The 124939-nt window shown below is 39.7% G+C and overlaps 1 protein-coding gene across 4 annotated transcripts; it reads right to left on the reverse strand.

Annotated features, from left to right (window-relative positions):
- Positions 1–15622: 15622 nt before the first annotated feature.
- Positions 15623–121318, reverse strand: VCAN (versican). 4 transcript variants are annotated; one of them, XM_057426397.1, is made up of 15 exons: positions 120909–121318; positions 110952–111027; positions 104594–104965; positions 93037–93211; positions 92800–92927; positions 81955–82248; positions 65762–68944; positions 41997–47501; positions 39732–39845; positions 38853–38966; positions 33050–33208; positions 32189–32271; positions 18626–18770; positions 17329–17511; positions 15623–16860 (listed from the first exon to the last, which is right to left on the reverse strand). In XM_057426397.1, exons 2-15 carry the CDS (start codon positions 111019–111021, stop codon positions 16730–16732), a joined length of 10656 nt encoding a protein of 3551 aa, XP_057282380.1. In that variant the 5' UTR covers positions 111022–111027; positions 120909–121318; the 3' UTR covers positions 15623–16729. The 4 variants fall into 4 exon arrangements, with proteins under 4 accessions (XP_057282380.1, XP_057282379.1, XP_057282381.1 ...); XM_057426396.1 differs by lacking the exon at positions 120909–121318 and adding an exon at positions 120660–120703; XM_057426398.1 differs by lacking the exon at positions 120909–121318 and adding an exon at positions 120660–120701 and having other exon boundaries at positions 68534–68944.
- Between the last annotated feature and the right edge of the window lie 3621 nt (positions 121319–124939).

Genomic DNA, 124939 nt, shown 5'->3' on the forward strand with positions numbered 1-124939 from the left:
CACTCAGGTTAAAACAACCTTTGAACATTGGTTGCATACAGTTTGATTCATTGCTTTATGACATTAAATATGTCAGCAGATTAACTAAAAGTAAGATAATTTGCATGTTACTCAAAGCACCCCAAATCTTGACTGATCATGGAAGAAGGCAGTCACTGAAGTATAGCTTTAAACTGTTACAGGTTTCAAAATAGGTACTTAGTTATAAATCAAATGGGAATGTGCTTCTGTTTCCATCGATCCATCCTGGACTCTAACTGCCCTTTCATGCAGACAGCTTTATTTCACACCATGCAGTGTCTAATTTTATGTTAGGTATGTATCATATGTACAACATTGACTCTCTGATGTCTTTGTTAAGAATACATGCCCGGTGAAGGCAGAAGAGAAACTGATTATCTCAGCAAGTCTCTGGAGGATACCAGCTGTAGGATATGTCTCGTAATAAACATTTTCATTTAATGATACACACACAAGTGTATTATCAAAGTCTTCCAAGACCAAAACTGAGAAAAAAAAAACCTGACATCGTGCAAGCTGATTGCCATGTGTGTGCCACAGTGAGGTTTGAGAGATGAGTGTGAAGCCAGCTCTGGTGGGAACTGACTTTCTGCTGCCTAGCTCCACTAGGTACAATGTACTCCTCCTCAATACTTCATTCCCAGAAAAACTTGCTGCTTTTTCATTATAGTAGCAAGGAAAGAAAATCCATTCTCTTCAGTAGTAATAGTGCAGATGATGAAAAATGTGTTTGCTTTATTCATCTTTCTCCAGTATTGGTTGTTAGCCACTCCTATCACACAGTGATACAGAGCTTGTCAATGTCCCCCTGTGGCCATTTTCACAGCCTTGAGCAATTGTCACTATGTTTGTGTACATACTTTTTTGCTAAAACATTGAGTTAACACTAGACCTGTGTGCAGCAGCAGGCACAGGAGCAAGTATTCACTTTCCTACTTCTACCCTGTGCAGCTTCATTTGCAAATCTGTGTAGGAAAATCACAGTCTGCCTGTGCACCTCCCCTGAAATTCAGAGCATTATATTCACAATAAGCATGCCTGTACCACTGCATCTCAGATGGTGTACATGTGCTAGCATATAATGTTGGCGCAGACCCCTAACAAAGTCCAATCTAGAATACCTGTTTGTTGGGGCTTTTCCCCCTTGCTGGAGTGACTCCACTGTTTCTACAAATACTTTACACTTGTTATTTTTCATGTGCTGATTCACAGACCTAGGATATGGAGGGTGGCAAGGAAAGATGTACATGGGCGCTGCAGGGGCTTGAAAAAAAGTAGATGAGGATGCATATCTTGCTGGAGGAGACCATAAAGATTTTAGAAGCCTGCAAATGGAGTGGACTTGCTGAGCCTACACAACAGGGTATTTTTCCTTACACTTTCAAGTTAGCACACTTTTACCAGCAAATCTATGTTGCTTGGACTAAATTCTTCCATATCACAGATAAATCCCTTTCACAAAAAATTAAACAGACAATCGAAATGGTATCTACTTCTCTCTGCTGATGATTTGAACAAGAAAGTGTACGACTGGAATATTTTTGAGTCTGAGTTTCAGGCATCAATTAAACACTTCAAATGATTGCTCAGCAGTAAAAGCAGCCAAACTTCAGGAAACTCACATAACACTACTGGGGAACTGTAGTCATTTTACCAGAAATAAGAGACACACAGATTCCCTCCTGCCCCAAAGAGCCCACAAAGGTTAAGTAATAAAAGGGTTTGTAGAATCCTGTACAATTTGGGGAAAATTTAAGGCTCATACATTAACTGACACAGCTGTGAACTTCGCAGCCAGAAAAAAAAAAGTTAACAGGAGTGCTGTACAGATCCAAACCTGGCACTGTTCTGTTCAGTATCTAATGTGGCCTGAGAATTGAGGATATTGATGAAAACAGAAGATGAACAGTTAAAATTGAGTCAGACAGCTCTCTGTGTACGGGAAATGTCTGAGATTTAGCTGAAGCACCTCTTCAGAGCTTTGGGTTCATTTGAATTTTCCCCATTGCCCGCAATTGCAGCAAGAATTTGCATTTCTATAGCAACTCCGACCAACAATCCCAAATGTCTGAAAACCCAATTTTAAGTAATCTTCACCTGCAAATGGCAGCTTACCTAACTGAAATGATCCTAAGCATGCCTTACTTAAAGCAGAGGCACGCTGAATCTAGGATGAAATCTGGAAATGGAGAACTCAGATCTCAGCTCAGACCTGTGACAGAAGTAGATTATATTCTCCTTTGGAAAATGTAAGAATGCGATGGTTTTATTTGCTGTAGTGGCAGTTTTTATAGCTGTTGGTCTAGCATGAGTTAACCCGTAGCTGCAGCTGACAGACATTAAAATAAAATAGAACAGAAAATACTGCTCCCTCACAGGCTGTTCCCACAGCCTCGCCACATCTGGCAAGGAGAGCCCGTTCAAAGCAGGAGCGGAGCACCACATGCAATAACCCTCCTCCGCGTGACATCTAGCGTTGGCTTCCCGAAGGACAAGCCCGTGCAAGCCCCACCCTTGCAGCAGTGCAGTCTTGCAGACAGGATGCCCTTTGCAGATGAAATGAACAGGTGCTGGAGTCCCCAGCATAACCTCGTCCCCAACAGCCTCACTTTCCCAGCTCTGGCTTCTACTCTGCTCCCTCAGCACCCTCGTTTCAGCAAGACTTTGCTTGCCTGCTTTCTGTTTCATTTGAGCAGGCTACACTTTGGTGTCAGAATCGTAGAATTAGATTGGTTTGTGTTGGAAAGGACCTTAAGCTCAGCCAGTTCCAACCCCTGCCACAGGCAGGGACACCTTCCACTAGACCAGGCTGCTCCAAGCCCTGTCCAACCTGGCCTTGAGCACTGCCAGGGATGGGGCAGCCACAGCTTCTCTGGGCACCCTGTGCCAGGGCCTCAATGCCTTCAATGAGTCCCCTCTAATGGTGCTAAGGAGGGAATGATCATGGCACAGACAGCACTGTGCAGCCGCCGACCAGCCATAGCCTGTGGGATCCACAACTGTATACCTGTGTTATCAAAATGGGGGGAAAAAACTTCTAACACCAAAACTGACCACTTTGGCCTAAGTCAAATTCAATCCCCTGCCTTGAACCTCTCCTTGGTGAAGGACAGAGGGGATGGCGGGGTGTCCCAGCTTGGGAGGTGATATCATTGCTCTTTCCCATCACTGCTATTTCTGGGTCACCTTGGTGCTGGAGGGAGCTGTCCTGCCACACACACTGTAGAGGAAAGAAGAGGAAAGAGCCTGAAGCTTACAAAGGTCATCTCCGTCATCACAACCACTTACTAATGCCTGAGGTGTGGAAAAAAGCTCATCATTATGATGCAATTATTTGATAACAGGTATGAAATTGCTTTACCCTTTCCAGCAAGATTAATACTAGTACTGGATCCAAAATAAATTAACCGAGTTTATTTCACCTGAAGAGTGAATAAAATAGAGTTTCATGGGCATTCTCCAGATAGTACACAAGATCAGTTCATAACGAAAAACCATTTAAGGAATAAACTTCACTGAGTGAGTTTTAGTGCTCTAATTTCCATGCAAATTGCAAGGAATGCTAGTGTTGTATTTTAGATCCTTAATTGGATACAAATATAAAAGCCACTGCTACACAGTTACTGACATTTATAATTTCAATCCCTGGCAGTGGACACGCCAAATAAATGAAGCAGAGATGAGAGATTTTCAGAGGCTCCTAAACAAATTGTAAGGAAAAATAATGCAGAAAGCAAACAATACTTACGTCCTGCAATTCCCTGCACTCAGCTTTTCACTTGCCTTGGTATCCCGTCTTCATCAATTATTGTTAGGAGAAAAAGCAAAATCTGCAATTCTTGTTGACTGGCTGATAGGAAAATGGAATATGCTTTAAAACATGTGGTTTGTAATTTCCATTTGAAGCAGAGTTTCTGGCTTAAGATTAAGTTTTCTATTTTAGTCAAGGTTAGCTAGGGTTATAATAAAAATTACAGGAAAATACAGGATTTTTCATTCCTCCAACTGATATGTTTTAGAAAAGAAGACATTTTTATAGAGAAGGGGAAAATGAAACCCTTCCAATCCTCTGTTACAAGAGGAAAAGTGAGAAAGAGTTCCAGGGAGTGCAATGTTTTCTTTTCACCCCCCAGTGCAGACAATATTTAGGTCAAACTGAGGAGGTCTGGCTTGAACCTGGCTTGAATCTGGCTTGAACCTTATGCTTGGTGCCATCTTAAGGCATATCAAGGATAAGAGGGTTATGAGGGGCAGTCAACATGGCTTCACCAGGGGGAAATCATGTTTGACCAATCTCTTAGCCTTTTATGAGGAAATAACACGGTGGATGGATGATGGCAGAGCGGTGGATGTGGTCTACCTTGACTTCAGCAAAGCATTTGACACAGTCTCCCACAGCATCCTCACGGCTAAATTGAGGAAGTGTGGTCTGGATGATCAGGTAGTGAGATGGACTGTGAACTGGCTGAAGGAGAGAAGCCAGAGAGTTGTAGTCTATGGGGCTGAGTCTAGTTGGAGGCCTGTAACTAGTGGAGTGCCTCAAGGGTCAGTACTGGGACCAGTATTATTTAATATATTCATCAACGATTTAGATGAGGGAATTGAGTGTACTATCAGCAAGTTTGCTGATGACACTAAGCTGGGAGGAGTGGCTGATACGCCAGAAGGCTGTGCTGCCATCCAGCGAGACCTGGACAGGCTGGAGAGTTGGGCAGGGAATAACTTGATGAAATATAACAAGGGAAAGTGTAGAGTCCTGCATCTGGGCAGGAACAACCCCAGGTTCCAGTATAGGTTGGGAAACGACCTGTTAGAGAGCAGTGTAGGGGAGAGGGATCTGGGGGTCCTAGTGGACGACAGGATGACCGTGAGCCAACACTGTGCCCTTGTGGCTAAGAAGGACAATGGCACCCTGGGGTGTATTAGAAGGGGGGTGGTTAGTCGGTCGAGAGAGGTTCTCCTTCCCCTCTACTCTGCCCTGGTGAAACCGCATCTGGAATATTGTGTCCAGTTCTGGGCCCCTCAGTTCAAGAAGGACAGGGAGCTGCTGGAGAGAGTCCAGCGCAGGGCAGCTAAGATGATTAAGGGAGTGGAGCATCTCCCTTATGAGGAAAGACTGAGGGAGCTGGGTCTCTATAGCTTGGAGGAGACTGAGGGGTGACCTTATTAGTGTATATAAATATATAAAGGGGGAGTGTCACGAGGATGGAGCCAGGCTCTACTCAGTGGCAAACAATGATAGGACAAGGGGTAATGGGTACAAACTGGAACACAAGAGGTTCCACTTAAACTTGAGAAGAAACTTCTTCTCAGTGAGGGTGACGGAACACTGGAACAGGCTGCCCAGGGAGGTTGTGGAGTCTCCTTCCCTGGGGACATTCAAAACCCGCCTGGACACATTCCTGTGTAACATTATCTAGGTGTTCCTGCTCCGGCAGGGGGATTGGACTAGGTGATCTTTCGAGGTCCCTTCCAATCTCTAGCATACTGTGATACTGTGTGATACTGTGATACTGTGAATCTGCATATTGCTAATTTTTGCCTTCCATTGATACTCAAAATGCTATTGTGTACTCCACCATGGCTACAGAATGCTGCAGAAAGCTGTTGTAAAATTCAAGGATGTTCCTGATTCATGTAAGAATATCGCGGCAGAGAGCTTGTGGCACACTGTCCTTGTAAGAAAGCACCTATTCGTAGGCCGCATGAGGTTAGTGTTTCTTTTGTCCTGGGAGCGCCAGCAGATGGAGTACTTGAGTCTGATTTGGCCTAGCCCTGCCGGAACACAAATCAGACTGTGGTAGACGCCTCATACTGCAAACGACAGTAGCTAATCACAAAGCTAATAAAAGCAACACTGTCCGTCTCAGCTACTAACAGAAAATAAAGCTGCTAATAAAGTAGCAGGGAATCAAATGTACAAGAAACTAATTTAGAAAGTCTTGGCTTGTAAGTACTGATATTTAACTCAAAAGGCTCCATTGCAGGCAATTTTTGAGGTCAACAGACTAGAGTCTTGAGGACTGAAGGACAGAAGCTTTAATACCAACAACTTATCAGCTCGTTCAGGCAAAAACAATTAAGAACAAAGCAGGAAACAAGAAACCCTAGAGGACAGCTTCTAGCACTTCTCCTGGCTGTGGTGGAGGGAAAAGGTTACATCCCACCCAGGAGTAGCTGTGGCCCAATTCCCACCCACACTGGGGTTGTATACTGTTGTTGCCTCTCACGGTAAGTCCCCAAAACTGATCTGCATGCTACCAACACCACTTTAGAGATGTCATAAATAATATGTTCTCACCCTACCAGCGGTCAGCAGACACTGTGCAGAGGTTTTGCTGCATGGCCTGATCATGTTGTCTGAAAGGTGAGTTTATAAACTACAAGCACTGGGAGACCAAAATTTAGTTGTGGTTAGTGTCATTGGCTTTCATCTATCCTAGACATTGCTCTTTGTGTATTCTAGCAAAAGGGCAGCTATTTTTAGTTTAGTTGGGATTTACCTTTGTTGATTACACCTGGTTAAAAAAAGATAACATAATAATCACAGAACCACAGTCTGGTTTGGGCTGGAAGGGACCTTAAAGCTTATTCAGTTTGAACCCCTGACATGGGCAGGGATACCTTCCACTAGACCAGGTTGCTCCAAGCCCCCTCCAGCCTTAGATTATATTTTGTTATAACCTTAGATTATCTATTACTAGATTAGATTAGATTACATTAGACCTAATCTAAACCTCTCCTTTTCCAGTTTAAAGCTATTCTCTCTTGACCTATCCCTGCATAGCCTTGGTAATAACCATGAAGTCAGTGGACACTAATCCTCAGGGGGAATCTGTTAAATTACAAAGGCTATATGTATTACCTAGAGAAGGTACATATCTCACTCAGGTATCTTTGGTAAGCAAATGAACAGTATCTTGCCACAAGCTTCTCAAAACTTCATCTATTTTTATTCGTTTACCTAAGCTTTATTGCTTTTTGACCAGTGAAATAAATCAGAGGAATGTGCCATTCCTCAGCACACATCTGGCCAATTTATTGGACGTTATGGATATTAGGGAAGAATAATGAAGTTCTCTTCTTCCTAGATTCTCTACACATGTGCCCCCTCCAACAAAGCACACCAATTCTTTATCCTTTAAACTTGAGCATGCTCTGCTTTGCAGTGCCTCTAAATGCTCTTCTATGCTTACCAGGTTTTTCATCCCATACTCCAGAGGCTTGTCTCTCTTGTATAGCCACATGCATTTCTAACATAAACCAAGCAGGATTTTCAGAAATGCACAGCTCACCTAGCTAAAACACCTAGAAACTTCAAGGGCAACAGATTAGTGCTCCTATAAATAATGCCCCCTCAGTTGACACATTGCAGAAATTCATTTCTTCTTTTCCTCTAACTAACTCAGTTGCAGAAATCCTTAACCACAGCTTCTTTTTTATGCCTGAAGGGGAAAGGCTTACTGTGAGCTCTCTGTGTACTGAAGTTTGACCAAATGGCTCTTGAGTGGACCCCGTCCTACTTCAGTGAAATGCACAGATGAAAAAGAAAAATAATATGATGTGTAAGGATTGTTGTCCTACAAGGACAAACTGATAGCTGAGAGCTTTCTTTACTGCATAGAGCCTGTTGCTGTGAAGTCTTCTCAGTGGAGGCACACTCCTACTTCAAGGTTAAATCTGAAAACTGATCCTAATATGGTAACAAATACCAGATTTCTTTTGAAGTAGCCAACACAGAAAGGGGGAGGAACAAGCACCGTATTCACTAAAAACACACATTTTTACACTCTCACTGGAGTTTTCTGCTTTTTATAAAAGGATGTATAAGGATACATGACACCACCACAAAGACTCAAGTGATGAAGGGAAATAATATATTTTTTTTCCATTTCAGTTTCAAGCAACTTTAAGAAGGGCCATAATGAAAACTATATTAACAGGCACTAGAATTTCCTAAGTCTGTTCACCATAACGTTATTAATAAAATGTACATAGTGGCTATCTGTGCAAATTCTTATGCCTCAGAGGAGACTTCTGAATATGTCAGTGCCTGTCTATAACCTGACAAACTTTTTTTTGTTTCCCATGCAGGCTTGAGATTCAACTGTAACACCTCAAGCCTGTAATAATCAGGGGGTTAAGGTCTTTTTTTCCAAGTCCAAACAGCTGTGCAGACTTCATTAAAAAAATGAAGATGTTCAGACCATTGAAACAGCAAAACCTAAAAATAAAATAAAATAAAATAAAATAAAATAAAATAAAATAAAATAAAATAAAATAAAATAAAATACACTGGAACAGGCTGCCCAGGGAGGTTGTGGAGTCTCCTTCCCTGGAGACATTCAAAACCCGCCTGGACGCATTCCTGTGTAACATTATCTAGGTGTTCCTGCTCCGGCAGGGGGATTGGACTAGATGATCTTTCGAGGTCCCTTCCAATCTCTAACATACTGTGATACTGTGATACTGTGATAAAATAAAATAAAATAAAATAAAATAGAAGTGAAAATAAAGAATCAATAGCATTCCAGCATTTCCAAAGTTCGAACTCGATTTGAGTTCAATTAAACTGAATTGAAAGAGAGGAGTTTAGGTTAGACATTAGCAGAAGTTCTTTGCTATGTGGTTTTGGTCGACACATTTTCCTCATTATGGATTTTTTTGTCTGAATAGCTAATATTGCAGATAGTCATGTTTCTCAGCCCTCCCCTTTAATCCAGCCCTTTTGAACTTGCTCCTGAACACACAATGGAGCAAAACATGAAAATTTCATCATTTGTTTATTTCATAGAGTCATAGTTTAATGGTCTTTTAGTTGTCTTTGGCTTTACCTTTGTAAACTTTGCCTCTGGGCATTATGTTAACCATATTGCAAAATAAGATACTTCTATTAATAAATATTGGAGCAAAACTTCAAATCCCAGGGACACTGAGCCATTTAGTATTGAAAATTAGCTTTTACAAACCCATATCTACTTGAAGAACGAGTAGGAGGAGGTGCTAATATCTTGTAAGATCAAGCTTTTCATCCTTAAGCATTTCTTCATGATCCTTGGACAAAGTTTGTTTCCATACTGCATCTTGAGCAGAATGTGAATGTGCACAAGAACCTGAACACTCACAAGTCCATGGGACCTGATGAAATCCATTAACAGGACCTGAAGGAGCAGGCAAATGAAGTTGCTAAGCCACTGTCCATATTTGAGAAATCATGGCACTCAGGTGAAGTTCCTGATGACTGGGAAAAGGGAAATATAACCCCCATTCTCAAGAACGGGAAAAGGGATGACCCAGGAAACTGCAGACCAGTCTCACCTCTGTGCCTGGGAAAATCTTGGAGCAGGTTCTCTTGGAAGGCATGCTAAGGCAGATGAATGACAATGAGGTGGCTGGTGACAGCCAACATGGCTTCACTAAGGGGAAATCCTGCCTCACCAATTTAACCAACTGTATCCTGGGCTGCATCAAAAGGAGCGTGACCAGCAGGTCAAAGAGGTGATCCTGCCCCTCTACTCTGCTCTTGTGAGACCTCACTTGGAGTATTGTGTGCAGTTCTGGTGTCCTCAACAGAAAAACGACATGGAACCTTTGGAACAAGTCCAGAGGAGGGCCATGAGGATGGGACTGGAGCACCTCCCGTATGAAGACAGGCTGAGAAAGTTGGGGCTGTTCAGCCCGGAGAAGAGAAGGCTGCATGGAGACCTCATAGCAGCCTTCCAGTATCTGAAGTGGGCTTATGAGGATGCTGGGGAGGGACTCTTCATTAGGGACTATCGTGACAAGACAAGGGGTAACAGGTTAAAACTTAAACAGGGGAAGTTCAGGTTGGATATGAAGAAGAAGTTCTTTACTGTGAGGGTGGTGTGGCACTGGAATGGGTTGTCCAGAGAGGTTGTGGGTGCCCCACCCCCGGCAGTGTTCAAGGCCAGGTTGGACGGGGCTTGGAGCAATTTGGTCTAACAGAAGGTGTCCCTGCACATGGCAGGGGGTTGGAACTGGATGAGCTTTAATGTTCCTTCCAACCCAAACCAGTCTGTGATTCTATGAACATTTTTTTCCTCTGATGTTAGCCTTGATGCAGTTAATAATGCCTTGGACCCACTGTAATGAGTCAATCAAAATACAACCATCTGACTTTTTACCCCTGAAAAATGAAGATTTGCTATATGCAACTACAAAACTATGTTCTTAAAGGTAAACTCACTTCTCTTTATAATTGTATACTGTATACTCTAAAGCTCAAAATCCTTCTGTAGACTAAACTCCAAGCTTTTCCTTAATTTTCACATTTGGAATCTTTTCTACAGGAAGAATCTCCCAGTCAAGGGTGACATTAAATGCTGGATGTGTTGAGATCTTCTCTTATCATCAGAAGTCATTTCACATCAGCAGTGTGTTAATGTCACTTCAGGCAACATGAGAAATCTTTGTGTCCACATTGCCTGTCATTTTGAATTCAAAAGGTTTGCTTCACAAGTGCAAACATTTTTCCTGACAATTTTTGAGCACTAGAGACTAAAAGTGCAGCCCACTTGCTCAAACACAGGCTAAAAGCTCTGTCGTAAATGAAGTCCTGAAGGATTGAAGTAACTGTTTTAAAGTGTCTGAAACCACAGAGTCCAAACAAAAACTAAACAAAGAGCACACTCATTTGGGCTAGTTTATAAAAACTACAATAGTATATGCTGTATTTTATATGTAGCTATTACGCTGATGTGCACTTTCTAGGGCTATCACTGCCTGGCTGGTATAAATTCGCTGGTATAAATTCAAGTTCCGCAATATTAACCATAGATTGATTTTCCATTTTCTAATCAATACCCATATATTTTTCCTCCCATCATTCATCCTGCATTTTCACCTCTGACATCACAATTTCCTTCCATAACACTGTTATTTTCTGTTGATTTTCACCCTTCTTACTCTGCCTTTGAAAATGTCAGTCTGGAAAATGGCCACAGGGAGGGAGCCAGGCTGCAGGAGACAGGGAAGAAAGGTTCCAGACTTCTTCCAGTCATGTTTGAAGTGTCTGCTGCTGGTCCCTATCAGTGATGGCACAGCTCAAGCAGACAGACCTTTACCGAAACGTGCTGCAGATCCTGTTAACAGAGATACCTAACGGAGATGGTGTCTGCAAGGCTCCGTGGGGTGTAATTGATCTTGTTCCATGATCAATGAGTCTGTGCAGGGATTACAATTCTCTTTAAGCCTAAAAGCATAAGAAAAACAGCATGACCTGTTCAGCCTATTGAGAGGAAAACTTCTTTATTTTCCTCAAAAACAAAGGGGCATAGCTGATATTTCAGCACTGTACATCAGACATTTTCAATCTGCAAATACCAGGCTGGCCACAGCATGGTTTGAAATACACCAAAGGTTTTGTTAACACAGCACATGTTTCTATTTAAATGCCCTTTTACGACACACAGGGCATTAGCTCCAGCGTGGCACTTGCACCTCTGAGGCACCTTACCCTGCTGGTAATGCAGCTACAGCACCATCTCTGCAGCCATGTGGAGCTGGGGGCTGCCTCTTCACCCACCAAGAGCTCAACATGGAAAGTGTACTTGGACCACCACCGGTCCCATTATCCTCCCACATACTTGGTCAGGATTTGAGCATGTGTGTAAGCTGCCATGGTTTAAGATGAGCAAGCTGAAGTGGAAGAACTGGTGTGGATTTCATGATCAAAAGGATCTTCCATTCAGCAAGCAAATAGTACTGCCAGCAACATCTGCTGCTTTCACCCCCACTTTTCTAATCTTACTAAAGGTTTGTTTTAACCATGCAGTCAGCATCCTGGGATTGTACTGCTCTTGGAATCAAAAATTCCCTCTCCTGCTTAGGAAAAAGCCACTTTGAAGCCACTACGAAGAAACAGGGAACTTACAAACATGGATCCATTGCCTGGGTCTGCTTCAGATCTTTGTATCTGACCTCTGCCTAGCTCCTCTGTTTGTTTTTTCCCTACCACATAGGAATATTAAGCGTAATTATTACCCCAAACAATTTAGTGTAAGAAACACAGGATTAAAATTCCTGCTACAGAAGAAAACCACACCAGTTATTCCCTTTCCTAAACTGGTTATCTCCTGTCTTAAATTAATAAGTGACTTCTCATCACTACAACTTCTAGAGTTTAAAACCAGAGCCCATGTAATTGCTCTTTAGGACTGCTGCATCTGTGCAGGACCACCACCAGTGTTTGCCTTCCTTGTGGCTCCTCCACCCTTCTGACCGTCCCAGAAGCAAGCTGCTGCACCGTTTCCAGCCTGAATTCATTTCTCCTGGCTATTGGCAGCTGGAAATCTGGAGGCATTTTTGTAGTGTCATGAATTCATTCCCTTTCTTGCAATAAATTCCTTGCTAATACACCTCAAGGTCCCATTTCTCTTTATTAATCTGTGTTTACACAATAACTTAGCCTTTATGGCAGAAACAGCTGATGGCTTCCCCACTTGAATATATTTACTTGCTGTGAAAACCAAAATCTACCATCAATTTGTGCTTTACAGGCTCTTAAGTTTCCTTCCAGGTCTCCTGCTGGAGTGTTCAAATGATGCACCTTTTCCTGGATGATATTTCTGTCCTTACAATGACTACACTTCTTGGCTTACTGGTACTAACAGCTTTTGTCAGTGTTTCAACCCTTCCATCATTTGTCAGGGAAAACCAGTGTGCTTGCAGAGTCCTACCCATGTTACTGCTTACAGCCAGTGATAAAAGTTGTGTGTTTTCTCTGTGAAAGAACACATTTGCCTTTGCGCATTAACTGTTGCACTGAACCCAGAGGGTTTTTTCAGTCATTTTGGTATGCCACATCTTAAAGCATTTTGTGGTCAACAAGGAATTTTCGACCTGGAGAGACAAAGTCTACAGATAGCTTGAGTCATCTTCGACCTGGGACAGGACAGCATGGTACAAGCTTTTTAGTTAAGCAAAGAACATTACCACCCTTTTCCCCTTACCATCTGGACTAAGAAATGGCTCTAGTTCACACCAGGACTGATTCATGCTCCTATGCCCACAAATGCAACTCAGGTTCACCCTAGGAAGCATATTTGTGGTTGGTACTCCTTCAGCAGCCCTACTTATGCTGAAAAGGAACTGTCTGGGGATTTTTGAGAAACAACAGCAGCACGACTTATTAGCAGACAAAACCACTGCTCTTCCAAATGCAGAAAGTCAACATTTACGATGTGGTAAAAAGAAACCCTTCTCTTGCTGTTTGAAAAGCGATACTGGATTAGGTGGCCTGGCTTATTTCTACTCTGCGTTGTGCTAATCTCTGCAGGAGGTAAACCCTGTGCACTGAGGCTCACACTGGGAAGTCAGATACTGTCAATATCTGAAGGGACAGGAAGGTGTTTGGAATAACAATAGCTATCCTGCAGAGATCTTCATGAGCACACAAAATGCAGTTGCTCTTACATGGCATTTTGAGCCCTGTGCACAAACCTGCAACCTGAGCCTTCATGGGACCAGATACTCCACGTGCTGCTGGCAACCCAAGATGTGCACACCCAAACTCCTTTGAGATACTTTAATCGCCAAAGCCCCATCCCCTCTGAGCCTTTGCTGTTTCTGTATCCTTTTAAATGGCAGAGGGTGTGTTAGTAAAGACAAAATGTTTAATCCTTACACAAGGGAAAACTACTACAGGAATGCCACTCTGATACTTGTTTTGCATGTAGTTATAAAACACAATTTAAACCTGACTCCTCTACATATGCAAAGTAACTGAGAAATAGGTAAGAAAGAATTCTGTTTTAACTTGTTTGGCAAGAAAGCAGAGCTAAGAAACACTCACTTAGAAAAAATGTATTTAAGACTCTACTTTTGTCTTCTATCCCTCTACTGCGGTCCCAACACGCTTCTTCATACCGGAGTTTGGAGATGCTCTACATCAAGCAGTCAAGGTGCACATTGTGGTGCATTATGTAGGGGGTTGGTATTGGAACATTTGGGGTTTAGATTAGTATCAGAAAAAGTTTCCAATGATAAATAGAGTTCCATTCTCTGTCTAAATAAACAAGCATGGGTAACAGCTTTTCTTTTTGTTTGTGGTTGGTTTTTTTTGTTTTTTTTTTTAATAAGGAATGTTGTCAGTCCTATTTTATTATGAGTAATAGAAGGAGGTGAAAAAAAATCAATATAAGCACTGTTTCTAACCTATTTAAAACTACAATCACAATGTTATCGGAATGTCTTACAACACTGTTTAAAATCCAACAAGTAGACAAGGAAACAACAAATCTATGCAGGGTTTTTTATACATATGGTGAGAAAGTTTGCAAAATGTTAAAATATATTTTCTGTTCTGTATGTTTCTGGTACAGGGAATGATGTGTAGAATACTGTATATTTATGAAAGAGCCTTGACTTATACAAGCAATAATCAACTTCAAAACATACAATGTATATCTTAAAATATCGTATATCTTAAAATATCCCCTAGAGCTGCTCATATAAAGTCAAACGCAGCATCTACTAAAGTTCAGCCAGCTGACTCTCTTTTGACTCCAGTGGGCACTTGATTAGGCCCATGATAATTGTGAAGTACCTGACAGTCTAACTGTATTCATATGAAAAAAATCACATTGCATAGATTTAAACAGGAAGACATGCAATAACAAGACAAGTCACAGTATAGCAAAACCTTGTTTCTTTGGTGAAACAGAAGCAGATATAAAAGTTACAAAGATTTTAGATTTTCATTCACAAAAAACCCAGACATTCACATTATACACTATACAAGATAATAATATAAATAGAGAAAAGTATTATGTGCATTGTTTGGGGGTGAGGGGTGGGGAATGAACCGGCCAACACAGCAAGAACTGCCACACTGAGTGCATAAGGGTTGAGTACACTCAATGGGGTGATCACTGCAATTCCTTCAGAGATGTCATCTGGAACTGTAATTACTGTTCCCAATGAGCTGTGGCAAGGTCACTCCATGGGCAGCTGTGCCTGGTACAAACACTTACATGTTGGCCGGGTTTCAAATCTTTTCCTTTCCCTTCCAATTTTTATGCATCGTAACCCCACACTAACACAAAGGTGTAAACCTCCCACATGTGTTCTGTATTTGCAATGTTATTTTAAAAGGTATATCATAGGGAACTTACTGTTCTTTTATTTTCACTTTTTTTTTCTTTTTCTTTCTTTTTTTTTTTTTTTTTCCTGTGCCCAAAGGTGTACAAGGCACTTTGCAGAAATAACAGTCTTTTCTGTGGAGAGGTCGTTTCAAACATTACGTTCTACACTTACTGTACACATCCAAGTCAGTCATCGAGCTGACTGGGGTAAGAAGCCATAATAGAGAAGTCCTACGTACACACTGCACCAGCTAAAACCTATAATCTGTTTGTGCACACACATCTTTCTAGAAAGCCAAGATTCTGATTCTTCTGTGGGTCACACAAGTTTTCACCCATCCAACTGCAAACAAATGATCCTGTTTAGCAGGAATTTTGCTCTCCAAGGAAACAGCAGTTGAACTGAAAGATAGTTCCAAAACTGGAGCTCATGGGCCAATACTGCACTAGTGAGCTCTTTGAATCTTCTTTGCATGGGTAAAAAAACATCCAATAAATTAAATCAGTATGGCTTACTTCATTTATTTATGTACGCTTCACAGCTGCAGCATTCATACACAAACATTCATTACTTTATAAAAAGATTAAAAATGGTTATATATACAAAATTATTTACTTTTTTGATTTTTGTTTGTTTTTACAAAAAAAAAAAAAATCCCCCAAACACCAGGTCTATCTCCATTATAGAATGCAGAGACCTGTGATATAGACCTTGTGGTTAATGTCGTGAAAGTAATTTCTAATTTTCTTTTTTCCCCATTTTTTTCTTTCTTTTTAAAAAAGTGGCCGTGTTTGGTAAAGTTAATGTATTAGCACTTGGATTTTTTACAGGCCCGCTTTGTCATACACAACTCCTCCATGCAGTCCTTTTTCATGAATGTTGAAGCTGGAACGGAGAGCAGGAAAAAAATGTTCCACATTGCAATCCCTATTTCATGCTTCATACCACTTCTATGTGCTCTACCTAAACTTTGCATCACATGGACACAAACTGTACCTTGGATGGGAATCGGCACAGTTCCCATTTAAAAAAAAAAAAAAAAGATAAATTCATGTCACTTGTGTGTTTATCTTCACCTGATAACAACAAATTTCAGTCAGTGAAGTTATTTCAACCATTTCCAGCCTAGGTAAACAACATAAAAACAATGTCATAAATGACTGAAGACCTCTGAGGCCCTTCTAATCATAAATATGCCTGAAATTAGTGTGACTTTTCATTTTATATACAAGATTTTAAAACCAACACACAATCAAACACATTAAAATCATCTTATTTACATTTTCATTGGTGCTAAAATCGAGCTGTTTAAATATTGCAGAAGGCTGGTATATATCATAAAATGGTCCACACTGATGGTATATAGAAAACTATTATCTTTATAGGCTGGAAATGGTTTCCTTTTATCCCCATAAGCACTTCTCCTTTTTTTTTTATTTTTTAATTTTCTGATAAACACCATGTTTTTGCAAAATGCATTGTGAATACCGCAGTCCATAGTTTCAAAACAATTTGATAATACTCCTAATAAGTGATAGAAAAAGGCACAGAAAGTTATGACTTTGGCTGAAATGGTGGAGGATCCCCATTCACCATTTCGCTCTCAGCGCCTTGAGTCCTGCCACGTCCGGAACCAGCGATGATAGTGCTTTGATGAATTTGACAATGTTCCTTTTCCTGATGAAGAATGTTTATAGTAGTATTTCTTAGAATAAGTCCTTTGGTACGTGGATGCTGCCATAAGAAGGAGGGAAAAAGGGAAATTAATTTAAAATTATTTAATGACTAAGAGCTGGCTACACTTCACATTATGGTTCCATTTATTATGGATTAATTAGAGGGTTAACAAATGATTAACTGATACTCCCATCACATTACAGATAGGAGAAACATCTCTCACACTTAGTTAGACCATGGTTGCAAAAAGAATTGCTAGTGTTATTAGGAACCTTTGGTTTCAGGTGTTTTGTAAAAGTGTTGTTTACTTTAAAAAAATTTCAGTGGTTTCCGTAAAAACAGAAAAGGAACATTTTCCATTACTTTTCGAGGCTCTATGTTTCTTTCTATAGCTAGAGTGAGCAGTGCTGCTGTCATAGTGTCGTACCAGATTTGCACTTCTCTTAAAATATTATGTTTGTTACTTATTAATCCTAAATTAGCCTGTTGCCTGATCCAGCACTGGTTTGCTTTCAAAGAACTCACGATTCATGCAAGTAATTTTAGGCATATCCCATCTTCCATTTCCTTGACACCGAATGGTTGGAATATGACGCTGGATGAAACCATCTTTGCAGTGATATCTAATAAGGGAGTTGATCTCATAACGGGGTTTCATCTTCCCAAAGGTCCTTGCATTTTCCACAACAGGAGGCTGACCACAAGCAACTGAAAGGAAGAGAAGGCATAACACAAAACACCAGTTTGTAAAGGCACTTCTGAATATGGTACTGACCTTTAAACCCTGGCTAAGGGAGGGTGTCAAGAAGCCTCAGATTCCTAAGAGACACAGCCAAATAAGGATGGCAAGATCAGTTTTTTCTGTACTTCTCCAGTCTTGTAGACCAAATACAGTAATGATGAAAATTGGAAAACAGCAGATAGTATGGTTACCATTGCCTTTTAGGTTTAAATTTTTGATGTAAATTTGAGCCAAAAATGTTGGCATAGTCACACAAAGAAGTAATTTTCACTGAAAAGCTGCAAAACCTGAAAACTAGTGAAGTTAGTACAGGCATTTAAAAGAAAAGTCTTTTTCAATAGCTCTCATGTCTTCCTCAACAATAGACTATTTAAAAAGCACTTAGAACTGACGGATCCATGAAGGCTTAGAGAACATGTTAACAAAATGTTGTAAATGGTAATTGGGAACAATGAAGCATGCACAAGATTTTGGCTGCTTCCTTACTTTCCCATTGTGAAGAGACAGAGGCAATTCCTAAACTGTTCTGTGTAGCTCCTGATGTCAGCCAGGTTTCCTGCATCAGCTCTGACAGTGTATAAACCAATGGAGCTTTCCAGATTCCAGCTGTGCCATTAACGAGGTGGTTTGGGAAAGGAGGAAGACAAAGATCAGCATTACTGAAGCTGAAAAGCTAACCACATACAAGTGGTCAGCAGCTGCTCTGCCTGCCTGCCTACCAATACTCTGCTTCCCAAATGCTTTACAATGATGCCATTCGAGGAAAGAAGAGTTGGTAATATATTCATGGTATAGAAGTAAAACAGGCCTGCCAGGTACATGAAAGCTTCTTTAGCTGAGATCTGTACCTAAGAAGAAATTTGCCTGGTTTTAACCAAGAGTTTCAACTGTGTACACTTTTGTGCCTGACTCAAGAACAGATTAGATAGAGATGTAATGTGTGAACAGAAGATAACTTCCTGAGGCTAACCCAGTTGAGGGCTCACTATACTGACCACCAGAAATAAGCAAGAATTTTCATTTTAACTTTGTAAAACTGGGATTTAAAGAATGACACCCTTGTTACTGGAAACTTTGTACCTGTTCCTTTCTTGCAGGTATATGTAAGGTGATAATTGCATGGTACATCATTCCACTGCCCATTCTCATGCCATATTATAACAACACAGTCTTCTCCAGCAGAAAAGAAACTGTCTGGCTGGTTTGGTCTCCAGTTCTCATATTGCTGCAGAAAAAAAGGACCAAAGCTGTTATTCTAGGTGTTGGAGCATGTTTACATTCTTTTTTACAGAAGAACACACATTACCTTTGGTGAAGAGCAATCTCAATTGTTTGATTCAGGCTGTTAAGCATGAACTAAGCAAAGCTAGATTTATAACATCCTCCCACTCTTATTAACAGACTATCTCAATGGGAAAAAATATTCTGATCTAACTTCTCACTTACTGTAAACTGATGTCAGGTGGACAAAACAAAGTGACACAATTCATGGCAAGCAAAATCTGTTCCTAAGTGTGTTGAAACACATTCTTTCCTACATGAAGCGGAATGCCAGGAAATGCAGTAAACAGCACATAACCCTCGTTAGCCCACATCTACCAAATGGTAAATTACAGGCTCTCAGACTCAGATTATTTATTCTCTGACCTCATTTAATGAAGTCATTCAATAGGATGACATGCAGAATTAGGTGTAAAGTAAGTAAAGGTGTCAGAATGTGCCCCCAGATCATTGCAGATTGGTATTTCCATTAAAAAGACCTAGGTGGCAGATTGAGCATATCCAGCAGCCTTTCAGCTTTAGAAATGATGACTCAAATTCTGCCCTCTGTAAAAAAACTAGTTCCAGACATCTATGGATGCATATAAATAAAACCAGAAACTGGTGAGTTAATTTTAGAAGTGGAAATCTGATTTTTCTGGTATATGACCAGAAAAAAAGAATAATAATAAAAAGAACTTTCAAATGCCTGAAAATTATCTTTAGCATATATATATATATACATATATAGTTTCTTAGAACTGCAGCTGGGCCACAGATCTGGCATATCGATTTGGGCAGTTTGTTCATCAAGATCCAAGCTGGCTACATGCAGATCTGTACTTATTTAGCTCCACAACACTGCAGCTTTCAGCCCTGTATCTGCCTAAAGATATGTCCCTACCAAAAGCTGCGGATGCCAGCTGCTGACAAGCTGTGTACAGCTCCATGCACTGGTTAAACAGACATGTATTCCACTGTAGAGTACACTTTTTAAAGCATGGCTAAGCTTGTCATTGCAGTGTCACTTTTGAATGAAAATTAAGGAAGATTCAGTATTTTTTTAATCAATAAACAGGAAAAATAGAAACAGAGAGTCACACTGGCTGAAAATCTATGCAGTGGTCCTTGGTAGTGGACATATAGGCTACTGTCCTTGCAGACGTGCAATAATCTTTGTCCCACTTTTTGTTTCATCTTGATCCCAAAAGAAGCACAGAAATTTGAGATTTGCCTAACATTATGCAAAGAAAAGCAAGAGAGGATTTGGGAAACAATCCTTAGCAATTTTCTTTGGGATTTCCGTTGTGTCAATCCAAGAAGAATTTAACGAAGGATAAAAATAGAATCTGAAAGAACTAAAATTCACATAAATGCCAGATATTAACCAGGCAGCTAGCCCCTTGTATGGTCAAAATGACACAGTTTCTGTAGTGCTTATATTTTTCTCAGTGCTTGCATCTTTCTATCTAGAGCTGACACATATAAATATCATAAAAGTTTAATTTTCTATTTTCTTAACTTTATGAAATAACCCCTATTCACTGCTTGGGCAAACACATTTTAGAAAGAAAGTTAACATACCCCCCACAAGCAGTATTTACTTTACAATGAATCAAAGTATGAAAAAACTGACTTAAATACTTAACCTTTTCCTACCAGGTGTCAACTTACCTATCACAGGTTTTTTATTATCCAAGCAATTTATCAATCATGGTCTAAATAAATTTGTTCTGCACTATTTAGTACCTTTAATAAAACATCCCCCTTTTTATGCGGAACCAGCTTAATTCAATCTCTGCATTCCTATATTACATGCTAACATATAATATAACATACTATAGTATAACATATATACTAACATACATACTAACATAAGCTACAATACATACTAACTCATTTACTCAAGTCCAGAATTCAGCATATCACATTAGCTTATAAATGAGAGTCTGAGTTTCTCAAGCACAGTAGCCAAATACCAAACATGTGAGTCAAATGGGATCAGTGGTGTGGGAGGCTTCCTGCAACACGTAATGCAAAAATAGAAAAGCAAGCTCTGTGCATATCTCCTGGGACAGGGAGAAGGAAAAGCGGGAGGAAGGAATATGCCCATGCATGGAGTGTACTAATGTAACTTAGCGTGCTCCAAGACCCCTTTTCCAAAAGGGTATTTTGGAATAGCATCTGAGCCAAGGGTCTAGCACCTTTTTACAGCAGGTCTGGTTAAGGATGCAAAAAAAAGTTGCCCCATAGGGAAGTGGGGGAAGTCTGAAGTGTTGCAGATCTGGTGTGAGCAGAAAGAAGTGATCACCTCTGAGTGCCCAACACAGCTGAGAAGATTTGCTAACCTCAGTCACGAGTGTAATGCATGGCTGGTTACATGGCTCAGATGATGGGCAGTAGCTTCTTAAAATAAGGCAATCCAATCTCCTTCAAGAATATGCCCAGATGTAAAGACACATAGAAAAATTAAAGAAAGCTAGTGGTAGAAAAGTTTAATCAATACCATTCTGACAGCAAATGAAAGATTTTAATAAGCATTGCAGCTGTTTCTGGTGGAAATGATACTAGAGAGCAGTTTGCTTCCACACGGATCACAGTGTGGGAATGAAGGATATTTAATGGCTGTTGGGGGCGTGTGAGCTGAAGGTGCTCAGCAGCTTGCCAGCTCCTGCCCTAAGCAAAATATTAGACTCCATATGCTCTTACTTGCCTTGCCATAATGACTCCAAAATTGGTGTTTGCTTTGCTGGCAGGGCTGCTGTGTAATGGCAGAGGATTATATCTAGGCCCTGTGGTTTATTCAAGAATGTCTGATATCCTCAGCGTGACTTGCTGTTACCTCACATCTGATGCCGTCATTGCACAGATTTATTTTGGCTGAATAACTCTGATATTGCTTGGGTTTAGTGCCAGAATTGCTTAGCAGAGGAAGTTCCAGACTGCTGAATTGCTTTCTTAGGTCTCCGCCCAGCTCCTCTGTAGTTTTTCAATTCCTTATTTAGCCACTGATAATGAGATAATGATACAAAAAAATTCTCACAGTTTGAGTGGCATAAGTTGCTGGACAAATAAACTAATATTTTGCTTTCCACTTATGGATTACATTTTTGCATAACCATGAGCATGATTCTGGTTTTCACTTACCCTAGTGTAAATCAGGGGTGGCTGCACTATCTCCAGTAAGTCTATATGAGCAAAAACTTAATGGGAAAGAACCAAGTACCTTAAGTCACATAGTGATTTGTAGTGTTTGTTTCCAAAGGTATCCTTTACAGTCTCTCATAGCAAGTGTGCTAAGTGTAAAGACTCCCCTACCCTTGCAATAAGTGCAGTAAGCATCTAAGACACTCAGATCATAATTATTCCGTAGGGAAACACTGCTTAAAATATCCTGAATAAGGTGCCCTTTCCAAAGTGTCTATGTCATTTAAGATCTTCATATTTCATTTTGTTACTGGCTTTTAGAAATGTATATTCTACAAAAATAAGGGAAAAAATAACTTAATTCCTTGGCAACATGTACTGTTTAAGTTTGTTTGGTTTTTAAGATCGCATCCAAAAAAGATCAGCCATATTCACAGACAAGCCAAAAGCTTCTGATGTTGTTCCAGCCACCCTGCTGCTAAGTTATGTTTTCATGTGAACTGTTATTGTCCCAGCAGACCAATGAAGCTGCATTAAGGAGCACTGTGTTTGAATTGATAAAGCTCAAGATACCGTTTTGCCAAAAACCCAGCTCCAGTTAATACCTTTACCAGTACTCTCAGATGTATCATTCATAAGATGCAATTTATATTTCTCAAAACCTAGACAGATTCAAATGCTAAGTTAATACATGAAAGAAAAGCTCCTAAGACCATTTTAGTCCTCAGTGGAAATACTTACACTAGGTGATCATACAGACAGACCTAAAAAGTATTGCTACCTTTGATTTTAAAGTAACTTTACCATGACACATGTGAAGTTTTCCCCTGGATTAAAATGCAAAGCATTTCTAGACTGTTTTAGGACATATAATCCTAATAAGTACATGAGTCAAAATGTGCTTCAAAGGAGATATGTCCCACTACACTTTTCTCCTCTAGCTATGAAGTGTGCTTTTCTGAGGTGGCTGGGAGGAGGGAAGTTCAAAGTAGTTCAGGGCAGTGAAGGCTGGAAGTGGCACTCCAAAGGCTTAGGTAGACGCCACTACACCAAATATTCTGCTCAACTTTCAACATCCATGATTGCAAGACACCAGTTTGGTGGGTTTTGTTAAAAAAAAACAGGTTTCTTTGTAATCAGGTAACTGCAGCACCTAGCCTTGGGAGCAGGATTTTGGTCTTTGTACATTCATTTGGTTCTTTCAGAGACACACCACTAGTCTGTCTTCCCACCATTTCAGGCTGAAAACTGGAGCTCCTGTTATGCTCTTTATGCCTTTAATTATACTGTAATAATTAGTTAGTTTTTCTTGTGCATTTTTTTTGTCTGTTTGTTTAAACCAAAGCCCACCATGACACATTGGGTTTACTTGCTCTAGCTTTCTCTGCTAAACAGCACTGAAAATTTTCCTGTAGAAAGAGAGTGGATGGTCCATGGGTTGGAGCTGCAGCTGAGATAGGGTTCAGTTCTTCAGGCTTCCTACATGGCACTAGACAATGCACTTGGCTGGCTGATTCACAGCCTGTAAAACACCGACAATTTATTCTCTTGTCTCACTGGAGGAGTTTGGATATGATGGTTACAAAAGCCCATGAGGGCATTTTATAAAGTTTCACATTCTGGGGGAGGATTTCCTTACATGGCATTGAATTAACTCACAGCCATAATCTGGCAGTTGGGTGACAGGCTGACACTGAACATAAATTAAATCTAAGAAAGTCAGGGTTATAGCAAGAGCTCTAAAATAGCTAACCTTTTTGGCTAGTCCCTAGCTTTTCTCATTCAGATAGTTGCCAGTCAAAATGAATAAGCATGGCCTTCCCATCATGAACAAGATCATACCTTGTGGGAGATTTGTTATTTTAATTTTCAGATAAGCAGCCTTATTTGAGGGACTCCTTTCCTTCTTAATGAGTAACCTGCTCAGCTCTTTCAGAAGTTTGCACCACCAAGCTCTGTCTCGGCTTTCAAAATCATTTGGAAATTTCAGCCATTCCTTTATCTCCAAAAGGCACACCAAGTGGCTGAGGTAATTGCTTGGATTTGGCTTTCCAAAATAGTCAACAAGCACTGTGTTTAATGAAGCACAACAAAATAAACTACTGATGCAAACAAACCTTTACTGCTTGACTGCCTTATTGTCTGAAGGCCGATAACGTTTTGTACCTAACTAAAGGCAGGAAATAATTTACTAGAAATACATCTATTTAATTTGCAGGGTTAAGGGTTTCCTTCTGGGGAAAAGGAAGCATGTTTTTAGCATGTTTAAATAAGCTTAAAGTACAAATCTGTCTCGTCATTTTTTGACACTTGCTATTTCCACTGTGATTTTTATTTTCTTTCATTCTGGCTGCTTTCCTGTCTGATTGCTTCTTAATGCAAGACTAATGAGGCAAGTAAAAAGAAAACGACCAAAACCAAGGAAAGATGTAGGGACTGACAGACTGGATTCTCTCTGTGCCATTTCATGTTAAAGTGAAGGAACACTTTTTGCCTGATAATTATCACTAAACAAGCTGAAACTATGACTGCAAAGCTTACTGCCTATTGTCCTTCCCCTCACATCCTCCATATGAATAGCAGTGCATTTTTTCACAACAGGAGACAAATTCTTAGGAATCTTTATACGGAAAGCCCCTAAAGAAGTCCCTCATGTGGAGGTTCTGTTATAATTAGATAGCTCAGCTAAAAATTACATCTCATTTTCCTGGCAATTACCTAGCTTTATAGGTTGGTTGAGCTACAAGATCAGCACAAAGTTACCGTGAGTATATGGATCAGTTCAGAAAACCCTGATTTGTGGCTTATCCTGTTACACAGCACCAATTCTGTTACATGAGACACTCGTGAGAAGTTCGAAAGGGATTGCATTTCCTTTCAGTACAAAAAAACTCAGAGACATTACTGTGAAGATTTGGCAATGTCTGAAATACTTCCATTATGTTCACCTAGTATGTAAACATGTTTATACTTTGGGAAAGACAAGAAACTACCATATAGCATAAGCTCTGCTTCACTTAATTTCACCCCAGCCCTTCAAAGGGTTTTTCTGTTTAATTTTATGAATGGCAGCAGTCTGACAGAACTCACCAAAAGTATTCATGAGGTTGAAAACTTCATTCAGTGAGTGCTTAAGCACATATCTTGCTTTGAAGACATATGTGGTGCCCTAAACTCTATAGGGTAGATCACATGCACCATACAGACACATGACAAAATAACTTGGCATGTCAGGAGGGACCAAGCTAAATGTGTTGGTAAATCTTTGCTGTGAGAGATTCTAGTCTGTTTGAAGACAACTGCTATCTTCAAACTTATGTAAAAGTGCACACATATGTAGAAGTACACGCAAAACCCACATCTCATGAGCCTGATAATTTTTGGATCATGGCTTCCCTTGAGCCCTTAATCTGAGCTTTATTTGCATGGGATTTGGGAAACTGGCAGGATTTAGATGAGGCAGGCACCCAGCACACTGTGATCAAGACAAAATCCCAGAAGGACCTTTGCTAACAACCTTTGTGAAAGATTTCACTTGAAAGAGTTTTTTTGGTAACAGAGCAGTGGGATTTATCAAAAAACTCTTTGATTTCCTATGCAATAGTTAGAAAAAGAAAAGACTCTGAATAACATAAACTAATTTATATCTATTAATATCCACAAGCACTGATTGATTGCAGATTGAATAAGCAGTAACATCTAAGGAAAAATAAACTTGGGAAGGAAATTTAAGGAGCACAAACAACACAAGTGAAACAGGCCAGCTGATGGAGCTGAAACATAAAAGCAGTATCAATCCCACATTTGGGTGGAGTTGATGGTGTTATGGAGTAGATGACTAACTTTTTGTCATTAATTTAAAACAATACCGTAGTATGACTTCTGTAAAACCACTAAGCATGGCAAGGAACACCCACTAGATGGCAATGTCTACTCACTTCCGAGTCCAGCGACTAACTACGAGCAGTTTTAATAATTATTCAGAAAATTTGCCTTTTATTAACTCTTTAAAAGCAAATTGAAGCCAGTGGACACAACTCCATTGACTTGTATCCGCTCTGTAGCAACTCTCCTTAGCGTAAAAACTTCCATCATCACACACAGTACAGTTCAATTCTGCAGTTATGCAGTGCTTTCTTGGCTGTCAGAAAGCACCGTCGCACAGAGACTGAAAAATGAGTGACAAAAACCTGGTGAAATGCTCTTGCTATTGGCCAGGTGTTTTACTGTGGAAGAAAAGAATTGTAGAGTGTTACATTTTGGTTGGTATAATACATGTTCTTTGGAAATCGCACTAATATAATTACATATTATCAACATGATGGAAATTGTGTTGGGGACTTACTCTTTTTGTGCACAACTACCAGGAGAGCCACTGAAAAAGGGAAAATCCTGCACTTTGTCATTTATGTCAACAATTACTACAAGTTTGAAGCTGTCCAAGAGATTTAGCCCAGAGCCAACCATAACGAGGCTCTGAAGTAACTGTTGACCCTCCTGGTAAAAATGAGACAAAACCCTACTTTGTCCAAGAGGCTCTCCTTACTGCCTGAGACATACTGAACTAAAAACATACCTGCCATTAATAACGTTATATAGTTCTCCATTTAAATGCAGGTCAAATGAGCATCTTACAAAGAGGCTGTAATGACTGACTGCAGCACAAAACCAAAAAGTTTGGTAAATTTAAAATCTCCTTCCCCAAGGATCCTGTGGGACATGGGTACAATGAGCTTTTTGTTTGCAGCTGACTACAGTACTTTTTAGTTTGCTTTATTTAACCTCCCGAGGCAGGCCCCTTCCCTACAATACTACATGCCTTTTTGAAGATTTTCGTGTTCAATAAAGTTACTCTTTATGAGAGGGGTGAAGTTTCATATTTGCTTGAGTTAAAGCATTCTGATTCACTGACCAATAAATGCCTGAAAAGAGAGGGCTTTATTTTTTGCCAGAATTAAACATTAAACTTCTGTTTTGTTTTCCTCTTGGTTTTGTTATTTGTTTTTTTGTTTTGGTTTTTTTTGTTGTTTTTTTTTAATGTAGCTACCTAACAGTGACAACCTGAGGTCTAGCATTGCAAAACACAAAACATAAATGCTCCTATGCCGAACAGAATTAAAACTAACATAGAGTCTCTGACAGTTTTAAAAGTGGCAATATGCCCCATTACTTTCCTAGCTGGTAGCATTCTCCAAGTGACAGACAATCTGGCCACAGACACTAGCCAGCTCCTTATTACAGCACTAATCTTATGTAATGGGAGTGAGCTCACCACCCTACAAAGCACTAATTATCAACAGCATTTTCCAAAGGATAAGAATAACTCCCCTTGTGAGACAGAGGCCCAAGGCACAACCCCAAGTAGCTGTATGTGCTTAATCCATAACATGAATAGTTCCAAAGGTCTCCTTTACCGGCTGTGCCTCCTCACAAGGGTCCTTAACACCAGCAATCCAAATACAATGGAGAAGCTGCCAAAAGCAGCACCATATTTTTTCTATTTGGATGGGTGTACTTTACAGCTGGAAAAGCTAATATTCACAGAACTAAGGGAATTATTTAAATTTAATTTCCTAAGATATTTTCAAATGTCACATTCTGCTCACTCTTCCTTTGATCAAGCCAATTATTAAATGTCTCTACTGATAGTGTAAGTTTTGTTATTTTGTAGTCTGAGTTACATCAAATTGAATGTATACTAAGATCCAAGTAGGCACAGACAAATTCCTCTTTTAGCATAGTTGTGTGAAGATTTAGGCTTTGCTTTCTTTTCCCGTGTCATTGTGATATTTCCCAAAGGTACTTGCTTTTATTGCTTAAAACTTTGTATGATAATTATGGGATGAAAATTCTCTGTGATTCATCTTTAAAAGAGTTGTTCACTATCAAAGAGAAAAGTCTAAGAAAAGTGTAAGTACAATTTGGTTCTGTAATTTTTATTAATGTAAACAAAGTCTTACATATATCCATTTTCATTCTTGTGTAGATTGTAAATCAGAGGAAAACTTATGCTTTCTCACACAAAATGCCAATGGAATGGCCCAGAAACTACAGAAAAAAAAAATGAGATCCAATAAAACATACCCTTTCAAATGCTATATTATTTTCTTCTGCCTCTTGCATCTGTCATTGTAATCATACTTGAAAGGTCTTGAGCAGAAATTAGCTTGATTTTCATCAAGTAATGAATAATGATTTTCAGGAAGTAATGAAAAATGTTGGGATGCTGTGAGTTCTCTGAACACACTTTAGTACCTGCTCTCACTATCTTCACCTTTAAGATAAATTATCTGAAGTTAATGATTAGGCAGATATGCCAAACTTTGCAGCTTACATATTCCCTTCCTACTGGTCCATGCAATCTTGGATGTTGCTGGCATTCCCAGTCCATGCTTGTGGCAGTGGCCCCTAATCTCTAGTTCTCACTGAACTTGCACCACAAGTGAGGATCTAGGGTTCCCGAAAAAGCATTCACTTTTTATGTTGTACTAACACAGCTGCAATCAGCTCTTTTCCTTTAATATAAAAAGGTAACTGTTGCTGCTGCCAAAGTGTTTTTTGTGTGGTCCATCAATACGAATCCACCTCTTCCAACCACAGGAAACATTAAAAAATAATTTATTTCAAAACCAGAAAAAATCAAAGGAAAAACAGAAAAAAAAAGAAAGAGGGGAGGGGGAAGAAAAAGAAGAGAGAGAGGGCAGGAACACATTGTAGATGAGAAAAGACTGTTTCATGCCATAGGGATACAGTACAGCAAATCAGAACAAATTAGTTTCATATGGGTGGCCAGCAATGGATTCCACAGTTTAGTCTCATCTGAACACTGCACAGAAAACTTAATGGTTCTTGCTCATTTGATTCGTGAAACTATCATCCCCTGATTCATGAGGTAAGGGAAATTTCCATAACCTCATCTGAGAATTAAAGTTTTCTCACATTACTAGACCAATGACAAAGGTGAGTTTATCACTTTTATTTCACATATACTGGCAAGAATTGTGCTCCCTGGATTTTGGAAACCAAAAGAAGTGAGACAGCACAATATTTATGTGCCAGTGCTGCATGTGACTAAAGCAGCTAAGTGGGTATGTGTATCCAATAGCTCACTGTAGTTAGAGACAACGTGCAATGCACTTGTAAGTACATTTATTGGTCTCCACTAAGGAAGTCATGTACGTGCTTTGTCCAACTATAGTATTTGATATTGGCTGGCTCTTAGCTTCAGTTTAAAAAATCTCAAGAAACACAATTTGGCATGAGCTGAAAAAGTCAAAAATTGAGTAATTCCCTTCCACTGAATTCATTGGTTGAACTACCTTTTAGGTGGAAAGAAAAGAAAAAAAGTTATTTGATTCCTTTTCCAAAAATTGCTAATAAAATGAATGCCAACACCTGGCAAAAGAGTTCCTTTCAATGGAATATTTTAGTTGTGGGTTTCCTTACATCCATGGGAAATGAGTACCAAAGTAATGCAATCCTTGTTCCAAAATCTCCAATGGTAGAGTCTGTGGTTCAATGATTCCTAATTCTTGGGTTGGTTTGTTTTTTTTTCTAATGGTTCAGAAAAAAAAACTGGGCCAGCTGCACACTAGGCCAACAGTTTCATCCACAACATGGTTTGCTGTTGCTGCTGTTGTTTTTTGTTTTTTTAACAAAAAAAAAACAAAGCATCAGAATTTTTTTTTCTTTTAATCCAAAACCTAATGAAATCATGTAAGCATGACTTTCAGATGATAGCAGGCTGTATTGGCAGAAAACTCGAACAAGTATCAAGGTAAAGATGAACGTACATCACTTGTAAATGACACAGTCTACCTAAGAATATAATGACTTTTCTGATAGTATCTCTAAGAAAACTCTTATACTGAAGGAATCCTCAGCAGATGAGAAAATTTCCTGCATGCCAGAAGTGTTGAATAGAATTGTGGGTAGATAATATAATGTTAGAGACAACATGGAGCTGGGCAACAAAGTTAAAAACAGCTGAATTACAGATGCGCCCTGATATCTAGAACACAAGAATTATTTAGATTTAGATTTTTGCTGTATGCATGAGCTGCCTCTAATCTCAGACATTCAATTTAGAACCTGAGTGTAGAGTGAATTTTGATTTTTATGATCACAAGTTATATTAATGCATTTAATGCTGTCATGACTGCTCTTCACTTGCAAATACATAAACAATGCAACATTTAAACACACACAGCATTCAAATTCATTGGAATTTTAAGACATATTCAGGAAAACACATTTGAGGCAGATATATTTAATATATGATATTCATATTAATTACTAAAGAAGCCATAAATCACTGTAACCGGAAGAGTGGTTACAAAGTATGAAAAATGAGTTAAAAACTAGGGAAAAAGAGCAAATGAGGAAGCTACTCAGAACCATAATATCCAGAAACCATATGGAATAAGTTATGAGGCAAAGCCATTGAAACAACGAACATAAGTGATTTCAAGAGACACCTAAATTGTTTCCGAAGGAAGAGGCAGGGGGAAGTTGTTAAAAATAAAAGTGGAAAAAAGATCAATCAAATGAGAAATCTGTTTGACAGATGGTCTTACTTTGCTCTTAAATATCTTCATTTCATAATATTGAAAATTAAAGTAAAAATTTAATACTACATTTGCACAGTAGCCTGAATAAAATAAAAAAATAAATAAATCTCAGCCCTAATTTTAATTTCCTTCAACTAATTATTCAGTGACATACTAAATTTGTCTTTGGAATATATGAGCATATATCTTGTTTTACATTTCCCAGAGTAAGATGAGCTGCTGCTTCAGGCATTATGTTTACACCCAAATTCATTTCACCTTATTTCAGATTCCTTAGTGAATCATAGACTCTTTGACCAACTACTGCAGATGGCCTCAACCACCCTTGAGCTCCAACGAAACCTAAACCACACTCAAGTGGATGCCTATTACTGCCAGTGTGGTGTAAGAAGACTCATGAGTAGACAGAAAATCACTCATCCAGAAGGAGTATAGTTCAAGGTCATCGTCCATCTTGTGCTCGCCAAGATACATGAGGACAGGTAAGATAAAATGATTAAATTAAACTCTTCTCCTGCAAAACTTTGTGGCTCCAAGAACAAATGAGTGCATTGGTACCAGCACAGATGCACTGAACCATCAGTCATGGCAACAAAATATTTCATTATCTTTCTTTTTTCCCCTGTGTTGTCACCTGACATAATGGTAGTTTCCCCAAGAAATGGCTTTTTTACAAGTCACTTTAGAGGACTTTAAAACTCTGTTTGTTTGCATGAAATGGTAATAAACAAAGCCTGTTTTGCCCTAGGTGTCTTTCTCCATAAGTTGTAGTCACATGGCATGCAGAAATGATCATTGCGTGCATGTGTGAGAATGTGCATATGTGTTTCCAGATGCTTTCTTTAAGAAGAATTCACAACTGGAAAAAAAATAATAAGCATGACCAGTTTGTTCATTTGGTTGGTCGGGTTTTTATGTAGTGTTTTTCAAAGTGTATTAAATAGCAACAAATCACCTGTCACTTCTACAAAACAGCCTGTTTTGAGTTGGAAAAAGCTTAATCGTTTCCTCTATCCATCAACTCTTTTATCTAGGTCAGTTAAGGGTCGGTAGAGAGTGTTCTCCCTCTCCATCTGGTGATTTTCCTTCTTGTTTTAAGGCAATAAGAGGTATCAACAGCACCTTAAATTTTTATGAACAGATTATTAGTTACAGGCCTCCTGAACCACCTAAGGATGGCTGTTTCTCTGTTCTAGATGTGGAGCTGCCATACAGACTAGAACAATCTCCAGAAGTACTTGAGAAGTTCCTTTGGGCACTTTCACAGACCCAGCAAACACAAGAGCTTGAATGTCATATCCTCATCTGAAAAAAACATGCTGTTCCATATACAGAACAGAGAGAATTGCCACGAGTCCTTGTACACAACCAGAATAGTACAAGCCAGCCTAGCAGAGACCCTTAAACTGTGGTCTCAGACTTGACTTTTTTTTCTGTTTGGAAGCTTTGAGAGCTCCCACATATGAAATAGTAAGAACTAAGAATAAGATTTCAGTACTATGCCACCAAATAGTAGTTATCCCAGAACAAAAGTTTGCTGGCTGTTTGCTTGTGTGTATATTTAGTGACTGCATTTTTTAATACAGCTTCCTTCATTGCTAGTGAGAATTTGATAAGCCACCACAAAAAGAAATGAACAAGTGATTTAGTTTCAAAGGCATCTTACCAGTGGGCTACCATCAGTCCAGCGGAAATCACGCTCAAACATCTTGTCATTGAGGCCAATCCACTGGTAGTCATGCCCAATGCCTAAGGAACCAGAAGGATATTTTATTAACCTTCCCATAAATGGAAGAAATTTCACCAAAGAAAATGAAAAGAATTTGCACAGAATGAATCAGAGACCATGTTCTTAAGGTTCTCCCACTCATTATGCAAACAACTATTTACAGACTGGTTTTCAACTTTTCAATTTTATTTTGGGGTGTCTAGAAAAATGCAGATTCTTGCCTTACAGTTTATAACAAACCAGTCTCTTCCCTCCTGATGGCACCGCCCTAACAAAACAGATTAGTTTCCTACCTGAGTGCATTTGAGGGGAAGGAAAAAAAAAAAAGAAAAAAAAAAGGAAAAAAAAATAGAAGCACGTATTTTAATCTACATTTTTCAAGTTTTGTTTAAGCTATGACCAGTATTGTCTAAATTGTGCAACAAAACATATAGGAACTACTTCTTTATGCCTATTTCATACAATATGTGGTAGTGTGGTCATTGGTATCAGGTGCATAAACTATCCAAAACCTTCAAAATAAAAAAGGTTTCATCAGTTTTCAATGCCAAAACACTAGTTCTTGTTCTCGTCCTCAAAACCAAAGTGTTTTCAATATAACATATAATAACTTAATAGTGATAGGGAGCTTGCTTTGGTTGCAAAAGTGAATGTGAAGAACACAAAGTGTGCCTTTTAAACATTCTAAAAGTATATTTTAAGATGGAGATGTAAAAGGCTGAGTGATCAGGAGGATATTTCACTAGCTCTGAGCCCTCAAAGCCTGCTCTTGTTTGGAGGAATCCTAACAGTACATACGGTTCACAAAGGTCTGCTCCTCATGAGACAAGATGCTTGTCAAGTGTGCTCCCTGGAGACGGCATTCCCTTTCAGCTGTGTCCCACGTACGCCGATGGGCAAAGTATTTGTAGCACTGTCCTTGGAACTTGTGCCAGCCATAATCACAGGTCTCTGTGTCTGTGACAAGCAAAGAAATCACTGTCAAGGGGTGCAAAACACAGGCATGTTCCATGCAAGTAGATGGATTTTCCACAGGGCAAACATTCAAGAAGATAGACACCCATTAAGTAGTACAAATGCAAACCTTCAACACTCATCTTTGAGACCTCACTACATTTTCAGGTAGTTCTATTTAATCACTTTCAGTACAAGCTGCAAGAACATTACTTGTGTACGAAGTATAATTGCAACTGGTAACTTGTGAAACTCTTTCATTGATAAAATTGTGCTGTATGTGGACAAATTCAGGATATCTTCAGTCCATAACTCTGGATAAATGAAATAACCAAGAAGTTTCATCAATCCCCAAACAAATCCATGCCTGAAAGCAACCTTTCCAGAAGTGTAGATACATTCTGGGTATGAAATTGGATTTGTTATTTTCAGTGAGTCAATATAGTCAATAGCCCATACCATGCTTTGGCTAAATGGGATCTTTCTGCATATAGTACAGAAAAAGCTAAATACTACAGAACATGCCAAGGATATATGACTGCAAATTCTTTACCAATACTATTTTTTAGGTTTGACCAGCTACCAACTGAAAGACAACTGTGTAATAATTTTTCTGACAAAACAAGGCAGGTTCTTATTTTGTAGCAGGAAGAGGACATTCACATCCTGAAGCACAAAGTGTAAATTTTTTTTTAAGACTTAAATCTTCCCAGATAAAAACTAAACTGTACATGTACATGAATGGGTTTAAAAATGCAAACTTATCACTTCAGAGGCTTACCAGAATTTCTCTGACAATTTCTGGTAATGCACTAACACTGAAATCATTGTCTTTATCAAAGTCTGGCATCAAAAAACATTTTCTGAAAGTCATCAGTACAGACGTAAATGTACCAAATACAAACGCATAATGGAGCTTACAATGATTATCTCTCTTCAACAAATTAATCTGTAGAAAACTGCTTGTGCTTTGAGTAATCCCAGTTTTGATAAAGGAATGTAATCTATACTACCAACTTCTCAGTTTTTTATCTTTTCCCTCTTTGTATGCCGCATAAGGTACAGGATGCTTTAATCTCTGGCATCTAGGCCATTTTAAAGTTTAGTCTGCCTCTGGCCTTCTAGAACATTTGTTTAACCACATGGTGTTAACTAACAGTGCTATGTCCTTCATGAAGGCTCTTAAGGTTTTATTATTCATCTTGTTCAGAGACTGCCTTGTCCCACAGGAAAGAAGTCAGATAATAACAAATGGCACTGCATGCTGAGAAAATCATGTCCAGAGAGCATTTCCAGGCTATTCTAATAAAGCTTTCCCTGACCTCTGCTAGGGAAGAAGTGCACAAGCCAGGAGATCTGCTGAAAGGCAAACAGGGGAGGCAAAGAGGCTGGAAAACACGAAACCTAGAAGACTCAGTTCAAAGAATGAGATATTATGGCCTTAGCATGAATCATAAATAATAAAGTTTCTTTTCTTAAGGTAGAAGATGCCAGACAGTGACATAGATACTCTTAGCTGCAAGTCATGCACTGCAGTGCACATACAACCCCTCTCTCTTATCATATATGGCACGTTATTTTCCAAAAGGGAAGAGCTGAATGACACCTGCACCTGTTTGTAGCCTAAATCTACAAAGACAGAAAAACCAGGTCTGAAGGCTACAAAATACACAGGAATTTTAGAAAGGGAAGAGAAGTTTTGGGGTTATTTTGGCTTGAGGGGGGGATTGTTGATTTGTTTGGGGATTTTTTCAAAGGATAGATGATAAGAGAGGAAGAAGGAATGAGGAAAGGGAGAGGAGGCTAGAGCATGAAAAAGGCAAAACAGGCAAATAAAAATGTGGGGACTGTTTCATCTCTGCAATACTTCATCCTGTGTGTATATCTTATTACATTAAAAATTCTCAAAGGGTGACACAAAGGTAAGGCCTTCACACGGGTATAAGTTTTTAATGCCTTTACTGAACCAATAAAAGTCTAATTGCAGGTGGCTATAAATTTTGTGACTCAATCACCTGTGAACAGAGTAGGTGCAAGCACTTACTAAATACAATACTCCATGTTCATTGTATATTTATCCAGGGAGGTAATCACACATTTCCGTAACCTTTTTCCAGAACGTGATGGAAAGACTGAAACCCTGCTTGCCATATTTATGGTGTTTTAAAAGTTGCCTGGCTAGTCTTAAAATTTATGACAATTTCCAGGCTTTCTTACTGATGTGTGCAAGGAGTTACTTACACAGCTTCTGTTCTCTGTAACTGGAATTGTATATGTATAACAACATCTCTAAACACTGCATTAAGAAAAAAACCTCTCTGTAAGTTTAACACGTAGATATACTTTTTCAATAGCTGCAATAAGCTGCTGACAATAGGTCCATTGTCTTTAAAGAAATTTCATAAGCGTCTTAAAGAAAATAAAGACTGAACACACAGGTACTAGAACATAACGAGAGTCTTAGTGGTGAATTTTCTTTCTGACTGTCTGCCTTCAGCTAATGAACAAATGGCTAAGGCCCATTAGCCCACACATTTTGAGGAGAAATCCATTTCCCTACTAAATATTCAAAATAAACCCTTTTCAGCTGAAAGACATCAATTAGAGACTATCTGTTTTCAGGAAGTATCTTTGCTGAGACCTTCTCAAATACTTCCATCCCAAGCTTACCATGCTCTGGGAACAAAGTGAATCAAATGAGACTGGAATAATCACAGACATTTGAACAATGAACTTGGTTTGTAAGGAAACATTCTTCCTGATGTTTTTAAAAAACATCTTTTTTTTTGTTTGTTTTCAGAGACTCAAGTGAACAGCTGTTTGTATTATCCCAAAGAAGCATGTCCCATAACAAACACACATGTGCCATTTTGGCACACAAGCCCATGCATGCAGCTGCATTTGGTAAACAGGCTAGCCTAGGTGTGCCTGCAAAGATCCTGCAGCCAAGAAAGCCAAACCTGAAGTTTAAGACAAAAACACTGTTCCTTGAAAGCAGGTAGACACCAGTTAGAATAGCAAAAGGAGAAAAAGGAAGGAAGGAAGTAAGAGGAAAATCTAAACAGGTGCTCATCCAGTTATCATAAAGAACATTTATCTGGACACTGAGAGCTCTCATTAGGGGTTTTCACAGAGGGATGACAATGGAAAGACTGATGACTCTCCCAGAGTAAGATTCACATCAAGATCTACTGCAGCCTGCAGTCGTACTTTGAAAAACTGTTCTTGCGATATTTTTGCATTTTAAGAAGTGTCGTTAAATGTTATCAAGTGACATGCAAAATATGCATCTGTACTTTGAAAAGATAATTGTGGTGGGCAAAAAAGGGTACTATCTACCCAGAGGTACTCTACTTTTAATCTAGTCTGAACCAGAAGTGATGCTGGCTTACTGAGTTACCAATCTAGTTTAAAAAAGAAACACTCTCAGCTGCTCTTATTTCTAGTATCAGACCACTTTAGCTCTTTTCAGGAAGAAGTTCCTGGGCTCAGATTGTCTGCTGCACTGTTTCCACTTGGCAAGAGAAACGTCTGTAAAGGAGCCAGTTACAGCTCACTGAGTCACAGGACTGCATTCCCTTACCCTATTTTGGATCTCCCTGAAGGCTCCTCTAACTTATACTCCTGCAGGAGCTTCCTGATGTGAAGCTGCACTGTCCTGTTGTCACAACCCCTCCTAACACTGACATAGGCATAACACATCAGCTGAAGATCCCTTAGACTAGAAAAGTCTCATGGGGGCATTTGGGTAAAATTCTGAGCTCTGTGTTTCTTCTACACCAGTGCTGTGGGACCTGGACATGGTGGAATTGTCCCCTACTTTGAGTTTCGTTTCCAGAGCCAATGCATGCTTGCTGCTCACATTTTCTCCCATGCCATTTTGAATACTCAGCACTGCGCCTAAGACAGCTCTTCCTCTTCACTTTTTTCAAAGCTTTCTAAAACAAATAGTATATATATTGGAGGAATAAAATTACAGAAGTAATGAAATATAATCTCAGTGTGATCAACTCCACCTTTCCTGTGGCACTGAGGTACGCATTCTGTCATCCTGGCTGGTCTTTAAATCTAGTGAGGTCAGGACCGGTGCCTTGAAATAAAACTTGTTTGCCAGACAGCCATGTCTGAATTGCCAACACTGTTTTATTTTGTCTGGTGGAGTGGAAATTTGGCACTAAGCGCTTTTGCTAAGTCCCAAACCACTGTAGGACTTTAAGTGGAGGAAATTTAAATTCCAAAGCAGAACTCTGGTTGTGATTGACAAATGAGGAAATGTTCCTATTAACCACCTAAAATGCGCTCTCAGGTTGGTCATAAAAAGCAGCTGAAAGCTACCATGGTACTCAGACCTACTCTTTGTTATGGATTTGCTGGAATGAGGGGGAGGAGGAAGGGAGTGAGAACATTTATTACTTTTCTTATGAAAACACAGTCAGTTTATAATTTGGGAGAACAGATTGGGAAAGCCTTTTCAAATTACAAGATTAGCCAGTCTACTGTAAAAGTTAAACAGTGAAAAATGCTGGAGTTGATCAGCTTCAGGAGTTCTCAGCTCTAACGAACGAATCTCTACGGGTTGAGCTGGAAGTTTGCAAACTGCTTTTCACCAAAGATGAGAAAAAGACATGAAAAAAAACCCAATGTTAATTAAACAAATTCAAAGGTCTAGTTCATTCACCTGTGACCAAAACCATTCAGCTGAAGGAAAAAAGTATTTTCACAAGCTTTGGAAAGTATCCTTTAAAACACCATTTATTTTTCCCATAGAAATTCCTTCATTAATTTTACTGAGATTTTGCTACCCTACTTTTCCTCCTACATGAACATATTGAGTAATCATCTTGCACTGTAAATATTTCTTGCAAGTACATTGGGATTTCTTACAGGTAATGTTCTAACAATTACAGAAACTTGGATATTTAATCTGATTTCTGCTGTCTAGTTAGAAAGCCTTTTACAACTTCCTCATAATTGTGATTCTGTACCTACTTTACCTAAAATAATCACAGAACAAATAAATTTGAAAATTCTGGGATGAAGTTATCAAGGTCCCCCAGGTATATAATCTAGCATATTCAGTGGACTATTCCTACTTTTCAGTAAAGCTTATTGGAAGTGATGGGTTCTGATATGTCTTTCACACTGTATACTATTTTTTAAGAGAGAAGCTTCATCAAAGAGTAATTCTACTCCCACGCATTATCCCACAAGCATCACTACAGTAATGAGAGAATGTTGTTACGTGACTTGACTGTAATGTGCAAGCCAATAGAGGCAGGCTGTGCTTGCCTTGGAGCCACCTGAAAACTGTGTGTCTGTTATTTTGGCACAGAAACTCCCTACTGTAACCATTTATATTTGGTACAACAGTAATGTTACTTCCAGTCAGGTTAGCACTTGGATAGAGTTTGCTGTCATCCATCTGCAAAAGATGGTACAGTTGCAACCTTAAGCAAAAACTGAGCCACAAATCATGGGAGTCTAACATACTCAAAAACTGTAATCTCTCCTCACCACTGATGACTCCCCACATTTTTACTGTTTCTTCGTCCTCTCATTTTTAGAAGGGTTTGCCTAGTTTCTCCAGAAGAGTGTTGAAATGGAAAGGGATGACCTCAATCACCATAGATTAAAGAATACACCTTACCTTGTTCACAAAGAGCACCTATATAGCTTGGCAGACACAAGCAAGTAAAGGTATTGAGGCCGTCTATACACGTGGCTCCATTCCGGCATGGGTTAGACTGGCATTCATCCATATCTACAACATAAAGGTAAAAGTATTTTCATAATCCACCCCCTTCCTAGAAGGGAAATGTTCTTCAGACCTAGTCATGCAGTCACCACTAGGACTGGACCTAGTCATACTAGGACCAGTTCACTCACTCCATTCCTGGCGGTGTTCAAGGCCAGGTTGGACAGAGCCTTGGGTGACATGATTTAGTGTGAGGTGTCCCTGTCCATGGCAGTGGGGTTGGAACTAGCTGATCTTAAGGACCTTTCCACCTCTACCTATTCTATGATTCTATAATAATCCAGAATTATTGCAAAAGATCCAAGGGAATGGTTTATTTGCATGATAACTAATTTTACTATGCCTAATGCAGGCCTCTTCAGCCACAAGCCAAGCAGCAATTTCCTTAGGAAATGTGACATTACTGATCCACAATTTTATATCCTGTACTCTGACTCCTGAGTTCTTAAAAACTATCCCAAGAACTATCCCAAATATTAATGTTTATCTGGTTTTATGTGATGTATTTGCGAATTCAGTGTAATGAATTCTAGGTCATGTAGTTCATTTACAACTCTTACATTTGTGTGTGTACATGTTTGTCCAGTCTAAGGGAAGAGAGAAAAGGGGTATAAGTGAACCTCCTTCACTTTATTGTTCTCTTCTTAACAAGGCCTCACTATAGAATTTTTCAAATGTCTATGTATTCTTTAACTTCAAAACACAACACTTCTGCAGATCTCATGTATGAAGGTTTTATACTCAGTAAGTGCCTAGATTGCATCAGCTTACCTAATTCACACTGCTCGCCGTTGAAACCTGGCAAACATGTACAGATGTAAAATGAGCCACGCGGATAGCATGTACCACCATTAAGGCAGGGATTGCTTTTGCATGGATCTTGGCCTGTTGAATGAGTAGAAAAAGGAAATTGACTCTGTAGCTTCAAGGAACTGGTGTCTTTTATTTTTTAGAAGAAAAAATAGTTCTTCATTACTGCATGGATGTATCAGGCTTTAGTGTAGTTAGAGAAACTCTATTAACATAATACGCTAAGGAGAATAAGATCATTTTATATAGTAGTAAAGCTTATTTTCAGGCATTGCTATTTTCAACTTTAACAATTTTAACAACATGGCATTTACTATGAACCAGTATAAATAACTTTTAGAATTACAGTTTTTCATAGCAATTTGTACTATATTTGAAAGCTATGGTATTCTATTGAGGATTTAGTTTGCATGACATGGTAATTAATTATAGCTGAAAATAGTTAAAAATATGCAAAATGAATGGAAAATGCTTGCTTTTTTTTTTTTTTTGAGCAGGGTTAGTTTATATGGAATGATTGGGTACACAGAACATACTAGCTGGTTGCTGTTGTTTCACTTACTTATATTTAATCAATCAATGCCCCAAAGGTCTTATTTCTTTGAAAGAATACTTTCACACATGCGTACTTCCCACCTTTCTTTAAAACACATCTCAAGAACACAAAGGTACTGAATACATCCATAACTAAACACTAAGAAAAATGCTTACCTGCTGTGAAATCCTCAGTTGTTATGGGAGTTACCATTTAAACGGCTTTTCCTTGCAGAGCTTTATGCCTTCTAGTGATGCTTATATCATCTGAGTTTAGAAACCTAGGTATTTGCATTTTATTTAATGCATAGGAGCAATTAACAAGTATACATAACCATTTTTTGAGTATCTCAGAGTCAGAGGATAATCAGGAAGATAGCCCTTCTGGGATACAAGAAGTAAGCCTTGGCTTTGGAAACTTAAAAAAAATGGGTGAGTTCTGTAACCTAAATTAATTTAGAAACATAAGAAAAGTTTAGATTTTTGGTTACATTTTTCCAAAACAATCTGACTCTGGTTTATGAAATAAAAGGTAAGTAACGTCTATTTTACCCTTGACAAATTAGACATTCAAAGACGTCTCCTTAAAGTACTAAGTTCTCTATCTAGTCACGGGAGAGCAGAAGCTTCGGTTAGAAGCCTCCACATGAAAACCCTGTCTACATAAGTTGGGATTGTAATTTAGTGGCCATGATTTTGCTTTGGAGGTTTTGAAATTATTCGGATCATATCCATAAAATAGGGTGTTTTCTATGGGACTGCTTCCTGAAAGTCCCAAACATAAGGCTATGTTAAGCACCCAAGGATGTTTCTTGTGCGTTTACCATTTGCTTGTCCTCCTATGGACTGGATATTTTCCCAGTTAACATTTTCAGATTAATAGCTTCCTGGATTATTTGACGAAAAATAATAGAAAACCACATGAAATTAAGCTGGTTCAATTCTTTCATCAACTATATCTAGGTAAAATGTGAATTGAAGCAATTGAAGTGACCCTACCTGCCTCATCTGTGTATTTGGCGAAATGCTGCCTAATAACCATTACGTTAAACAAAATACTGTGGCAAATAACATTTAACTAAAAGATCTTCAATTTATAAGTCAGACACTGTATCAACCATTGAAAGTTACAGACAGGCTTAAAACATGAAGTCTCGGTTTTCTCTTGTCTGAAAAGTCATCTTGCAGGCTAAGAAAAATTACTTTTTATAGAAAATTCTGATCTTAGAATACACACTATAGATCCATTCTCCTAGTCAACTTCAAGATGTTATAAACCAATCCTAACTATAAACCGATTGTGTAAGTACTGTTGTCATGCCCATACAAAAAAGCTATCAGACAAAATTATCTGAAATTGGAAAATCAAACAGTTACAGCTGAATTCTCTACCACAATCAATGTTACCTTCCTGTCTTTTAGAACTGGCTTGTCACCTCAAGTCTGATCCAAAGCTCCACAATGCTGAGGAAAAAAGAAACCTCAGGAAAGTCAGTGAGCTTGAGATTTGGTCCTCCTATCTTCCTTCACTTTGTAAGGGTTATGATCATGTGGATTTCAAAGCTTGAGCCTCACGAGTTCTGCTGTTATTTCACACAGTGCTCTGATTGTCATACCTCTTATCAGAGTTAAGACACACATTTACATGTATCACAACAAACATATACAACAGTGATTGTATTTGGAAGTTACCTGGAATTTGCACTGCTGTGCCTTCAACTGAACCCACACTGGTGCCAACCAGGAAATCTGATCCATTAGTGACTTCCCGAAGGAAAAATGATGAAGTTACAAGTTCAATAGTGTTTGGCTCCTCAAAGCTTATCGTAGACTGCTCATTCTGAAACAGACTGTTTGCAGGGGTAAAGTTGTTTGTTGCAATGTTAGAAGAAACAGTTGTGATCTCCTGTTGCTCAGACAAAGCTGATTGTATTTCTGTGCTTGCATCCAAAGGCTGTGAAGATGAAGCTAGCATTGTAACTGCTTCCTGGTCAGGCTTAAATGCATCACTTTCAATGCTATTGGATGAATCTGAAACAGGTGTGGAAAAAAGCCATGGGATCTCTCTCTCAGTACTTCTGTCATCTTCTTGATGAGAATTGTCCACTCTCCCCAAGGAATCTTCAACTTTTACTGTGCTAACATTTGGAACACCTGTGCTCACACTTTCTCTGAAATTCAGAAAAGCAGTAGGCAAGACATGTACTGATGGAGAATCTCCAGAAAGAGTAGCTTCTTCTTCAACAGCCAAATCAGTTATAGAGGTTTCTGTGTCTTCTGTCCTGTCTGTTACAAAACTGTTAAAGTGAGGAGTACTTTCAGTAGTTGTGCTTTCTGAAACAGGCTTGGGGGAAAACTCCAGCAGAGGATACTCTGTCCTGTCAAGAAGGTCAGTGGTGGGAGGTTTATATGTTGCTGCAATATCAGAACTGACCTCTTTGAAAGTTCTGGCTGATGAATGATCAGGCTGATCTGAATCCTTTGAAGATGATGTACTTGGAATGATTACATCAGAGTACTCAGATACTCCATTAACCAACTGAACAGTCACTGAAGATTTAGGAGTTTGACGCACTGAATAAAAGCCTGAATCTGTTTCTTCATACTGTACTGATGCCGATTTTGTGCTTGTGTATACTGTGGGATGTTTTCTGTCATTCTTGCTAGATGATGCAGTTGTCAGCTGGGATGTATGCTGTGTGGTGACAATACTTACATCAAGCATGTCAGTTGTCAAAATCCTGTCTGCCTCAGTAGTAAAAACTGGTGTAAGAGAAGGAATCACAGGCAGCTTATCATCCAGTTCTTCTTGTCCCATTCCAGAAAAGCCAGAGACTGTTTCACTTTGATCTGTTATTACTTCGTTTTTTGCTGAAGTATTCAGCTTGTAGTTGTCATCTGTTGTGCTTGTTACAACATGTTTAGACTCATGAAGCACATGATGGTTTGCCAGTGATGGCACTGTAGGAAGGAAAATGCCCAGTTCAGAGAGTTCAGTAGCAATGAGAGTTTCTGTCGCAAACTTCCTTGCATTCCCTGAACCTAGATCCTTGTCATCTGATTTTGGTCTGTGTCCAGATGTTATTGATTCACTGCTTGGCTGACTGGAAGTAGTTGAAGGAAGACTATCATCAGATCCAAGTGTCTTCTCTTTGGTTATGAAAATTTTAGGTGTTGATTCATATTTCTCCTCTTCAGCTGTCATGCTATCATCACCACCATATGTTGACTGTATAACAAGATTTGGCATTGTCTGCACACTTATTATATCTTCAGGCATTGATTTAGAGTGATCCATGTCTATAATAGTTGTTTCTTCTGATGGGATTTGAAGTCTTTCTTCAATTAGTGTAATATCACCATAAACAGAGATGTTCAATATAACACTTCTCTTATCATCAATCACTGGGATAATTTTCTCATATATCCCAGTATCCCTTGTTAGCTCTTCTGATGCAGCTGTCTTTGATTGAACAGCAGATGGATTTGCCACAATCTCTTTATCTTCTGTAAAAAGGGATGCCAGTCCTGTGATGACAGTCTGTGGTCCATCTATTGGTGCCTCTGTCGTAACTTCAGAATAAGCTTCCTCAGTAGCACTAGACGAAGCATTTAGTTCTACCTTTGACACAGGGGGTATTGACAAATGAGTAAACATATCTGAAAATGAATCCAAATCACCAACCCAGCCAGACCCTTCTCCAGAGCTTTCAGATAATACTCTGCCTGGCATTTTTGTTGTTGAGGTTACAAGCGATCCTTCTGTTTCAAGATTGGGAGTTCCACTCAGTATTACAGAAATGGGAGTTACACTATGTTTAAACAGTAAATTTAAAGTTTTCTCTAGAGAACCAGCTTTAGAAGTAGATGTTCTCCCACTTATTTCATTTTCTCCTTTCTTATAGTTAGCTTCCTTATCGTGGGGTTTTGAAGTTGCAACAAAATAATGTGTCACCTCTTTAATCTCTTCAGAGGTGAAGCTATTGGAACTCTCTTCTGCTAAAGCTGGGGAACTGGTGATCACTGAGCTGGGAAACTGGTTTTCTGGTTTTAACAACAGCCCAGCTACAGGACTTGTAACTTCTTCATTAACATCAACATTTGATTCAGTGCTTCCTCTGTCAAAGTCTTGTGTCCTGTCAGTTGATAGTTTGGGTCCCAAATTTGCAGCATGAGAAGTATGAGGACTTAAAGTACTTGTAATTTCTTTGACAGCTAATGGCATTACAGCAGAAATAACAGCAAGGTCATCTCCTGACCCTTGTCCTGAAAATAATGCATCACCGATAAGCTCGTTATTTGACAGCTTTTCTTCTTTGGGTGTCAGGAATGAACTGGGAATATCTTTCATAGGGAAAATATTTTGTACCAACTCCTCCTTTTGCTCTGTATCTGTACCTGGAGAGCTTATGTATTTCCTTTCAATCTTTGAAGGTTCAGTTACTCTGTCATCATTAAATGACAAAAGGTTTTTTTTAACAGATTCAGTTTCTAATTCCTTTTCTTCTGAATACAGACTGTATACAGTAGGAACATTTAATAATCCTGTATGTTCATGGGTAGCCTGTGTATTTTTACATAAAGGGTCTATTGTTGCTTCTTCAGAAGGTTCTACAGCTTTTGCTGAAATTTCCAGTGGCAAACCTTCTCTGGAATACATATCTTCCACCAAAGGAGTCTTCGTAGAAAAATATCTCACTATCAGTTCATCAATTTTTTTCTCTTCCATTCTCATGTCAGTTACAGTTTCCATTGTGGTTGATTCATGTTCAATACTTGTGACTAGCTTGCCAAGTTCAGTAGTGAAAGCATGATTCATGGGTAGTGTGCTGACAACTTTTTTGTCATACTTTTCTTGTGTTTCTGGTTCCCCAGTGGGTGAAACTGCTGGTTTTGTAAATGATTCACTGAATGTGTCTGCTTCCCCAGATCCCTGATCAATAAATGGGAAATGACTTCCAAGTATTTCTTTAATGGGTCCATTAGACATTAGTTCTGTGGTGCTGCTGTCACCTTTGAATTCTTCTCCAGAGCCGTGCTCAATCAGGAGAATCTTTCCTAATGAGACAGCTGAAGAACTAACTTCTGCATTTCTGCTTTCTGTAGATACTGCTACTCCTTCTGCACTGCCAGTACCATGTGTCACCATGATGTCATAAGGGCTGTTACTAACCACTGATTCTGGAGATGGTGTGACCTTAGTTGTTTCTAAATCTTCAGTTTTAACTCCTGATGCAACATGAGATATTACCTCTTTTCTAGACTCAGGACTAGATTTTACTTCAGAAGGAGCTGTGTAAGCTGGTTCTGTTTCCTGCTGCTGTTCTCCCAGGTTTCCTGTACTAAACACATCCTGGGGCATCTGACTTGTTACTTCAGGCTTCTTTGTCAAGCCATCTGACCTAGTACTTGAAATTGATATTGCTGATTCATCTGGTCTTGCATGTTCTTCATATTCTGTTGTTGTGTTCTTCAGTGAAGTGTCATATATACTGTAAACTTTTCCTTCATGCTTTTCTGTTTGTGTTTCGGTGATAGCTCTTATTGGAACTGAAGTCAAAGTAGCAGACTCAATGATAACATCTATGTTTCCAGAACCTGACTCAGTAAATGGTGAGTCAGTACTTTCTACTTTTCTCGTGGGACCCCCTGAAAATATGTCTGCTGGTTCTTCTGCTGATCCTTCATTTATAAAAAGATGTTTCTCTCTCAACAGAGGAATAGTGGTGAGCTTTTTCATTTCAGAACTCATGGTACCTGTTACCAGTACTGTTTTTCTGAGGGGGGTGGGGCCTTGTCTTACAGTTCTGACTTCACTAGTAGTGCTCCCAAGTTCATTGAACTCTGAATTTCCCTCTGCAGCAGTAGCTGAGTTTTCCTGACTTGAATAAACAGTGGTTTGCACTTCTTTTTCATTTTTTATATTCTTTTCAGTTACAAAAGAGCTGGCAACTTCTTCTGTAATAAACTCATACACAGAATTGGTGGCAACAGTTAATTCAGGACTTTGATCAAAAGCAGAATAGAGAGTGCTGATTCCTCTGGGTAAAGCAGAAGTGATTCCTGAAGTGGTTATAGAAATTTCTGTTGGCAGTACTGTTTCAGAACCCAAAGAAATATCTTGCATTGAAAATGCTTCTGTTACTGCCATTTCCGTTGTCATGGCTGAAGTTATAGTGATGTCCTTTTCTACATCTCCAGATCCTTCTGGAACTATAAAAGAAGCAGCACCCATCTCAGGCTTTCCTGTATGACTGCTTGTTTCCATAAGACTTTCAACAGGGGAGTTTGGAGTAAATTTAATAGTTGATTTATAATGATTTCCTGGAGTAGGGGATGGCTCTTCTGAAAGAAGGTCATTCATACCCGTGCCTACTGTAGCAGTATTAAAAACTGTATCCAGAGAAGCAGTTACAACAGAACCTTCCACAGCAAATACAGCAGGAACAGAAGTTGTGCCAGAATTTTTTCCGCTATCTTTCTTTCTTGACATTGTCACAATTTCTGAGAAGACAGATCTGGATAAATCAGGTTCAATGGAGCCATCTCCAGAAGATTCATTAGTAATCAGAAGCAAGTTTTTTGTATCTTTAGTAGATGTCTCCTCAGTTCCACGCCATGTTACAGTCTCTTTATTTTTTTGCAGAGACTGCACATATGAAGTAGTAATGGCTACTGATTTATCAGTCGTAGCAACTTCTAACTCACCACTATAAACAGGTTCTAACATTGCAACATCTGCTGTTGGTTGTGTAACTTCAAATGCCCCTATCATTTCTCCAGCTTTGCTTGGTTGCATAGTACCAGATGCTTCATTTTCAGGTATTATAAATTTGTTTGTTTCATTGATTTGAGAAAAGGTTACATTTTTGGAATGTGCAACACTTTCAATTTGGTCACTTCTCGCTTCCTCAGCTTTTGTGCTCTTAGGTGGACTAGTAACTTGTTGCTTTCCATTGATGAACTGCAAAGCTGGAGGAGTTGTAACATCAGTAGTATTTTCACAGTCTTCCTCTTCTTCAAACTCTACAAAGTTTGGAAAGAAAGGATCCAATATTATATATTCAGATGAATCCTGCACAGAGTCTGAAGTACAGGGCTCAGTCTGAGCTGATTCTGCATCAATGTGGGATTCATCTACTGCATGAGGAAGCATGTGGTGACTGAACAGATCCAAAAATTCATTCACCGGATGATCTGCAAAAAAAAAAGAGCTTTTCATAATCCCTAAGTGACAACAACAGTTGCGCATTATAATAGATATATGAAGTACAAACAATCCGAGAAAAAAAAAACAACAAAAAAAACAACCAAACAACAAAAATTTCAAAGTGAAATACAGTAAATTCAGCAGGTTCGTCTACTCACACCAAGTTAAATGCCACCACAGTGTTTAACTTTCTAATTAAAATCTTTGTGTATACTGAACACATTGCTCATATAATGCTGTCCATTGCCACCAATGTTTAATCCTAAACCCACATATAAGCTAATTTATCCTACACTATTCAGCAGAGGTAAGAAATAGACAAGATGAAAACCATATGAAGACCAAAAGACTCTGGCCCCAGCCTGCAGCAACTGCTTCCATGGATATGAGACACGCACTAACCTTTACCAGAAATCAGACTGAGACAAAGCTAAGCAATGCAAATAAGAAAATAAATATAGACCTATAGAATATGCCTCTGCAACTCTAATTTTTCTCAATATAAAGTAATATTTACAGAGGCTGCCCAATGCCACAGAAAAAAAATATATCTTCTGCAGCCATTTACTTGTCTGCCCAGATCTCCTTTTAAAATTTCATTCAAGCATAAAAACAAGAATTTAGTTATTTGTCCAAGATCTGCAATATGATGTGAGGAGGGATGTCTAATAACTTCACATTCAGAATCCACAAATTCTAGCATATAACATACTGAAGAATCATATTTTCATAGAAGTAGAAGCTCTAATCAACACAGAATTGTACACCTTCTTTGCAAAACAGTGTATGCAAGAATAAATGAGAATTCATTAACTGAAAGAAGGATGGCAAGTCAGAGCTGCTAGGGAGCTTTGAGAGCTTGTAATTCTCAGTAAATCCACTTTAAAATAACTGCACCGACATTCAGAACCAGAGTACTATATATTGAAATGTGCATGGGCAAGAAAGATAGCTTACTGTGTGCATAACTTAAGAAGGAAATATATACCTAACCTGCTATATAGCGTAATGTAGAATACAAATTAACTATGATTTCATACACAGCTGTTAGGATTGTGTGAACAACACATGTAGCATGCTTTTTACACAGAAGTAGACATTAAAAAAAATATATTAAACCTGGATGGATCTGGATAAGCTGCAATTTGTAGGAGGATACCATGACTAACAAGTTCTGACCAGTGTATTATTTTTGAAACAATGCACACCTGGGAGTCCCTCAAATTACTAACTCATGCTAAGTCATTTATGGTAGGTAATAAATTTAGTGAACAACATCTGTTCAAAATTCACCTAGAAGACATATAAAAATTCTTACATATGCAAAGATCTCTATCAGACTTTACTTTTACTTTGTTACCTTTTTCAAGATCACACATGCCACAAAGATCCACATTAAAGAAAATTAGCTAAAGGTATGATATTCCAATAATTAACTTTCAGAAGGCTCTTTCATTAAATACTAAGCATTTTTGTTTGGGCTCTTTTTCAAACAAACAGACAAAAAAAAAAAAAAGGAAAAGAAAAACAAACCATCAGCTTTTTAAAAAGTAGTGATTAATAAAATGGATTTTTTTTTTCTTTAATTAGAATTTTTTCTCCTTTCTAGAGCTTTGATTATTCAGTGTTAGTAATCAAGTTTACAGTGCTCAGGAATAACAGCTGTGGAAAATCTCTTAAACCCCAGAGATGGCCAAGAATCTATGCAACAATATAGCTCATATTATCTTGTCCTATAAGTAAGACACAAGGATAAAAAACTAAATACTACTATAAAATATGAATACAGGAGGGAAAAGTCTTATCTGTTGAACTGGTCTGTTCGACCTTAGGGCAGACACAAGAAAATTTGCAGCAGTTTTAAACTGGCTGGATGCAGCTGCCACATGTTGCCCCTAATTATGTTCATGTCCACTCCAACTGTGGGTAAAAACATGCAGACTTGAGATTTTTAATAAGAGATGAAATGAGGACTTTAAAAGGAAGGAGTTTGGCTTCTAAATGTGTTTATCAATAGTTCACAGATTATCATGGCAAATGAGCCAAAAGGAGCACTTGTTTAAAGAGGTGTTTTATTATTGTGACTCCAAGAAAAAGAAAGTAAAAACGAAGTAGCTAAAAAGTAGTAAAAGCAAGGGCTGCCAGTTCAGACTGCCAATCCAAACAAGCCCCAAAAGGAATTTATCTGTAAAGCCTCTTATTGAGGAAAGTGATGAGGTACACACTAGAAAATTAAATAGAAAGGTGGATGAGTGTATATGCAGCCTAGAGTGTTCCTTGATCCATTTAATATGTCTAAATGTCTTAAATTAACTGTATGGAATAGGCATCTATCTCAATAACAGTCAACTATGTGCAAGAAATGGAAATCGTTCTGGCTACAGGGTGCTTTTTAGCCACAGGAAGAGTTGACTGCTACTACGTATAATCACAGAGAGACTGACTGATTCGGCACTAGTTTTCATTACAAACTTTCTAATGACAATTGGTTCTAAACCCATGTTAATTTGTCACTGGGTCAAATATAGAAGTTGTGTCTGTGTTATTGACGATCAAGCTAACTTCTCAACACCCAAAGGACGTGTAATGCATAGCAACGTTCTTTCTTGAGAAAGATAATTTTTGAGAGGGTAAGCAGTAAAGACCATTTTCTCTCTCAAAAATAAACAAACTTCAGAGAAGCAGCTGTAGAAGAATTAACAGAGAATTAAATAGAACACAGATTATGATGTTTTCCAAACTTTCAGAAAAAAATAAACTCTTCCATTTAAATACTTATGGATTTAGGACAGTTTTGTGAAGTCTCATTGAAAATGGGACTGATAGCACCTAATTTGGCACCCTACATGTAACATTCCTGCAATTTGCCCATTCATTGCTTCAGAGCAACATGGTGAGCTCTTTCTGACAAGTAACAGAGTTCAGCCTTTTTTAGGACTAGAAGTACAATAAACCCATGAAATTCACAGAAAGATTCATAAAATGTTCTGTGGACTTCAGGCTCCATATTTTGATTAGAATAGCTCTAAAAAGGGGGGGGGGGGGGGAAAGGCCAAAAACATTTTTGACTGTTCATTTCAAAAAACATCCATTTCATTGCATAATGTGACACTATCACAAGCTTCATAACATTCACTACCAAGAACTGGTAAACACAACACAAGTTAGAATGAAAAAAAACAGAATAGCTTGCATTAGTCAAATTCCTTCCTGCACTCAATAACTGAAATATTTGGGTTTGGGCTTCAACTGAGTTATATCAGGGCTAATTTAGACAATGGTATGACTAGAGTACTGTATATATTATATATGACATTAAAATATTGTATACATGTGGTTTTCTATCAAATTTCTGCAAATTCAGTGACTGACAAAGGTAATGCAGTAACTTGCAATGAAAACAAAAAAGCTTGGTTCAGACAGAAAAGTAATAAATAATTCAAGGTAAAATAAAAGAGAAAATCCATGGGGTTTTACTCCATGCATACATGTTAACTACTCTTTTTTTCCATGTTGTGTCACCTTATTTCTTTTCTTTTCTTTCCTGTATATATCTTGTAAAGCTAGGTACAAAATATCTAATACTTAACACTTGGCACAATCAAGTCAGATGTCTCAAGCTTCATAAGCAGCTATTGATCAGACCTCTACTCATTCAAAAAACTTTATTCTAAGAAAGTCGTTGCAGGAACAGATTGTAAAAATATGCTGTGAAAAACACATAGACAGCAATGAAGACTGAAGGAAGACACGATTCATCATATTACTTATTTTTGTACACTACGAACATGGTGAGGCCCTGGCACAGGTTGCCCAGAGAAACTGTGGCTGCCCCATCCCTGGCAGCGTTTCAGGACAATTTGGATGGGGCTTGGAGCAACGTGGTCTTGTGGAAGGTGTCCCTGCCCATGACAGGGAGTTGGAACTGGATGAGCTTTAGGGTTCCTTCAAACACAAACCAGTCTGTGATTCTATGATTTGCTACAGATTGAAGCTGCTTTGAAAAGCACATCCAAGCAAACAATCCACGGAGTAATGGACACTGTGTTTGATTAAGACTTTTTGAGTAACACAAACCAATGTCTTTAATGTGTCATCTCAAAATCTGCGCACATCTGTGGAGCACTTTTGATGGCTTTGGTGACTTCTAAAGAGCAAGGCTACAGCCAGCAGACTTAAATTTAGCTGACTTAAATTAAGCCAACAGGTGTCTCTATTTCATCTGGAAAATATTTAAGAGTCCTCTAAATAGAAGAAGTTTAAAATGTTTTATTTAAACCCTTTGAAAGTCCAGTGACGTCTCGTATCTGGCTTGGAAGAGGAACTATCACAAGGAAAGTCTTTAACAGCCTTATGTCACATATTGACTCCCCTAAATCTCAGTTCTGCCAGGGACCAGATTTGCAGTCTTTGTGGATTCAAGCAGTTTTATGACTACAGCTTGCTGAAACTCTTCCAGCAAAACAAAACCCAACCAATTCCCCAGAAACCTGCCAGTCTTACTGAATAGATTTTGTTTTAAAAGCATACTGAAGAAGTAGTGATCTGGCAAGATTGTCTCCATACCAAATTGAACAAAAAGATATTTTTTTTTGTTTCTGTTGTTTCAAAACCTTTGTATTTGAGGCTTTTTCTTCCTTAAAATATTACATTTAAATTGGAACAGAAAGCTTCACTTTTACAGAAATAAAGCATTCTGATAACATCTTTTGGGCCATTTTGTTTCATAGAAAAGGGATTTTTTAGTTGCTCTTTTCATCTCATTTCAAAAGAAATAAGATTTTGGAATACAGACATTTCCTGCTGAAGGAAAATTCCAAGTGTCAGCCTTCAGTTCATGCAATTCTTCTAACTTGTGCGATCTTGTAATATCATTAGCCTACTAAGCACAGTCAAAGTGCAATAGTGCTTCAGGCATACCCCGTATCCCCAGTCAGGAAAAGGTGGGAATACTGCCAAAGAGCTGATCTAAGGTATTAAAGAAACATAGCTAGTATTATACACACTTAAGTAAAAGGCAACAAAGAAAGGTCCAGAAATAATTAAATTCTTGATTATTTTAATCGTTCTACCTCATGTTAACATGACTAGTATGTATGATGAGGTGTAGTAAAATACAGTTCTTGATTACTTTTGAGTCTAGATAAACAAAACATTTTATTTAGTTAACTTAAAAGCTCCCCAGCTGGATATATATTTCTAAAACTTCTGTTAACTTTGGCTCCCTTTAGAAAGGCTTAACAATGCAGGACACATTTCAATAGCCTTTTATTTTCTTTTTAACCTTCTAAATTTTACCAAACGTTATGTATTTTTCTCCCTCTGACAGTCAAAAGAGAAGTCTGAATTTCTGAAATCTCAGCAGTAAAAATAATGATTAAAAAACTGTATCTAAATTGACCCTGCATAAAAATCTCAACTACCCAAGTAGATTTCTGGAAGGAAGTACTTGAACAATTTTTGTGCAGCTGGCTGGGTAGGAGTTGAAAGCAATTCAAGGTGGGTAGTCAGCCTTGCCTACTCCAATTCTCTTTTCCAGCCTGCTTTAGCACATTTGGGTGTCTCTGTTTCCATGCGAGATACAGCCCCATTGAAACCCTGAATATCAATTGCTGGCATGTTCCTAAACTGCAGCCTTTTCACAGCTATACCATTCCTTCAAGTTCCATCTTGACAAAGTTGTTGGCTGTAACCACAAACACCTGTGGGAAGTGGATGTTGCTGATGTGGACATCTGCTTTGCACAGGGCTCTGGCCTCTGTGGCTGGCCTTAAACATCCCTGCTGAATTCTAAAGTGATAGACATGATGATATGAAAACCATGACAGGAGTTGAGGAAACGTGTTGTTATAAAAGCTTATCATGAAGACTGCTGGGAACCCCTGGTGTTTCCTTCAGCCTCAGTACTTCCTGTGTTCCCCTCCCTGACACAGCAGTGAACTTGTTAAGAAAAAATAGATTGAGTAAAACATCAAGTTGTTAAAAATGGCAGCCTTGCAATGTCATGTCTGAGCCTCAGCAAATGCAGGATACCATTCCCTAGATAATGACTGGGTATTTGCCATACAATATTCTAAGGACAGCAATTCCCACTTCCTTCCTATTCCAACATGTCATTAACAGAATGGCACTCCAAGCAGCAGTAGCTCCTCCTAAGTGGTTCGTGACATGACCATCCTTCTAATGATAACTTTTTGCTTACTGCCTACAAGAAGACAATTCTAAAGCTCTGCAGGGCTAAACAACCACAAACAAACAACTGGCAAGTAATAAATAATTTTCTTCAGCTGAATTCCTAAGCAATGCAAAAAGACAGATTCAACAGATTCTACAGTCATGCAGTATATGCATGAGCAGGTCTGTTTGGATATGATTCTCTTATATATATATATATATATATATATAAAAGTCCAACTCCAAGAACAACACACCCAGTTAGCTGGTGAACAGAAGACCTGGCTGGGAAGGAAAGCAACTTCTCACCAAAATTATTTCAGTGTGGTATTCCATGACTAAGGTAGAAAGAGTGAGATATCAGCAGGTCGAAAGAGTGAGATATCAGCAGGTCTTGCCCTTTCTTATCCCATTTCAACACCATCCCTTGGATACACTTACACCGTTGTTACATTGAGGAAAACTGAAATACTTCTGCCATTGCATAGGTAGCACAAGAAGGAACCAGTTCTGGCCCTACAACAAAAATCTGGTGTGAAAGGAGGAAAGAGAGAAAGAGATGAAGAAAAAGGAAAGAGAAGAAGGAAGCGAAGGAGGAAGGGAGGGCAAATTTAGGTATAAATTTAGGTATAGGGGTTAACAAACATGATTACTTTGGGTTTTAAACATCCAAAGCAGCCTAGAAATAGACCAGATTCTCAGATAAACAAATGTAAGGCTGTAAAAACCCCACTGCTACAAGAGGAATGATAGAAGCGTGACTCCCTCCTTCAGACACAATATTAGGGAAAGCAGAGCAGAGCCATATGCTTGAAAGCCTTTCAAAAATTAAGTAGTAAACAGTATTTTAACACATAATATCTACCTGGATCAACTTCTGGGGTGCTTTTGATCCTCATACTTTCCTGAACTCTGCAGAGACTTGTGAACAGCAGATGAAACAGAAAGAAAAGCAGAGCAGGAAAAGAAGCCTAATACAGCAAATACTCTAGAATAAGCTTACAATTAGAGAAGACTTATCTGAGAACAAGCTGTAGTTTACCTGCAAATATTTAGCCATTTCATTGCTCAGAGCTGGGAAAAAGTCTGTATAATGCACACAGAGCATGGGCTTCTTTTTTTACAAGATAATCACATACATAAAAATGAGGAATAGTTCCATTTTTCTTTTAGAAGAAGGTTTTCCATCTAGATGTTTTGTTTTGTTTTATTTTGTTTTGTTTTCTCTTGGGAAAGTGTGACATTTGTCTCGGAAAAATATTAATCTGGTTTTAGAAACACGATGTATTAAAAAGACATTTTTGTTGGACAATACATAACAACAGAAATTTTCATCCAGCTGCAGCTGAAAATAGATGCCTAGCTGTGGCAAGTTTCATGCAGCACTAAAACCATAGCAGAGGGGTAAACTTTTGACTATGAACCTATTAGTACAAACTCCATCCTGTACTGAGAATGGTTATATAGTTACCGACTTAGAATTAGCACATGCTTGACAGGCTCTGAATGTGGACAGAATAAACTGATAAAAAAAAATGAATAGCCTAAGAAGCCAAATAATTAAGGTAAGAACAAATAAATGCTTGAGTAACATTTTGGAGATGCAGAAATACTTCAGTTTCATTGATTTTCATAGTTTTCCTATTTCATGTAGGGTAGAGGATGCAACTAGCTTACGTTCTGTTAGGTCATCTGGTAATCCTGGTAATGCAATACTATGCTAAATTGCTATCCATTCTGTGCACTACTATGCTCAGCAGCGCTTATCACATAGCAATGCCAAACTTCTGCATCCAGCACCCGTAATCAGCAAAACCAAGATATTGCCTACTTTAATTTAGTAATTTCCAAACTATGTTGAGTTTGACATTAATGCCATTCTCCCTCATGACTTGAAATCAAGCAAATTTAGCTGTGCAGATGATCAGGCCAAGAAATTCTGTGGAAGCTTACACTAACTTTGTTTTCTTCAAGCATAAATAGGAGTAACTGAACTAAGGTAAAAGACACTGTGACAACTTTTTCTAGGTTCACTTACCATTGCAACCCCATTACCACTCTCTGGTTTCACCAGATGTGAAACCACCTGTGGTCTTTATCCTTGCCTGTCAGTTGTATCAAGTGTACACATCATTTCTAAAGGATTCAAGAATTCTGCTTGTAATACTTAATATTTGTCCAAATATGCCACTGAAAATTTACTACAAGCCTGAGTATTAAATGCATGAATAACCCAAGAAGCATTTCACTCACTATTTCTAATAAAGGATAAGACAGTTTAGACAAAATCCCACAATAAAATCATAGAATGGTAGAATCACAGACTGGCTTGTGTTAGAAGAGACCTACAACCTCATCCAGTTCCAACACAGAGATTTTGATCATTCAGGGCATGAAAAAAGTAAAAAAAAAAAAAAAGATGAAAGTGAAAGTAGTGATTGGATATTGACAAAGCTGTTTCATTTGAAACTCTAGAATAACAGACTGGGTTGGGCTGGAACGGACCTTAAAGCTCATCCAGTTCCAAACCCCTGGCCATGGGCAGGGACACCTTCCACTAGACCAGGTTGCTCCAAGCCACGTTCAACTTGGCCTTGAGCACTGCCAAGGATGGGGCAGCCACAGCTTCTCTGGGCAACCTGTTCGAGGGACTCACAGGAAGAACTGCCTAAGAGCTCATCTCAGTCTCCCCTCTGTCAGGTTAAAGCAATTCCCCTTTGTGCGGTCCCTACAGGCCCTTGTAAGAAGTCCTATGGCAGTATATAAAAAAATCCTGGTGCTAGTCTGTGTACATATAAGCATATTCTTTGCTGTTATTTTGGGAAACAGCAACAAAAAAAAAAAATCATCACATATGTAGAAGTTCTTTTCCTAATGCCCAAAACTTCCCACTGAAGCTATGGAACTCTTTCTTGATGAAGAAAATCCAAGTTTATGGTTAAAAAGGTTAAAAAATAGTGTTTGTTATGCACTATTTAAGCTAATGTTGATTAAAAAAAAAGTTATGAAGTACAACAGAGGTAATACCAAAGCAGGCATAGACAGCTGGTAGATAAGATTACCCCTGATGAAGAACAAAATTCCAACTGCGTTTCCTCTCCTTAGGGATTTTAACTTTAATCGTTAATGAAGAGAAATTTTGATGTAAATTTTTTAACTGAGTTGTCCTCATTTAAACATATTGGTAATAGATGAGTGGTCAGACAAGTCCTAGTACAATTCACTGAGCAGGTTTTTGGTGTTTTTTTTAAAGTGTGAATTACTCTATAGAAAAGAAAATAGATAACTTCAGCTCCATGTTCCCTAAGGCGACACAAAACATGCAGTACTCACTCTGAACACATCTTGACTTGTGCCAGGAAATAATTCACAAGTATCTTGAAAGACACCAGTGGATTGTATGTATATTACTAATCAGATTTATCATCTAAACACTTCCAAAAAAAAGAAAGATAGGAAAAAACCTAGATGGATTAGCAATGACTAATTTAATTAAATCTAAAACATGCAAAGAGCAGCTGCAAAAAAAGATCCCCCTAAAAAAATACTCAAAAAGAATAGCCAACAGATACTTTTGAAGTGCTTTTAGAACAATTGTTAAGTGACCCATCTTAAAGGAATGCCTTTCTATTAAGTTCTTTTGCCTTTGAGCCACTTACATGTACCCTTTTATTTACACTTCCAGGACCACATTCTGTATTCAGTAAGAGTTTCACTATCTCCAATGAATCATTTCATGTAAAATAAAATGGTATAGATAATGTTTTCTGAAAGAGGCAGAAAAGATTATACCATCATCATAAATAGTATGATTTTTTACAATATGGACACATTCAAAAAACTTTGGTATAGAAAACCCCTTTCCTCAAGAAAAATTAAATCAGATTGTGTTTCTATCTGCAAGACAGCTTATCTTTTCTACAACAGGGTTTCTTAAGACTTTGTCCATGTGTAAACAAAACTTCTAAAAGGATTCCTATCTTTCACAACAGAATTATGAAAAATTACATTGTACCTATGAATAAAATCCCTTCGTTTCTCTCATGAATAAACAAAGAGGTATAAGAAAGCCAGAAATGTATAATCCCTAGTCTAGATCTGAGATGTTTCCTTGGAAACACTGCAAAAGCAGCAGGAAATATGTAGGCATCCTCTGAACAGCATTTAATATGAGAAGGTTTTTCCTTGTATCTATGGAAGTCTATAAAGGAATGTGAAAAAAAAATTATTGTTCTATAATAAGCCTTCAGGAAGAGCCAGTAATAGTGGCCTAAAGACTACTTATTAATTCATAGACTTACCTTCTTGTGAAACTTTCTAAGCCTCAAATTTGAGCTCTTTTGGATATGGAGTTGGAATATTTTTTCCTTTGTTTTGGGAAAGCAATGTACCAAAACCTTAAATTTATTACAATTATTTGTTTATTAGGGCTTGCATTCAAACAGGGAATTGCTGCTAGTGCATTTTAAATATGATTTATATGTGATGGTGTCCAACCTATTTTTAAAAGCCCTAAACAGGATCAGTACAACATGAGTATTTTAATATAGGAAAATTCCAACCAGTTCAATTAAGAAATAAGTCTATCAGTTTGGGTTAAATATATGAGGCAAACTCCTTCTGAATCAAAAAATCATCTAGTTATTGAATGAACCAGAAGTTATAATTGTTATGAAGACATTCTGATACCTACCATCCCCACATTCCTACAACAATTCTGCTCTCAATCACCTCATTGGAATTTACTATGGTGTAATTACACTGGGGAAGATGACATGAGAACCTGGCCATGTTACTTAGCATTTAACACTTCAGTTACTCTAGACAAAACAAGAACTTGTCTCTCTCTGTGCCACGTTTTATGAATAACACAGAGATTTTGCTCATTCAGGGCATGAAAATTACTTGAGTAGTGATAGTACACTGACAAAGCAGTTTCATTTGAAACTGTAGAATCCCAGACTGGTTTGGGTTGGAAGAGACCTTAAAGCTCATCCAGTTCCAACCCCCTGCCATGGGCAGGGACACCTTCCACTAGACCAGGTGGATCAAACCTCCATCCAACCTGGCCTTGAGCAAGGTCAGGCAAGGGGCAGCCACAGCTTCTCTGGGCAACCTGTGCCAGGGCCTCATCACTCTCACAGGGAAGAACTTCTGCCTAAGGTCTCATCTCAATCTCTCCTCTGTTAGGCTAAAGACATTCCCATTGTCTGGTTGCTACAGGCCCTTGTCAAAAGCCCCTCTCCAGATTTCTTGTCATCCCCCCTTTCAGAATTACTAGGTGGCTTTCTTTCCCAACTGAACACATAAGGCCAGGGCTCAAAACAAAACACTACCAGGAAGGATAGCATTTCTAATCCAAACACTGAAATAAGACCATGTCCATATGGTCTTATTGGGCACTGCAGCACAGTGCAGTGACTGCAGGACACTCAGGCCAGCAGGCAATGTGGTTTTCCTCCAAAGCTGATGAGGAGCTGCCATACTCGTCAGTTGGAACATTACAGTTAATAAGGAAACATGCCCAGCCCTCCATTAAATAAATAGGAGATTTTCTACTTAATAAGATGGAAATTTCATTCAACCTATGTGAGGCCATTTTGACTGTTGCTTCAACATCCCACCAGAAATGAACTAAGATCAGTCTATTTACACAGTACCAATAAACTATGGCCATGGTTTGGGATGGGACAGGAACACCACATTCAAATGGATGCAAGTTGAAATGCCCTTAGAAATTAAATGGCTCAACACAATGCTTAGTTAAATTTGTAACTCTTCTTGTCTTAAAAAGCTGATAGCGATATCAAGAACTAAACATTTGTTGGGAAAGCTGAACAGCTTGCATAAGCAGGAAAGTTCTTTTCTTACACATCCACTTGGGCATGTTATCAGACACTGCATAAAGCAGCAGAATGCAGTGAATACAAGACAGCAACTTTCCAACAGACTTTGATTTGAAATAGGTGCTATGAATAAACATAAAGCATATACTTTTCATTTGAGTGAAAACAAATGGTGATTTCAGCACATAATAGACAGTCTCCTCACCTTCATCAGAAGTCTCTCTAACACAATAATTGACACATGTAATTTTTGAAAGGTACACAAAAAATTACACGTAGCACATATGTGTATACTACAAAGACTGTCCAGATAGATATTTGCCAGAGGGCATAAATAAAATGGTTTAAAGAGAATAATGTAGGTACAGGTGCAGACAGATACTAGCCTACACGATGCATGCTTTTAAATTGGCTCTCTTGCAAGTGAGGTGCTGCCCAGAAATGGTGTTGCAAAGCAGGTTGCTCCTCTCCCTCCACTCAATCATCTGGTCTGGTTAGAGCACCATCCTGACACTCAGAGTCTCCAGAACAGAGACAGAGTCTTTCCTCCCAGCACATTTTCACTTGCTCAGCCCTTCAGAAGTTAGTAAAATTAAAGCTGAAAGGGGACATGGTTATTCTCTATAACTGAACAGAGAAATAAAAGTATCAAGGGATAAATATCAGAAAGAAAAAAGACCTATTCAAGCAAAAGACAATACCAGCAAGAATAAACATAAGTATAAACTGGCCAAGAAGCAATTCAGGCTCTATATTGGAATCAGACTTAAAGAGAGCCATGATGATCTGAGACAGCCCTCCAGAAGGATCTGTGAAGACAACAGGATTATATGAATTTTAAGACAAGGCCCAAGACAGACCTGAAAAGACTCTATTCTGCCTTCTTTGTTAAGGTTTATGACTATGACTCATTACCATTCTGCATTTCATTCAAATTCCACATGCCTTCTTACACTGCTAAGGCAGAAATATGCATGTCAGAGAATTGCATGTTGAAACACAAAGGTTTCATAAAATTCCACATCTACAAAGCATAAGTTCCTGCAATTTCATTCTGTTCAAAGCTGGAGGGGACAAGAAACCAGACAGAGCTGGTGTGAGTCCCAGGGTCCAATAAGCACTTTGAAACTTACTCACTAAATAAAGACTTTTAAATGTCTCCAAAAAATGCAGGTGTGCAAATTACTCCTGATACAAACAGGAGTTATGTTTCCAGCAGCCCCTCAACCACTGTTAAATAACACCCCCACAAGCATTTTTCAGCTCATAAAAGCTTTATGAGCTGAAAAGTTACTTCAGGTTTGGGTTGGGGTTTTTTTTTCAGCTGCTAATCCGCTACCTTCCAGCAACAGCATCAGCCCTCCCCACTACAATGCATAGGAGCTATGTGAACATAAAAGAGCATGAGATGGCAAGTTTTGCACCTTTGCAGTGAAAAAGAAACCCTTCCGTCCTATCTGATACAATGAAAAGCTGCTAATGCAATAACATATCACAGTGCAGGACTGTTTTGCTTTCTCACTTTCACAACATGGTAAAAATCCCAAGGGAATAGCCTGTTGTTCCACTCAAGTGAATGAAGTCCCAAGCTCCTTCTTTATGAAAATGTGTAGTACTTTCTGTAGCATAAAAAGAGATGTTTCCCCATTTATTTTCTTCATGAATTTGAGCACCTGCCCTAGACCTGCCCGTGTGCCACAGGCTGTCAGTAAAAACATGATTTAGATCCCTCATTAACTGGTGCACCTGCCTCACCTTTGCTCACATGCAAGTATGGCGGTTGTTTGTACAATACATTTTCTCAATGAAAACTGATGTATTCTAACACAAATAAGCAGCTTAATCCATTCAGCTTCAGCAGAGTGCTCTTTCTTATCAGCACTAGAGCACATTTTCCAGAACTTAAGCTAATGAGCTTGACCTTCCACCAGGCCCCCAAATTGTTTCTGTTTCTATGGGTAAAAGTTTTAGATAAAAGTAACTGAAACGTCCTTTATGAAAGTTTTCATTGATTGCAAGCATGCATTTTAAAAGCTAGGAGTCCTCTAGGAGAAGCTGTTTCTGTTCAAATAAATCTAAGGGCTTACTGTTTAAAAAAACCCCCTGAATTTATTTAACAATATATTTCAGTTATATATTGTGTATACTGGGGTATTGTAGGTTGAGGCGTGAGGGGTGTGTAACACAGCCTAAAGTCCTTGCCGCTATATTTAATTGAGTTTAATCCAGTCAACATTCAATGTCTTTCAAGTGCAGCTTGTGTCTACAATAATAATGAAGAATAAGATCCCCCACATTCCATACATACATAACATATTCTATACACTGACAGCACATTCCTGCCAAAGACTTCAAAATGCTCCAGTGAAGTTGGCGCCAGTTTAGCAAGGGTTTGAGACTGACAAAGGTGCAAGAAATCCTTCCCGTTTCTTGCTCTACCAGTGCATAAAATCATAGAATCACACAACCAACCATGTTGTTAAAGACCTTTAAGATCATCAAGTCCAACCTTTACTGCAGCATTGCCAAGTCCACCACTAAGCCATGTCACTAAGGGCCTCATCTACACAGTATGTGAAAACTTCCAGGGATGATGGTGATTCCACCACTGCCCTGGGCAGCCTGCACCAATGCCTGACCACCCTTTTGGGGAAGAAATTGTTCCTAATATCCAATCTAAACCTCCCCTGGTGCAGCTTGAGATCATTTCCTCTTGTCATATCCCTTGATCCCTGGGAGCAGAGGCCAGCCACCTTTGGGCTCCATCCTCCTTTCAGGTAGTTGTTGAAGCTCCCCTGAGCCTCCTCCTCTCCAGACTAACCCCCCCCAGTTCCCTCAGTTGTTTCTTATCAGACTTGTGGTCCATGCCGTTCACCAGCTCCATTGCCCTTCTCTGGATCCGCTCCACATAGCATGCGCACAGGTGAACTCATCAGACCCAGAGCAGCAATGAGAAGTAGGACACCCATCGATGGCAAAGGGACTTCTGTTCTACAAGGGATATGCTCTGTCCTGCTTTATGGGAACTGCTAAAAAAGTCTCAATCTGTCAAAACTCCATTCATTTGGACCCTTCTCTTCTACACGGAGCATAAGATGTTACACATAACTAACAAAGCCTAATAGCACCTTCACAGAGCATTTAAATATTATTATGCCTACATTTACATGGTAAATGCAGTTGCAGAGATCAATATTCAGCTGTGTTAGTGTAATAACAAGTTTTTACTGTAATTAGGTGATATGGCTGATAGGAAACAAAACATGGTACCATATTTCTGCTGAACACAGCTTCACTATTAAAATATTTCTTCTAGCAAAATCTGAATAACAAGGAAGTGAAGAAAGATGAAAAAACAACATTAAATCTCATATATTTGCAACACTTCTGCATACATGAAAAGGAAAATATTACATTAATTTATACCCAGTTCTGCTTAATACAACAAATCTCTCATTATTATTCCTGTTTGAAACAGCTATTGTTTGAAGGGATTTGGTAAACAAATTGTCATTTCTTAGGAGGCACTTTTGGACTCTTGACTTAAAAATCATGAAGGTCTGTTCTTATAATCACCATTGACTACTTTGTTTAAAAATGCTAAACCATGTTGCCTTGAGAACACAGAGGGAGGAAAAAACTTTATCAGAGAGATGCAATGATGAAAACTATATTTCTTGCTCCCACTTAGCTGACAACAAAAAGCCAAAGATACAATATAGATAGCTCCTGTATGATTGCAGATCAATTTTCAAAGAAAGAGCGATAGAATAAGAAGTTGAACTATGTCCTAGTGAAAGGCATGTGTTAGTGACATCTGCCAAATTCACTCCTCTTCTGCACCTTCTATGTACATTTTCTTCAGCACAAAGAAAACTTTATGGACTGAGGAACAGGGAGGCGAAACTGAGTTTGACTGTTTTTCCATTTCTGGACAAAAAAAAGAAAATACTAATCCTAATTCCCAAACAGGATAAAACTTTGGCAGCTGTAAATTAATTTGCAGTTGGTAGGTATAAGATGCCTTTTCTCTGTGGACAGCTAAATGGAGGAATTTCCACTGTCAGATTTTGAACACATGAAAATAAAGAAAACTCCTTTTTGGCCTTACACTAAATACATGATAAACCCCTTTATGGTTAAATAGAATACAGATACTACCATATGAATAATTTCATAATACTTTAAGAAAAAGTTTTGTTGTTTGGGTTTTTTTTCTGTGCTAGCAGACTAAATCATTCTGAAAGATAGACTTTTAAGGATGTACAGCTTTAACTCTGCTACAAACACCTCCCACACGCATATGCACATATATACCTGGGAAATGCATGCACAGCTTTAGGTAGCTGTTGAAGATGCAGAAGGAAAATCCTAAAGGACCTGATCACCCAAGTAAAATCAAGAGTAGCGATGAAGAGCAGCCTGCACTGATCCACCATCCTTTAGATAATCCAGCTTGAACTAATTCCTAATTTAATGTATCACAGTACCAACACCATTTTGAATAAAGTGTGAAAGAAGACTCTCCTTGATCTATACGCAGAGAAATACTGCATCATATACCTTGTGCACTATCTGAATAAAACACCAATTTTCCTCACCCTTCCAAACCATCCTACTTCTTTTTGTCTGCCTGGAACATATCACTGTGAGAACAACCCACTCTCCCACATGCAATAAACTCTAACAGAACTAAGCAATGGAACTAGGAAAACTAGTTCACTAATACACAGTCCAGGCATTAGTTACTAAGCTGAATTTATCAAATTTCCACAGGTAGAGAAGTATTGAACATGTTGCTTCACTCTAATATTCAGAAATTACCATTCTGTTCTGACTTACCAGACTTGTCTCTTTTAATCGAGACTTCCAAGACACTGGAAACATCTAAAGCTTCAGAAAAAAATTATTATGTACCACAGAAACCGAAGTAGTGTATAAACATTAAAATAATAGAACTATTATTTTCTGAAATAGAAGGTTAAGCTGCCACTGATACGACTTTGTACAGTTTCTTAAATATGAAGTAGGAAAATAAGCATAAAGTAAATACAGATATAAAAATCATTGTATGAAAAGTCCAACACTGATATGGCACATCTCAAAGGAACTACTTCTGCATTTTGATTTTTGATTTAAGTTCTACTAAGCACAAACCTGACAAAACCAACCAATAGACTTCCATAAATTATAGATTCTGTTGGAGATAGATAAAGATATGGATGTTATGGCCAAAAAACAATGAGAAAATAGGTTTTTTTATAACCACCCAAAAGCATTGCATATAGTTAAGGCATATAGAACATTACAAGATTTTTTACCGTGTTCTTTCAAAAATATAAAATAATTTAAAAATAACTATAAAATAATTAAACAGAATGCACCCTCAAACCTAATAGATATTTTCAGCTTTATCCTTTTTCCCAGTCTTTTTACATTTCATTTTAAAATATAAAGTTTTATCAAGACACCTTAAACAGTAGTCAGTTGACAGGCTTCTTTAATATAAAATTCTATAGCCTTCAGCTATTTCATTATGGAGACATATTTTGTTCTGAATACCCATGGAACTGAAGCTACATACACACGTACAATGCCATCAGCTAAAAAAATGTAATGAAACTAAAAACTATGTCAGTTTGCATCACAGATCTTGTAAAACGTCTTAAAAAAAAAAAGTTATGCTACAAAATTGTGCAAAACCCCTTCCCCCAAATCACAGGAGGTCCACTTACAGACAGAGTAGTGTGCCTTAACCTTCTTTAGCTGACTACACTGTACATGGCATTGTTAATTGCTACAGACTAATGGAATGTTAAAATAATCCAGTGCTTTGTTTAGGGGTAGTAATGCATGAAATGGAAGCTGTGAAGTTAAAATGCTTGTTTCACAGATAGCTGAGGTTAAATCAGTGACTTGACAACATTAAATAAAAAAAATGGACTTTAGACATAATGACTTATAAGTGGGAATACATCAGTTTCAAACTCATTTCTGTATAGAAATTAATCTTTCCCCAAACCATATATTTAACACATTTCAGAGGTTTTCTTAATGGATAGAAAAATAGACCTACCAATATTTAGTAAGTTGCTGTATAAATAAAACTTGCACTTTGAGTCCTTCAGTGATCCAAGAAACACCTGCAGTATATTCTAAAGTACACCAGTTTGTTATGATAAACTGTCCATTCTTTTGGACTGCAGGTCTAATAGGCAAAATCTTACCTGTATCATTGCCTCTGATTTGAATAACGTACAATTTTATGTCATTTCCACTATCAGGGTGTGAAGTAGAAGGAGACACCTCTCGAGGTTGTAAAGCCTCTGTGGTCTCCTTTACTTTGGGTGGTGCAGTAGCTCGTGCGACTGCAGTAGCAGTTGATGCTGTGAAATATTCCTTATCAATTTCTGGTTCTAACATCTTTCCTGTCAGATCATCATCAGCAGGGACTTTACTGGGAGAAATAGATTCACCAATTATGATGATGTCATTGCTTGTTACCTCCTCTTCTTCCTCAGGAATGATACGGGGTGACTTTTGAGTAACAGAAGGTTTGGATGCTGATGTTGGTAGAATTTTGTCTACAGCACTAACAGAAGGTGTTGTTACATCGCTGAGAATTGTTGCCTTATCTGTTGCATGAGCTGGAAATATAGCTATCTTGATTTCCCCAGGTTCTTCTGATATTCCTGAACCTTCCAGAGTCTGGCTTGGAGAAGATCCCAAAGTTAGATGAGTAATGGCTTCCCTAGTAGAATGACCTGTTGGCATCATATAGGGGGGCAACACAGATTCCCAGCTCACTACATCACTGTCTACTTCTCTGACAGGGGCTCCTCTGCTTTCATATGCTTTTGCTTGGGTACCCACTGTTATAGGCATCACTTCAGTTACCTCCTCTTCTTGATCAGTAACAGTTTCAACTTTTGGAGTCACTGTGAGATGCAAGGTCTTGGTGCTAGTTTCATCAGGTCCCAGAACTCTTCCATAATCTGTGACCTTCACTGCTGGCACTGACAATTCTGTCACTAGATGTGTCTCATCATAAGCTGAACCTGCTTCATCCTGTTTTTCCTGAACAGATGTTAGAGAGGATTCTGATCCTCGTGCTGTCTTTTGTTCTGGTATTTGGACAGCTGTCACAGATAAAGTAGACTCTCTGGCAGCATCTTCTTCCTTATCTTGATCTTTCACGGAGGGGTCCTCTGGGAACACATCACTGTCTTTTGCAGTTGTTTCTGGTACTTCTGTATGAAAGAAGCCATCAAAATGAGTCTGAGTAGCAACTGGCATATCTCTAGTGTTCTCACTCTCTATAGTAGCTGGAACTGGAGAAGCATCATATTCTTTCTGTGGAACTGTAGTATCTACCTCTGTTACATCTGTAACTACAATAAATTCCTTTGTCTCTCCTGTGCCAGCTGGTGGCATTCCTTTTCTGTCCTGAAGTCTTGTCGCTGCCTCCTCAGTTGACATTGCAGTGCTTGTCTGGCCTTCCTCTGTCACTGTGTATTTTGAGACTTCCATTTCAGCAAAGACTTCTTCAGTAGGTGTTGCCACCAACATCACAGTAGCCTCTCTTTGTTCAGCTTCTGAGGTAGGAATGGACATTTCCAAAACATACCCTGATATTTCATCTGCTTCATGTTCAGTTACCTCCATGACTGTAGGCGCAGCAGTTGGTAATACAGTAATACTTGAGGAGCTAAAAGACTTCATTGTTGCACTGCTTTCACCCACTGATAGTTTGGATACTGTAATAGTTTCCAAATCTGAAAAACTGCTTGTGTAGGAGACACCTGTATTATATTTATTCTGATCAAACCTGGCTGATACAGCTTCTCCATCACTTTTTGCTTCTGTTGTCTCCATGCTTGACTCGGTTTCATCTATAACTGTTGAAATCAGAGCTCCTGGATGCTCTGTAATTTGCCCTGGAGATGATGTACTCTCCATTCCAGAGATACCATCTTCTGTATCTAGCTCATGTGTACTCTCAGTATGAGAAGACTCTTCTGTCATATACCCCTGATGTTTATCTGTCAGCAGCCACATGCCAGAAGCTGGAGGAGCCTGTGTGAACTTTTCACTTGCAGCACGTCCCTGAGATTCTGCTGTAACAGAAGTAGGAATGATGGTTGTGGCATGAGTGATCTTAACATCTGTTGCTCTCATTTCTGCCTCCTTTGTTTTATCCTGCTTCTCTAAAGCAGCTGATCCTTCCGTTCGCTGAGATGAGTGGATAACAGATGTGGTGCCTTCTCCAAGGTTTTTTGGGGAAACAGTACTTCCTAAGAGAGTGATGGCCTCAGATCCTGTTTGATTAACAGCTGACACAGAAAAGGATACAGGTACTCCAGATGACACTGTAGCCTGCACATCTCTCAGGTCCTCTCTGCTTCCTTGAGCTGATGCCTCATCATTATCAAACAATGTTGCAGAACTAAGTTTAATGAATGGAGTTGACTCATCTGCTGTAGAAAATTGTCCAGTGGTTACTGCATTCTCATCTGCAAGTGTCTCTGATGCAGCAGGCACATCTGATACTGGGACGCTACCAGTAACCACACCAGAAACTCTATCAGGGTTAATGGTGTACATGCTCTCTCTGCCCTCCCTCTCTGTAGTGAGATCATACTGATCAGTGAACAAAGCTTTAGGGATTACAACAGTTGTAAATTTCTTGTCAGATTTTGCCTCCATTGACTTTTTTGTGGGTTCTTTTGTTGAGTGGGCACCGAGATACGTACTCTCTTTTGTTAGAGAAACTGAAGTCCCTGTCCTGGGAAACTCTCTCCGAGAAGCTGGTAACAAGCTATCTGTAGCTGTCATCATGGGACCCACTTCTATTTGTTCAGTTTGATTATCAGCCTCATGGTTTTGTTTATCTCCTGCTTCAGTATCTTCCCACAAACCAGTGGAACTCTTAGCTACAGCTGTGATATCCTGAAAAATTATAGAGGTCAAGAAAGCATCCTCAATGCTTTCAGACCTACCTTGTTCCTCGGGCAATTCTGCTTCAGAGTAAGTGTGCTCCAGTTCCAAAGCTGCAGATGTGCTCTCTGCAGGTGAAACATCATATTCAGTCCTTCCCAGTGTATCGTAAGTGCTTATTTCACCATCTGTGACAGTCTGAGGTAGAAGGGTGGTTAACTGAATGTTCTCCATGAGCACCTCCATCTCCCTTTTCTCCTCAGCCATGTCAGTAGTCATTTCTGTATCTTCTTCAGGCTCTAGGGTTGTTTCCTCAAAAGCAGGAACCTCTGTTTTGGTGAGAGTCACTTCAATAATTGAAGTCTCAGTAACAGGAGGTTTAAGAGTAACTTTGGCAGGTGGTAATTTCACACAGTCAGTTTTCAGAGATGTCATCAGCTTGACAGTTGTAGGCTCTGTTATGACCTTTTTACCTTAAAAAAAAACAACAAAAACATTTAGGAGTCAATCAGTCAGAACACAAATTAATGTTACTTCAGTTTGAATGCTCCTGACAAAATCTAGATGCTACGCCAAGAAATTAGTATAAAGGACAAAGTCTTTACGTAGTTGTTTAGCATACAACAGAGTGACATAATATTACATAAAATAACATGTTATAAAGCTGCAGAACATCTAACAAAGTCACATGACGTGAGAAGAGTAGCAATATTCTTCATATTCATTGCATATATAATTGCCCCTACAAGTCCTCACATGATACAAGTACCCTCATACAGCTAAGTACTGATCAGGGAATATAAAAGTTTATTTCATAATGTCATGAATGACTGGTACTGCAAACCTGTGGGTTTTCTTCAAAGCTTGCTGTAGCATACCACTCAAGTATTTAAAGGTAGTGAAATACCACTGTAGTTTATTTTCAGCATGTAATTACAAATTGTAAAAAGATGCCCTCACTGGAGTGAGAGCATTCTGAAGCAACAGGAACAAACATGTCATCAGAAAGCACTGTTTTACAATGCCACAAGAGCTGCTGCCCTGCATTTAAATTATACTGAGAGAAATTTATTATGGAGAAAGGTGAGAACAGCAAACCGTAAGATTGCAAACTTAATACTATAATGATGTTGATCTTTGGGAAACACTTCGAAGGTATACATCTGAATCTCCTCCACACACAGAAGTGCTTCTATGGGAGTGTTGAACATGAAAAGGCAGAGTAATGCATGATGGGAAGGGTAAGGGGGTAGCTATCCTAGATTCACAAGAGACACAAAGAAAGGCCTTTCAAGTGAACCAAATTGCAGTGTTTTAAAGAATCCTTCTGCCTTATACTTTCCTTCTGCCACAGATTTTCTTCCTATCTGAGAAGAAAACGTGTCCTTATAACCATGACACTACAGAGTCTGATACTGGATTTTAAGACGGAAATGTGAGTTTGTGCTCAGAAAACAAGATTTGCTCAGGATAAGCCCAGGGTGGAAACATCTTCACTTCTACTAGTTCTACCAGGTTGGTTATCTTCAGAAAGGCAATGGGAGCAGACAGGTGGATGATGCAAATATCTTAAATCAGTGCTGTTATTGCTACATACCTGTAGCATACATACATGTATTGCATACATACATGTATTGCTACATACATGTAGCATACATACATGGATTGCATACATACATTTTGCATACAAGAGCAAAACATGGCCCTTTGAATCACACAAAGAACATAAAGAATGCATTAAACAGACTGCGTATATGAGGACTAACAGCCTACCAGACAGACAAAACTACATGTATAGCTTCTTCCAAAAGAAAATATTGCTCAACTTCTAACAAGGCTAAGAAGTATATTCCTCTAACATGCAGAAATCAAGCCAGTCATATTATTTTACAAGAAAATATTGAAACCAAAGCCTCATCATTATAGTTGTGAGTTACTAAAAGAGATTAGGAACCTTTACTGAATGTAAGATATGAATAGCAGTTGTCAGGAAAAAACATCATTTGAGAGATTGTGTTTTGCCTGGTACATGGGGAGAAGATCTTCTAGATGATGGTGCAGCCTCTGTCTGAATCCTGACTCGCAGGAGCTAACAGTATAAGCAAACAAGAGGGAGAAAAGAAGTGAAAAATTCAGACTCAAATTAGTCATATATTTGTGCACAATATGCATGCACAAATCGGTCTTTTTCACACACCCATGTCTAATTAGGTACCCTTTTGATATTTGTAGAGATGAATTTTGCAGGTGTCAGGGTCACACAGACATTTGTTTAGTTTCACACACCAAGCTTTGAAAATGTCATCTTTGCAAGAGAGCTGTTTGATCTACTCTGAAGTAGGTAGTTTTGTTAGATGATGGCTGCTTAGGATTTCTAGAAGAACAGGTAGATTGACAGAGCAAGGAAAAGAGGAAATAGGCTGATATTTCAGCTTTCTTGAATGAGAAGTGAAAGTGAAATGGAAATTCTGAAGGTAAGAATATATAACATCGCTATGTTTAGAAGTGGTGGTGTTCTTTGCCAGCAGAAAAAGGAACGGATTATTCTCCCTACTGTTAGTTAAATCTTTCTGTGGTTTCACAAAAAAAGACTTGGCTACTTATATACTCTCTTTTGGTAGGCCAAAACGTTCAGTTGAGCAAGGAGTACAGTTCTTGAAATACTACTAATCAAAACACAGCCTTAAAAGTGATTTTTGTATTCTGGGGTCCTACAACCTGGAGTTTATTGCTCTTTTCAATGTCTATGTGATTCAAGTGTGAGCTGCTGTTTATGCAATCAAGAATCAACAAATCCTTACAATTATTCTCCCTCTCTGCTTAGAGCAGGATGGTTAGAAAAAAACCCCAGATGTTTACTTCACAACTAGGGAGTGAAGAGTGCACACAAGTGAGTTAGCGCTGTCCTTCCTGAGCGATAGTTGGTAGTTGTTAAATTTGTACCAAAGAATCCAGCAATTTGCCTTAACAGCTCTTTTTCTATGGTAAAATATAAAGGAGACAGCGTAATGTGATGTTCTCCCTTCTAACTGTAGGATGAATTTCCTTAATGGAGACTGAATTTGTTTTGCAGCCAATATCAGGTACTTTTTCAGACGCCAGTTACCGTATTTAAAGTAACTATAGAGATCAATGGCTAAAAGAATACAAACAAGTAATATCCTCTAACAAAGCTAGACAAAAATCAAGGCATGAGAGTGGATTTTAAAATCAGAGCCAAGGGGAGGGTTAACTTTGTTTCATCACTGCTGGGGAATTGTATACACTTACTCATTACCATTTATATAGTTTTCTAGTTTCCAAGAAATGTTTGAAAGTCCCAAAAGTTCACATATTTATGCCGGAGATGTGGCTATTTATTGTTTATCTTCTAATTACTTAATAAAATAGGTACTCATTTATGAAGTAAACCTGAAAAAAACACCAAATGTATTTGATTCCCTTATATTAATAAGTAAATCATAGAATCATAGAATAGTTAGGGTTGGAAAGGACCTTAAGTTCCAACCCCCCTGCCATGGGCAGGGACACCTCAAACTAAACCATGTCACCCAAGGCTCTGTCCAACCTGGCCTTGAACACCACCAGGGATGGAGCATTCAAAACCTCCCTGGGCAACCCATTCCAGTGCCTCACCACCCTCACAGTAAAGGAGTTCTTCCTTATATCCAATCTAAACTTCTCCTGTTTAAGTTTGAACCCGTTACCCCTTGTCCTACCACTACAGTCCCTAATGAATAGTCCCTCCCCAGCATCCTTATAGGCCTCCCTTCAGATACTGGAAGGCTGCTATGAGGTCTCCATGCAGCCTTCTCTTCTCCAGGCTGAACAGCCCCAACTCTCTCACCCTATCTTCATACGGGAGGTGCTCCAGTCCCTGATCATCGTCGTGGCCCTCTTCTGGACTTGTTCCAAAGGTTCCATGTCCTTTTTATGTTGAGGACACCAGAACTGCACACAGTACTCCAAGTGAGGTCTCACAAGAGCAGAGTAGAGGGGCAGGATCACCTCCTTCGACCTGCTGGTCACACTCCTTTTGATGCAGCCCAGGATATGGTTGGCTTTCTGGGCTGCAAGCGCACACTGCCGGCTCATGTTCATTTTCTCATCGACCAACACCCCCAAGTCCTTCTCTGCAGGGCTGCTCTGAATCTCTTCTCTGCCCAACCTGTAGCTGTGCCTGGGATTGCTCCGACCCAGGTGTAGGACCTTGCACTTGGCATGGTTAAACTTCATGATGTTGGCATCAGCCCACCTCACAAGCTTGTCAAGGTCCCTCTGGATGACATCCCTTCCCTCCAGTGTATCAACCCAACTACACAGCTTGGTGTCATTGGCAAACTTGCTGAGGGCACACTCAATCCCACTGTCCATGTCACCAACAAAGATGTTAAACAAGACCAGTCACACCACTGATCCCTGAGGGACACCACTCATTACTGAATCAATAAATATTAAATTAAGTGTAAGAAAATCATGTATTTTTTCAGAATTTATCAATAAACAGACAAATTTTCTCCTGTGGAAACTGACATAGGGTTACTAGTGTGCAAAGAACAGTTCTGGTTAAAATCAAAATATAGTGCCTCTAAACCTGCTTTGTCATAAATATGATGTATAAGATTTTTCATACAGATTATACAGGTTTGCAAACTTATTTGAGCGAATCAAAAAGAAGGTCTTTCTTCAAGGAGAAATCATCAATGCTATTTATTTATTTATTTTACTGTGGAAAAGAAAAAACACAAAACTAAACCAAAAGAAGATTGCTCTTTTAATAGACTGAACATCAGTTTTAGTTGTCATCCACTCCGCCCAGATGTTCTGTATTACTCTACTCCTTGCATCATCTGTGCAATATGCTATCATCTTTGTCCTTTCTCTGAATGCAAGACATGAGGCAGATTTTCCTAATAAAATTCATGAACATATTATCAGCAAGAAAGCAAATTATCTCACCAACAGCTGCTCATATCAAAGACTATATTGTCGTCTTTTAATCAATTCCTTTTGTATTGAACAACCTGCATGAAGTTTATTTTGGATGGAGTATATGACTTTTCACTGTATTTTTTCTCTCCTTGTTGATTTATTTTGTGTTTTCACTATACAGCATTTTCTTTCTCTTCTCTCCTACCATCGTTTAAATAAGGACTCAAAACAAAGGAACAATACTAAAACTTAATATTTTTTGAAGGAAATCACTATTTTAGACTTGGTTTAACTTTGTGATTTACAAATAAGGATTACATAACAATTAATATGTATGCATTTTCACATAACCAGTTCCACAATATTTTTAACCATGTCTCTAACTTGAACCACTGCACTCAGAAATATTGATTGTATGTTTACATTTAGGTATGTATTTAAGAACCTGGAAGAACACAGACTCTACGGATAGGAAAATAAATTTGGTTTGAGTCATTGCCAGCATCCAGAACAATAAAAATTTATTTAACTTAGGACAAAACCTGGAAATAATGTATTCTTTCTGTGAATAACAGCCAAATTAAACTATTCCAAAATATCGGTAATGTGGAGACGGTCAAAATAAATGGTTTGACATCTTCCAGCACACTTAGAGAATGAGGTTGCTTTACTTAATTTTTACATATTTTTGTGTGTTAATTCCTTTGTTGCTTTGTGGAGTTTGTTCTATGTGTCTATCCCTTGCTTGCTAGCAACCCTGGCAGAGGGGACAGTTTAGAATGTTCCCCAGGCTCCAAGAATTATGCCAGCTGAGGTTTAAATAGTTGTCAGAATCTTCCAAACTGGACAAGTGTAACAGTAAAAAAAAAAAAAAAAAGACAATAACAACAAAAAAAACAGATTAAAAAAACCCCAACTTGGTACTCCGGCCTACAGCCTAAACCAGACACCTGTCATTATGACACTGATTCAGTACCCACTCTCACTCTTTCAGGTAGCAGAAAGATGAGCAGGGCATGTGAAGAGTCATTCATTACTTATGGGACATGTGGCAGCATAAGGAGGATTCAAAATCATACTGCAGCTGTAAGAGTTTTTCTATAACTCCAAGTGTATACTCCCACTTAACCTACAATGCATTTTGACCTCAAAAATGCAAGAAAATGTAATGATAAAAATAATTTTAAAATCTAAATGCACTATCCATTTCCACTTGCAAAAGTATGCAATATTAGAAAAAATGAATGGGATTCTTGAAAAAAAATAATTAAAAGCTATTAGTCAATATTATTTATAAGGAAAAACTTAAAACATGACAAAAGGTCATGTATCCTTTTCACACCCTTGTCCAAGGTCCTTTTCTCCCAGCTAACAAAGCAGCAGAGACAGCAGCTCTATTAGCTCTGTGAACATGCTCTTCAGTAAAACCATCTGCCATTTCCTAACTTCTGAAGTCAGATGTTTAAGGGGGCAAGATATGCTCTCCCCTGGTTTCTCGCCATCCAACTGTAGTTCTGTGAACAAATTGTAACCTGTCAATCTATCCACAAAAGAGCAATAGCAAAAGCATTTATCTTCTCACATTGTTTGTAATAGATCTGCCAGAGGACAACAAATCAATGAGCCTCATTAATCAGATCTTCCTAATGAAATCATTATTCCAGGACCAAATAAAAGGAATAATCTTTGCTTCCTGACTGCAAAAAGCAACTGAAGAGCAAAGAGAGACAAGATTGTAACTGACAGCACAATTCTTTCTGCTTTGCTTTTCTCAGTGTGAAAGGAGACAAATTGCCCATATTATGCCCCGTGAGTGGTACCCAGTTCCCACGGCAATCAAAGTTCTCACAGTGATCAAAGGCAACAAAGAGCAAAACCAATTTATCCTTCCCGTACTTGAACACCTGACGGGATGGACTTTTTACTTGTTTACCTTGTTGCTCCTAATCCTGTCCTTGTTGCCTGACCCTTTCAGTGATCTGATGGAATGAAAGGAAAATGCCTTCAACTGTGTCTTCTTTTCTTTCCTTTTTCCCTCTGGCCATGAACAATGTTTGCACTTAGGGACTATTGTTAAGGTATGTGGTTTTGAATAACTCAGACAAAAGCAAGTTCACTTTCTCTGGCAAAAAAAGCATCTCCTCCTGAAGCCCCACTTCCTGAGGATCCAAACAGTTGCTCCACATACATCAGTTAGATTGATAAATCAGTTTCTCTCTGTTCATCATTTACAGAGCGTTACAAGGCTGAGCTGCACCTAACCACCACCTCTTCCTCCTTCCCAGTGTGATACACTAGTGATGTCTATGGCATAGGACTGACTGAACTGGACTGAGATCTTCCTGCCATTTTCAGTGTGGTCTGACTGACCTTTCTCGAAATTCCTTCGCCATAACACTGAAGCAGGGTGGGATAAGAAATGTTCAGCAAGCTGTTAGCATGCACAGCCTCTGTGATTTTTGCCTGTTGCTATAACGCCAACAGAGTGCTTCAGGGACTCATTTCTCCTACACCTGGTCCAGGATATTACTGGGGATCTCTGCAGCTATGCAGTCCTGGTAAACTGCATTGTCTCAGAGAAGCAGAGAGATCTACTTTCTTAGAAAAACAATAAAAGCTAGAGAATTGTTATCTGGTGGTAGCAGCCTCAGTAAGGCAGCTTAAGCCCTTTGGATAGCTTCACCTTCACAGAGTGGGAAGGAAGCATGAACAGAGCCTACTGTATGAATAGATACCAACAGTGTATACACTGAGGTCAGTGCCGTGACCTTGAGAAGTTTCGCTGCTCAAAGGCATTTTATTCATTCTGATACTGGACTGTAAAATGGTGGAGGACACTGGCTTTCTTATATTCAGCACAACATTTTGTTTTATCTAAGTTAACTTTTTTTGTTGTTCTTTTTCTTCAGATTGACAATTTTTGTCCCTGGGTGTCACCATGCCCCATGTTTTCAGTATTTGAGGTCATTCCCAAACTGTTAAAAAATCTACAGATCTCCCATAGTACAGTCCCTGACATCAGGCTGGAAATAATTCCCTCATCCAGGAAATAGCTGGGATACGCAGCTACCAACAGCTGCTGTGGAGAAGGACAGAACTGTCTAGTTATTCAGTTTTCCAAATCAAGTCACACGCAGCAAAAGGGAAGACAACACTTCTTCTGGCAGCTTTTGGGCTGTGTCTAAAGATCTTATGCTTTCTACTGCCTCTGGACAAGTGGAGCACAGATGATGTTTTCTGAGCCTACAATCATGGTTGCTCATGCTGTAGGACCTCTTAAAGAAGGGGCTTTCTTTCCCTCTTTCCCTGCTCTAATGTGCTTCATAGAGGAACACTGTGCAAGTGTTCTTGAACCAAAAAACAGAGGGTTTAGTTGGAGAATTCTTGGGGTGGGCAGAGAAGAGGTTTGCAGAGACAATCATTCTCCACTTTCATCTTACAAAATCCTGTCTTGCTACATACTAAGAAGGTTGCTACTTCTGTATTTCTTCTATAAAGTACACTCTGATTTTAAGCTTTAGATGGAGGCAGCTTCAAAGAAGCCCTTAGTCACAAGCAGTGGTTGACTTGGATACACTCCTGATGAGGCTATATTGAAACAATTAAAACAATGTAGACTCCATTCTGATGAACACATAAGGCAATGCTGCCTCAGAACTGAAATTTTCCAAACTTCAGCTAAAATGAAATCATAATGCTAAACCAATGTGGTAGAACCAGAGAGAAACAACAACAGTGAATGAAATAAAGTCAAAACAAAAGAGAAAATCGGAAATAAAATGGCCAAATCCAGACCAAAATGGTCAACATGTGTTTTGAGTCAAGCAAAAAATGTTTTGCTGAAAGATTTGCCAAAATCAATACAGTTCCATGAAAAAAAAAAAATCAGTTTAAATATACCAGCATTTCTCAGCAAAAAAAAAGCATATTTATGTTTCAAACACTCAACCACCTCTATGTATGAAGTTCATCAAGATTAGTTTTGCTGCAGGAATGCAAGACAAAATCTGTGTGCATTTTGATTAGTGCACTTCTGGAGTGGAATTTATTCTGTAGATGCTGTAGGATAAAATGCCCCATCCAAAGTCAGCTGAAGTCTGTGGCAAATTTCCCACAAACTGCAGTGGATTAGATCTGGTGAGACTAGGGGGTTGAAGGATGGAATTAAACACCCTATAGCTTTATGCAAGAACTATTGAATTGGTACCCATTAAAAATGAAATATTTTTTTCCTGATGTAATGTTTTATTCTCTTATAAATAAAAATAATTCTCCAGCAACAGTTGTTCTCTTTTCTTCTTCTACTTGCAAATATGTTAATATGGTGTGAGTTCTATATATGAACACTTGCAAATCTTTTTCTCTGATGATGGCCTCCAAGAACCCTCAAGTACTCAATCATGTGTCAAACCTGAAACTTTTTCAAGTCCTACCAGATACGTTATTAGGGACCTCTCAGGAAAAATAAAAAAATGAAAAAATGCCTAGAAAATGTCTTAGAGGGCTGAGATGAAACACGCAGATAAAATGTTTCAGAAACCCAGAGCCATGTGGTTTCTCTAGAGTGAAAAACACTTGCAATCAACATGATGAAGGTTTTTTGTTTGTTTTTTTTTTTAAACAAGATTTTTAGATTTAAAATCATGTATTATTAGTCTAGGCCAATTTTATTTTCATAAAGCCAAGGCACATGGTATAATGTAATTTCTTAGCCAAAACACTGCTGAAGTTAAAATCATGAACTTAACTGTACTGTTAAATGTTGTCCATGTTGGCTGTTTTATTGAAACTATTGCACATCATTTTTAAGTTACCACTTCGATTACTTTTTTTTGTGTACTTTAATACATGTGATTCGTTCTTAGAAGTAAGCAAAATGTTCAAAATATTGATTGATAACTGCAATTTAAAATTAGTATTTTGAGGGTTTCTACCAAAGACACTTTTAATCATAGGATAGAAGACTCTAAGCAGTGTTGAAGGAAGAGATGTGCCTTTTCTTAAATATACAATTTGTCTTTGTAATGACTAAAACAGATGTCTGCTCTGCCACAAATCTATTGCTTCAGAGTATGAGCAAATTCAAGCACTGAACACATCCTTCCTGTGGCTGGGAGCCATTTGTTTTGGTGGCCTTACTCAGGGAGTATATTGTTACTCAGCACAAGTAAAAGTGGCAGACGCAGGTCTTTCATCACTGCCATTTCACTTCAGACTAAACATGCAGCATGTGGTCATTACCCTTTGAGCTGAGTCAATGGGAACTTCACTAGTTTTCACACAGGAGGCAGAAGAAATTTTACAGGGATACTGTAAAAAAACTGAGATCTACACATTAATATCTATTAAAAGGTTGGACATGATCTTAAAGTTCTTTTCCAACCTAGCTGATCCTGTGATCTGTGCTGCAAAAATGGAGCTACCTGGATAGCTGTCTTGATCCTGCCCTGTTTACAGAAGCAGGTTCAAGCCTATTTGTTTTTCCTTTACCTGACCCAAGATCTATAAATGAATGTAGCAATATCCTGTTTTAACTCTTTTCCAGCAACAAAAGCTTTTTTGCTGGTGTGACTGGGTATTCAGGTGAGGAGGGAAACACAACAATGTAATTAATCTGAAACACATAATGAGCTCAGACAGAGCTGTAAGTGCTGGATTGAAGTGGAAAGAGTCAAGGTCTTAGGGAGGATAGTTTTGCTGTGTGGCGTGATGGGAACCTCTGCGTAAAGGCTTGAAATCTTGTGTCAAGCTGAAAGCAGTCAGAGCTGGGGAATGGTGAACTTTATGTGGTGGACTACTGCACTGAAAATTTGAAATAGAGATAAAGGGAAGTTTGAAAGAAATTTCCAGACAAAAGTCTGCTGAAACAAGGACCTAAACACAAGCTTCCTGCTACACTGTGGAACCATTCTTTTCATTCTTTCCTCTCTTTCCCTTTTTCTGCCCCAAAAAAGGGGCTGTCTCCAAGGCTGCAATAGGAGTGACTCACTGAACAGCCGCTGCTTCAGGCAGCTGCTCAAGATGTGAAAGAGCAAGATGTTAGGCAGTAAGTCTCATTATTCACCACTTGCATAAATCATCTAGCAAAACCAATGAAGAATTACAGCTGGTTCCTGTGAGATCCCAAGCACCTTCTGAGAGAGAGAGAGAGAGAGAGAGAGAGAGAGCTTTCAGTAACTGCTGAAATACGCGTCAGACAGGCACCCTGATGTAGGGTACCAGGTTCAGCATTACACTCCTACATTTCCATACACAAAACCCAATGTCTCTGACAAAACTTGACTGACCTAGCTTGTGGAGTTTAATTAATTCTGATGTAATGTCGATTGCAATTAAAATTGCTAGAGAGTAGCCCACTCCCTACCAATCCGTGTTGTTTCTGTTTCGCCTTTTTCTGTTTTTCTTGTAAAAGGGCTGATAGTCATAGACTGTCTACTTCCTGGGCTCCAAACTGATGAAATATATATTCTCTGTGTATCAAGAGCAAGACACAAAAGGCAACAACCCAATACTTATCAAGGATGTTTTTAGAACAAATAGTATGTCACTAAAATTAGTTAAATAAAACTTCCAGAAAGAACAATTTGAAAAGGGTGAAATTCACCCAAACAGAAAGTTGGAATTTGTCCTAACAAAAGAGTAGATTACAGGCAAAATGTACCGTCACTATTTCAGTCTTTTTAGAAGGACTGATTAATTTTGTCTCTATTAAAATCAATTTTACCCATGACAATGAAAACTGTTCATAAACTATTTGGGAGAGGCACAGAATGAGTGATATGACAAAACTCTGCTCTGCAAATTAGAGCGCAATTTGCACACACTCCTGAACTTACCTAATCCCTGTTCCCTTGAAGTCCATTAGGACTACTTCCACATGCAAACTTTTGGAACGTCTTACCCACAAACAATAAAGGAAAAAAATATTCTTATTTTAAGACATTGCAGAGTGTCTGAGAACAGCCAGACTGTAACCTTATACCAGATGCTGGGATTCGTTCTCAAAACAGTAAGGTTTGCTCATAAATGAGCCTTCAGTGCCCAAGCTGGAAAGTTCTGCAGCTGCAGTTGGTTCATCATCCACAGAAATGGGGACAGTACAAGCTGCACATTTCAAGTAGTTCTGACTTACAGTCATAGGACTGAGTCCAAAAAGCTAGATATTCATAGTTAAAAAACAAGTTCTGAACTTTTAATTCAACACAAGTAGCCTTTACATGTTAATGTCAGTTGTACTATTTGCAACCACAGGAATCTCCTTGAACAGAGATTCCTGCAGGAAAACTGCTGAGCAGTCCAGCCTCCCTGTGCTGCTGAGGAGGCTGCAAGTCTCAGGAAAGCAAGATTTTCAGCTGGGTAAAAGCACTCTGATGTCTTAGACGTGATGTACCTTCCAACAGTATCAGTGTCCTCTTGCACAAAGAACAGTCCCGTGATGGAGAGGAACTTAAAGAATAGAAGTAAGGTGATGGATCCTCTCTTAAGAGGCACAATTATCTGTGAGTTACACAGAAAGCGCATGTTGTTCATCATAAGATATATGGATGGGTTTCTGGAGGTGTAAGGAAAGAGTAAGTACTCATCATTAATGACAGAGAGAAATGTAGGAGGGATGTTCTGGAGAAGGCCAGGCAAATGAGACCAGGACCTCCACAGTGGTGGCCTATGAAGTGACCAGTTTGAGGAAGGTCTCGGAGACAGGCAGGGATCTGGAACACACGACACAATAGGGAAGAGAAACTCAGGTACACTAGAAGCTGGTGAACCTTTTGGGACAAAAAGAACTTATGCCAGGATAGGCTGCACCATAGTAACAGCAGAGCCAGGCTGCTGGCACTGCAGATGGAAGGGGTTACAGAGGAATATGTAACCAGAAAGCCAAAGGAAAGCTACAAGTGTGGAGGAGATGTGGCAATTTAGACCATTCACAGCACCAGCTGACTGACACACACAACACTTGGTGAGTGAGAAGAGAATTTGCAACTGCTTTAGAACTTACAGCTGCTTTAGAATGCTAAAAATTATGATGGGACAAAATGCCTGGAATCCAGAGGTAGCCCTCAAATTACTAGTATCCCAGAGACCTAAAAACGACCATGCTTTTGTGCAGTCTGCAGACAGCCTCTCTTACTGCAATCACTGCAGACAGAATATCAAGTTATATGACAGTTGTTCACCTAGTCAAGTAGGACATTTCTTCTGTTCTTATGTTCATTGACATGATGCAAATATATCAGGGGCACCAAAATATGTAACATCCACAGACTCGGGGTGACTGTGGGTACAGTGTGAAACTCTGTGTAAAAACATTACCCAGGCTGAACTCTTACCTTAAAATTTGCCTATCTTTAACTGCCAGTATTATTTTAAAACATTTTTTTAGTTGGACTTTTCCTTTTTTTTGTAAAACCATAGCGATAATATTTTTTTTTTTTTTTTGAAAACTCATGCTCTCTGCAAGGACTGGAACAAAATACATATTAAAGGAAACACTTTTGAGGGTTAGAATGATGAGTGTAGTGAAAATTATAACTAAGAAAAAAAAGCTTACGTTCATAGCAGTAGGCATCAAACTTGCTATCTGGATAAGGAAAGCCTGTTTGGTTCTCATAGCGATACAGGGTTCTCACCCCAAGTAAACCTCCACCACACTGGGGCCTTGCCACTGAGGCTGGGTAACGAACGCTGCCATCCGCCAGCCAGCCATAGTTACACTGGTCGAAGCCGTTTCTCCAGGCCACATACAGGTTCCCAACAGAAGCAAGAACACCGTCTCTTTTCCGACACAGCTCTTTAGCTTCCTCAAAGGTGAGCTTCTCAGGGGCTGAGACATGAACCACTTCATCTAGAGGAACAAAACACAGAAAACAAAGACTGAGTATCACATTTCACCATTAAGTCCTTCTTTAAGTCAACATCCTGCATGTTTTTTCCAAAATTTGCTTGAATATTTTTTTAAATAATAATAAAAAAAAATTGGCTAATCAAATTTCCCAGGTTTAAATATAAACATCAATATACTACAAAGCATGAGCATTTATATGCAAAATTAATACCATGAAGTGTATGTGGTTGGAGTTTGAGTCCCTTTCTCAGTCTCTAGGCAGAGAAAACAGCAGCCTTTAAGCTCCTCTGTGACCTCTGTAGGAGCAGACTACAACTCAACTGCACAAATTGAATCCAGTCCAACAGAATTTACTCTCAGTAAAACAAATCTTTTACATCTGCAAGCTTCTTACCTGACCCCTTTAGTCATCACGAGAATGTCACTTGAGACACACAGTAAGTTTTACTTACCGGCTGCTTCACAGCAGCATCAAATGTCATATTTCCATCAGTTCTCGTCTTGCCCCATGGGGAAACAAAGGTGAGGGAGTGCTACAGACATGTCATATCCCCTTTTTTTTTTGTGTGGAAAAGCCCCTTTTGTGTGACAAAGCCGAATTAGCCTAAAATGTTGGAAGTATAGTTTAGTTTCCATGGAATAACAATTTGTAAATAATAGCCTTCTGGTGGGAAAGTGAAACAAAACAAATAGCACATCTAATATTTTACTTCCAAGCTAAATCACCATTATACAGTCAGCTTAGTTGCCTCATTCACCCGAACACTATAACAAAATCAAAGCTCTAATGTTCAAGTCCTGGGAATGAAACTATAAACTGATTTCGTTCTAGTTTTTGCTCAGATAAAACCGATGAAACCTAAAATCAACAAGTTCAGCTGTAGAAAACAGTGCAAATTCAAAATATGTTACAAAAGAGTAATTCTCTTCCCCAGCTACACTAGGTCAGAACACAACAGTCACTGTTGCAGGAAAGCGCTGCTTATTGACATGGGACATACAGAGCAATTTTTTCATCAGCTGATCTGAATTCTGCCTCCAAAAGGAACTTGTGCATAGCTTCATTAAAATTAGGTGTATCAATTCCTCAGAGCTGTCATTGCACTCTGTTAAAGCAACTCAGTGAACAATTATGTCTTACTGTAAGACTTCAAAACCCAGTGTTCAATCACTACTTGTGTAAGAGAGGTCACTTTGCAGAGAATTACTTACTCAAATTGCAAAGGAGTATTTCTATATGAAAATCTGCCTTAAGTTTCCCTTGGAATGTGCCCTATGTGCAATATAATACTGAACATTTAAAATATGGGCGGCGTATCTTTCTTTGTATTGAATCTATTTTACTGACCCAGTGTCTATTTAGCTCATTCTTAGAGCCACCTGCTGTGATATTCATACCATCTTTACCAAAGATGTTTTGGGTGTTTTTTTTTTACCAGAAAAACTAAATGATCAAAGCCACATGTGTTTAAGGAAAAGTGCATGCTAGCCAATAAAATCCACTAAGTGAAGTCCAAATTCACAATTTTTGCCACCTGTTTGGTATATTAAAGGTTTCGTGATGATATATTCACAAAGAAGTCAAAAAAGTGCCAGAGCAGCATCTTATACCAAGTAAATACTAATTTATTTCAGGAATGATGGTGATAAAATAGAGGGTAAAAAGGTATTAAAACATAGTAGCTTGCAGTTGTTTTATTAAAGAATGTTTTTCTATGATTCCAGAATTCTTATTTTAAAAATATCCAGTAAAGTGCAAAAATCAGACTTCAAATAGCAGCCATTTATTCTAGAAGATATGACTCCAAGGTTCATCTCTCCAGTCTGTAAATACATTAAAATTCTGCATCGAGTGTACACTTAATATGCATAATAACTGTTGGAATAAAATATGAAAAATAAAACTAAGAACTTCAGGAAAAATCATACAATGCAGCTCAGGTTCTGCTGAGCTCTCTCATGGACTCAACCTCAAAACAGACAGAGGCTTTCAAGAGGCCACGAAAGAAGAATTTTTACCCCAATCTTGACTTCCAGTATTTTGATTGATGTAGCTGAAACATCCTGAAGTACTTTTGAAGTACCTGAGAGACCCCTGCACAGAAACTTCCCCCCCCCCCAAAAAAAAATTAAGGGTGAAGTTAAGAGAATCCATACAGTCTCTAAAAGTTAACTGCTACTTTTGGAAGTACAGTGAGTTCCATATTTAGCAGAAGAACTCATCCTATCACACTCTTACAATGTCTTTATGATGATATCTGAAAGCACTCTAATTTCCCAGCCAAAACACTGGGAACAAGGAAATTAAGAGAGAAATGACACAGCCACCAACACCGAAGCAGGACAGATTCAGTTTTGTGTGTGTTAAAAGCCATGTGCAATGTTTTTATAGATGGAGCACATTCCAAATAACTTAGCAATATTATGCAGGCAAACCTCAGGCCTAGACCAGCAGATTAAGAGAAACTAGTCCTACAGTATCAGAGGATGAAATGAAGACCATAACTTCATTAGACTACAGACAACAATGTAATGTATATTATTGCTGGCTCCTTTTTAGAATCAGACTTCACGTTGATCATCCAGCCTTAGTGGTCAGAGCACTTGAAGAATCTCCAGGAAATTCCTGTTATATGTGCTTGTTGTGCTTGGTTAAAACAAACGCCTGATGAAAGCCATGCTTTTTCCCTCTCTTTGAAATATACCATCACGCCAGATGAAGAAGCCAGGGTTTTTTTCTTGAAGACGAAAGCTCATTCATTACAACCCCCAAGGAAAACTCTTAAGATCTACTGGTTTTATCAACTGGTTTTATAGCAAGCTTCATCCCTTTGAAGGTTAATTCACTTTTTGTCTCTCATCAGGAGACTCCTCACTGAGCTGGGCATGTTTGTAGATGTGAATTTCATGAATCACACATCTTAAAAGAAAGCACAGAAATAAGGGCAGGCTATACCCATAGCCGGGGATCACTACTCAACATGCATGGACTAGGGTAGAAGTAGTGAATCTACATGTAAGTCCTCCAGCACAGAACTCATCAGTAATTTCTTTTTCCATAAATGAAACCACAATTAAAGGTTTGCTGAGCTGCTGCTTCCTAGAGGAGACCTTTGAGCCTGACTATGCGGGACTCTCTTCCCAAAGAAGAGCATCGTCTCCTCGGCTTCACATCATATCACCCATCATGCCAAGGACAATAAAATAAGCTACAAGTCCATAAAAATAGCTTTACAGATGTCTGAAGGATTCTCTTAAACTGTAGAGAAGAGATAACCTGTGGGTCCCTTACTGAATGCTTTTAGCACATCTCTTAACATACCAGCTGCTGTAGATGGTGGCTAGTCAACCACCCATGAAATGTCCTTACCAGTCCCTGTGAGGGAATGATGTATACTAAGGAGATACATTTATTCGGTTGTAATATTTTTAGTCTTTTCACCCATTTTGCATTTCGAGAGCTAAAGGAGCCTTCATTACCACTGCTCCATCCATAACTTGGTGCTCTCAAGCTTTAACTTGAGCTTGGGTGCACAGATTCTACACTACCTTCAGGGCCAACTAAAGAAAGATGTAAAAATATCCAAGGATATATTAAATACACAAAAAGGTAATTGTTCCCATAGATGGAAATGCTTGACTTCAACAGTTTTAAAGAAAAACAGTACAAAAATGCTCCAGTAACATTCCATCTTCTGTTCTCGGTGGTGTTCTTGTTTGGGGAGAAGAAACATCATTCCTCACAAAGAATTTGGCAGCTCTCTTTTTTTGAGCACAATGGGTCTGTGGTGAACTCCAGACCTGTTCACTAATTATTCTGAGAGGTGGTGGAACCCACCAAGCTCAGCAAGCAATGATGCACTTATGGAGATGCTAGAGCTCCAGGGTTCCATGACTACAGTTGCAAGTCAGGTATGTAAGATGGCTAGAAGTGGGAAAATATCTTTTCTGATGTTATATGGAACATTCTAATGACATTTCCCCACCTGCAGCTGTAGCCTGGGGTTACTGCTCCTCATAAACATCTGGTCATGGCCAGATGGTTGGTAGCTCAAAGTTCAAACAGTCATGACACTCTGTCATCATTACTTTCTTCAGAAACATAGAATCTGTCCAAACCTTAATTTCTAGGATATGATCAAGTGTTCAAGGAAGCAAGAATACTATCAATGCTTTGGAAACTAAAATGTTTACTCTTGCACACTGAGGACCACATGTCCCAGGATTTTCCATTTAATTCTCTCTTTCTCTCTTTGGTCAAAAGGCCCACACAAAGAGGGAGCAGCAGCCACCAACAGGACTACTAGACTGCTTGTACAACAACAAGGAAAGAGATACTACTCCACAAGCATGTGTGGAGAGGATCTATCCCTCCACTGAGATGGAGACCACTACTCTTGTCTTGAATACTCTGGAAAAAAACACACAGATACATTTTGTCCAAGACAGACCTGAAAAGTTTCATTTGTCTTCAGCATAGTCAGACCTTCATATAATTATCCTGCTTATTAATACAACTCATTCTCCAGTCTCCACCCTTTCCAAACTTCACAAACAAAATGTCTTGTCCCAGCTGCAGTTCTCTTCCTCCATCCTGCTGCTGTTAAGGGCTGGTTCTCTGACACACCAGATTAATAAAAAGGTATCCTTAACAAAGTCAGAACTTACTGTGAAGAACTCTCCAGGACTGGAAAACCACAAAGACCTAAGCAGCTAGGTTCAACTTTAAAGCAGAAGGCTAGATAAGCTGAAGTTTTTTTCTTACACGTTAGAACAAGTTAGTTGATTACTTTTGATTCACATCAGTAATGCTGTAGTTAAACTCTCCTGAATGTCTTAGATCTATTCTATGCAAAACCATAGGCTGAACAGGAATTTACTGCATTTAACAAGACTTTTCCCACAGGCTTGCTTTCAAGCATGAAGAATTGCATGGCAACTGCTGCACCCTTGGAGAGCTCTGCTGTAGTTGCAAAGTGTCACTGGCTTTCACTTATACAGAGGATGAAATAAACTTCACATCCTATATGATTCTTCTTTTTTTTTTTTTTTGTGCTTTACTCTTACAAAACTCCTTTAGATGTCAGGATTTTCAGATCTTCCCAAAGATGAGCTTTATTATGCTGTGATCTCAAATACGATGTCAAGCTTGATAACCACTATGGTATTATTTCATTTTTTGTTTCCTCTGTCTGGGCTCTGTACCCCTCTTGAGAACTTTTGGGTCCACAACCCTGCATTAGGTCACACAATTCAAGGCTAGAGAAGTACCCAGTATAAGACAATGCAAAGGCTGTGACTCTACCGCAGGCCTTGAACTAGAAATTAAAGAAAAGACCCTTTTTTTCTGTGTTTCTCTTTTAAAATCTAACTCTTGCTCTAGGATCAGAATGGGCTGTGAAGATCTTTACCTGCCCACAACACAGAATAAACTTCTCACCTGAAGCCATATTTTAGACTATTAATTCATTAATAATCATTCTCATAGAAATTTCCATAATAGCAAAGCTGCATAAGACTGGCTGGAAAGTATTTAAAGGACATATGGTTTTGGTTTTTTCTTTTTTTTCTCTGCACTCACTGTGGGGGGGAAATGGTGCATGGAAGGGAGACTGTATAATCTTCCCCACAGTCACCCCAAAATAACTTTCTTATTTCCCATCTGCATATTACATATGCTTGCTCGACATATATGGCTTCTAACTGGCTTTGGCCAGAAGGCAATACTACATGGAGCAGTCTGTGTTTTGGCTTTGCACCGCACACTCACAGTCCCTCACTTCATCAGTGGGCTTTGGCGAGTGGATCTCACTTTGACACCACAGCATTGTCAAATCAATCACATGCACGCTAATCTGAAGACAGAATCCATCCCCATCACCCATTTAGATTCAAGGGATTATTCCACAGAAGACACTGGTTCAGACACTGCATCAGCTGGAGGTGTCAAGAGAATCTCAGAGTCGTACTCAAATCGCTTTACATTAAACTCTCTATTAGTAAATAACTTTCCACAGTTAAACCTATCCTAAATGTTTTTGTTAATGCTTGGTACAGTGATATATGTGATATATGTGATGAAATGTGAGGAATGTAAATCAGTTTGTAATAAGAGAACATGCCCAGTACCTGTTTAATGATATTTTGACTCCAGAATCTTATAAGGAGCTCAAAAATTTTAAATCATTCCCATAATTATTCTTCTATGTGTTTTACAAAAACTCAGAATATTTAACTTATAATGGTAAGAGCCTAGACAACTGGTTTTAATTTAAGCTAATAATTTTTGTTTCAAGGAGAGCTCCATGTCTCTGTCTAACTTTGTGATTTCATACAGCCAGAAAGGAAGAAAACTGAAATGGTGCTGCTCCTACAAATCCTCAGCACAAGTACCCACATTAGTACTGTAAATTCAGTACACATCCCCTTAAAAATGTATTGCAAGAATTCCTACCACCAATCTATGTCCTTCTGGGGTAACACAGTAATAATGGCCAACGGGCCAAAAACTGTTCTCTGACTTCCATGATGATATTCTCATTATGGCCCAGATTTTGATAGCATTAATCAAGCACCATCTTATTCCATGAATAGTCATCCCACCAACACAGGCTCTCCAAATAAGGACCTGTTTAGTGCAAGTCTAGATTTGGCATCGAATCAGAATAGGCTATTCAGATATGAACTTTCAAATTCATATGGAAAAAAGTCATGCTTAAGCACATTTCTACAGTGTATTATGTACCATGAATGTCATTTGTTGTTAAAGTAATGTTGACAGCTCTCATTACAAGAGAAACATATCTTGCAGAATCAGCCTTTGGTGGACAGGGGCAATCAGAAATTTGGCATTCAATTCAATATTGAACTGCAAGTCTTCTACCAAGGTGTGAACGTGTTACAGTGCAGCAAACAAAACACAGGATCTAGTTTACTGCAGTGTTCATTTTCCAATAACTTCCATTAACATTTTATCTAATTTTCTGTCTTCTGTGGATGAGTGGTTCCAAAGTGTAATCTCATTGATCCTATGCAACTTCAAACAAGCTCTGTATTTGAAGCTAACCTTTGTTGTCACAGAAACTGCTTCTGTTATATAGACAAAGCCAACCTAGCTCCTTAGACCCATCTTAAAAATGATATCTGGCTCATAGGCTCAGGTTTCTGTGAAGGCACTGAAGAATAATTTATCCTGCACTCTATCATGATGTTGTACTGTGTCTTCCTAGCATGCGTCTGTTTCTCTTCATCAAACAGAATAAATTAACATCTCTGCATGTCAGTATAACATGCCTATATTCTGTATCTATAAAACCATAACTCCTTCTGGCTTTAAGAAGTAATTTTCAGACACCAGCTCATTTGAAAATTTCTGAGAAAATAGGGAAAAGGAAAAAAAAAAAGAATAAAGAGGAGAGGGGAGCATCTTTGGATAGCTGTTATAATTGCCTGACACTAAAACTGATCAATATAACAAGAAAAAAAATCCCCATACAGTAGGTTAAGTCTGTAGAGCTAATTAGCAACTACCTTGTTCACTGCAGTCACCTCTTCACAGCACGTACGAGACCTTCTTACTACGTAAATAGCTTAAGGATGAGTTATCCTATGTGCTCAGTGTTCACCTGACCCTACTTTCTTGAAGCCAATTGTAAATGTAAAAAGAATTCTCCTCTCTTCTCAGATTCAGCTTATGACCACAGTAAAGTACTTCTAGTAGCAATGCCATTTTCTATTAACATAAGAAAACATGCAGCCATCATTTATCACATTGTTTCGTTTCACACCCTCTTCAAAGAAAAAAAGACTGCAGTAGGTGCCAAGCCTAAGATGGAGTGCTATTTCCCAAATATGGAAGATTCTAGAGCATTTTTATAAATGCATATTCTGAGAATTATTTGGAAAAAGGTTTTTTATCCTTTTGCCTTTGGGAAGGACAGCAGTGAAGCTCACAGGCATCTTTGACTCCTGCAGAGTTTCCATCCTGAACCTGTACCTATCTCTATGAGCATCCTGTTACCATACAAAGGTAGCTTGGAGAGTTTCAATGGATCCAAAGGTGAAGTAGTCAGTCAGTCTTCATGCCAGACCTACAACCTCTTTTAAGGTGCCCCTAAAGTACAGGCTAAAACTGGGCATTTGCTTTAATTATTTCTCCAGAAGAAACTACTGTGCAAGGAAGAAAGTAAAATAAACATGCTTATTGCTACCAGGTCTGATAGACCAAATATCCCCAATATTCTATGCTATCTTGTATTTTTTAAATGCTGAAGATTTCATATCCAAGCAGTTCACATTACCACAGTCCAGCTGACAGGCCACAAAGACATGCATATGTTTAAACATATTACACAATAATAGAATCATAGAGTGGCTAGGATTGGAAAGGACCTTAAGATCATCTAGTTCCACCCTCCTGCCATGGACAGGGATGTCACCCATAATAATAAGACAGAAACATATATCTATCCAAAAGAGAAAGCCAGCTCATAAATCTTGGTAATGAAATTTTGTAAGAAAGAAGAATCAATCAATGTTCATGAGAAACAAACATGATGCATGTGCATCTTCACCAAAGATGACTGCACAGTAGCTGCAATCTCTTTGAACCTCATGGTCTGGCTGCAGGCTGCTCTGAGCACAGAACATGAGCGTCAGTGTGACAAAGGCTTCAGTTTTGACTTTTATTAATTTTTATTTTCAAAAGCTCAGTGAGAACCTGAGAAACCGATGGCTCACAAGCATCCAGGGTAAGCTTCTTCATATCTTGTCCATATAGTTACACTTCTCTGTTCTTAAGAGGGAAAGGAGCAAGCCATTGTCTTCATCCAGGAATGATACAGATTAGTCAAAACTTCTTTTAGTAAGCTAGGAAAAGACCCAAACTGAATTCAAGAGCCCTGATTCAGAGATGATTCAGAATTGAATTCCATCAGGGATTGATATTATGAGCTCAAGGTTCAGAGCAGGTGTGCTGCTCACTGACAGATGTAGCTAGAACATAAATATATTTAAGAAAATTTTGAGCACTAACAAAATTCTGTCACTTAATTTTCAGAATTCCCAAGCTTATATGTTTTTTGAGTCTTTGCAAGACTTTTATGGCTTTGTTTTATAACTCTCCAAGGTGAGCATAGACTGGGGCAGATTCTCAGAGATCAAGTGAAAAAAGTTTACTGATTTTAGTGACTAAAGTCTGTCTGAGTCATTAGCAGGAGAAAACTTTACATGATCTGAGTTATTTCTGCTCTAAGAGAATACAAAATAAGCACCTTAATTTTGCAATTGTTCCTTACAAATATGTATACATACAAAGAGGCAGGCTTGCTCAGAGCCATGATTGGTTTATTGTTCTGCTAACTTCAAGAGCATTAAACTAAGTGCATATCAGTCAAAGATCAGCCCAAAAGAATAGGAAAATTATTTTAGAAACATTATTATTATTAGGGACATTATTTTAGAAAAGAACAGTAAATTTGGTATGAAATAAAATCTTCAAGACAGAAGCAGTGTCACACACTCAGACCACAGTGTCAAATGGGTAAATGGAGAAAAAGAAAAAAAAAAGGATATGGCACAGGAAAAGCTATTTCTACATTTATATTTAAAATTTATATAAAATACATATAAATATGTATTTTAAGTATACATATTGGACTAGTTACAGTAATATCTAAGCATAAGGGTTTCTGGTGTCTGGAACGTCTCTATAAGCTCACTGAAAGGTACATTTAAATTCAATTCCTGAAGAGAATAAGAAACAATTACAACATCACACCTGTGATACAGAGATTTGTGTATGCTAGAATTGCCCAATCACAGAAAATAGTACTATATGTTTCTTCTTACCATCAAACTGATCATAGAGTCTAACCATGGATCACAAGGTACTGTGGTTCACAAAATGATCCATGATTCAAGATCATCATGTGGCAGAATCATAATCATTCTGCTGCATTAGAGCCATCTAACAAGCAGATTTTGCAAAGAGTAACTAAAGAAGATCCAGATTCTTCAATGGAAAGTTCTTGCTTAATTGTTTCTTTTTAATGTTGAGATGCTTCCTTTTTAATTAAATATTATTAAATTTGGATTGCAATTTAATATCTAATTTTATGCCATGGACATATAAAAATTTAATTGCATACTTTATGAGTTATAATACAGTTAGCACAAGTACTATATCCATCTTGATATGTATATCTTGATATGTATATACTATATATATCTTGATACATATATATAGTTTCTCAAACTTTAAATGTGTTTCTTTGAAAAAGCTTTCATAACATTCAAAAAACAAGATGCTTCAATAGAAACTTTTGTGAGATCTACTGCACTAACTAGAGCAGCTTTAAACCTTTTTGTAGACTCAACATTGGCCTTTGATCAAAGCCTGCTAGACCACAAATTATATGTTCACTTCATTCAGCAATTCCCTTCAGATTCAAAACAGCCAAAACTTATTTTACACTTTCTTTGCCTTTCCACATCAGAATCTCTAGTCATTTTTAAATTTTGTAGTGTGTAGTAAATATGGGCCTATCTTACCTTCCATGCGTTCAACGTAGCAGTACACATCATAAGTTTCATTAGGAAAACGGCGGCCATATGTTCTGACTCCTTTCTTTCCCATTTTATCTCCAAAGCAGCCAATTCTTGGATGTCTAATTGGGTACCTGAAATGCAACATGCTCATATTTGTTATAATTCAGCATCTTAAGTCTGTACAGGCTAAGCATATTAATTTTGAGAAACTGTGTCAAAGTGGCCTTTTAAATGTCTCACCTAACAGTTTGGTCAGACAACCAGCCAGCATCACATTGCTCAAATCCATCTTCGTAGGCTGCTTTCAGCTGTTCTGGGCTTGCTATGACAGCACCATTGTCCAGACAAGTCTGCTGAGCTTGTGTAAAATTCAGAGTATACCTGCTGGTTGCTGCACGATAGTGAAATACAACACCTGAAAAGGCAAAACCCTTCCGTTAGGGACACATTTTGCATTGTTTCTGCAACTATCATCATACTGTAACTTTACCTAGGTATTCTTACAATGCTGAAAAAAGATGGATAGAATAAAAACAGCAAAAGGCTAAGAGATATGTTACCATATAAGTGATGTCCTTCCCTCTAGTGGCTGCTACCAGTAACTCTATAATACCTTATGCTATTAATAGTGAAATTATATTCACTGTATACGTACAAAAAAAGGTTATTAAACTATACATGTATTTTCACTCCTGTGTTACATAAAATGGTGATTAAAAGGGAGAATAAATGCTAAAATCTGTCAATGTCATCACACAGTTACCCAGACACCTCCAGTTCCAAGTGCTGGTCAGCTAATTGCACTGCAGGCTGTTTATGCCAACAGTGCTACCTGACACGTTGGCTTATTGGCTTATATGACACATCCAACTGTGAGTCAAACTGTGTGACCCAAGAAGACTAAGCACATCTAGACTTCAGAAAAAGTGAGCTTAAAAATAGGCTTTCCAAAGCAGTCAGCTGCTGTAACGGCACGCAGGAGTGCCAACATGGAAGGTGGGATCCCTGAGTGCTTGCGGTCTGCTAGCTGCACTGAGACATGCAACCAACCTGAACACCAAAACAATTATACTTTTTGATGCCGATTTGTTAATAGATGATGTCCCAGATGCCTGCTCCTATGCTTCAAAGCCTACTACAAATATAACATTTATAAATACATGGCTGTTCTTGGTCCATTTTTCACAGTTGTCTTTTCCTGCAAACACTACAAACAACATAGACAAAACAAAGTTTGTTTTTATCTGGGACCTTTCTGGTTCTGGAAAGAATCTTGACAATTTCAGAAGTTACTTGAGCACATCAGACATTTGGAGCTTGAGGCCTAGAGTTAAGATGGTTTTAGTTAAGACAGGATCTGCAAGATGGTTTTAGGTAAGACAGGATCTGCCTTGAAGCTACATTCTGTTTTCTATCTACATATAATTCCCACTGAATTCAGCAACAGCTGCACATGCATACCTAAAACCATAAAGGGCACAGACTCCTAAGTGGCAAAAACCAGATATTCCACCTGGCAAAATCACTCTTCTATTGTGTCTTTTAAAGTTTAGCACCAAAAGGATGCCCCTTGATCTCTAAAAAAAAAAAATTCAACCTCATTTATTGTACTTTTAATGCTTCAGAAACATTGCAGCACCGTAAAACATTACAGAACGTAATGCCGCTGCACAGAATGTCTATAAAGCAAGAAAATAAACCATAAAATGTTCATTTTCTCTGCTGATTTTATTGGAGTACTTAATGATGAGGAAATAACATACCGTAATACAGCTTGGGAAAATGGTGGCAACAAATCCTTGTTATTAGAATGTCATTGAAAGATGGAAGAAGTCTGCTAATTTACAAGTAAACAGAAATACAGGTAACAATAAAATGTTGATTCAAGGGCTTCCAACATAATTATAAATACTTTTTCTCATGCAGACAAATTCAGTCAAGTTTTGCCAACTGTCAAAGGTCTGGATATGGCCAATAAATTGAAAATACATATTTTTGTTCTTGTCATGATTCACTAAGAAAGTTTCTGAAATTAGAATTGAATACATTATCTGAAAACTAATCACAGGTAGACCTCAATTGTCATCTGTTTTATCAAATCTACTGGAAGAGAAACAGGCAGTGGAAGAGGAAACACTGGGATTCCCCATATTTCCTTATTTACTATGGAGTCATGCAGCAGCTGCAGCCTCTAACTGGAAGCTTACAGACCACTAATGTCCCCATAAAACGACTTTTCAGACCACTGACAGAACCCATTACAAGCGGTACTTCTTCAAAGAACAGTGTAATTTTAGCTTCAAAAGGACCCAACTATTGTTTAGCAAAAGTGACAAGTGAAGAATGCACCCTGAAAAAATTATGATTATGTTAAATATAGCTAAATTAAATATACCAGGTGCCTGAAATTCAGTCATCAAGATTGTTAGATTGCTAGTTTAGTTCATTTTATTATTTGGCCAAGGTCCCGTGACACTGTTCCGAACAATCTGCAGGCAGAATTCAGGAGCAAGCAAAGACCAGGATCAGCTTCCAGTGGGCATCTTAACGTGTGCTGCTTCCAGTGGGCATCTTCAGGTGTGCTGGAAGGCAAACGAGCATAACAGCATGGAGGGGGCCACACTGCTTCAGACAGCATCAGTGTCAAAGCACAGCCTCAAGCACGTGTTCTTGTTAATGTGGACTATCTGTAACAGGCTGGATTGAAAGGGAGTATCAGAGAGACAGCTTTACCTAGCTCCTATATCCTTGCACTTTCTCTGTTACAAGGCATCCCGCATTGTCTGGTTAGGACAAATTTACATATCACTTACACTGGATTAAGAAGTGCAAAACTTTATTTTTATATATATATATATATATATATATATATATATATATATTTATTTATATGGGTTATGTGTGCTTACACACATATTTTGGCTTTGTGTGCCCTAAATAACACAGTACTTGACCACATGTCCAACAGGCCTGTTGGACACATATGTTGGACATGTGGCACGTGTTGGACATATACAGAATTTAGTAACATTGGTTGATACCATTAGCAAGTTACCTGCTGGTATAAATGAGCATTATTATTTTCAGTGGTACAGTAGTGCATTAGTTCAGGTGACCTGCTTGGTGTTCTGGGTCCAGAAATAAGAAATGGGCAAAGTTTACAGGGCTTACAACAGAAGCGGATAAAACATCTACCCTGAATTATAAGTATGAACCTATAATAATAATCACAAGCTGGGCATCCGGCTTTACTACATGTTATTGTTGAAAATATGCAAACATCTTAAACATTTTTTGGTAACATTGGTGTTTCTGTAGTGTACAATATTTAGCACTAACTCAGGGTCAAATCCTCAAGTATGTGAAGCAATTTGTTGATTTCATTTGTGGTTTTAATCTTAATTAAAATGCATTTTACATTACCTTATTTGCCTCTTTTTTTGCTGATTTTTTTGTTGTTGTTGTGAGACTGCTTACCTGAAGTTCTATGGCTCCAACTGGGCACAAGAGCAGAGTTTCTCAGTACAACCACAAAAAGTTTAATTAACTTAATAGGAGATGGCAACATATTTCTCTGAACTTGTATTTTTTGTAAAGCTTCCTACTACTTAAATATATAAGTGCATTCTCCACAAACAACTATCTCACCTCTCACTTCTTCGATGTTGGAAACAACCACTGCCCTTCCTAGCTGGTGTATGTTTGGTATCCCTGTGATACCTCAGTAAGGCAAGATTAAAGGGTTAATGTCACTGGCAATTTAAAGTAGCTTTTGCAGTGCTGAGAATAGCCTTTGGTCATTTGTAAATCCTGGAAAGGAACTTGGAGAATGCTTTGTTCTCCTCACTCTGATCCAGAAGGTAAACTTCACTTATTCTTAAGAGCTGAAGGCTTTTCCATTTCCAGTGAGGAGCTAATGGACATAAAAGAGTCTACAAGATGAATGAGAAGGAGGACATCAGTATGCATATAAGCCTGTGCAACAGCTGCAATAATTAGAAGACCCCCTGGGGCTAAGAAGATTAAAGTGCAGGACTTTCATTGTTTCAGTTAGACAGAGAGAGAGGGGCAAAATCCATTGTCCAAGTTTTTGCACTTTAAAACATTTGTAAAAGCTTTTTTTCCCCCTTTTGTCTATTTCCTCTCTGAATGAAAAGGCAAGAAAGGAGCTGTCCTAGGAACAAATAAAGCAACTGGAAAACAGACTACAGCCTTATTATAATGTTGTCTCTGAACATCTGGCAAACAAAGTCAGTGTAATTACAGGAAGAAGTAACACCTCTGCAAGAAATAGCACTCACAGAAAAGTAATTTGTAGCATCCAAAATTCACTTCTGTCAGAGCAAAAGAGACTGTCTTTTAATCATTTATCTTTTAGACCAGAAAATGAAAGCAAAGTATTTCACTTTCAACAAACTAGGGTTTCCTGGTTCTGTGTTTTCACAATCTTTGGGTTGCAACTTTGCTTTATTACTTGCCAGGATATTGTGCAGCAAAACGTCATGGAACTGCAGGCGAAGGGCTCTTGGTATAGCTAATACATTACATTTATACAGAAATAACACTAGGTACTTCACTACTGAGCTCATACTGCAGCAAAATGAATTCATGGTATCACATAAAGCCTAAATTTCAGAAGTTGTCTCACACAGATGAGAAAATCTAAAGAGAAAATACTGTGATGGTTGTGGTTGTTATTCTGATAATTTTTATGTTCAAGCCTTAGCTACTGTGGAGCAGACCCATGAAATAACTCCCAACCCACTGCCAAAGCTACTACAGTTTGGTGATCCTTTTCACCTTGAATGCAGAAGACAATTTACATTACAAATACATGCTAACATAAACACTACAGGACTGAGCACTGTATGAAAGGAAGCAAGAGGGCACAGTTTTCAGCTTCCTGCATGAATAATTCATTTGTGTACCTCATTTGAGGTTTTGCACCCACCTTCTGACCCCTGTCTTGGGCTGGCAACCTGAGAAGAACAAGCCTACTTTGCATAGGTGGGCGCTCCCTTGCCAAACACCTCAGGGAACTCTTCCTCGTGGAGAGAGAAAGTGCATACCAACCCTTCTGCTCTGCCAGTCCCAGCCCTCCTGCTTTCCAGGCACAGAGATCAATTCACACCATGCTCCTCCATGCAAAATCTTTGTGTCCACCCTCACAGAGTGATGCAGCTGAGTGCAGGTGTACACGAGCTCCTCTGACAAAGTTGATCCAGATAAGAAAATTGATTAATGTTGAGATTTATATGCATTTTTCTCAGAAAGATGACTTCTTTACTACATCTGTATTAATCTCTGAATACACAGCAGGACCACCTGCCAAAGCTTGTTTCCTCTTCACTGTAACACACTAGGTCACACAAGTGTTCATTGAGGCCGAGGCTACTTAAATTAAAATCATTTTAAAAAGAAAACAAACATAAAAATACACAGTATCTTAGAACTGTTCCCATACTTGTGGGTGGGCAGCAACATAAAACCAATTTAGCCTTTAGCACTGGTGTCTGCTCTAGCATCCTGCATGTGAAGCCATGCCACGTCCTGCATGGACCGAAGGCCCTCCATCTAGCTTGATGCAGAATTCCCACCAGCCTGTCAATTAGCTGACATTAGACATTCAAGGCCAGGCTGGATGTGGTTCTGGGCAACCTGATCTAGTTGAAGATGTCCCTGCTCATTGCAGTGGAGTTGGACTAGATGACATTTGAAGGTCCCTTTCAACCATGTTACTCTGTAATGCTATGAGGGACACAGCAGCTTGATCAGAACATTTGCTTCCCTGTTTCTGTGCATCGTACATAGACTGGGACTTTCTCACCCAGAAGCAATTTCCCTCGCCCACCCTTTGATGGCTGCTACCCACTGAGCTCTCTCCTTCCCAGCTACAAAAGTCAGAGAATCCTTGGTATCTATGATGCAGGAGAATAAAACACAGGCTTAAAATGCAGCAGCCCACGTTAATGCCGTTAGCAAAGAAGTACGGAAGTTCAGCATTAAGAGGCAGTAAGGTTTCAGGATAGATAAATCTAAAAGATTAAATAAAAGCATCTCTTCTAATGCAGTCAGTGATAATGAAGAGGAGTGATGGCTGTAGACAGAACAAATCAATTAGGTTGTCAACACACAATCTTTCAGGGCTAAGAGCACAAGTGAGTGGCAGCTTCCCACACTGCAAACAACTCCCATTTATTATCATTATAATGCTTGTAAGAAAGAAGAGCTTGCATAAAAATGAAAATGTGAATTGCCATCTATTCTGCTTCCCTAATTGTGGCTTGTTTCCATTAACAAGGTCGCTATTTTAAGTCTAGGATTTTCTTTGTTATCTTTAAAAAAAAAGGATAAAGACTAAAATAGTCTCTCAGGTTTGCAGCAAAGTCAAACACAAAGTACCAAAATTAGACCCATGAAAACAGCGATCTCCCAAAACAACAGTAAGAAAAGGATAAAGTGCTCTTTAAAAGATATTCAATTAAAAGATCTGACAAAAAAAATACAAACAACAAGCAAAACAGGAGGCATCCCATTTGCTACTTTGATCTCTTTAAATCTAGTAATCTCCAAGGAGAATAGCAAAAAGTCAGCTTAAATGAGTTGATTTTTTTCTTCTTGATTACACTTGGTCATACAGACTATTTTTTATTGCCCAATATCATAGCACCAAACAAAATGAGAATTTCATTAAATATCCAATTATGTTCCAGAATGAAGAACACCGTTACGTTGCATTTGTAGGTCAGCTTTTCACAAAGTATCTCAAAACTATTTTATGTAAGTGGGATTTCTTATAAGCAGAAAGAGGAAATCAGCGTGGACAATAGCAATACTTTTATAAAATCCTTTCTGGTGTTCAGCTTACCAAAATTTTGTTTTCCTGAAGGTTAGAAGTCTAGTCTAAACGAGTCATCTAAACCTCTCTAACTGGTGACCAGGGATATGGGTTTGCAGAGAGTATATTTCACCCAAGATTCTCATCAGAGGAACTGAAGGTAGCACCAGCCTGTGCATTCAGCTTAGACTAAGCAGGCGACCTTAAATTATCAAAGGTGAAATAAATCCCACCCTCACTTCAGTTTTCCTGATTTCAGACCTGACATCCAAGTGAAGACTGTGAAACAGCACTTGGTAAATTATTAGCAGGCAAGCAAACACTTGGGGATGATCTTCAGAAGGTCATCAACCACCACCTTGTTCCCAAGTGTTTCTAGTGGGATACAATGAAAACCCAAGAGTGAAAATCCAACAGTGCCCAAAAGAAGCTTAAGGTGGGAAGGAAGTGGCAGCTCAGTGTTAACTACTGAGATGGGAAAACCATCTCTCAAGTACTTGAATTCTCCTGAGACCTGACATTTTCAAGACACAGTGGTAAGGATATTACTAAGAATAAAGACAAAATCATAGAATCATAGAATGGTTTGGGTTGGAAAGGACCTTAAAATCATCCAGTTCCAGCCCCTGTGCAATGGGCAAGGACACCTCCAATTAGACCATTAAATCACAGAATGATTATGACATTCAGCATTCAAACACTGTGAGGCCAAGGACTCCTAAGATAAGATAGTATGACTTGTGGGTTTAGTAACATCAAGAAAGGTCAGAATAAAACACTCAAAACACTGTAACAATGGTGAAATTACAAGAACTGACAAATGAAAAGTTGCTCCTGAGGAAAAGGGAAAATTTCAGAGGGACATGAAGAGAAGACAACACACTGAAGGCAAAATGAGTATTAATGACTTGTTCTCCATATTTCTCTTCTTGCAAGAAGTTGAAGCATATAACACTGCAATACTGTTAGATCCATTTTGAATGTAAAACATCCCTGAGAGGTCAATGTAATTACAGCAGCAACCAGTGTGTAAGGAAATCATTTCCCACTATTAGGAAAGAAGGTACCTATTGTGCTGAAACTGCCTCTGCATGAGCCTGTAAACCTGTCAGCACTAGTGCTGTCCCCTGCCTCAAGGGCCAGCACTGCAGTTGCGATTAATGAGTGGGGCAGGCATCTGGCTGCCCTGAGACTTCCTGTGTGGGCTAAAATTAAGTGTTTCTCTCCTCCTTTTTACACTTTTATCAGCAGTAAAATGAAAAAAGTACCATATAGGGTACAGTTCAATCTAACCCCACTGACCTTAGAGGTGACACATGAAAAGAGCCAGATAACCCATGTGAATGTGTGCTCTTTCTTGATTTCAGGATTAATAAAGGCATATAGCACAGTATGTAACATGCTCACTTGGAAAACCAAAAGAACTAGAATAAGTGACCCAGCATATCCTTCTGGTCGTACATTGCTCTGACTTTTCCCAGATTATATCCCCAGGACTGAACACACAACAGAGTCACAAACACAAGCACTTAGTAAAAACAAGGCAGTTCAGACATAGCTTTAGGTTCAGCAGTTTAAACAGTGTTAAAAGCAAATTATTTCACCTCTGTCACAAGCTACTGGTGCTCACAGAAGTTAGCACTGCTCAGCAGATACAAGATACCATGTTAAGCTACAGTATTTTGGTGATGCTTCTTATCTCCTCATGAACAGAATACAAGCAGCTGTTGATACCGAAGTGGTTGGCATAGGGTGTGCATATAATCAAAGGAAAACCATAGAATTATGGCAGTTACCAAGATCCTGTTATTCTTTAGAATGATTTTACCTGCCAAAAAAAAAGGATGTAGTAGAAATATGCAATGTAGTGACAAAGGCAATGTGGGTGATTAAATGCACACATCTTCCTTGTGAACAATAACTAACTTATCCAGCTGTGGTCTAACATAAAGCCTCTGCCTCAGGAAGTTCACGGGTTACAAGTCTCTGAAAACAATGGAATACACAGCAAAAATCGTTATGCATGCCCTTAGGTATCAGCTATGGCTGCTTTCATTGGAACAAGACACTGGGACAGACAGACATTTTGTCTGAAATGATAAAGACACGAGTTTGGTTTTGGCCTAATCTCTGAGGAGCATAAATTAGGCAACAATTGATTAGATTTATGGCAAGGTAGGATTCAGTGCTGAATCCCTGAGTCAAAGCACTGAAATGTGGGCTTGTCATGGTCAAAGGGGGAAGTTTTGCATTTACATTCCATTTTCTTGGTAAAGCTAGTATTTACACTGTTGTTAATACATAAATCTGACTTTTCTGAACTTCAGAAGTTTATCTGGCATGTAAAAATAGCAAATTTATCTGTTCTGATAGTTATACAAAGAAAAATAGATGCACAATAATACACATCTTCTGTGGACAGTCTTGGTCTTGAGTCTCAGGCCAAAAAAAAGACATTAAAAACATTACTGATTACTTTCAATGACTGATACCAGCTGTTCAGCTTGTACAGCTTAAGCTGGGAAAAGACTATGCTACAGAGAAAAAGGTTCTTAGAAACCCTATTTTTCATTCACAATACATTCCATCACTGGTAATATACAGTTATTTAATGCACAATGGGTTCAGTAGAGGTTTTATATTCCTAGCATACCTAAATTAAAGGATAGAAATAGCAATTACAGTACTTTTTTTCTCATTTAGGTTAGCTTATTTATTCTCTTATTTGCAAAGGCTGATTTGAAAAACAAACAGCACAGTTGTCTAAGCTTATCTACTAGGCTTCATTAATGCTGGAATATGCTTTTTGTTTGAAAGTTTCAAGTGAGGGAATGACCATGGAAAGAAATGGAAATACTGACAATATCTAAAACTCAGGTCCTGAATTGCTTTCAAAATACCCCCCAAAAACACCAGCATGACAAAGCCTGTAAAGTTATTATGATAAAAAAGAGCAATTTCACCTACTTCATGAGAATATTGCAGACAAAATTTGGCCTACTTCATTTGGCTGTTTTCAAGAAGTTTATTAAATTAGGCTTAACAAACAGAACAGTGCTGGCACTTAAACAGAAGAATGTTGCTTTCTAAAGCACTAGCAAAATTTCTTATCATACCTAAATGGCCACACACAGGGGAATTTTGCAGAAGCTTTCTATTTTAATAAGGCAATTCTGCTTCACTCCAGAGTTAAGCTGTGTGATCAAACAAGTATTACCTGAGCCAGAGTTGCCACTTTTTCTGCATACTTTCAATTGACTGAAAAGCTAAAGCAACACACCTGTTCAGTCCTCAAGAGAGTGCTATACAAATGCATTTTATGTTTCATTTGTGATAAACAGAAAACTTGCAGACTAGCAAAACTGGTGATAATTCTAGCACTACTTCATGAGTCGTCCTGCAAGCACCTGCTCTACCCTGGAGAGCTGACCAAAGTGCCGTGCTGAACCATGCTGGCCCTCAGCTCTGAGATTACAAAAAGTGTAGGTCCCTCCAACTGTTATGACTTTGGGGTGCAGATTCATAAAGACAGCATAATGGAAATAAATAATATTTGGGACTAATATTTTGAGGGAGAGAGAGCGTAGTGGCGGTGGTGGTAATTTTGTTCTAAAATAGAAGCTGTAATCACAAAAAAACTATAAAGCCTAACTGAAATGAGGGCAGAAGATTTGAGCAGCAGCATTCATATGAAATTCTTATGAGTGTGACACATGGCATTTGATTACTTAATGCAGAAAATGGAGAATGGAGAGCACAAATTACAGTCTAACAATGTTATTTTTCATTTTGGTCAAGATCTGGTCTTTTCCCCTTCTGAAAAGAACAGTTGCAGAAAGAACATGGAGTGTGTGAAAAGTTTTTCAATAAAAAAAAAATCTGATTGTCTTATGTCAGTGTTTTGCAGAAACACTAACTACAGAAGTCAAAGTATTTTCATAAATCATCACATATTTTATTGCAGTAAACATCTGCTGCTCCTGCAGATACATATATATGTGTAGTCAAGGGAGCACTTGAAAAGGAGTAAGGAATGCTAGGTACGCTAGTTACTGAAAAGTAATGTATAAAACAGGATTTCTTTTGCTTTTGCCATTAGGACTAAAGAGTTTATGAAGTTATAGAGACATTAATGGTAACACTAATTTATTGTATTTCCAAATTAAGACTACACCTTCAGAAGCTTTTGTTGAATCAATGCCAAAAGACTGTCCAAGTTAGCTTAAGCACATTGGAAGAACAATGCAGTATGAAACTCACCAAAAAAAGTCTTAGCCAAAGCCATAATTTGCAGCAGCAATTAATGTTTGTTTTGGGATTCAGTCACTTAAGTAAATACTGAACTTTCAAAAAACACCTAAGTGCAAAGGAGTGCAAGACAGAGTCCAAACTAAGGCTCAGGGGAGCTGGTACAGCACAGTGTTGTTCTACGCAGAGAGTAATTTGGGTCCACATTTGGCATTCACACGGCCCAGAGCCTGGGCTAATATGTCCTGCCTTTCAGCACAGTTTGTTAGCTCAGGCTCAGCGCCAAACTGACAAGGCTATAGAGCACCAGGCTCTGAAGCAGTCTCCACACTGTACTTAATGTGCTGTATAAGCACGAGAGAAACACCTACAGCTCAGATGCTCCTTTTGCCACTTACGTGCTTTTGAAAGTCCTGTGTCTTCTGTCTCTTTACATGTACTCTTCACCCCCTGAGAGTTTTGGAGGCTATTTCCTTATGGTTATGGCAAGCAAACTCTTAGCACATGGAAGAACATAAGCAGCCACCTCTGTACTTGTTTTCCTGCAGCTTCTGCTATATGGGTTTCCTCCTATGTATTCAAGGCTTTATTACTTGGACAAAAGAAACTCTTCCTTTGTGCTTGACATTCCTATTTATATGTTTAATTAAGAACTTTTACTTTTTTGACTGGAATAATTTTTTACTATGAATGAGATAGACAAATCCTTACCCTCAACAGCCAGTGATACAATGTCTTGAGTGTCTTCAACTCCATACATAACATCACAGCGATACACTCCAGCATCACTTGCACGCAGCTTAGAGAAAGTCAGTGAAGCATCACCAGTCTCCTCTGAATGGGTTGGAACAGACACTCTGTCTTTGTAGCTTTGACCTATTTTGATGTTGCCATTCTGGGCCACCAGGACTGTGGTTTCTTTTGCGTCTTTTCCACTTTTATCCAGTTCAACCTTTGACCATTTGATTCGAAGATACTCAGCTGCATAGCTGGAAGATATGGTGGGTGTGGTTGAAAAGAGGCATGGCAGGACTGAAGTTCCAGAGAGGGATCCCTTTATCATGGTGTTTTTTTCTGCTTTGACTAGAAAAAGGGGAGAGAGGGGGAGAAAGGAGAGAAAGGAGAAATTGCATTAGTGGAACACCAAAATTGGAAGCAGATAGAGTTATTTAACAATACAAGGCATGCAATAACTGAAATTCATGAACTTTATCTGATTTGCAACAGGACTGATTAGTATAAGGTAAAAAAAGTTTCCGTCAATATCCTCGGCTGCTGATAGAGCCCTTTTGTGTTTGGGCAAATTTAATTCACTGTTCTCTGACTTATTCTCTCCATTTGTTACAGCCACCAAGTTATTGACCTTCTTAGAAAGTGTTTTGATATTTCAGATGACAGATGAACTGTAAGAGTTATGCAGTTTTACTTCTTAGGAGGAAGACCACTCTGAGTTGAATGATGGTGAGTTGTCTCACATATATTTTTGGCCAAAAGCATGCATACAGGGGAGCTACTGATGTTTACACTTTCCTTACCTCACAGTAGCTTGTTCATTTGCTCCTGTCCAAGTAAAAGCTAGCCCATGACTTTGCATACATGATAACCCTTACTCCATTATTCTTTCAAGGGTTAACTCTTTTTATTGCATACATGCTGAAACAAAAGCCTTTCCAGAGAGATCCTCCCACAGAGTCATTCTTTTAAAATTATTTCCTTGTGGCCTCAGGGACTTTCACACATTGCAGAAATAAAGTATTTTGGGATGTTAAGCAAAAAAGGAAGCAAAGTACACAGAAAGTCCCTACTTGGCTCAGACTTGACATGATAGGACCTTTATCATTTTTCATGACATTGCCAGCTGCAAACATCTTACAGTGAAATGTTTCCATCTGACAATATCCTGAGGGGGAAGTTGACTACTGTTCATCCAACCTGCACACAGCAGCTCTCTGAAGAGAGGATTTCTGTTAGATTTATTTTTTTGTGTTACATTATTTCATCACATATAATGGCTTAATGAAAATTAAAAGCTGATGCACAACAGTATCTAACTTACCTCTTTCATTGTCCTGCACTCTAATATTTTTTGAAAGGTGGAACATGTTGAGCCTTAATTTGACATTAGCTAGGCTTAGTAAAGTTTAGGAGTACAGTCATTTCAAGTACTAGCTGCCGACGGAGTGATTCATTAAATACAGGACACCAACACATGAATATTATCTAGCTATTTATCTGTCATCACAAATATAATCTTTCCATAAAGACAAAAAGGTTTGAGAAGAGAGAGAGAAGAAAAAAAAGAAGAGCAGGGAAAAAAGGAAAATTGCTCATTAGGTTGAATCTGTATATAAAGGGAAAGACAAAAGGAGGTCCAATATAAAACTGAAGACTTGAAGGCTTGAAGACAAGCCTGCAGAAGTTAGTAGAGACTAAAGACTAGCTCATAAGCTTTCACTGAATATACTTTTAAGTGAAAAAAAAAAAAACAAAAAACAAAACTATTGACAGGTGGGTGGATTTTTATGTTCATAAGGAAATAAAAACTCAACTCACTGAGATTCAATTGATTGCTAAAAACTAGAAAGAACTGTTTATGTCCTGAAGATGTACAGTATAGAAGCACCACTGCCTTTTATGTCACTTTCAGTTTCTTGAAACTTCACCAAGTTACAGTGGGGTAGAGATAAACAGAATGAACACTCACTCCTATCAGTTGCAATGGAATTAATGCCAAATTGCACAGGTGGGAGATTAAAATCAGTCTCAAAATATTTAGTATTTAGTATGATCACTTGTCATCTTATATATATTACAGGAACTTCTTAAATGAAAAATGACCTAGTTATAATTATCCTGACTGACAGAATTTTAATAAACTTTTGAGAACACTGTTTCTGGTTTTGAGTGATCTGGAATATCAGCACTAACGCTTGAGGAAATTTAAAAATCTGTCTTCACATCAGCAGACTGAAATCCTTGGCAAACATCACATATGATCATGATATGCAAACTAGATCTAGCCTAAACTGGGCTACCTCCCAGAATAGGAGACCATGTAGCTGCACACATGCCCGTCTATGTGCAGAAAGCATTATAAAACACTATATAAAAGAACTTTTTTATTTTGACAAGAGGGGAAAAAGAGGGGAAAAGAAAAAGAAAAGAGGAGAAACTTTTCGCTATTGAAAAAATAATAATATTTTCCACTGAAACATAAAATTATGTGATGATCCTGAACAGCTCCAAAAAGCTTGATTTCTTGCAGCAGTCTGAGTTAGTTAAGCAGAATTTATTGGCCAATACAGAAAGCATCAATATCGTCTATGAATCCATGTTGCCCTTTTGTTCCTTTAGCATTTTCTCAGTGCTTACACCCCACGTCACGTCTCCTTTTCAGCCACTATCAACAGTATGTGGCAGACTATTCCTTAAAAGGGACATGGCAGGCAAAAATATGAACCAAACATTTTGTAACTCTTTTGCAAACTGGAATACAAGCTGAGAAAAGTAGGCATTTGCCAACATTGTTTTATACCATATCTTCATTTCATTATACAGGACCTACAATACTTGTAATATCATGTACCCTTAAACAGAAGGATGGTTTTGAAATTACTCAGCTGGTTGGCACCAGCTCAGTGTGTGAAGAACTTCTTGCTTGAGAACAAAGTCTTTTTTCCCCTAGTATTTTTACATTTTTCTGATGTAAATGTTACAAAACTCTTAAAATGGAAGTTTAAAGAGGAAAAATATCCCAAACAAACTAACAAAAAAAAGCCATGACAGAATACCATAACATGCAGACATCATAGGCATACGTTATGTGTATTTATAGCACATACAGGTCATAAATATGATCAGATAAACTGATGTTTAAACTGGTATATTATTCATATACATTTGAAAAGACATTATCACACTCTATTCTAGAGCATTTTTACTGTCTTTGGGATTAGAGGGCTTTCAAGAAAGCATACTCACTCATGACATGACAAATAGTCACTTAAAACAGGTAATATAAACTCCAGCATTAATCATAATCACAATGTCGAGCTAGCAAGCTAAAATATCTTAACACCAACTGGCTCAAAATGAGTAAATGCCACACTAACAGTAGTTGTAAACCTTGCTCATGAACTTCTGTCACTGATCCTTCACATGAACCAGAGCAAACAGCAAAGGTCTTTCAGAGGGGCACACTCGTGACCCCAGGAGCTTAGACCGTATTTCCTCCCACCTTCCTGACACACATCTTCTGAGAATTAAAAGTCTCAAAGAAACCACACAAATCCATTCTCAATTTACCCTCAAAGGAAAAAATACTTTTGTTGCTACAATCTAATGAGCATGCCATGCAAACATGACAGCTATTTATGAATGGGACCATTCACAAAGATGAGAGTGGAAAAGAGAGGAAAAAAAAAAGTCAGGAATAATGATTAGTGGTTCTAAATTAAGCTTCAGTTTTGTTATGACTTAACACTAAGACTCACTGACTCCAGGATTTACAGTTTAACTGCTGATTTTGACAAAGTTCCCACATGACCCTTGAAAGAAAAATTTTAAACTTTCAGAGCAATTTCACCTGAAAGCTTTTTAAAGGAAATATTGCAATACTCATAATGAAGTGACTGTGACTAAATTTAATTATGTCAAATACACTGTGGGAATGCAAGCATGGGAATTTGTGTTTCATAAAAGATTTCAAGGCTTCAATTTTATACTGAAATTGAGGATTTCAAAGAAAAAAAAAAAGAAACTTAAAATGTGTAACTCTTAGAAGTGCAGACATACATTTTATTTATTTTTTAAACAAAAGCTGTACTTGTCTGTAACCTTCTAACACTAAACCTGAAAAATGTTAATACACAAACTGACATTTGTACAAAACAGAAAGGTATGAGTTGATCCCACAGACTCTATGGGATCAATCCATGAAAAAGTTTTTCATCTTCATCTTCTTCACCATGGCCATACCTTGAACATATTTAAGACTCCGCATAGCAAAAGTATGCTCCTTAACTTCAAAGCTCACAGTGTACTCTAGAAACATAAGGGTCTTCTGAATGTATTCCAAAAGATTCAGGCAAATAAGGACCAGTCAGAACCTGATCTATACTCCTGAGAAGCTTTCACGAGCATGCTCATATGAAACTTACTTTAGGACTAAAGATTCTACACTGGAGACTACAAAAGCCATTTAAGAGGTGATAAATGGTGGAGTAAGTCAGGGGACATATAAAGGTGCCATCCCATTTTCTAGCACTCCAAGGATCCATCCCACTCCACTTCCAGTGATCCAGTCCCTGAATTCTGCCAGAACTAGCATTTGCGCAAGGCATTGAGTCAAAGGTCTGATTCAGTGGAAAAATAACCTTCAAGAAATCCCATATGCTCTTTCAGACAAGTTGCTTACCTGTTTCAGCTAGCCATATACCCACATAATTGCTAGTGTCAGCACAAAGAAAAGCGTGAAAACTAGCACCAGGGGATGGAAAAGGGGCAGGACTATCCCATCTAGTGCTGAAATGCATGTGCTATTAGACAGACCATGAAACTATGCCCTAAGTAAACATGAAGAGACTTTCAATAGGTCCTAAGAGAAACGTTAGGTTTAAATTTCTTGTCAGAATCCTTTGCCTTACTTATTCTAAGGAAGAGGTGATGGTAGGAAACAGTAATGGATGGTGCTCCCAAACTGATGCTGGAAAAAGCAAAGAAAAAAACAACACACTTCTTTTCAGTTGGCTCAACTAAGCACAGCAGTGTTTTAATTCATCTTACAGGATGACCTAGACTTTGTTGGTAACTGTGTTGAAAGGGGGGGGGGCGGGGATGGAAATTAGAGCGTTTGATTTTCCCAAAGGCTAAAGTCAGTTTGAGGAGTTTCTGGGGAAAAAGAAAAAAAAAAAAGAAGAAGGGGACGGGTGAGAAATCAAGAAAAATCTTGCATTGAGGTTTGGGAAAGCTATTTTCCCAATTTTGTGAGCCTCAGCTGCTGTGAGGATCTCTTCTTTACTAAAGGTTTGACTCAAACTTTCAAATAGCCATAGCAACCACACATGAATACATACTTTAGTTTTAGCATGTAACTGTCAAAAGAAGTAGTAAAGACTCTTCCTTTCCACCCAAACAGAAGGCCAGAAGCTGCCTTAACATATCCTTGCTACAGACCTCAGCAGCCAAGGGACCTTCCACCAGGTTAGCTCGTGGCAGACCCCAACACGGGGCTGGCAGCCAGACAGCCTGTTCCAGAGACATGTCCCCAGTTGCTCCTTGACAGATCACAGAGCAAAGCAGAAACTGGGGCAACTGGTTTCACCCTGAACACAGAGAGGATGCAAGTTGTGACCTATAGACCCAAAAGGCTGCTGTGGCATGACATACATGAGCATACACATTGGGATCTGCCTGGGAGGTAGGCAAAAGCTGTATTCCTGTAGCCCAGAAGCTCCCTCATTTCATTCACCACTTGCTAGGTCTCTTCCAGGAACCTGCTCTGCTCCAGTGCTGCTGGCACTGTCCCCTCTGTGGCACCAAGCTGAAGCTCCCATGGAAGGTGTTTGCCCCCACTAAATTTTGCCCTCCCACCACCCCTCACCTCATCTAGTCCAAGGAGATCCTTGGTGAATGATGGAAACCGAAGGCATGAGGCAGCTTGGCCAACAGGTCCCACATTTTGGAAACACAAGTAAAAGGATTAAAATGCATTCTTGAATATTTGGAGAAAGCAATCTGTTTTGCTTTACACAATGTAATCCTATGGCACTTTATTTTTACTTGAATTGTAGCAACAACACTTAAAAACCTTCAGGAGACACCAGACAGTTATGTAAAACCTTGTCAAAAACATGCCCACAGACCAAGAGTTTTCCAAATATATTAGTATGGAAAAGAAGAGAATACAGAAACAAAGTCAGTTACACAGTGCAGCAAAAAAGAGTGGCAGAGGAAAGACCAGAAACTGAATCTCCTGCGTTTTGGCTATTTGCCGCATCCTGGAAAATATCCTACTGATTAGACCACTAAAAGAGATTTGAATAAATGGATCTATGTATAACAGACTTACCTTTAGGTAGCATACATATTATAACTAAAGCAAAGTACATCCGTAAGATAGTTTTTATACTTAACAACATCTTGACCTACAAATAAAGAAGAAAAACATAGTTAATATTGTACTGTGCCCTTACCAAGTGTTGAAACTCAGTACCTCAGTATTTGTCACTGATATTAAAAGCATTCATCTTCTTAAAAAAAGAGTTCATTGGGACAGAGAATAATTCTTAGTATATTGATCTTCTTCAATTTTGGTCACTGTTTATTCCCATAAAGTGGTGGCAATGTATGAGTACAATCTGGTTACTTTTTCCTGATGTGGTGTTACCAGTTTAGATTCAGCCTCTGGGTAGTTATATGTCTATCACACAAATTACCCTGTCATTTGTCAAGAGCTAACAACCTGGTTCATGTCAGAAGGGATTCCCCATGACAAACTTTTCATGAATTTTGATGGGGAGTCAACATCCACAATATGACCTTTCCCACTGCAAGTTGCCAGAAAACTTCATGCTATCAAGATTTCTCCATATAATATTTTACAGTAGAAACTTGTTAGAATGACAATGTGTGCTGTCAAATACAAATTCATAATGTGTTTCAAATTATCTAATCCAGAGTGACACTCAGCCATGTCAGTTCCCTTTGGATTTGCTTCTCACTTCCTTTACAGGCTCCACCTTCTAACAGCTGAAGAGTTCTCCATGTATACCATATGCACATAACAATATCTTGCATGTTCATAACAGTGTATCTTCATTTTTATTCCACTTCTTAGTTACATATGTTGAATCTGTAAATATCCTGAAAATTTCAGTACTCTAACAAAAGCATTGCAAGTCCTATAAATGTCAACTACTGTAAGGGGGTTACAAATAGTCCCTCTTCCACATAGTTACACATATGTATTATCTAGTCAGCATAAAAAATGACTTTCAGCAATAGTCTGTCAAGCACTGCCATTGAAACTTTACCACAAAATCTTGAGTTAACTGATATTGCTGTTAAAATAACCTACTTAATTTCTTTACATGGGCCACTAAACTGAACCAGTATCTTTTTCCCTGTCCAAAAGATTGCAGTTGAACTGCATTAAGGAACAGCAAAACAGACATTTAGTAGATAGATGTCTGTTATAACTATGAAACTGCACATATATATTTTTTAGCATTGTAGTTCTTAAGTACTTACATATAATTCTTTAGGGTTAGAACATTACTAATACTTTCAAAAACCTCAGCAAGCTGTACTGAACCTGATAGCAAGACACACAGAGACACATCTTTAGAAAACTACTGGTGACGTGTTCAACCTCAGGAAAATTTTCTCCCCAGCTTACACTGCAGTCCAAACTTCACATGAATCTGTGTGAATTGGCATTTATCCTGTAATGGCTGAACAGCTCAGAAAAGATGCAAAACATCTCAAACCAAGCCTTTCCAATGAGGCAATCTCTAACATAACAGCATCATGTTAAAAATTCCCACCCTAAAGGGCAGAAAACCCAAGAGCTTTTCATTTGCTATACATGGATAGCCAGAGCTGGCCAGTTGCACTGGGAAACATATGCTGCAACCTATTCCCAGGGCGTGGAGGGAAGAATACAGCTGCTTTCTGTAGAGCAGACTGCACGTTGCCAGACACCCCAGTTCTCCTTCAGCATTCAATAGAGCTGAGTATATAATGTGATATCACTTATTTTGCAATACTAACTTAGTGGAATTTGCACTTATTATGACCAAGTCCCAAACAAGAACGAAGACGTCTTTGACTTCATTCAGTTTGAGCCACATCTGCCTAAAACTTTTTCTGAACACTCTAACACATGCCCTCAACACCAGCCAGCCAGAGTTTTTCTCTCTTTCTACATTTACACAGGCCAAGCTGCCCATGGAGAAAACTAAAGTGTTTATTTTTTAACTGTGAAAATCTATACCATGCCCTGGTATATTATATATGCCTTGAAGAAGGTTGTTACAAGTGAGGAAGTAGCATAAGATAAGAGCTGCAGACATTGAAGTCTTTTTAATGCAAAGGACCGGTTCTGAAATGCAGTCACGTGATTGCTTATACAAATAATCCTCATTATTACACAACATTTTTAAAAAAAGAAAAAGAGAGTTCGTGCTGAGACTACGCATGTGCACAGACTAGAAGGGCCTTCAGGCAGCCCTTGTATCCTGAAACTGGTTTAAGCCTCAAGGACCAAATCCACAGCCAATTAGGTCCTTCAGTAACACAAGCACCCTGAAGAGAGCACAAAAAGAAGACCAACAGCCTACTCCCTTCAAAGGCAGTAAATGCTGGTCCTGCCGGCCAGACAGTGCTCTGCTCTGGCTCCTCTGAAAGCAGGGTGGCTCCAGACCTTCCTTTGAGATACTCTGCCCACATGTGGTTTCCATGCGTCACACACTGGCTACGTCCACAGCTAAACAAAGATCTAGAACAAACTGTTTATAAGTTTAGATTTTCATGTTTACCCATACGCTTGATCTCTCTCCTCCTTCAGAAGCCAAACTTGGCTTTTGGGATTAGAAACAAGGAGTCATAGAAAAAGAAAAAAGGATTACAATTTCCCTGAAAGATGGGCATGCTGCACCTAAACAGGGCTGGCTGGGTATTGAGACCACTGCACTGGCCCTGACCAGGAGTACCTGCATAGTTCGCACATGCCAATTGGAGTCCTATTGCCCTCAGAAGCTCATTGCAATAAAGCCATGACAAGAGGTGATGTAACTGCTTCCACATTTGGCAGAAGACAAACTCTGCTACTGTGAGCAGAACCAGCTGAGAGCTCTAGAATCATAGAATCAACTAGGTTGGAAAAGAGGTTTAAAATCATCAAGTCCAAAGAAGTGGCCTTGAGTGGACTAGAAGTGAGCTTCTGCCTTACACTACATGTCCAGAATACAGGGAACATCTCATATCCCATCCTCTTTGTTCACAGGCACAGAGCTCTGATCCTCCAACATCATGTTGGCGACTGCATTACGAATGCAATTCAAGGGACCCTCACATCTTCAGCTTCGAGTCACTGAGCATAATACTTACAGCCACAATGAAATATGAAAATATAACTACAACTGCAGAAGGGCAATTTCCAAGATATCCTGTGACTGCTGAATTCAACCATGGCCACAGGAGAGAGCATTCATGGTTGTAATGGCTACTTAGCCTTTTACTGAATAGTGCAGGAATTATGCTTGCTGCACCAAGAGCCTGGATAGCTCAAAAAGGAAAAATGGCACACTTTGATCACGGAGCTTAGCATAAGACACCTGTCAAAAATCCCCACCTGACTCTCAGAACGGCATCTCTCAACCTTTCATTTTTCTAAATCTCCTCTACCCCAAGGTGCTTACTCAAGCAATGAAAAATGCTGGGACAAAGGTCTGATTTTCTGCCCTTAGGAAACACGAGCAACAGTTCCCATGCAGTTCTCAAGGCGTGAGAGTTTTTACACCCCAGGTCCTTGGTGAAATCTCACAAACAGTTTCTGAGTGCTATTCCACTACAGCTGCCAGAATTAAATGTGCAACTACCCTTGCCACCACCTCCAAACAACAGTGTGCAGATCACAATGGTGGTACCCTGCTCAGCACCCCAGGTCAGTCTAGCTCCAGAGAGGGGACTCGTTCAGCCTGGAGAAGAGAATGCTTAGGGGTGACCTTTTAACAGTCTTCCAGTATCTAAAAAGATACTGGAGAAGGGCTTTTATACAAGGGGCTGTAGGGACAGAACAAGGGGGAATGGTTTTAACTAAACAGAGAGGAGATTGAGATGAGCTCTTCGGCAGAAGTTCTTCCCTGTGAGGATGGTGAGGCCCTGGCAGAGGTTGCCCAGAGAAGCTGTGGCTGCTCGATCCCTGGCAGTGTTCAAGGTGAGGCTGGATGGGGCTTGGAGCAACCTGGTCTAGTGGAAGGTGTCCCTGCCCGTGGCAGGGGGTTGGAACTGGATGAGCTTTAAGGTCCCTTCCAACCCAAACCAGCTTGTGATTCTATGACTGTGTGAAAACAGAGCTCTGGTACCAGCAATCCCCCTCAAGAGCCGCTGGCAAGGCAGAAGCTGCTGCTCGCAACTAGCATCACAGTGCCCATTCGGTGCTGCTCACATTTGCAGGCAGATGTGACTGCTCCTGCTTCCTCCCCTTTTGCTGGCAGGGGCTGTGGCTGACTGCTTCCTTGTAGCCTCCTGAGAAAAAACCCTGATCTAAAATGGATTTGTATTTCCCATTCCCACCCTCTACAGTTGGCAAAAGCCTCTGCTGGATGCCTGCCATACTGCCCCTAAATCCGTCGTAATTAGCCAAAATCCTTCTAAACGTATCATTTCCCCCCCACACACCCTTTGGTGTCACTACACCTAGAGTAAGAAAAAACCATAATATTATGGACACAGTAAGAAAATCATGCCAACTCAAGACTGCAAGACTTGAGTGAGTGTTTAATTTCCACCTTCTGTTAAAAAAAGTATCTCAATATGACTGAACTTGTGTTTTCTGCTGGCTGGTTTCCAACTAGACTGATCCATTTTACTAGGAGCTACTACAGGCAGACCAATCTACAGGAATTGCACTGCATTTTTATACTGGATGTAACCCTGAGCACAGCATAATTTAATCAAAAAGATGTCAAGTTCTTGACAAACTTCAAATCTTTAAGAACTAGCAGCATAGGTTGCCCCTGTGGGGAGGGAGCAGGACTTCTATTTTTGCAGACACTGCTACCTTCCCTTACCGCACCAAAAACTCACATGAACAATAAGTTCTGATGAAACTCCAGCTCGTGTTTAGTTTACAGTGTAAGCTTGATCTCACACCAATGCTATTTTAACTCAACCAAATGGGAGTACATCGTGTCTCTCTGCTTTAAACTCCAGGTTAAGACAGAATGAATTGTCCTGGTGTGAAATGGATTAAGAACTACCATTCCAAAACTATTCCCAGCTTCTCAGAAGTTGGGACAATGAGAAATTAGCTACTTCTACAGAGGTGACATTGCCTTTGAAAGCTGCAGCTTCTCAAGTCACACTGAGACCGATTTAATACATGTGCTGCAGCTGTACTGTGAAAGCCGGCCCATGTTCCTTAAACACATAAAAAGGATTGAGCCTTGCTGCCTCAATATAGTGAAAGTCAGGCTCACACTGAAGAATTTAAAATAAAAAAATAAAAGGGGGGTGTGAGGAAATCCTAACAGGAAGTGACACTAGAGAAGTTAACCAAGGTTGCTGCTCCTACTAATGAGTAAAGCAGTAAATTACACAGCTCCTCGGTGAAACACTGAGCTAAAGTGACCAATCCCAGACTCAACACACCTCTTGCTACCTTCCGAGCTCTGCCTGAAACCTTCATCACTGCTGCCCTTTCTCAAACATACAGAGTCTGCACTTTCCTTTGCCTTTTATCCTTCAATACATCTGACTGTTAATTGTTGGCATGTACCAACCTCACAGTGAGTGCTGCCTAATTAGCTTTACCAATCTCACCATGTCTCTGCCATGTTATTATTAACTAGCCCTTGGCACTGCCACTTGGTGGAATAAGCCTGTGTCCGGCTCATCGGTGGTGTTTGCTTAGCCTATTATCACTCACAAATGTCCTCCTAAAGCCTCCAAAAAGACTCTAGGGGCACCTTCATCCTCCCTTCCTCAAGCACTGGCAGCCACAGAGAGAACAATTCCAGTGCTTGAGCACCAGTCTCAGCACAGACAGGAAAGCCAACAGGAGAAATGACCAGAGCACAGCATGTTCTGGCACTCCGCACTCTGAAGAAGCTTCTCAGCTGAGAAGCTGCAGCCGGAAGACATCCTTCCGAGGGCTGTCCTAATTTGTGTCAGAAGTGACTCTGGGCCCTCCCGGTGGCCTCACAGAGAAAGGGTGGAAACACTGGTTGTCAGAGGCAGCAGGTGGAGTGAGGTCCCAGAGCAAATTCCAGCAGCACCCAGGCTCTGCCTTCATACCTGCTGCCCAGGACACCCATGGACCTCTGGATGCCCCACCTCTGCCTTGCACTGACATTTTGAAGGGAGCCAGAGGCATGTGTGAGAAGCAGCAAGGAGAAAAAGAAATCATAGATCACAGAATTAATTGGGTTGGAAAAGATCTTTAAGATCATCAAGTCAAACCATATCCCCAGCACTGAAAGTTCAACATTAAACCATGTCACTGAGGGCCTCATCTCCAGACTGTGTGAGCACTTCCAGGGACAATGATTCCATCACTGCCCTGGCCAGCCTGTTCCAATGCCTGAGCACCCTTTTGGAGAAGAAATTGTCCTAACCTCCAGTCTAAACCTCCCCTGGTGCAGCTTGAGGCCGTTTCCTCTTGCCCTGTCACTTGTTCCCTGGGAGAAGAGACCAGCCACCTCCCGGCTCCATCCTCCTGTCAGGCAGCTGCAGAGAGTGATAAGGTCCCCCCTGAGCCTTCTCTTCTCCAGACTAAACCCCCTCAGGTCCCTCAGCTGTTCCTCATCAGACTTGGGCTCCAGGCCCTTCACTATCCCAAGGGACCTGGGATTTCTGTTGTTCCACTCAAGTGAATGAAGTCCCAAGCTCCTTCTTTATGAAAATGTGTAGTACTTTCTGTAGCATAAAAAGAGATGTTTCCCCATTTATTTTCTTCATGAATTTGAGCACCTGCCCTAGACCTGCCCGTGTGCCACAGGCTGTCAGTAAAAACATGATTTAGATCCCTCATTAACTGGTGCACCTGCCTCACCTTTGCTCACATGCAAGTATGGCGGTTGTTTGTACAATACATTTTCTCAATGAAAACTGATGTATTCTAACACAAATAAGCAGCTTAATCCATTCAGCTTCAGCAGAGTGCTCTTTCTTATCAGCACTAGAGCACATTTTCCAGAACTTAAGCTAATGAGCTTGACCTTCCACCAGGCCCCCAAATTGTTTCTGTTTCTATGGGTAAAAGTTTTAGATAAAAGTAACTGAAACGTCCTTTATGAAAGTTTTCATTGATTGCAAGCATGCATTTTAAAAGCTAGGAGTATAATTATTTACCGCTTGAATGGCATAAGAAAAGTAGTCCTCTAGGAGTTTTTTCTCTTGTAATATATTTAAGAGCTTATTGTTTTAAAAATTGAGAATATTTAATATCAGATTTCAGTTATATATTATATTACTTCACATTGGGATGTGAGGGGTGCGTAAGACCCTCAGCGTCTTAAAGCCTAAGGTCCTTGCCGCTACATTTAGTTGTGTTTAACCCAGTCAACATTCAATGTCTTTTAAGTGCAGCATGAATCTACAATAATAAGGAAGAGTAAGATCCCCCACATTCCATACATCCATAACACATTCCCATACACTGACAGCACATTCCTGCCAAAGACTTCAAAGTGCTCCAGTGAAGTTGGCGCCAGTTTAGCAAGGGTTTGAGACTGACAAAGGTGCAAGAAATCCTTCCCATTTTTCATTCTACCAGTGCATAAAATCATAGAATCACACAACCAACCACAGAGCTAAAGACCTTTAAGATCAAGCCCAACCGTTACCCCAGCACTCCCAAGCCCACCACTAAGCCATGTCACTAAGGGCCTCATGTACACAGTGTTTGAACACTTCCAGAGAGGGTGATTCCACCACTGCCCTGGGCAGCCTGTTCCAGTGCCTGACCACCTTTTTGGGGAAGAAATTGTTCCTAATACCCAATCTAAACCTCCCCTGGTGCAGCTTGAGGCCGTTTTCTCTTATCCTGTCACTTGTTCTTGGAGCAGAGATCAGCCACCTTCTGTCTCCACGCTCCTTTCAGGCAGTTGTGGAGAGCGGCAAGGTCCCCTCTGAGCCTTCTCTTCTCCAGACTAATCCCCCCCCCCCGGTTACTCAGCCATTCCATTCCCCATCACACTTGTGCTCCAGGCCCTTCACCAGCTCCGTTGCCCTTCTCTTGACCTGCTCCAGCACCTCAATGTCTCTTGCAGTGAGGTGCCCAGAACTTAACACAGGATTTGAGATGTGGTCTCACCAGTGCCCAGTACAGGGTGGGAAAAGATACAGAGATGCAGCTCATGGTTTCTGCAACTCTGCCTCTCCATTGCTGGGCTCAGCACCAGGACCAGTCTGTCAGTTGGACAAGTGTTTGTTTCCTTGTCCGGCGTCGGCACTTCGAGCTCGGCAAGCAGCGAGTGTCCTGACCCCTCCCCGGCAGCAGAGCCGCCTTCCCCACCGATGTCCCGTCTCACGCTCGGAGCGCTAAGGGAGCCCATCCAGCTGCAGGAAATCCCCCCACCCGTCACCACCACAGCGACTGTCGGCTCCGGCTGCGATCCGGGCAGCGTGAAAAACAGCCCGAAACGCAGCGGTGACGACCATTAACTGAAATATATGATTAATACATTAATTTATTTACGATTATTTTCTTTCCCCTGCCCTTGAAGGAGAGGGAAACCGGAGCCCTCTGGCGGGAAATGAGCGCGTACAGAAAGAAAGACCCTGCAGTTATCCGCCAGGGGGCGCCCCAGTGCCGCTGCCCCCGGGCCCGGCCTGTGCCGCTCCTCGAGAGCGGCTGGGGCCGCGCCCGAGGCGGGACCCCGGTCCCGCCGCCTCCTGCCAGCCTTTTTCACCATCACTCCGCCCGCCTGGGGAACCCTCTCCCGGTGGACCCTGGACGAGCTTGAGCAGCGGCCGTCGGAGACCCCCAGAGGCGAGCCGCTCCCTTCGCCCGCCCTTCACCGCTACCATAGCCAGGGCTCCCCGCCAAGTTTTGCTCACTCCTCTGGGGAAGAAACGGACCTCTTTCAATGAAAAATGAAGAAAAAAAAAAAAAAAAAAGGCAAACCCCACACAACCAAACCCACCCAATACTCTTCCACACGTTTCAACACTCATGCCTGGGAATAAAATGAAAAGAAAAGCCATCGGGGCTTAATCCCGAGTGCTCGGGGGAAAGAGGGGCAGCCGGGGAGAACGTGCCGAGGGGACAATGAGGGCTGGCTCTGGCCACCCCCGCCGCCCCTTTGTGTGGGGCCTGTGCCAGCGGGGACACCCCCCCCACCCCCCATCACACACACACCCTCTTTTCCCGCCGTTCGGACTCCCTCAATTTCCCTCCACGATGCTCTCACTTCGTACAACAAAGGCGAGGTCCCGAGGCAGTGCCCGCGCCCCGAGAAGGGGACTGTGGGTGCACACAAAACCGGGGTGCGTTTCGCTCCACTGACCCGGTGGTTCTTCTCCTCACCCACTGCCCCCCTCCTTCCAGTACCGAAAATGTGGCTCAGAGGACGCCTTTTGCTCTCCCGTCTCGGAGAGATGCTGCCCAAGGACCTCAACCCCGCTCTGCCCTTTGAGCGGCTTTCCAGGAACACCGGGGGAAGGGGAAAAAATAATAAAGATAAAACAGAAAGAGAGTGGGAGGAACACGCAGGAGCGGAGGAAGCTGAGCACACGCTTATTCCAGCGCAGGAAAAGCCAGTGGCCAGAGGAAAAGTCTCATCCTACTGCACGGACGCTTTGTGTATTAAACACCCGCAGCCTTCCCTCTTCCCTCCCTCCAGAGCCCCACCGCACACCAAGGCGCAGCTCTATCTTCCCGGCCGCTCACACGAACCAGAGCCAAAGACTTCTGTCAGGGTTCCCACCCTGAAGTCTTTTATTTCCTAGTTTTCTTTGTTCTCCTCTTTGCACTGGGGGATTTTGGTGGGTCCCCGAGCATCCCTTCTCCTCTCCCTCCTTCCTCCGCCCAGCGTGTCGCTGAACTTACCCCAGGTTGTTTAAATTCACCAATCATCGCTATTCTCTCCCACTTAAGGTTTGCAGTACAACTCTTTGTCCTTACAGGTACCGGCAGTAAAACAACCGGTTTAAATCTTACGCTAGGTGTTTGTCGGTAACCCTATGGAACAAAAAAAAAAAAGGGGGGGGGAGGGGGGAGGAGAGGAAAGGAAAAAAAAAGGAGGAAAAAGAAAAATACACAAAAAACCCCAACGCACACTGAAAGACTTACAGTTACCTTAAAAGGTAGCGTACTGCAGAGACTGCAAAAAATTACAGCGTGGTGGCTAGGGCTAGTCCAGAGATCCCAGCAGCCGCATGAAAGAGTAAATCCTCTCGTTAGTGCTTCAAGAGGACGGTGGTTCCCGGGTCTCCCCTTCTCCCGGCGCTCGGCCTCCCCTCGCTCCCTGCCGGCTAGCACCTGCCTCCGGTCTGCGGAGTCTGGACCGAGCCGTGAGCACAAGGAGCTCGCCTGCAAGTTCAAATGCGAGCCTCAGCCACCCATCATTATTATATCGTTGTACCGTCAGCACTGCAGAAGGAGGGGCGCTGGCTTGGGGAGAGGAGGGTTCACAAGCTCTGCAAGAGCCTCCTTGCAATTTCCAAAGCTCCCGCAGCTTCTGGGCGCCGGAGAGCCCCCAGCGCTGCCCCCGCGGACCCGATCCCCCCCGCCCTCCGGGACTCTCCGAGTATCCCCCAATTTCCCTTCGCTGCCCCTCCTGGAGCCCTCGGAGAGCCCTCGGGGCCCCTCATACCCCAGCCCCGCAGCCCGTACGGCGGGGACGGGTTCCTCTGCTCGCCCGACACCGGCCCTCCGGAGAGGAGCAAGGGTGAGAAAAGCACATTGTTCCCCAATTAAACAGTTAACCGGGAAGAGAATGGGGAGACCTCCCTCCACCCCGGCTCCTGAAGCCGATTGAAATGGGGGAAAGCGACAGGGATCGAAATTCCCCCCCCCCCCTTTTTTTTTTCTTCCCTTTTTTCCCCCAGTCTCAGCGGAGGCTGCAACGAAAGAGTATCTTGGTGCTTGTTCCAAACTTCCCTTGCCTGTGCCAATTCACAGGCAGCCTCACATCGGCAGCCTCCTGAGCCAAGCTCCTCCACCCTAGTTTCATGCATATCCAGCCACTTTTCTTTCTTTTTTTTTTTTTTCCTTTTTCTTTCCCTTATTTTTTTAAGATTACACTCTGCTGTCCAGGCCTCTCGCAGATGAAGTCATAAGCAGAATTCTAAACCACCCTTTTACAAATAACATTTACCAGTTAGTAAAGGGTCTGCTATGCTCTTCACGCAGTTACTTTCCCCAAAGATGTACCTATCCTGGTATGTGGCAGGCATTTAAGGACCCTTCAGGCACAAAATGCTGGCAAGAGCAGTGTTTCTGGCATGCTCTCTCTCAAAGAAGCGTGTGCTACAATCCCCCCTTCTTTAGGAAGGTTTAAATCTGGAGCCAGAAAAGAAAAGCCTGAAGAAATAGGTGTGTCTGCAGCTCTCTGGGCACTCTGATTTTTGGCAGCCTCAGGTACAACAGTCAGGAAGAGGCAGGAGGAGTTTTCCTCCATTGTCTCTCAATGGTACCATTCCATTTTACTCCATCCACAGTGTTATGCTGACAGTGGGTTTGAGACAAGCTCAAAGCCCACATTTCCAAAGACTGCCCTCGGTGCCAAGCTGGAGGAGCAGGAGGTGGAAGCTATGGAAGTCAAGCAAGGGGAAACAGAGACCTAATGGCTTAAACCAGACCAAGTTTGCCTGAGCTGTGGCCTGCATGTGGAGCTAAACAGAAGGGTGGAATCCTTATCTTCACAGAGCTTGGTGGCCTTTTCTCCTTAAAAAGGGTAAATCCACAGTGGCTTGCTTCCTAGCAAGCGCAATAAGGAGAGGATGACCCTGCTTTTCCATGTGAACACAGATGGTGTGTAGCAGCCTCCCTGACATGGCCACCCCTCTGGCACCAGTCCCTCCAGTCCCTCTTGCACAGGTCTGTCCCTACATGTCATGTGTGCCTCCTGGGCAGTGCCCTGTCTCAGTGGAATCACAGACTGGTTTGGGTTGGATGGGACCTTAACGCTCATCCAGTTCCAACCCCCTGCCACAAGCAGGGACACCTTCCACTAGACCAGGTTGCTCCAAGCCCCATCTAACCTGGCCTTGAGCACTGCCAGGAGTGGGACAGCCACAGCAATAGTCTGAACCTGCTCCACCTAAGGATGGGTGTCTCCATCCTTGAACCTTCTTCAGTGTTGCAACTGACAGCAATGTAACCCTGTGCTTTCAAAAAGCTGCAGGCCTAATTCTGGGGCTTTTTGATGCAAATTCACACAAAGGCATTGCAGTTCACATTAAAAAAGGCATTTCAATTCATATTAAGTCATGTGAAGGGGGTTCTCAGAGTTAACTCTGCTCTTTTCTAGCCTGGCCTTGCCTGCCTCGCCATGTGCAGATGGCAGTCCAATCACAATGTTGTGATGAAAGGAGAAATCTACCACTGAATTTCTCCAGTGTTGCTTCAGACAAGTCTCTTCAGCCCTCCCAGACATAAAGGGGTGTGTGAGATGCATGCTTAGGGCACTGTTGCCTCTTTCCTTACTATCTCAGCCCCCTCTCGGGCTGCATTTGAGGACACATGCATAAGGTTAGAATCTGTCTGGACAAATCTCCTTCTCTGGATCAGTCCCAGTAGCCCACTCTCTTTTCTGGACAAAGTGGCAGGACTCTTCGCCACCATTCCAGGCCTCACAAAAGGAGGGCAGGACACACCCTGTGGCTTTGGGTGTCTCCACTTCTCCAGGACAAATAGGAAACTTATAAATGATCAGGCACCATGGTGCAACAGAAGGTAGCTCAGTTGTCCCCTCTATCTTCCACCATCTGCCCGATCTTTCCAGCTTCACCTCTTGCTCTGCTCCCTGCCTTGGCTTCAGGCAGGGGGGGTGATCTTTGACAAAGCAGAAGCCACTTCAGCAGCCCTGGTCTTGCTTCTCCATCACGTCTTGGCTCTTGGCCACTGAAGATTGAACAACTGCTCCAGGCAAAGGAAGGGGAGAAGATATGGTGGTGTCCTTGCCATGTGAAGATACCTGCTCTGCAGGGCTGGTCTATGAGCATCCTCTCATAGCTGTGGCTGGTCTGGAATTGAGTGGGACAGCCCCATGAGGGGAATTTGTGTGCACTGGGTCACTCGTGCTGGGGTCCAGCTGAAGGGGCTGGGAGACACTAGGTATGACCAGAAATTTGTGTGTGGGAGGTGGTGAGAAATGGTGCTTCCTGCCTAGAGGCGCTACCGAGAAGCAACGAGGAGTTAAACCCCGGGGCTAATCCAGCTTTCAGGTCTGCTTGGTTGCATCCTTTTCATTTCTCACGAAGGGAAAGAAAAGCGATTACTTTTTGAAGAAAATGCCTTCCCCTCCTTCCCTTTCTTCCCTTCCCTTTCTTCTCACACACCCCGAATGCCGGGAGCCCTGGTGGGAACCGGACGACAGAGCAGCTCATTCATGGAGCTAGGAAGAAAGCGAAGGATGCAGAAACCACCACCAACACCCCCCCAACACCCCCCTTCTTCTTCCTCCTCCCGGCGCCCCCGCAGAGCCTCACGGCCCCGGGGCTGCAGGCGCCCCGCGGCGGTGGGAGCGGGGCCGCCCCTTTCCCTTCCTTCCCTTCCCCTCGCTCACCTTCCCGAAGGGTGAAACCGAGCGAGACGACAAAGGGAGGACGCAGACGAGAACCCGAGTGTTCTCCCCCCGTCGCTTCCCCTCCCTTTTTAGGGGGCCGCTCGCATCCTCGGGGGGATGGAGATTTCTGGACTGGGAGGTGGGATGGAGAGACAAAGGCACAGGGTAAAGGAGGTGGTAGGGATCCCCCACCCCCTTTGTTCGGGATGTGCTGCTGCCAAAATGTGGGGTGGGACGGAAGAAGGAACTCATCCTGAGCATCCCCAGCCCGGGAGGGAAAGAAACCCTGGAGGAAGGAGGGTGGTTTGCACTGGAGACCCTCCCTCCCAGAGTTTTTGAGACCCTGGAGGGAGAACTGGGGAAAGTGAGGAGCTGGTCAAGCTAGAAAAACAGCCCCCCTGCAACCTCTAGGTATCGTCATCCCAGTTTATTCAACTCTCCTCCCTTGAGAGCACTTGAACCAAAAAGCTTCCAGAAACAGGACCTCCTCTCCTCCTCTCTCGGAGAGACCACGCAGACTTCCCCCATGAGTTATATCAGAGGCCTGAAACGTTGTCTGATTTACTGTGAATGTCAGATATTTTTCTTTGTAAATATT

Source organism: Pezoporus wallicus, unplaced genomic scaffold (genome assembly GCF_028554395.1).
Source record: "Pezoporus wallicus isolate ANWC-B61680 ecotype Strahan unplaced genomic scaffold, APGP_CSIRO_Pwel_v1 contig_4485, whole genome shotgun sequence".
NCBI lineage: Eukaryota > Metazoa > Chordata > Aves > Psittaciformes > Psittacidae > Pezoporus > Pezoporus wallicus.

Excerpts from the sequence above, each read along its gene's own strand:
- VCAN (XM_057426396.1), bottom strand. The coding sequence starts at position 120,686 with ATGATTGGTGAATTTAAACAACCTGGG. Across the intron at positions 93,212-104,593 it reads TGTATCACTGGCTGTTGAGG|GTGTTGTATTTCACTATCGT; the intron begins GTAAGGATTTGT and ends TTGCCTTTTCAG. Across the intron at positions 17,512-18,625 it reads TACCTGCAAGAAAGGAACAG|TTGCTTGTGGTCAGCCTCCT; the intron begins GTACAAAGTTTC and ends TCTTCCTTTCAG.